Source organism: Canis lupus, chromosome 2, assembly GCF_048164855.1.
Source record: "Canis lupus baileyi chromosome 2, mCanLup2.hap1, whole genome shotgun sequence".
Lineage (NCBI taxonomy): Eukaryota > Metazoa > Chordata > Mammalia > Carnivora > Canidae > Canis > Canis lupus.
Genome location: NC_132839.1, coordinates 68,491,317 through 68,635,495, shown reverse-complemented (window position 1 = coordinate 68,635,495; position 144,179 = coordinate 68,491,317). Strand labels below are relative to the sequence as shown.

At 38.9% G+C, this 144,179-nt stretch overlaps 3 long non-coding RNA genes across 6 annotated transcripts; 1 reads left to right on the top strand and 2 right to left on the bottom strand.

Annotated features, from left to right (window-relative positions):
* Positions 1-47,529: 47,529 nt before the first annotated feature.
* Positions 47,530-74,003, bottom strand: LOC140621125 (uncharacterized). Of its 2 annotated transcripts, none has more exons than XR_012020852.1 (3): positions 73,875-74,003; positions 51,680-51,858; positions 47,530-48,702 (listed from the first exon to the last, which is right to left on the bottom strand). It is a non-coding gene; the product is annotated as an uncharacterized lncRNA (long non-coding RNA). The 2 variants fall into 2 exon arrangements; XR_012020851.1 differs by lacking the exon at positions 73,875-74,003 and adding an exon at positions 63,743-64,161.
* A 2,749-nt stretch (positions 74,004-76,752) lies between these two features.
* Positions 76,753-94,433, top strand: LOC140610435 (uncharacterized). 3 transcript variants are annotated; one of them, XR_012012091.1, is made up of 4 exons: positions 76,753-76,897; positions 78,217-78,352; positions 78,655-78,698; positions 94,029-94,433. It is a non-coding gene; the product is annotated as an uncharacterized lncRNA (long non-coding RNA). The 3 variants fall into 3 exon arrangements; XR_012012089.1 differs by lacking the exon at positions 94,029-94,433 and adding an exon at positions 79,352-79,870; XR_012012086.1 differs by lacking the exon at positions 94,029-94,433 and having other exon boundaries at positions 78,655-79,323.
* A 10,740-nt stretch (positions 94,434-105,173) lies between these two features.
* LOC140610431 (uncharacterized) lies at positions 105,174-107,841 on the bottom strand. The gene is made up of 4 exons (XR_012012085.1): positions 107,767-107,841; positions 107,279-107,410; positions 106,696-106,875; positions 105,174-105,322 (listed from the first exon to the last, which is right to left on the bottom strand). It is a non-coding gene; the product is annotated as an uncharacterized lncRNA (long non-coding RNA).
* Between the last annotated feature and the right edge of the window lie 36,338 nt (positions 107,842-144,179).

Genomic DNA, 144,179 nt, shown 5'->3' with positions numbered 1-144,179 from the left:
CGACAGCTTATTTTGTCTGCAGCTTTTCTTCTTCCACCAAGAGCTAAAATGACAGCCAGCTGCATTCATTAAAGTGTCCCTTCTCCTCGCTGACCCATAAACCCGCCATGTGGGGCAGCGTCTGTGACTCCTCATAGGGGTTGCAGGTTGTCTTCCCTGGAGCGACCTGTAGTGTGAGGCCCATTCCTGTGATCCCTTCCCCCACCCCAGCCCTTTCTTCCTCACACCTGGGAGGTGAAAAGCCAGACCTCTGTGCTGAGCTCTCAGTTTCATCACCTTTGTTTCTGTCCCAGGGTGAAAGATCAGACAGGTGATAAGAGTGAGGTCGCAGCCGGTGCTGTCAGGAAGTGGGGAATGGGGGGCCTTGGAGGGGATGTAGCTTAAGAGGATGTTTTTTGTGCTCTGCCTGCCCAAGCTAATCCTCCCAAAGCCACACCATAAACAAAATGTCCTCTTTCTTTGGAAAAAAAAATGTGCTGGACACCTGAGGGATATTTATGGCTCCACTATTCTCTTCTTTAGAGTAATCAGCCCACTCACAGGTCGGGGAGCATCTTTGTCTTCTCCCTCAAAACTCAGAGCAGATTCAGTTTTTGCCAAGGGCATCCAGGTCTTTCCCTTGGTGTGCACCATCACTATAATCACTACCATCCTGTGTGAAAAAAGTTGCACGGCAGAATATATGAAAAAGATTATTTTGTCCTCAGAATATTAGCCCTTGTAGTAATTCTTTGGGATGAGTGGTGTTTTGACTTCTGACAAACAGTTATTGGCATACCATATACCGGAAAAGCAATGCTAGGAATCAGGGTCTGAGTTGGAACCCAGGTGGGAGCACTGCTAATTCATTTAATTTAATCATGGAAGCAATATTTCTGCTGGTTATTCAAGAAGGGAAAACATTTAGTTCAACAAAACAGGTAAAAGGCATGGAGAAAGGTGTTCAGGGAAAAGGAAGATCTTGAGTGATAATATGGAAGTTCCTAGAAGACTTCCCTGTCCACCCCATCCCATCCCTCCAAAGAAGAAATATCAGAAAAGGAGAAAGTACTCAGATTTTAGACTCAGAAAGGACTGGAATCTCAACCTAATTTTACTACCAACTTGGATGAATTGCCAAACTGTTCTGGATGGATTTCTTCACTGTCCAAAGGGTATTGACACCCTCCAAACAGTGGCATCGAGAGCTATATGAGACTGTGTTTTATTTCATTTCTCACAGCAGCCCTAAAGACAAGTACAGTTATAATCATCCTTGTATTACCCCTGATATAATTAAATTTTAAAGAAGCTGAAAAATGTAGCTAGCAAGTGGTAGAATAAGATTTGGACTTTGTAAACAGATTCCAGCATTCAAATCTCTGCTGGCCCCTGTCCCTATCTCCCAGCCTCAGAAAATGAATCACACGAAGGAGATAAAAACAGAAAAGCAGCACTTGGTAATCTCCATTTATCTGGTATGTTTGGTTCTACTCCTCTTTTGCCGTATTTTGTCCCTTTCAGCCCCACTAATCCTAGCAAAACTCTTCTTAGCAGTTCTTTTTGTAAAAGGTTTTACTCTGAACTGGGATTCAGCTGATCCCTGGCAGGCTGATATCTGTTATTGATTCACTTGTCTTTCCTCCTTGAAATTGTTCTGCTTTAATAGATGGGAGTGGAGATATAGACATTTATTCAGAGTTTAGTTAAAAATCAATCTAGTCTGAATTAATTAATTAATCTAATTAGGTACCCAAACATATCTTGAGAATGAACAACATTCTAAGCATGACTCTGTAAGATAAGAAAAGTACAGTCCAATAGGGGGCATAAGGCGTATATAGGAAGACACACACAGGTGTACATGCACACGTGCGTGCTCACCTACATCCAGATGAGAGAGATCAGCCTAAAGAACAGAGAAGTGATAGAAGAGAGGCTGAGGCAGCAGGGAGGCATATGGAGAGGTTTTTACTATAAACCAGGAAAGAAGGAGTGATAGCAGTGATGATGGAGTGAGGTGGAGCAATTTGAAAAACAATGAGCAGTACATTCGTACATGGATGTCTGGGCAAAAGAAGAGTGGGAGAAGGATGATGGATGACACAAGGTTCTGCTTTAGGAAAATGGGTTGACTCACTGAGAGAAGGGCTTAGCTGAAAGCACATTTGGTGCAAAACTGAAGGAAGAAGTAATATGGACAGAAGCTGATGAGTTTTATTTTTGACATCTTGAGTGTGACACAAATCTGGGCGCACATGGCGGGCATGTCCTTCAGCAGTTAGATGCCTTACTCTGGAGATCAGATGCGAGGTTGGGCTGAAGATGGAAATATGGGACCCATCAACAAACAAAGAGAAGACTAATGGCTTCAGCCTTATGAACTCTGTTCTTTGGCACTTTCTAGGAATTAGCTGTCTCTTTGTGTGTACAGATTGGCTCCAAGGAATGGTTAATATGAGTGGTTGTCAAACAAAGTGCTTTACAAAATGAAAACACCATAGGAAAGCCAGTGGATCATCTTCTTCATGACAGGGACAGTTATATAAGCCTCTATGCCAGAGAGCCACTGCGCCAACTCTGCTTTTTTCTGCTTAAGCGTGAATCCTCTGAGACCTTTCCAAACAAGGCACATCATCCTGTTTCATATTCTACCAAAAGCTTTTAGCAAATATCAAAGAAATTGCCAAATTGAGCTGGGACAGCCTCACTGACTTTGATAGATTCTTGCTTTCTTTTCCTGCCAACTTTTCTTTTCCAAAAGCTTAGCTTTATAAAAATAGTAAATACGGAACATTAATAATAGTGATACCTAATATCTGTGCTTTTCATGTTCTAGGGTCTGTGCTAAGCACTTGACATGAATTATTGGTTTTAATCATCATAAAAAACAAATGAGTTTGAAGTATCAGCTATTAGCACCACAATGCTGTGTAACAAATCACCCCGAAACTCAGTGGTTTAAACCCACCATCATTTAGCATCTCAGGTCAATGGATTGGCTGGGTTGCATCTATTGTTCTAGACTGAGCTTTTCTGGGTGGTTCTTATTACAGCAGGTCTAGGGTCAATGGGGGTAGTTCCCACACTGGGAATGTGTATGTTCCCACACTGCAGTCCAGAACATAGGGACAGGAGGAACAGGTGACCAGGAGTACTTCTAGGCTTGGAACTGGTACCTTCTCCCTTCCACTCAAATGCCATTGGCCCAAAGCAAGTCTCATCCCCAAACTTTTGCCTGCAATGGCACAGAAGGAAAGGGGGAAAAAAAAAAAAGAGAGACCAATTGATTTATCTACCACAATCAGCTATTGTGGTATCATTCCTGTTTTAGATATAGAATTCTGCATAAGAAAATGTTAAGTTTAATGCTTCATCTTTTAAGGTCTTCATACATTTACTCATTTTTATTTCAATTAAAAACTATCCCATTCCAGGTCATATTGCCCAACCTGCTAAAACAGACATTCTCAATACAATTCCTGTCTTAAAGGATCCCACAGTGTATATTGTGGGAAGGACAGACTTGTAGACACATCACTGCAGCACAAGACAGCAGCTTCTTACAGAGGGCTCTACAGGATGCTAGGGAAGGAAAGAGTTAACTCTGCATGGAAGAGTCAAGAAAACTCTGTGGGTAGAGGAGATGATAGAAGAACTGGATCTTTGAGGAGGAGAATATATTCTTTATACAAGAAGGGAGATGAATAAATTGTAAACAGAGTTTCATAATAAGGTGTGTCTAGAAAATGAGAATACATGAATGGATAAGCAGAGAAATGACATTCTTGCTGCAATGTGGAGTTTGAATAGCAAGAAGAGATATTCAAGAAAGAGGCAGACACCTAACAAAACTATTATGAGTTTTGAACGAAGACACCAACTTTGGCACCCCCCACCCTCCCCCCACACACAGACACACATGTACATTTCTACACAGAGACATGTTTAGACACACACATTCACATGTATACACAGATATACACACACACAGGCCAACAATCACAGCACAGATATTTTTAGAAGAAGGAACTGAAAAAAAAACAACGTGGAAGCAATTTTAGCCACTTTCTCTAATTGTTCACCTGCTGGCCCTGTGGGATAGGATTTCAGCCAGGGTGTCACACATAGTGAAATTCACCCCTTGACCCTAGCCACTTCTCTCCCATTCTCAGGTGTGTTTTGGTCTCCCACAGAAAACCCCTTTACCCTCATATTTGAGTTCAGATTGACACCTTTGTCCATAACTGTGTCAAAGTGGCTGTATCATAATGTCAGGCAGACTTAAAAGGCTGAAGTGCCACTGTAAGACGCCCCTTCAGGATGCTAGTGACCAGCACTGCTACAGTTGTGGCACTGGATAGGAATGACATTAACAACACATCACTTTGCTGAATGTGTCTTATATGCCAAGTGTGGTGCTAAGCACTTTATATGCATTACCTCAAACACTTCTTACGCCTTAGAAAATAGGAAAAAATCCAAAAAACAACAAAAAATTTCAAATGTGTATTTTATTTTCAAGAAATGCCTATTGTTTCTTAAGTACCCAATTGTGTCTGATTCCACAGCTCAAAAATCTTTCATTAGACCAGACCCACTCCCAAGGACATATTGGTCTTGATCCTAGGGTTTTGGTAAGCAGGCAACAGGGTTTAATAGAAAGTGGAGGGTGGTGGAAAGCCTGACATTGAACCCCAACTCATCACATACCTCTTGAGCAACATTGGGAATCTCTCCTAACTTCTCTGAGCTTCCATTTTCTGATATCTGAATCATTAGAGAAACTCTGGAGGTAACTGTGGGGACTAAATGAAATGACATATGGAAAATGTCATCAGATTTTAGCAGTACAATTTGATTTGGGATTTGTGCACACTATGATTTACTCATGGAACTCACCCTAAAAGAACTAGGAGAGGAGGGAGAGCAGCAGGAAGGACAGAGAAGGATATGGAGCTATGCAAGAATGTGGTCCTGGTGAAATCTAGCTTCAGTCCGAACCCCAGGGGAGCTTTGGAATGTAAACTGCACCACGAAGGAAGGCTATCCTGCCTTGAGATAAGAGGATGGGGCTTTTGTACTCCTGCCCGAGCCAGTCATTACATGGTGGGCAAGAAAGTGCTTAACATCCAGATTCTTTTGGGCACGGCAACTTCCACCACTCTTGGGCAATCTCCCAGAGAATGTTGCAGGTGTGAACTATTAGCTGAAATGCCTACAGTACCTGGAGCATGAGCACACTAACCAAACTGGCTAAAGGGATTCTGAGGTACCTGGTCAGCACTAACAGCATTGGTACAGTCCACCCCTTGTATCATCCAGATTCATTTAATACTCACATTGGGTTCATTATATCATGTTGTGGTGAACTGCAGAATTTGGTTGATCACCATATATGGTGGTCTGTTACCCCACAGTGAAGCATAGAGGAGAAAGAGGGTAGAGCATAGCAGAGCAATTGATAGCATGGTTCTGAAAACCAGTGTCTCTGGTTTCAGATACTTGGCCTTGAGGTTTGATTTTCTGTCACTTGCTATGTAACCTCTGTGATCTACTTAAGCAGATTTTGTTTATCTGTGGGATGAGCACATTAATTGTAAAGAGTAGAATGGGGGGACCTCCAAATATGTATCCACCTGAAGCCTGAGAATGTGACCTTATCTGGGATAAGCATCTTTCAAATGTAGGTAAGATAAGGATCTCTGGGTGAAATCATCCCAGACTAAGGTGGTCCTAAATCCAGTGATTGAATGATAACTGTCTTTTAAGATGCAGAAAAGGAGACACAGAGACACACAGAGGGAAAGGCCATGTGAGGACAGAGACAGAGATTGGAGTACAGCCACCAGCCAAGAAATCTTTGGATTGCTGGTAAACACCAGAAGCTAGGAGACAGGCAAGGGATGGATTCCCCCTCTGAGTTTCTAAAGGAACCAGTGTTGCTGACACCTTGATTTTAGACTTCTGGCCTCCACAACTGTGCAAAAATAGATTTCTGTTGTTTTAAGTCAGCCAGTTTGTGACAATTTGTATTAGGAAAATCATACAATAGCCATGGGAGATTCTGGGCATCAAATTAGTTAACACAAGTAAAGTACATAGGACAGAGGCTGAAGCACTATAAGAACTTTTAAAGTGTTTGCTTTTATTGTAATCATTAGAATTATATAAACACAAATGCACCCAGAACCTGTTGAATATTATTTATTGCTGACTGTGTAAGTCTGTTATACAACTGGAGTGAAAGTATCAATTTCGGAGCCTACACACAATTCCAAGTAGAAGAAAGGCACACATAGATTCAGATTTTGCAAGTACACTTTCAATTTTATTAAGTCTTACAATAGAGAAGATATACTGCTTTGCTCTTAACACTTGCTCACTAAATGTGGAGCCATTCAAAAAGGATCTACATGTCCTCTGTTTCTTTAAATACAACTCCTTGAAAATAGAGGCAAGTTTCTTGAGAGTTTGAGATGTCTCTATGGATATAACCTGAACTACAGTGGGTTTAAGCATCTTGCTTTATCCTTTCTAAGAATGAAAGTCTGCATGTAGTGCATGGACAATGCCAAGAAAAAAACATGTTAATAAGCCAACATTTCCATAGTTCTATATTCTACTGTTTGCATGCTGGATTCTTCTAGAGATGAGGGGCTAAAGTTGGAAAGAATTTTGAAAAAGTTTAAGAGAAAAGAGGTTTCTCTAGGACACTGTTCCTGCTCCTTTTTATCTGCCAAAGAGCAATAGCCTTACCCTCTTTCCAAAGTGCTAGAGATTATTTAGGTAAACTCAGTTATTGGTAGTAATGAAGGTCTCAATTCAAAAGCCTCTTTTGGGTAAAGTGATTCAGAGTGAAAAGTGTTATGTTTGATTTCTTCTCACTGTAAAATCCAGATTTTGCACGGCTATAATGTTCCTTTACAGGAAGCCTGGCAGGGCCAACAGTTAAGTCTAGTGCAACCATGCCTAATGCTATATCCTGTCATTTTAATGCCCTCCTCCCATTTCTTCCTTTACCTGCCTTTCTTCCATTACATTTTGCCTTTTAAGATGAATTAAAGGATCATCCTAACTCTAGGACTTAGAGTCTCTTAATTTTGTTTTTGGGTATGGACGGAGGCACTAGATTATTTTTATTTTATTTTATTTTGTGTTTACCAAACCTGTATCAAGCGCTCCACCAGGCAGTGGGCTCCTCTGTGCTCTTTCCAGAAAATTAAAAACATAAATTAGGTATAAATGGCCAAAGCCGCAGAACAAGCAAGGCCTTCTTAGTGTCCACAGAGAGGGGTTCTATTACCACCACTTGCTTTAGAGAAGGGGGAAGTTACCTGTAATTCTTGTTCTCTTGAAGGTGTGTGTTTTATAATAGGTCCCCATTCACCACCTTGCCTTCCCTGAGGAGTTCTTAGCTGCTTGATTTTTTTGGCTGCGTAAGAACTGTCAGTGAGGGGCTAGACATTCTTATGACCCCTGGGGTAGATACATTGCAGTTCTAGCAGGAGTTTATACTCTCTTTGTGTTTCTGGATTTTAATTTTGCCTTGAGCTGCATGTTAAAAGAAGTCCTCTCTGATGAGAATAACTCTGCACCTAGGGAACAATGCTTCCTTAAAGATGTCATGTCTTTATCAATATAAATCCCTCTCTTTAAAATAATTACAGTAAGACATGTGGAGAAAATATGAACATTTTTAGGGCCCCAAGCTTCCTCAAGCTTCTTTCTATTACCTTGAACCTGAACCACGAAGACTAATATACTATATGTAAGGAAACATCTTGGTCTCTCTCCCTTCCCAGTACTAAAACCTTCTTGAGGCAGGAGTGAGTGCCAATTCATTTCAACCCCCTCAGCATCTCCTACTGATGGATAGTGGCTGCCTGTTGAGGAGCAGTGAAGGCCAGGTGCAGACTCAGCAGGAAGGAGTGTGGTGATTGATCACTGCCTCAGGGAAGGAGGAGGAAGTGGCAGTACATGTGCCATGTATTTGCCATTCTTGGTAAGGACTGTCTTATTCATCTTTGTATCTCTGTGCCTAGCATGGTGCCTGGCACAGAAGGGTGCTCCATAAATATTTGTTGTACTGAACTGAAGTTTCCACCCAAATACTTTTTTCTGAGTTAGAAAGAATAGTGGTGGTAAAGTCATCATCTGTTGGTGGGAAGTAATGGTGGTAGTAAGATGTCCCTCCAAAGGTAGAGTTTTTATGGAGCCAGTAGGTCCAAGTACCCTATAAACTGTTAAATTACTCTGTCATAGACCCAATGCCCCCTACTGTATGAGACTTTCATGACCATCGGATCTTTGCTATCACCCTGCTTACCTTTCTGAGGAACTAAATCATGGTCTCCATGTGGCTAGTAGACAGGTGGTGTCCTGCTGGGACACATCTTTCTGTACTCCAACATGGCTCTGCCTCACTACTGACAACCAGGAATGTTTTTTTAAATATAATCTATCTATCTATAATTCCCTAACTTACTATCTTACTTCTGATCATGGGATGGTCTTTGGACCCTGGCTTAAAACTAACTACAGGACCCTGGCTTAAAACTAACTAGAAGGGCACACTGTGAGCCCATTTAGCAACAGTTTGCACTGCTACACCCTACATTCTCCTACCCCCATTGCCCTTCACCATCATGCTTCCCTGACTTATTATGCCATGTATCTGAAATCCCCAGAATGGCACAGTCTCCATCACATTTGATATAGCTGTGAAGTGAATTGTTTACTTAGAGTTGAGAAGTCCTGGTTCAAGTGTCCCCTTCACCTAGTTCATTGAGAAATAACTGACACACATCACCATATACCTTTAAGGTATATAGTATGATGCTCTGGTTTACACGTATTGTGAAATGATTACTCCAATAGTTTTAGTTGATACCCATCATCTCATATTCATACGATAAAAAGAAAAGAGAAAAATCTCCTCATGTTGAAAACTCTTAAGATCTACTCTTTTAACAATTTCCCAGATACCATCCAATAGTGTTAGCTATAGTTATCGTGTTGTCCATTCCATTCCTAGTATTTATTCATCTTATACCTGGAAGTTTGTACCTTTTGACAATCTTCCTCTAACTCTTCCTCTCTATCCCTCACTGGATTAAGTCTTATGTCTTTTATTTAGTATTCTCGTGACCCAAGACAAGTTCCTGACCTGCTCTGTGGCTTTTTTTTAATTAAAAAAATAAACACAGATAACAATAGTACCCATCTCAAAAAGCTGCTGTGAGGATTAGTAATGATGCAAGAATTTTGTCTAGTATCTAATAAAAATTCAATAAATGATAACAATTATTAGTATGATCTTACCCTGAGATCTACATTGCATTAGAATTAAGGGAGTAGATGTACCCTTGTAAGGCATACAAAAGAACATAAAGACAGCAATGACCATCAAAAGACAATCTTATTCCCTAGCAGAAAGCCAGTTCTGGATTATTTACTAATAGAACAAAATAGAGTAATTAAAGGGATAGTTGGAGACTATTATACAGCCTTAATTTATATCACCCTTTCTTCTTTCCATTTCTTACTTAATCCTTACCACAATTCTGTTTCATAGCTGAGGCTTTGGAAACTGAAAGTTTGCCAATAATTAGATTAATCTGCTAGTTATAGACATTGATCCTGTTCCCAGGTCTCCCACCCAGCCCTCATTCCATCACATCATGTTGTCTCCTTACAGATGTCTGAAAGGAAGGTCTTACTCAGGACCCTTATCATGTTAGTTGGGAAAAGCCTGGGAAGACAGAGCTTGCCACTTACACTGAGGACCTTCTCTACTGTTGAACTAGATGTAACGGTGCTGAGTGTAGATTTCTTTCCACAAGCTCATCCTTTCCACACAGAATTCCTGGCCTCAGGGCCCTTCTCAGAGGGCCCTGACAATTGAGGGAGCTTGGTGTCATCACATCGTCAGGTCACAGCCAGGCTCAGAGTGTCAGCCTCTGCAAAAATATACCTGAACAAGCATCAGGGGAAGGAGAACACCTCTCTCCACCCTGGTGTGAAGTGTTTGATGGAAGAAAAATAACAAATGTGTCTGCTGTGAGGAGGCAAACTTCAGCTGTACCTGTTAGAGCAACACTGGCCTTTTTCAAAGGCACCAATAGCCCAACACTTGGGTTTTTCAGCAGCTCCTCAGAAATGTATTTGAAGAGAGATGACTTCTGAGAGTGCAGTGTCTAGAAGCAATTTGCCAGTCTTCTGATGAAGGAATATTAGTTACCAGTTCTTTTCCACAAGCTGATAACCCTGTGCTCCCTCTACGACTTTCTACACAGAGTATGATGATTGCCTTGCCTCTTGTGGTTTCAGATCAGAGATCAAAGGACAAAGATCTGTTGGTCACCATATAACAACAATTCACTCAAAGCAGCTTCAATTCATGGGGATTGGGAGGTTGTTGGAATTACTGGAACAGTAACAGCTATATCTTATGGAAAAATAAGGATGGAGAAGCTGGGCCTCATAAGCTACTGAGGGCAAGAAAGGGAATATTTTCAGGATCAATTGAGATTTGTATCTAAATTCTTCATTCTGCCACCAGATAGTTTGTTGTTGTTGTTTTAATTTTTTTCTGTTCTGTTTTTCTGCTTCTTGATCTATTCATCTCTTTTTGTATGTGGCTTAAACATAACTATGAAACAGGCACCCTAGCCTACACATCCTATCAATTAAAGATATTCCATAGAGGTTGGCTAGAGCCATTGTGGTCCATGCAACACTTATGAGTGAAATGAACTAATGAACCTAGTGTTATTTTCCTTGAAGCAGGTAATATCATGTGTAGAGAAAGGGAACCAAAGAATGTAAACACAGCTGTGGGAGTCACCCCTGTGACTGAGAGGTGGACTGTGGTCAGAGCAAGGTCCTAGGCTTGTAGACATCCCAAAGATGTTCTTGTAGAGCATGATAAAACTTCAGAACAGAAATGGGCGTCAGGAGCGTATCAGTCACCAGTAGTGTCTCAAACACAATGACCTTGAAAAGTGAATGTCTCTTTCCCACAGGGTGAGAAAAATAAGCTTGAGAAAATGAGAGGTTAACTTGCTCAACAGTACACTTCTGGAGCAAGAGTGATGAAAATCAAACCTACCTTCTTTATTTCAGAAGCCTTCACAGATAATCAGCTACCTCCCACCTTCTGATCTACAGAACTGTCCACGCATCAAGAACCCCTGCATTGCACTGCTATATAAATCTGGCATCCATGATTCTCCAGATCCTCTTTCAAGGAATGATTTGTCCCAGCTACTGAAAGGACTACCAGTAGACAGCCTGTTAGCCCCTTCAGAGATTGCTGTGGTGGCAGAGAGCTGTCTGGTCCAACATGACACCTGTCCCAGAATGGCCCACATACAATGACAGCCTGTAGCAGAAGCATAAAGACCCAACACCTGACACTCTTGCTCTGTGGCTATTTCTGCTGCAGAGCTCTCTGTGGAGTCAGGACTTCTCCCTGGGCCCCATTCTACTTTTTCCCTCTTCCTGCCCAGGTGTTGATACCAAGAGAACCTCTCTAATAAATATCCTAAGCCTTAAAAAAAATAAAAATAAAAAATAAAAAACCTGCCCTACCTAGGTGAATTCACACTGCCCAAGTTCTAGCCCTCAACTCACAGGCCTAGAATCATGACTTGCAAACACACAGAGAGTAGATCCATCTCTTTGGATAGACACACTTATGAGCTCACAGGAACTGTTGAAACATAAGATGCCTGTCTACTCATCTACAAGGAGATGACCTATCTTAATTCATATTAGAATTACCAAGTATTTTGGAGATGTATTGTCTCCTTACAAAAAGACTTACATAGAAAAATAGATTGTCAAGTATGTGGAATCAGAATATGGGTATTTCCTATATAATTCAGATATTTCAGGTTATATGGGGAGAGTACCCTGATGTCATCATCTGTATGATTACAATGGACCAGCTTCTAGGTCCTGGTAGGTTGTGGCTCAGGGCCTAGGCATTCTCTAAGCAGTGCACCTCGGCAATGCTTGCCTCTATGACTCTCTTTTTCTTTATTTTCTGCTGAGCAAATTATTTTCTGATTGGCAAATCCTTTTTATCTTTCTTCTTTCTTTCTTTCTTTCTTTCTTTCTTTCTTTCTTTCTTTCTTTCTTTCTTTCTTCTTTTTCTTTCTTTCTTTTTTTCTTTTTTTTTGTATAAGTTAACTCTAATCACTGCTTGTAACTGCCTGAGATCTAATCTACTTTTTCAAAGAAATTTTTCATATCTCTCCTCTGACTCAGTTTCTCTATCCATTTGATAGCTTAAATCTCTGAGGAAAGCCCAGTTCTTGAGGTGTGTTTCATTCTTGCCTCTTGTACCTACCACCAATGTCCAGATCTACATATTTAAAATGCAACTGAAAATTAAAGCCATTACAGAAGCTTTCCAAATGGGCAAATATTTGCCTCAATTATTCTATTTACAATTCCAAAAATATTTCTTCTGTTGAAGTCTGTGTACAAGAAGTGGTTCCAAAACCATTTTTAAGGGAGTTTTGACATCAATGAAACGTTATGCTGGCAGGGCGAGTGAAGTGCTTGATTAATAAAGAGTCTCAGTGTTTTCAAACACATATTCCAAGCAGCCTCATTTGAAGAAAACCACAAACGGAGAATGCTTTGCTGCTCACAGTCACAAGGGGGTTGTGTATTTCATTCCTGCTTACACAGTCCGCTTACTTTGGAGCTTGGGTAGGAAAGAAACATGGCCAGCAGAAATAAGGCTACATTCAGTGACCCTACCCTTCCACCATTGGCCTGATGGGAGAACTTTTTTACCCCTCTTTGCTACTGTTTTCTTAGTTTTTAACCTTTTAATACTTAATAATTCCCTAAAAGACCATCTTGAGAGAAAAGAGGGGGATACCTGAGGACTCCATTGTGCTAGCAATGGGGGATTCTGAGATTCCTAATTTCAGAATTTCCAGGCAGCACTGTTGGCATCCTATACAGAAACGTAATTGAGCATGTTCATGTTAATTACTTTGAAGTGCTTTCCTCTTTTCCAGTGCTTTCCAAAAACACAGCAATTTAAATTGGGTCATTATTTCATATGTCTAAGATTCTACTCAGCTACTTAAGGTAACCCTGGAAATGTAATCAGAAGAATTAATTAAAATGGGTTCTTTTACTTGTTAATAAAAGGGAAGAAAAGCTAATTAAAAAGTAAAAGGGTGAAGTGAAAGAATACATTGGCCATGTAATTACTAAAACAGGGATTTATATTAATAATGTAAACATCACAAAATATCATTTTTAAATCTTTATTTCAATCTATTAATATATTTTAGGTGCCAGCCATGTGTCAGGCATCTAGTTTCATTTACCAGTGCATTTCATCAAATGCTCTCAACAATCCCACAAAACACAGAATTATCCTGACAATGAGATACAGAGAAGTTAAGTGACTTATTTAAAGTCACATAGTTAATGAGAAAGCAAATGTATGGACTCAGATAAAAACCCTCTACTGATGCCCCTATAATGCACCATGTTTCCCAGGAGCAAGATATAATTTAGACATTAATAGCCCACAAATCTGGCTACTATATTTATTTTTGCCATAAATTTTAATCTACCCCTACTAAAACATTTACAAGAATAATTACTACTCTTAAACAGCAAATGTGAGTGCATATGTATGTACATTTGTATTTGACTTTTTTAAAATTTATTCTCAGCCATTAGAGGATGCTGAAATGGACAAAAAAAGGTAAAACAAATTTCATTCACTGGTTTGTTCAACTGTACAAGTCACCTACTATCTCCCAGACAACATGACGTACGGTTAAAAATCCAGAGATGGACGAGAGCCTGGTAACATTCTCACAAGCAGGAAAAACAAAGGCCATTTAGCACACTTTTTTATAATATTGCCCCAGTTCCGGACTTCATCACCTCACACTAGCTATGACAATGAAATGTCTTATATCCCTAACCTTGGTTCTCTCTCCTTCTAATGAAAGAACCATATTGTCTTCTACTTAGTGAGCTGCCTTTTTTTCCCCACATAGTGTATCACTCGCCTACTGCTAAATAACAAAATTGCAAACTTAGTGGCTTAAAACAATAGCCATTTTATTTGTTCACCACTCTGAGTGAGGAATTCAAGCAAATCTCAGCAGATAGGCTCATCTCTGCTCCACGACAGCTGGGGCTTTAGTTGGAATGAATGACTTGGAAGTGACCTGAGAAGTTAGGTCTCTCTCTTTTCAAGGCGTCACCAGGAGTAACTTGACTAGGGCTGGAAAACCCAAGGCAACTATCCTTATGTTTACCATTCTTGTGCTGGATGTTGGCAGAAATGCCTTAGTTCCTCACCTCCTGGTCTAGCTCTCTCTTGTGGCTTATCTTACCAGCAGGATATCCTGAACCACTTTTTATAGCACAGGGGTCTTCCTCTAGGCAAAACTGAAGACTGCAAGTCCTCTGAAAACCTATGCTTGGAAGACCTAGAACTTCATTACTCCCACATTACATGAAGTAGAGCAGATAACAAGGTCAGATAGACTCAAGTGGTGGGGAAATAGAGTCTACCTTTTCATGAGAGGAGGAGCATGCATATACTGGAAGAAGAGGAATTATTGGTGGCCATCTTTCTAGATAAGCCATTACACAACGTGTTTGCCTAATCAAATATCTTCAGTGGTTCTTGATTGCTTAAATAATAATACCAAACATTTTTGCCAGGGAATTCAAGAAATTCTGTGATAGTGCTTAACTAACTTCTTAGTTGTGAATTATTTATGAATTATTTTGTCCTAGTGAAACCCTCAACTAACCAGTTTCCAGAATTTCCCTGGTATTGCCTCTATTCCATCTATGTTCTTTTCCCATTTGTTTAAATATATAATTATAGGGATCCCTGGGTGGCGCAGCGGTTTGGCGCCTGCCTTTGGCCCAGGGCGCAATCCTGGAGACCTGGGATCAAATCCCACATTGGGCTCCCGGTGCATGGAGCCTGCTTCTCCCTCTGCCTCTCTTTCTCTCTCTCTCTCTCTCTCTGTGACTATCATAAATAAATAAGTTGAAAAATATATATATAGTTATACAAAAAAAGAGTTAAAATTATTTGAGGAGAAATTCTCATCTTTTTTTGGGAGGCCCACCTCCCTATTCTTTATTCTTAGAGTTAGTCCTTTTCCCATTTCAGTGTTGAATGTGGGAACCAGGCCTGGCCCAGCAGAATATATCCATCTTCTGGACACAGCATTGCTGCAAGGATGGTTCCATGACAAAGCAAAGTCAATCAAAATCTCCTTCAGAATTTTGTACAACAATCTGGAAAAGGCATAGCTACAGTCTCAGATATTACACAAAGTTCCAAGAATGCCTAGAACTTCTAGAGTTATCTTTAATACTGCATGGAGCTTGCTTGCCTGAAATGGGGGCCAACAGAATAGAAAGCAGAGACAAGCAATGAAGAGGACAGAGTTTTGTACCAGATTGTCTTAGCCCTTGGATAGCTTTAAGTCAAGTGAGCCAATCCATTTTCCTTGGCTAACTTAACAGGGTTGTTTTTGCTGTTGTTGTTGTTGTTGTTGTTATTGTTGTTGTTTTTAATCAAAAGATCCATGACTAATACATTTCTGTGTTTATCTGAGGCACAGGACACTGAAATATTCCTCTGGAAACTTCCCAGCACCCAGGATCTTGGTTCTTGATCACCTGTCATTCTACCCATCATATCTGGACACACTTCCTCTTTCTTGATTTCTGATCTCCTTGATTGAACTTAATGCAGATGTTCAACCTCCTATTTCTTGGCTTATTCTTAGTGTCTATGCTTAACTATTATTTTTATTCTATTTCCAGCTCCTAACTTAACTCAGTCACCATTCTCTACCTTCTTTTTCATCCCAGGTCTTGCAGTCTCATCCAAACACTACAGATTTCTCTCTCTCTCACACACACACACTATACATTTTCAAGCTTCTTCTTTTTCAAATATTTTATTTATTTATTTGACAGAGAAAGATAAAAGGTGAACAAGCAAGAAGAGTAACAGGCAATAAATAGGAGAAGGAGAAGTAGACTCTCTGCTGAGCAGGGAACCTGATGCAGGACTATATCCCAGGACCCTGGGATCATGACCTGAGCTGAAGGCAGACACTTAACAGATGGAGCAACCCAGGCAGCCCTCAAATTTCTTCTTAAATGTTTTCTCTATTTTATATCCAAATGACTTGATGCAAATAGTTTGGTGCATATGGATAAAATGCATGCTTTCCCTGAAAGAAATGTAAATTATCAAAGTTTACACAAGAAGATTTAGAGACTCTCAAGTGCCCAACAACCATGGAATAAGTGAAAAAAAGCATAAAACACATTACTGCCCAAAAGTCTCCAATTTCACATAATTTTATGTCGCTGCACTTTCAAGTTAAAGTCACATTTATTTATATACATCATTTAAACTTGTTCAGAGAATATAAAGAGAAACACTGCTAATTTATCAGGCTAAACCAGAAGTAATATGATATGAAATATAACAAAGTAAGCCTATAATTAAAGATGAAAAAATCAAAGTATAGATATTTCCACTTATGAATGTCATGCCAATTATTTTCTAAAACTCTAGCAGATTTAGCCCATAGTAAAAAATACTACAACATTGTCAAGTATATATTTGGCAATATTTCATGACTATTTCAGAAAACAACTTTAGTAAACTAGGAATAAAAGGATGCTTCGTTAATATAATTTACCTCAACCATAGAGGTATTTCTCCTAAAATGAGGCAAACTACTATACTACCATTATTATGTGCATTTGTTCTTAATAATCTATACAGTGAGAATTTAAGTGATTTTCACATATTCTGATTCTAGTCTAAGCTTTCTATATGACTTTTAGCTCTCAGAAGTGTACATCCTTGCTTTTCAACTAGTCAGCATTCTTCCTTGCTTCTAATAGTAATACTTCAAGCTTCCTTTAAGAAACTACCTCTTATTTATTACATGCAGTCTTGGTGGGCATATTAGTCAAGCTGTATTGCCCTCTTGGCCAAAGGCATGCAACCAATAAATCTAACTCTTCACTCCCTCTTCCCTAATTCTGTAGAATTTGGATTTTTTAAAAGATTTATTTACTTATTTGAGAGAAAGAGAGAAAAAGATGGGGAGATGGGAAGAGAGCATCTCAAGCAGACTCCTCACTGAGTGGGGAGCCCAACGAAGGGCTTAATCCCATGACCCATGAGGTCACAACCTGAGCTGAAATCACAAGTTGGTTGCTTAACCAACTGAGCCACCCAGGAGTCCCTGAAATTTGGATCTTTAATGGAATGGTCATGGGTGCTAAATGGTTCAAATTGATCCACCTTGAAGGATGTGGTCTCATTAAGCCATGCTTTTATTCCTAGAGTTTTCTCATTCCTGTCCTTTCTAAGTCCTCATTTTTAATGTGTCCTTTCAATCTGTGAGTAATCTTTAAATCCTTAAAATAAACATTTTTTAAAAATACATTTTGTTAAAGTGAGTCAGTGTATGTCTTACCACTTGCAAAGAAACTTAGCTGGTACATCTGTACTCCCAATCAACTAACCTAGAACTCTGGACTCATGCTTCTTTCCTTAACCCACATAATCAACCAGTTGTCATATCCTATAAGTTTTATTTAGTTTTGCAGTATGGTGGGTCCTCATTCCCTTGTCTCTCCTCTTCCTACTGTTGCCCTCATGTAAGTTATCATTACCTCCTGCCTGAATTATTACAATGGCTTTCTAAACTGTCTCCTTGCCAGTAGTCTTTTCCTGTCTCATCCATTCCACCAACAGTTATCAGATGTTATTGCAGTAAGAATATCTTTGATGATGTGACTCATCTTCCATTGCACATTTCAAACAGAATGAAGTCCAAAGTCCAACAGACAACCTGACAGTCCTGTATCTATACACCTAAACTTAATTCTCCTTTCTTTCCTTCCTGACACATAAGTCAAATGAAGTTACTTGTTCTTTTCAAGATGCTACATATTCCTGTCCTTCAACCTAGCTAAAGTATCTTTTTTCTTTCCCCAGATATTGCAATCCTTAAGCAGCCAAACTTACTTATATTTAGAGACCAACAATAACCACCACTTCCTTTTGAAACCTACCCATAGAAAATCCTATCTACTTCATTTTCATACCCCATCATACTCCTTCACTCTACCTACCTTGGTACTCTTAAAACGTTCTATTCCTTTTTTATTTAAATGTGAACATGTTCTACCTTTATTCTAGACATAAGCCAAGCCATGTGTCCTGTTTTTCAAGACAATTAGGGTAGGAAAAGTGAATGACTAAGCAGGAATTGAAGGCTAGAGCCAGACCAAGATGTTTCCTAAACTCAGCTCATTAAATCTAGGAAGATAGATAGGGTGTAGTCACTGAGAATATTTCTGAGAAGGCCCTGTGTGGATGAAACCTTCTTTGAGTTTCTAACTCCATCTGTGAATTGTGTGGTCACAGCCCAGTGACCAATGTGGTCAGCTGAAAGCACACCCATGGCCACACACATGTAACAGACTGCCAAGAATGAATGACAGCAGCATCGTTGCTGAAAGAAGCTAAAGTAAAAATGTTCATCATTCTTAAGTCTTATACTTCTAAGGCTTCTTTGTTTTCTTAGTGTATGACATCTCTCAAACCTCCAAAAGGCCCTACTACCAAAGCTATGGAGCATAGTAGATTGGACACAAGGAAAACTCAGACTTTAGAAGTAGACAAACTCCAGTTGCACTAGAGTCCAACTAGATATTAGTTACATGATTTACCATTCTTTGCCTCTAACCATGAAATGGCTGTAATAATACTGGCCAAAAGTGCCATTCTGAGGATCAAATAAGATCATTCACATCTGATGTCTAATATACTGCATAGCCACAGTGCTTAGCAATTTTATATATTCATGTTGATAGTTGTTATTGTATTCTTTTTTAAAAATGTGAGGTGAAAAAAATTGTATCCATTGAGGATGGGTATGGTTGTACAATAGACTGAATAATCATCCCAAAGATACCTAGAAACTTTACATGTTACCTTATATGGGAAAAGCATTGCTACAGATGTGATTGAGGGCCTTGAGATGGGGCCTTCATCTGGTTGCAATAGATTATCCTAGATTATCTGGTTGCAATCATAATGCCCTTATTATTAAACACAATAGTAAGCATCCTTATAAGAAGGATATAGAGAGATGCAACACACAGAGAAGAGGATAAAACAATGTGATTATGGAAACCAAAAACTGGAGTGAAGGAGCCACAAGCCAAGGAATGAGGGCAGCCACCAGAATATGAGAGTCATGGGACAAATTGTTCCCCTGTGTTTGTGGAAGGATGCAGCCTTCATGACACATTGGTTCTGGCTCACCAGCTGTGGATTTCAAGCTTCTGACCTCCAGAATTCTAAGGATAAATTTCTGTTATTTTAAGCCATCAATTAAATTGCTACAGTAGCCACAACAATCTAATACAGATTTTGGTGCAAAAAAAGTGTGATATTGTTACAACAAATACCCCAAAGTGTGGAATTGACTTTAGAATTGGAAAGAGGTAGAAGCTGTAAGAGGCTTGAGATGTATAACAGGAAAAAAAAAAAAAAAAAAAAAAAAAAAAAAAAAAAAACCTAGATTGCCTTAAACATACTATTGTTAGAAATATGAAAAACAAAGGCACCAATGATGAGGTCTCAGAAGACAATGAGGAATGTGTTATTGGAATTTGGATAAAAGGCATACCTTGGTATAGGGAGCAGAAAACTTCATGAAATTGTGTCCTACAGCCATGTGGGAAGTAGAACTTGTAAGCAATGAACTGAGGGACTGGGATATAGCTGAGGAGATTTCCAAGCGACACATTGAAGGCAATGGTTTTAAAAAAAAATCTTCCCATGAAATTAATTTAGGAGGAATGCATGAAAATTAGTGACCTCATCCATTATAATGACAGCAAAGTAAATTATTTTCCATCTGATGATCTCTGTTTTATCTGCAAAGTTGGGAGAAGGAAGAGAGGAAAGCATTACCTGCTAAAAGCAAGAAGGTGGGTAGCCAAGTAGAAAACTCCAGAAATGAAGTCAGGGTTTGAATTAGCTTAACTGGGGTAATGATGATGACAATGATAAAAGGACAAATAAACACTATTTGCTGGAGCTAATATTTCTCACGCATGTACAATATGCCAGACACAATATTGAGAATTTTTGGAGTTCACTATCGCGTTGAACATAAGCCCTTTATTATTTTAAATTTTTATTATTATTTTATATTATAATATATATAATACAGCATATAATATCATATATGCAGCATAATTATAATATATAGACATGTTATATTACATATGATTAATTATTATAAATATAATGTTTATTTTTTATCTTGTTACTATTTTCCAGATGAGCAAATAAGTTCAGGGAGGTTAGGTAAACTGACTAAGCACACATACCTATTAGATAGCAAACCATGGAATCAAATCACGGTCTGTCTATTCCAAAGTCTGTTGTCTTAACTATTATATTTTATTACATCACCATCTTAAAATGTTTTCTCAAAAAGCCCTCTCACTAATCTGAATAACTTTCTCTTAGTACTCCTTATCTTCTCAACTCAATATCATCCATCCATGTTCCCGTTTCTCCACAAAAAGTGTTCCTCACACTGTTATGAGATCTCTGCTGCCAACTCTACCAATCGTATCCACCCTTACATTCCTCAGCATCTGATGCCCTGCACTCCTCTTTTCCACGCACCTCCTTGGTCCATTGCCTGCAACAACAACACCTTTCTAGATCCCATTTCTTTGGTGGAGCCCAGTGTATCATTTTCACAAGCTCAGACTGAAGGCTGCCCTGAAATGAGTATTGACCAGGAAGACTACAGAGCTGGTCCTCATTCTCACTCCATCACTGAGCCTCTGAGTGGCCTTGGGCACTCTCCTCATTTCCTCTACACCTCAATTTGTTCACTTCCAAATAAGGGAGATGATCCAGAAAGTCTAAATCAGCTCCCACAGTCTATAATTTCAAGTTCATAAAAAGGACATTGAGAGGGAGAAATCTTGGCTGTCTGCCTCAGGGAAAAAATAATTAAGATATCACTTTGCAAAAGGAGTAAGTGAATTTCAACAGCATCATGCCTGTCTCTGCCTGGAGTTGGCTGCCTCTCCAGGCCTGGCCTCCCTTTTGGACACTATAAATTATCCAAGGACATAGGCTAATTGACACAGTTGAGAGGAGAGGGACACAAATAGTCCCAGACTTGGAGAGTGAGACCTCTGTGGGGAGGTTAATAGAATTGGAACAGCTCAGGCTGGAGGAACGGCCGCTGAAGGGAGCCATCATTCTGCCGACACGTTCATAAAAAGATATTGTGAGAAGGGCAGGGATCAGTCTTCGTATTAATCAACAAGGGCAGAATGAGAATTAACAAGCTGTAAGCTGCAATGAGGAATATCGAAGCTAAATATCAGGGAAAATGTTAGACCACTGGGAGCAGTTAGGCAATGGAACACACTGCTAAGAGAAGCCATGAAGTCACTCTAATTGGGGACATTCGAGACAGAGAGCAGATACACATCTGTCACAGGGGAGAGAACTCCAGAGGGAAAGTGAGGGCTAACTTTGACAGACCTCAGTGACCTCAGTGTAACCAGCCCTCAACTTCAATGTGGAGCACTATCTAGAGTCCAGGTTGAAGGCCAAGTGGGGTGACATTGGTGGTGACAGGGTGGAGATAAACATAGAGTTTGGAAGGTATGGTTGTTGAGACCACGGTTTTGAGAGTTCTCATGACCTGGGTTCAAACCCTAACCCTGCTACCTACCAACTTGCACAGTTTCCTTCTGAGATCCCTGGCTAGGAGATGCGGACCATGATGACCACCCTATAAAGGCTGCCATAAGAATGAAATAAGGCCATGTCTACAAATCATTCAGCATGGCATCTGTCATATGCAAAGTTCCAGGAAGACAATGTTTATGATGAGAGCAAGAGCTCCCTGGGGCAGGAAGTGAGGCAGAGGGAAGGTTCCAGGCCCCAAATAGCTTCAATGGTTAGTCCTGGACTTTTGAGGAGGACAGCGCTCAGTATCCAGACCTTGTGATAGACAAACACTGATTGTGTCTCCCTTGCAGGAGACAACAGTATTAAGATTTTATGGGGCCACATGTGTGAAAGACTGCTTTTCTGAACTATCCATGTGTTAGGGAGTACCAGAGGCCAGAAACTAGAAAAGGAGTTTGATAGCATCCAAACACTAGGAATTTCTGCCTGTAGCAGATGTGCTCTGTGTCTCACAACATGCCCCTTCTGCCTACTTCTGAGTTCACCCACTGTAGCGGACAGTCCCACATGAGCCCACACTCAGATTAGGATAAAGCCCTACCTCTAATGCCAGTCTTGCTACTTCCTGCCTTGGAAGATAGCCTCTCTGAAGTCAGAGAGACCTGTGCAAAAGTGTACCCCAGAAAAGCAGATTTGTTAATATCCCAGAGACAATCCTCAACCAACACAAGATAGAAACCAATGGATACATGACCCCAGTTTCCTTTCCTTCAGGCCAAAATTCTGGGACGTATTAACTCCTCAGAAGTCCCCCCAAACCCAAACTCCTCTGCCTACAGCAGAAACATCCCTCCTATCAGGTTTCATTCCTGCTCTGATTTAGTTTCCCCACGCCCTCGTTCCTGCTCCCTGGGATTACTTTCCAAATAAACTACCTGCACACAAATCCCTGGATCAAGTTCTGCTTTGCAGGGAAACAAACTAAGGTACTGTCTGAAAGAGACAAAAACTCCTAAAGTCAGAACTTAGAGGGACCTTTCAATAGAGAAGCTTTGTATATTGACTAACTGTGATGAATACTTTAGAAGCAGTATACATCCTCAGTCTTTAGTTTTGAATATATGTTGCCATCTATTTGTTGTTTAATTGTTTTCCCTTCTGATATGCCTCCATCCTCCATACAGAGGTGAAAGCAACAGTTTAAGGCTTTTGAATGCCTTCTATCCTTCTCTTCTCAGACCCTCTCATGGCTGAGATTCATTCCTGATCCTTTAATCAGTATTTTTTCTGGTTCAATCTAGTAAAGCATTTGTCTTCTGAGGTTTACAGAGCATTTTGACCTGAGAATTAATTTCCACCAAATCCCTCTTTGATTTAGTGCATATGTGTGTCTTATCTTCCTAAAGAATAGGAATGGATGGAGTTCATGGACACAGCTAGAAAAATATAGCTCTCATTTTATTGGCTAGATTTGTATGATATAGCTGCTCCTAGCTGCAAGAGAAGCAGGAAATTGAGTTTTTTCTTCTAGAGTAGAGATGAGCAAAAAAAAAAAAAAGTAAAGAATGAACACTTAGGACCTATCAAGATTTATTCAAGGAAACTGTGACCTGTTAGAGATAATTTAAAACTCCCACAAACATATAGGTGCAGAAATAATAATTGCTGTTTGTTTCATAAATTATGCTTGTACCATGGAATAATGTGGCATCTACCCTCGTGAATTTCCCTGTGTATTAGATGTGCAAGGAGCTTACAACCTGTTAGGAATTTACACAGATAAGTGCAGTGCAGTGTGGAAAGTGCAGTGAGTGTGGTGTGCATACAACATTGTGGGAGCAGGTAATTGGTGGGAGTGGGCGCCCAACCCAGATCTCTTGATGACATTCAGAGAAGTCTTCCTGGAAGAGCTATGGAGGGGCTTGCTTTGGATTATAAATGGTTTCTTTTGCTTAATGTGAAAAGGAGCCATTTGGAGTTGTAAGCAGAAGAACAAGGTAATCTGATGTATCCTTTATAAAGAGCATTCTATTAGTTATGTGGAGAGTAGAAGTAGGGAGACTGGTTGCAGGTCCCTGAAGTTGGCTGGGAGAGAGAAAGGTGGCTTGCTCTGAGGCTGGAGCTTGGGAAATGCTAAGGAGTGATCAAATTCAAATTATTTTTAGAGCTACTCTATGCCATTGAATCGAATGGAAAATAGAAGGAAAAGAAGGGGGAAAATGACACCTAATTTTTTTTTCTCAGCAGTGGTAGATAGAAACATGTAGGTTTTATTTACTATCATGGAGAAGACTGAAGGATGGATTACATGAGAAGGGAGGGTCTCTTGTATTTTTGTTAAGTTTGAACGGCCCATGAGTTAATGAAGTACAGATGCCAAGTAGACTGACTGGTATTCAGAGAAAGTCTAAAACCCATGGAGAAGCATGATCACTTCCTTTATGGGAACTTCCTTGATGCCTTCACTCCTAAATTTGATTTTTAAGTGTGCTTCTATGGGCTTCTTTAGAACCTCCAATGTACCTGTTATCCAAGTCTGCCTTGATTCTCTTCATCCACCTTTCTACCTGCCTTTAACCTTGTTGAGTTCAAATAACCTTGTTGAATTCAGTCACTACACATTTTATTTATCTTTGCATTCCTGTCACAAGATCCAGCATATGATAGGGGTGTCAAATGTATCTTTTGGTGGCAACAGTATTTTGTTTAAGAATAAGTGAGCCTAACTGTAATAGAAAAAGCATAAATGACTCTAATCATTTTCTCAGCATCTGCATTTTACAGGTACTGAATGTGACATGTAAGGGACTCTCAACCCCTCTTCTAATTTTCAATCTCTAATTCTTTTCACTAGACCATGCAGAATCAGATCCTTAATAATACAGATTGACTACATTGACTTCTTCACATGGCATCCAAAAAGAAATATCTCACTTTTTAAATGGGCTTTTCATAGAGGATAGACTCCCAATGGAATGTCCATCCCTTGTCAAAGCCTGTTGCTTACAAAGGTTAATGGGTAAGTTTTATTAATATTTGATTAAGTTGTACTATTGAAAAAAATGTGTCAGCACTGGGGGATATTACCAACAGTAGTCCATATGCACAGCATTTCCATTTCAATGATAATTTTTATTACCTTACTATTTTAAGGTAAAAGAACTAATCTCTCAGAGTGAGTCTTTGTGCACAATTTAAAAATTAAGCTGGAGTTTGGGCAACAAAATTTGATATACATTTTCCTATAACTTCTCTGGAACAGAAAATAAAAATGTCCATGTTGAAAGTATTATGAAATATGTTATTTAATTGTACAAACCTGATTCAATGTGGAGTAATACATTCAAATAACAAAGATTTTCAACACATAAATTAGATGTTTATTTTGCTTTCCTTTACTTCAATTCATATGTACTCTTAAAGATTTACTGATTATGAGTGTGTTGTGATTATGACCGCTAAATTGTTATTTGCTTGGGATTTTCAAAGTTGTAACTTTGCAGTCAACATCAATCTGTAGCCTGTTTCAGTTACACTCATTTGCAGTGATTAATTAACCTTGTGGAAAAGTTGACACTTCTCCTGGGGATCATTCTTTGTTATTTTTTACCATGCTTTTTTTTTTTTGTATTAAACTACTTATGTTTATATCTCCTGAGGCCATATAATTTAATACTTGGTGATTTCAGATAGATTTAATTGGTGGAAAACCTTACATACTATTGCTAATGTAAGAGAAAGGCTTAGGGAAAGCCAAATTGAGTTTAGAAATTATCATGCCATGGTATTTAGCAATACCTACTATAATAGTCTGCATTATTTTAGATTATTTTCCCCAAAATATAAGTGAGTTCTATGAAAAAAAAAAAAACAACAGTGATTGTGTGCCCATCACCTAGAACAATATCTGCCACATAGCTTATGCAATAAATTCTTTTTGAATGATGGCCTCATTTAGTTAAAAGTTATTTTTATGATTGGGAAGCTATTGGGATGATCTCCTGGTCTTCAAAATATCATTGGTTGATCATGTAGCGACATGGCAATAATACTCAGTTACATCTGTACAGCACTTTAAAATTAGCAATGTAATTTGTAATTCTCAAAGTGCTTTCACATTTGAGAATCACAGAAACTTCATGAAGCTAAAAGAGTATTCGTATTTTAATTGTGCAGTGGAGCAAACCAAGGCTCCAATAAAAGCAGAGTCCTGGACTCAACATAGGTCTGAATTTGAATCTATGTTCTTTCAATTGTACCACATTAAGGGCTAGAGGACATCATGACATCAGCCTCTAGAAGCCTAATTATCCAGTATGTGGGATTAATAAACCCTGTTGTGGAGTGGGGAGTGTCCACCACATGAAAGAGGTGATGCTTTAGCAGGCTGTTTTAAGAATTAACAAAACTAGGGAATGGGAACAAGGAGGAAAGGACTATAGAACTATAATTTGCACTCTTTCTACTACCATGCTCCATTCTCCAACCTGCTTGTTTCTCCTAGTAGCTTTTATCGCTCACTTGATTTTACAGTTTATACTCATGTGTCCATTGGCTACCTCCCTCAGTACAATGCAAAGAGGCAGGGACTCTGTAAGTTATACACCTCTGCCTCCTCAACACTTGGAAGAGATTCTGGCACATTCTAGGTACTTAATACATATCTGTGGGGTGAATGAACACTGAAGAAACCGTATGTACAGATATAGGGTATGTGACAGAGCAGTGGTCCTTTTGGAAAAATGCAAGCCCTTTTGTCTCTCTAATAGGTTGAACTGTATCAGATGCTGATACTTGACTGCTTTTGATAATATTGACATGAAGATTTTGTATAGTTCATCTTGATAGAACACAGAGAGAAAAATCAGGAAAAGAACACTTAAGGTTCGAAACAAAGGAAATGACCAAGTTTGGGATGGCCTTGGCATGTTAAAATGTTGGATAGTTCTTATGAAAAACTGGTCGCCATTGATGGGCTTTAAGTAGAAGATTAACATGACCAGATAGATCTCTCTGATAATCTGTAACTAGGGATTCAAAGGCAGAAAAATAGGAGTCAAGAGATAGCAAAAATGTCATTGCATCATTAGGCAAGAGACAGCAAGTGCCAAAACCCACTGGTTGGTGAGGCTCTGACTCAGCCCCACTCAGGCTCACTTTTTCCAGTCTCTCTCTCTCTCTCTCTCTCTCTGAATACCTTCTACATGACATGACCTAGCTGGTCTTCTGAGTACATAGCAGTGCTCCTTTTTGACTGTTGTCTCAAGCATGAAATGACTCAAATATATTTTGAGTGTCTACAGCTGAGACAGATGGGATTTCCTTGAAAACTTAGGGGATATGAAATGTAAGGAAACAGACAAAAGCATCAAGTGCAGCTTTCTGATCTGACTGAAGCTAGTTCACCCATCACAAGATCTCTGAGATCCCACCTCCTCACCCTTTTGAATTCTTACCCATTTGCCCACCCTTTCTCCTGATTAATCTGCTTTGTACAATTTAAGCCAATTTTTAGAGGGGAAAATGCACTATTTATAATGAGTATATATCAGGACTTCCCTGGACAATCTGGCCATAAGTCACCCTGGATACAACATAAAACTCAACATAGAGGCAGTCATTGGATTTCTCCCTGAGGGTGAGTTTTGCAACTAGCTTGTTTGGGATACTTCACCAGGATAGTGCAGTGTATAAAGTCTAAGTGTTTTTTAGTATGACTGTTATATCTTATTTAAATATTTCTGTGCTAAAATTATTAGTGCTTGTTCCTTCCAGCTTTCAGATGTCTATTTGGTGTCTTCTGAATGTTGTAAGAATCCTATGAGGATTCTGGGTTAATATGTGCATTTTATAGATAAGGAAATTGGAGTTAGGGATATTAGATCTAAAAAGCAGTGATATAAAGGAGAAGCAACACTAACCCTGGGTCACAGAATATGTTCTTTAGCACTGTCCATCAACACTGTTTACAACAGCACTACTCAAAGTGTAGGCCACCGATGCTTTCATCCAAATGCAATGAGAGTAGACTACAGAAACTTTTATAACATTCAGCAGAATTTCTTTATGTCTATCGAAGCTAATAAAAAAAATCAAGCTTGTATTTTATAAGCTTTTTGATTGTATTTTTCCTCATAATTCATGTTTATTTCATTTTACAAAAGCATCAGTCCATGGCAAATTGAAAATTTTTAAATATAAATCTTTTACTATAGCTCATTTGAGAAATACAGGGCTCAAGGAGATCAGGCAGTTACTTAAGCTCACTGGGTTTTAGCTTCCTCACTTTTAAAAACTGAAAATAATCTGTCATTCCACCTCACAGGACTGATGAAATGATAAAAAAATATATATATATAAAGTAGTAACTAACTTTTGTATAGGTCCTAAGGGTAGAGATTTTTAAAATATTCTCAGTAATAGCCCCAAGAATTGATAGGACTTCAGTTAGTGGAGGATGGAGCTTGGTGAATGATTTTAGCACCAGTTCTGTCCTACTCCACATTCCCTCTTCAAGCTAAGTGGTTTCATTTTCATCTCTTTCAAATATTAGGTTTCTGCTCTGAGATTGCTAGGAAAGGTGTCTGTTAAAAACAAAATCCCAACTCTTCTCTAGAATGTACAAAGTGCTTTTATACTCATTATCTCATTTAATTCTCACAAAACCATGTGATGTCCGGATTATTATTTCACAGATGAAAGAAAACAGGACAAGCTTACATGGCAGTCGGCATCTCAGCTGGTAACTGATGGATCCTGACACAAGCCTGGGCCTTAGGATTCCATGCCCTGGTCTCTTCCTGGCAGTCTGGCAAGTATAAAAAAGAGCCTACAGTTTCTGGAACATTTTTTCTTTCCTTCTACTTCTACATTTCCTTGCAGTCTTGGCTCACAAAAGAACTCTTAAAGAAGGAGTTCAAAGATCACCAGAAGTATATATTGTGCTCAGGAAAATCAAATTTATACTTCCTAAATAATAGAAACATCTCCCTACTGAGGGTTAACTGTGTGTGTGCATGTGTGTGTGCCTTATGGAGTGTGCATAAATTCATATATTCAAGTTTTTACCCCAAGGCCTCAGAATGAAACTATATTTAAGGAAGGTCTTTAAAGAGATAATTAAATTAAAATGAGATCATTAGAATGGGCCCTGATCCAATACGGCCAATGTCCTTATAAGAAAAGGAAATAGAGACACAGATGCAACAGAGAGAAAATGATATAAAGACACACAGAGAGAGAACACAGCTGTAAACAAGCCAAGGAAAGAGTATTGAAACAGATCCTTCCTCATGGCCCTCAGAACAAAGGAAAGATGCCAACATCTTGGACTTCTAGTCTCCAGAATTGTGAGAAAATAAATTTTTGTTATTTGGGCCACCTAGTTTGTAATACCTTATTATGGCAGGCCTATTAAAAGTACATAGTGTGGGGTGCCTGGATAGCTCAGTCAGTTAAACATCCAACTCTTGATTCTGGCTCAGGTCATGATAGGGTTGTATGATCAAACCCCAGGTTGGGCTCCACACTCAGCATGGAGTCCGCTTGAGAGTCTCTTTCTCTCCTTCTACCCCTCCCCCATTTCCTGCACACTCTCAATAGATAAATAAATAAATAAGTAAATCTTTTAAAAAAGAAAAAAGAATACAGTAAGTGTATGACATTCATAACAGCGTGTGGAATCTCTGTTACTTTTTATGTGCCAGGTAACAAAAACACATCATATTATTATCTGTCCCATAGATTCAGGAAATATTGTGTTTGCATCCCAAGACAAGTGAGTCACAGTTTTGAGCTTCTTTCCTTTTTTTTTTTTTTTTGTTTTGTTTTCTTTTAAAATTTTGCATTTTCAGAGGCATGATAAAGCCCATAACCAAGTATTTTGTTAGCAGGAACTAAAGTGTTCTTTGCAGCTAGCAACCCAAATTTCTATAGGGATCTCACTGCTACCTGTAAAGTCATTAGGAAGGCATCTATCATTCCTAGACATAATTTTTCATCTGCAAAACAGAGAATTAGGATTATCTCTAATAATCCTGTAACAATGTATTACAGTTATAAGGGCACTGAAGAAGCAGAGATGGAGGTGGAGTCAAGTTAGCAACTCAAAAAGAGGAGACGATATTGAATAATTCACCCATTCACTCAATAGATGCTTATTAAACATCTAGTAGATGCTTATCACTGTACTCATAGAAAGGGAGAAAGTAACTTGGATTTTCTTGCTTGATCAAATTCAATAAACATGTTGATGGCCTAGGTTGCAGCAGAATTGTCTGAATCCAAGTCCTGATTTTATCACTGTCTAGCTATGTGATGTCAGACAGGTCCCTTAACTCCTAGGAGATTTTATTTACTCTTTTGTAAAAATGTGGGTAATGTACTGAAATCACAATGTGGCTATGAGGACATAGTAGGATAATAAATGTAAAAATACTTGAAACACTGAAGAATCCAAACCAAAGTTGATTTTGCTTTCCTTTTAGTTCTGATATGCTAGGTCTGTGAGCACTTTGAAGGGATTAGATAGTATCTTAAAACATAATTTGAACTAACTTTTAAAGGCCTAGCAAGATTGCTTATGTAGAAAAAGCATTTCAATTATCCTGCATTTTTATTTCTTATCAAGGCATTTTAAAAGGCAAGAAGGACATCTTCTGGACATTACCATGACATGCCAGGGCAAGATGTCAGTCAGTGTGGAAACTGATCATCATCTCTAATATCCCTGCTGTTGGATGGGATGTCTTGGATATGTCAGAAGTTATTTTTGCCTCATCCAAGTTCCTAGTAACAAGCATTTCATAATTCTTAGCCAATAAAAATCCACTCTTGTTTAAAGGCCAAAGTTTAAAATCCTATTTCTTTTGATTATAACATAAACTCAAAAAACTGTACCCAAATTTTCTCTACTATATTTGGAGGTAGATGTCTTTAATTTCAAATGAGCAGATTGAAGGTACTATAGGGTCTCAATGAAATAAGATCCAAGTGGATTCTTAGTACTCACAGCCAAGCCTTTGGGGCTATCTTACAGAGTCTAAAGAGTATACCAGCAGAGATCATAGTTCTTTAGATCCCTGGAGCAGAGATGGAGGTGGAGTCAAGTTAGCAACTCAAAAAGAGGAGACAATATTGAATAATTCATCCATTCACTCAATAGATGCTTATTAAACATCTAGTAGATGCTCATCACTGTACTCATAGAAAGGGAGAAAGTAACTTGGATTTTCTTGCTTGATCAAATTCAATAAACATGTTGATGGATTAGGTTGTAATCTGCTAGGAATAAAAATAAATATACGAAAGGGTCTTCCCTTCAAGAATACATAGAGGAGACATACAAAAGTCAGTTATTATACACATAAGGGCCCAAAGCAGAATTGATGTCAAGCTGCTACTTATTAATAGGAAAGTCAGTAACTGACAAATTCACAACTATTTAAGGAGCCCTGTTGAAGGGTCCTTAGGAGCCTGTGGCTAAAGCACAAGGTTGAAGGCAGATCTCTGATCACCCAGCCCCTGGGAGATCTAAGCCTTGGGATCTTACCACCTTTGACTCACAGCAAAGAGAGAAGAATTTGTGGAAGTTCCAGAGTCCATTTCCTTGGTTTTGGAGAAGCAGAGAAAGTGAGAGAGTGAGACAGAGAGGGGCAGTGGAATTTGGGAGTATGAGAGGAATCCAAAAATTTTTTTTGCTAATTTGACCAATAAGATCAATGATTTCCCCTCCATTATCTGGAAATTAAAGGAGATCAGTGATAGGAAAATATTAAGGCTTTTCCTTCTTTTAGGTTGGAGGGAAGAAGCTAGAAACAGGGAAATGAGTTAGAAAGCTATTCTCATTGACCAGGGATACGTTCCTCCAAAGGACACTGGTGCTGTAAATGATGGAGGTATATCTGAAAGAATTTGTGTGAGAAAAAAGCATTAAACATAGAGCCTAAGAATAACAACAGCAGAGCCTTGAAAAGATGCCATATTTTTGAAGCCTATTCAGCCAAGGCAATAACTACTGATTTACTCAACACTTTAAATCACCTACTAGGTGCTTTCATTGACCTAGACTTATTGATTCATAGATATAGACATAACCTCTTAAGTTCAACTATCTTACATTTTCAGGTCAGCTATATCCATAAACACACAACTGGAATACAACATGGTTGTTGCCATAAAGGATGAACATATCAGAAACCAGGCAAATGCTGAAGGAATGCCTTGTTATGCCCCAGGACATGGAGGAAGGCTCCACAGAGACAGAACATATGAACCAAATCTTTGAAGCAGAAGCAAGGGCTCACTGAGCAAGTTGACTATATAGAAAGAGAATGTTGACTAAGTAGCCAAAGGAAAGGAAGCATGGCCAAACACACGGTATGCTGAGAACCATTTATATGTGTCTGTTGAGCTCCTGCCCTAGATAGGGATATAAGAGTTCATCACAGAGAATGTCTCTGATCTTGTGAAGACTCCACTGTGGTTATGAGAGAGGGGGAGCACAGACAATAAACAAATAAATGATAAATATATTACTAGAAACCAACACGAGTACCTAGAAAATAAAATGGGCTAATGGTATAGCCAGGAGACCTATTTTATTAGGGGAGGCGATCAAAGTAAGTGTCTTTTGGTCATGACAGTTGAACTCAAATATTAGGAGGGATTCAGCCATGTGATGAAGATCACTCCAGGAAAATGGGGTAATGAGAGCAAATGCTCAGAGACAAGAACAGACTTGGAAGATTCAAAGAATAGGTCAAATGTCTACACAGTTGGACCAAAAGAAACAGGAAATGACCAGACCATGTGAGACCTAGGAATATTTGGCATGGTAGGGATGTGGAGTGGGGAAGCTGGCAGCAAGACTAGCTCATGAAGAGCTAAAGGGGCTGAACTAGAATCAGGATTTCTAGCCACTGTGTTAGCTCAATCTTGCTGCTATGAGAAAATGTAATCAACTGGGTGGCTTGTAAGCAACAGGATTTTTTTTTTTTCCACATTTCTGGAGGTTGAGAAGTCTAAGATCAACTCGCTGACAGATTTGCTGTCTGGTGAGAGCCCACTTCCTCATAGCAGTCTTTTCTCTATGTACTCACAATGTGGAAGGGGTGAGGGAACTCTCTGTGGTCTCTCTTGCAAGGACACTAACTTTATTCATGAGGACTCCACTCTTATGACCTAATTGCTTTCCATAAGTTTAAATTGGCCCTGGTCCTAATGCCATCATATTGGGGGTTAGAATTTCAACATACGAATTTAAGGGGGATACAGCACTCAGTCCATTGTACTCATATAATTAGAAAGTAGTGAAAGGAACAAGATTGGAGGAAAGTTTTAATTTCAGTTTTGTTAGCCAGCTGAGTGGCTGAGGCGCCCTCACCCAGACACCATCCAGCCTCTGGATAGCTTAACAATGGTCTATAAAGGGATGCTCACAGCAGGCAAGACTGGGGATTAAGCATTAATAAATTGTCTCTGTGAGCCTGGAATGCAGGCCCAACAGTCATCCAGGGAGAGGCAAATTCACAAGATTGGGATTTTTTTTCTCTCTTCTTTCACAAGCCCCTTGGACACAGAATGTCCTCTGTGAACTAGCCAGGAGAAAGCAATCTGGCTTTACAGTGCATGTAATCTGGAAAGCAGGGAAAGAAACATTTAAGCTGTTATTCAAACAAGTTTCATTCCAATTACTACTTTCCTCTCTGTCAAAATCAATTATTCTCACTTTTGACATGGCCATTGCTTGCTGAGGCGATGGAGGCATCTGGTTCCATATTTTTCTCCTGATGTTTTCTTTTTTGGTTGCTTTCGGTTGTGGGTTGTTCTATAGTGTTGTTGTTGATTTTCACATTGCAGCCAGCGCCACGGAGTTGCTTTTACATGGCCATAAAATGAAATGAATGTACACAGGAAAGGGAGCCTTGCTCCAAGTCAAGTACTGGACAGCTTAGGGTAATATGCACTCAGTTTCACAAGCAGAGACCTGTTTGCTCTCATTGCTTAAAGACACAGTTACCATTTGCTTTGTGACATCCTCCACACCAGCACTGGACTCCAGCCAGATGAGGACTGACAGGCCAGCTCATTTTTGCCTTGTGACCCTGGAGAAACGCGAGTCCTGACGACTTTGATGGGCTAATTGTAGCAGCACACTGAGTTAATCACACCACAGTTGGGTGCCTGTCAGCACCTCCATGACGCTATCAGCTGAGGCTTCATGACATAGAGAAAAGGGAAGTGAACAGAGAGAGCTTAAGTATTTCCTAATATGTGGCTATTAAATTGAATTTGACCAATGTTCATGCAGTCAGGTTGGATCCCTTTTGGTTCTGTCATCTTGAGTTGCCTTGTGTTATTCTTTGCCCTGTCTTCTGAAAGTCAGGCATGAATTTCCAAATGATGGCCAGCATGCGTGTTTTCAGTTACTAAACTTTTTATTAAAATTTATTACATCAAAATTGTTTTAAAATTTATTCAGCTGCAGTTTTAAAACATCTCTTAAATCATATATTCTTTCCTGTCCATACTCTGATGGACTCAAAGAAATCCAACTTAAAACTCAGTGGGATGATGGTAAGGAAGATGTGGGAAGGTTCAGAGGTACCCATACTTTGTTTTTGTTACAGCCATATTGAATTTATTTTTGTCCTCTGCTTATTTTCTGCTCTTTATCATATTCAAGATTTTGTTCATAGTGTTTTTACAGACTTGTCTTAGTCAGTTCTACCTACTATAATAAGTTATCATAGACTGGGTAGCCTAAACAACAATTTACTTCTCACAGTTCTTGAAGCTTCTTGTATACACATGTGATACAGTGAAATTGAGGATGTCTATCCTATACCAGTCCCACCACTGTATTTTGTACACACATAACTTACTTGGTTTCACAGGTTCATAGTTGGAGAGGAATTTTACCTCAGGACTAACCCTACCTTGAGACTTGCTCGTATCTGATTTATATGATGCTTAGAATTTAGGCGAGACTTTGGACTTTAAAGTTGATGCTAGAATGAGTTAAGACTTTGGGGCTGTTGGGATAAAAGAAATGTACTTCTCCTACAAGAATGACATGAATTTTAGGGGACCACGGGCAGAATGCTGTTGACTTAATATTTGTGTCCCCTAAAAAATTCATACGTGGAAGCCCTAATGCCCAATGTGAAGGTTATTCAGAGATGGGACCTTGGGAGATGATTAGGTCATGAGGATAGAGGACTCCTAAAAGCGTTAGCTACTTCTTCAAATTTTTTCTTGGAAATTTCTTCAGTTAATTATCCAATTTTATTGGACTCAAGATCTACCTTTCATAAAATACTAGAACACAAACAATTCACTCAAGTTGTTTGCTGCTTTATGACAAGAATCTCTTTTTTGTTTCATTGTCCAGTAATATGCTCCTCGTTCCCATCCTAAGAACTCACCAGAATGGCCTTGACCATCCGAACTTCTATAAACATTTGGTTCATACTCATCCGTGCATTCTCTCAGGAGACAAAAGCTTTCTTGAAGCTATCCTTTTTCCTTGTTAAATTCCTGTAGGAATCTCTTTTCACAGTCCTTTATGACAACCTGCCTTTCTCTAGCATGCTCCACAAAACCCTTCCAGCTGCTACCTCTCAACCAGTCCCAAAGCTGTTTCCACAATTTTAGATGTTTGTTACAGCAGCACCCCATTCTCAGTACCAATTACTATCTTGGGTCATCTTGGGCTGCCATGGCAATTACTATAGATCATAGTACTGGAGACTAGAAAGTCTGAGGTCAGAGTGCCAGGAAATTCAGTGTCTGATAGCTCTCTTCCTGGTTTGCAGATAATCACCTTCTTTCTGTATCATCACATGGATGAGAGAGAGAGAGAGAGAGAGAGAGAGAGAAATCATCTCTTTTGTCTCTTCCTATAAGGCCTCCACCCTCATGACCTAATCACCTCTTAAAGGCCCACCTCCAAATACCACCACATTGGGGATTAGGGCTTGAATATATGAATTAGTCCATAGCAGAAGAATTAAGAGAAATGATTGATCTCCACAGTTTGGTTTATATTTATTATTCTCTTAAAAGGTTTCTTCCTGTACACATACTTACACATACATGTGCATATATATTAACATGTAAATATATCTATAGTTATATATTTTTCTTATATTTATTTATTTATTTATTTTTAATTTATTTTCTTACCAAATGTCATGGTTGCTAATATGTTCTATGGTAGTACTGGAAAACCTCGAGATGTATAGAAAATTATTTATCTCAGGTGAACATCAAGATTTTCCCATATTGAATAAGCCACTTTCTGTCACTCCTTATTTGTCAGATTTGCCTGCATAACAATGAGTTGACTATATTTAACACAGCCACCAGAAATATCATTGCTGTATCTCAAATTCAGTAATTTTTATTTCTTCCAGAAGAATATCTGACACAGTAACTCAAGGACGTAAAGAAGTGGAGATCTTTTCTCGTCTATTGTACACACAAAAAAATAAAGTCACATAAAGATAAAGTGGGTCAGGGTCTTCAGAGGCAAGTTATATTGACTGTCTTGTTCACCTCTCTTCCCTCCATCCAATACTGGTGTATAATAATTGCTTAATTACTAAATAATGAGTGATTAATTTGTCAATCTACTGATTAATTGTGGAAGACACATCATCCTTTACTGTCACAACTGCTTCTCTAGTTTCTGGTCTGTAAACATACAACTCTATGCTAAGTGCTTTGGTCACAAGCAAACATTGCGTGAATACCATCACTTAAAGATTTTGAAAATGTTTAAAAAGTATCATAATCATTATCATGAGAAAGATAACTTTATTTGATGTTTTAAAAATTATCATATGTCTTTGAGTTGTCTATAGGTTATGTATGAGAGGAAGGGAATGGGGCCCCATAGTGCTTTGCTATTGTGGCCTCTGAAATTCTTACTTTAGCCATCTCTCCATGTTCTTTCTTCACCAGTTCCTGCTTCCTTTGCCCTTTGAATTGGAGTGTTTGGACTCTTTGATGCCTACCAAAAGGAGTTTTCATGGCCTGGAAAATCTCTGTAAGAACCACCTCTAAGATACCCACTCAAAAACGCAGAAGCTAGTCTGGTCTCAAGTAAGAGGCAGACCTTCACCACAGAGTGTTTATTTTTCTTATAATCAATTAGTGAAGCAACACAGACATTACAGAAATGCTGAGGGCCCTCTCCCAAAGGACCAGCAAGATGAGGTTAGAGAAGCCGGGAGGATCCCCCGGTAAGTCTGGGCAAACTTAAAGACAGCCCTGGGCTTTCTCAACTCTGATTTGAAACCTCAATGGCCCACCATGAGGCCTTCCTAGTGAACTTTGTCCCATTGATGGTGGGCATTACCGGAAGAGACAACAACCGGCTTTAGTACCCTCTATGGCCTGGGAAAGATAGGTAAGTATGTGAGCTACCCAAGGTTGCAAGGACAATGAGCCCCTGCACTAGATGGTCTCAGAATAGACTCATAGAATGCAAGAGGTAAAATGGCAAATGAACCATTTCTATAATCTTTTTCAGTGGTAGTTTTTATCTACTGCTAAATGACTCCTGTGATGTGTCTTACCACTTTCTAATGTTGGAATTATTAAATCAAGTCATTTTAATTGCTAGATATGCCTACTAAAATATAACACAAGGTGACCTTGCATTATTCATTGTTTTGCTCTGTGAAGGAAAAATAAATGGGAACTTTTTCCTACTTTCTGTAAGAAGTCTTAAAATATTTGAAGATAGGAGGCTTACAACCATAATTCTTCTTTTGTCTGGGCTAAATAACTCCATTTCTCATCCTGCTCCAGCCTGGTTTCTACCCTAACTGAAATTTCTCACCATGGCTACCAGTGAACTTGCAAATAATGAATCCTATGAACAGATTTCAGTTCCTACCTTACTGCACTCCTCAGGTACATTTGACAAGCATAATTACTTCCTCCTTAGAATATTTATCTTGATACATCTTTCTCTGTTTGCCAGCCCAATGGCATGTATTATTAGTCATCCTTCTGCACTGGTTTTCTCTGCTTTAACCACCACCTAAGTGTTGACATTCCTTGGGTTCTTGTCTTTTTCTTCTTATCACTGTAGGAACCAGCCCTCAGTGAATGCATCCATACCTGTTCCTCAACTCTTATATAAATATTGATGATACCCAAATTATACTTCCTTTTTGAACATCACATAACTATATTCAGCTTCACCAAAAAAACATCCCATTGGGATCTCAAACTCAGTAAGTGCATAACTATGATAATTACATTCCTTACAAGAATGAATTCCTCCTCTTCTGTGTCCTTGCTTTCCTCCTCTAGAGCTCCCCAACTTAATAAACTGCCCTGCCATCTATATCCTCAATGACACAGTGAAAAAACCTACAAGTTATCTGTGGCGTAAATTACTTATCTGAAATTTTCCAACAAATGAGAAATCAAAGATGGAATTTAAATCAAGATTCCTGCCTTCTTGATTCAAAGTCAAATGGTTTTTCTTCATATATTTATGTTTGTATACCTATTTTGTAATGTATATTACTCAGGTAAATATATGCAAATACAACTTCTCAGACAAAATTTACTATTATATGATGAAATTAATTTCAATGACAAATACAATATATATTTCCAGGGTACCTGGGTGGCACAATTAAGTGGCTGGCACTTGATATCAGCTGAGGTCATGATCTCAGGGTCCTAAGCTTGCAATGGGCTCCACACTTGGGGGGGGGGGGGTTCTGCTTGATATTCTTTCTTTCTCTCTCCCTCCCCCCTCCCCCCACATGTGCTCTCTCTCTTTAAAATAAATAAATCTTAAAATACACACACACACACACACACACATATATATTTCCATTCCATTTCATATCATCTCCATATAAATACAGAACTTTGATACATCCTATAATTTGCTATGAAGTCTATTTCTGTCAAGGAAAGGTGAGGCAACAAGGCAAAGTTCGTAGCTGAGGCCAGGCACACTTTGCCAACAGTTAACTTCAACAAGGAGAACTTTGACACTTGTAGTAAGGGGAAACCTTTCCGTGAATTGCTGCTTTATTAAAACCTTGCCCAGCAGATGCAGTGTAAGTGGAAAGGGAATTTCTGCTGCTGTTTATAGGACTGTGGGGTCAGATGTCAACCAGGGTCTTCTCAAGCTGGACTGGAATAGCTCGTCTCTTCTATGTCAGCCTCCATGCTTTGACTGATGACAAATATTTAAGAATTAAATACTTCTATTAAGGAAGGCATGACACCTCTCATAGCCTGCACGCCTAAGGGTCACCATGGATGTGAATTTCAGTGTTTCTACACCATTTCTAAATATTTGCAGAGAACCATTTCCTGCTTCAAGAATTACAAAAGTCTAACTTGGAGATTAAACATTTTAGGGTTAGTCAATTATTTCAGAAGAGTTGTACTTTGTTGAAATCAACACTCAAATACGCTCCAGTAACATTGGAGGGTGGCAAGCTTGCCTAATCTAGTAAGATCAAAATAAAGGCTGCATGCTCCATCCTTAGAGCTCTGGGTTCAGGTCAGACAGCACAGTGGGCTGTTACATAGGAGGCCATTCTCTTGAAAGCGAGTGGTGGAAATTGGGCATGAAATCCTCTATTCAGGAGAATACAACTTGGTATTATCCTAAAATGTGCATGATTAGGTGAACACATTCAGATAGAATAACATTTCTTCCCCAACCCACCCTGTTAACCTTCATTCGCCTCTCAAATGATTTCATTATCGAGATTATAAAATTTCACTTATTTGCCTGCTCTTGCTGCCAAAAATTTGCAAACTGTTGCTGGGATCTGCTAGATATTCTGAGGATGAATTGTCTAGTGTCTCACAATATCATATATATTCACTGTGCAGAAGAAAAATAGTTGCTGCCATTTACCAAATGCCTGTCATATGATGTATTCTATATGAGGCTCTTTGTTAACCTTATCTCTTTTAATTTTTATAAGTATTTTATGAGGCAGGAATTATTTTAAACATGTGTACATTATTCCTTAATCCTAAACGAACTCAAGGCAGAAAAGATGATAGCAAACTTATTCCTTCAAAGAGTGATTTAAAACTCAGAGTACTTAGGTCACATTCTAAGGGGTATAGAGCTAAGGAGCAGCAGAATTGGGGATTATACTCCAATAGGAAGAATTGGGGATTATATTCCAGTTGCAAGGATGATGCATTGCCCACCACACCATCAACAGGCACTACAATGATGAGCAAAATGACTGGTGACCCACAGTAGGACTGAGGGTGACAGGACAGGGCAAAGCACAAGATGGGAGAAGCAGCTATTAGATGGAAAAATGCAAAACCAGGAGTGAGAAAAAACTTCTTTTAAAATATCTGTGGCATTTAGTATCTCACGATGGGAAGACGGTAGGCTTTGGGGATGGGATAGATATTTCTTTATCAGAATTCTCCCCACATTGTAGGATGGTGCCAATCCTCTCTCCAGATACTTAATGCCAGTAGCATCCCTTGTCACTGAGATAAACAAAAACACCCTCTGCATTCCAAATGCCTTTTGGGGTGGGGGTGGGGGTACTGTTCCCAGTTAAGAACCACAGCTTAGAGGAAGGGGGAACTATAATCCTATTACAGATATTATTATTCTCATTTTTCTAGAAGTGGAAACTCTAAGTTCCAGTTCATACCTTTGGAATGGAACCTATCACTGAATGGTGCTAAATGTTATTCTCTTAACCCAATAATACCACTGTCATAATTGCCTGGATATTTCTTTTCTTGCAAAAATCATAATCTGTTGGCTAAAGGGTCATTTTGTAAATACATATATGCAGATCATTTCCTAAAGCAGGACACGGTCTTCTACAATCTCCAGAGTGTTCTTCTTATGATATATACTTAAATACTCTGCTTAACTTAATTTTCTACTTACTTTATTAAAGATGAGATCCTAATAAACATAAGTCAACTCTTTTTTAAAATTCCAGTATAGTCAACATTCAGTGTAATATTAGTTTCAGGTGTGCATTTTAGTGATCCAACACTGGCATACATCACCCAGTGCTTATCACGACAAATGCATTCCTTAATCCTCATCACCTATATCACCACGCCCCACTTCCCTCTCTCTGGTAATCGTGTTTGTTCTCTATAGTTAAGAGTCTCTTTCTTGGTTTGTCTCTCTTTCTCTGTTTTCCATTCCTTTTGTTCATTTGTTTTATTTCTTAAATTCCACCTATGAATGAACTCATATGGATTTTCTTTCTTTGACTTTCACTTAGCATTATACTCTCTAGCTCCACACGTGTCATTGCAAATGGCAAGATTTCATTGTTTTTATGGCTTAATAATATTGCATGGTGTATATACACCACATCTTCTTTACCTATTCATCTGTCAATGAGCATTCGGGCTGAATCCATATTTTGCCTATTGCAAATAATGCTGCAATAAACATAGGGATCCATTTATCTCTTTGAATTACTGTTTTTGCATTTTGGGGGTAAATACCCAGTGGCAAGATTACTGGGTCATAGGGTAGTTCTATTTTTAACTTTCTAGGGAATCTCCATACTATTATCAACAGTGGCTGCACCAGAAGGCAAAACAACTTTTGATCCATTACTGCTTGGGAATATGAACAAGAAAGGTTTAATGAAATAAGTGGTAATCTGGTAATACTAATTCAATACTCAATATTAACTTAATATTTATTTAAGATTTAAAGGATGTTCATAGATAGGAAGAGACATTGTGATTGAGAACATAGTAAAGTCTGTGACATGGCAAAGCATTCATAATGTGGTTACACTTAGCTGGACCAAGAGTTCAGATTATTTCCAAGTAGGAGAGTAACTTAGAGTTTCTTCAGAACTTTTGAATAGGAGACATCTCTCTCTAACCAGTGTAGTCTCATCTTTGTCCATTCTTGTCCTTGTCCATAAGTGCCAGAAAATGACCATGTCTTACCTCCAAAACTTTCACTATAGCACATGTTTCTAATGAGCACCCCAAAAAGCATGAACTCCCAGTAAACATATCACAAAAATGCAAACTTCTCAGAATGAGCCAGGTTTCATTAAGGCAAGGAAAGGAATGCTTTTATAGCCTCTCTAGGACCTTTAGTACAAACTGCAAGCATATAATCTGCCATCCAACTTTAACTCAGTCCTTCATTAACACCCAGACCCTGATTTCCAGTCTTTTCCATGCATCCCTTCTTTAATAAAGTCCTCCTTTTTTCTCTCAACTAGCTAGCTTATATCCACCTATTACCACCACCCTGAATGTGTGTATTACCCTTCTTTGTCCCATGTTTCTTCTGAAATCGAACTTCCATGATGGATCTCTCTGACTTTCAACTGGGTACGACAATTGGGAGGGGAGATCCCAATTGCAGAAAAACAGGATAAGTGGAGAGAGTGCTGGAGCATTTATCTCCCATCCTCCTCCTCACTGCCTCCCTGACTTGCTGATGTGGTTCTGGCAGTGGTTGTATTCCTCCTAGACCACTTTCCATAAGCATTTATTCCTCTATGGTCTGGTGCTTAGTGGGCTTTTGAATACTGTTTCCTCTGTTTGGCCCTTTAGACCAAGGGGTAGTAATGACTGGCCATGATTACCAGTCACTGGGTACCTTAAATTTCCTTGCTTATTCCCTGAACCCTGCCCACATCTTGACGAATGGTTCCCTTTATTAAAGTCTCCAAAGTTGAACCATCTGAGTGGAATTCACTTCTGTTAGGACTCCAACCAATGTGTCCTCCCTCCATTGCTATCCATCATGCCCTGGAACTCCCCTCCTGTAATGAGCAAGCTCCTCTTGATCCCTGGGCCCTTCACAGAATATTCACTCTCCCATCTTGCCTAGAAATCTAGCTGGGACTCTTTCCAAGTTCACTTTCTCTATAGCTTTGCAAGTGGAAGATCTGTTATCTCATACCTTTTGTGGCTTAGGAGCAGGACTGGCTCATCATCCAGTTTTCTGGCCATTATCCATTACACACACACACCAAAAGCAAAGGAGCTCCTATAGCTTAAAACAGTCTTGCCATTCTGTTTTATTTTATTTTATTTTATTTATTGTTTTTTTAATAAATTTATTTTTTATTGGTGTTCAATTTACCAACATACAGAATAACACCCAGTGCTCATCCCGTCAAGTGCCCCCCTCAGTGCCCGTCACCCATTCACCCCCACCACCCGCCCTCCTCCCCTTCCACCACCCCTAGTTCGTTTCCCAGAGTTAGGAGTCTTTATGTTCTGTCTCCCTTTCTGATATTTCCCACACATTTCTTCTCCCTTCCCTTATATTCCCTTTCACTATTATTTATATTCCCCAAATGAATGAGAACATATACTGTTTGTCCTTCTCCGATTGACTTACTTCTCTCAGCATAATACCCTCCAGTTCCATCCATGTTGAAGCAAATGGTGGGTATTTGTCATTTCTAATGGCTGAGTAATATTCCATTGTATACATAAACCACATCTTCTTTATCCATTCATCTTTCGATGGACCCCGAGGCTCCTTCCACAGTTTGGTCATTTACAATTGCACCCAAAAGCATAAGATACCTAGGAATAAACCTCACCAAAGATGTAAAGGATCTATACCCTCAAAACTACAGAACACTTCTGAAAGAAATTGAGGAAGACACAAAGAGATGGAAAAATATTCCATGCTCATGGATTGGTAGAATTAATATTGTGAAAATGTCAATGTTACCCAGGGCAATTTACACGTTTAATGCAATCCCTATCAAAATACCATGGACTTTCTTCAGAGAGTTAGAACAAATTATTTTAAGATTTGTGTGGAATCAGAAAAGACCCCGAATAGCCAGGGGAATTTTAAAAAAGAAAACCATAGCTGGGGGCATCACAATGCCAGATTTCAGGTTGTACTACAAAGCTGTGGTCATCAAGACAGTGTGGTACTGGCACAAAAACAGACACATAGATCAATGGAACAGAATAGAGAACCTAGAAGTGGACCCTGAACTTTATGGTCAACTAATATTCGATAAAGGAGGAAAGACTATCCATTGGAAGACAGTCTCTTCAATAAATGGTGCTGGGAAAATTGGACATCCACATGCAGAAGAATGAAACTAGACCACTCTCTTTCACCATAAACAAAGATAAACTCAAAATGGATGAAAGATCTAAATGTGAGACGAGATTCCATCAAAATCCTAAAGGAGAACACTGTCATTCATTGATCTTCAAGTCACTTCTACTCATTCATTTAAGTCATTAGCTGTTAATTCATCCTTCACAGCAATATTTTTGTTTTTTAGTGACATCAGCATTTATTCACTTATTCAACAGATATTTATGGAGCAGCTATTAATAGACCATGCTGTAGTTACTAGATATACAGTGTTGAGTAAGACAGCAGTATCTCCTACTCTCACATACTAATGTGTGGGAACAAGGGAGAAAATCTATGTGAATTAATCATTTAAACCTTAGCCTAACCAGTGTCACAGATGACTATTGAATGGGGTCAATAGGAATAGGAATTATCCAAGATAGTAGCCCTGTTAGCCCTTTTTTCCTCACTTTCCTTATCTCCAAAGACTTTTCAGTCTGACTTTACCTACTCACTCCCATGTGTCACACACATTGTCACCACTAGAACCTGCATTGCCTACAAAATCTCAAATTTTTTAATTTTTTAAAGATTTTATTTATGTATTCATGAGAGGCAAAGAGAGAGAGAGAGAGAGAGGCAGAGACAGCCAGAGGGAGAAGCAGGCTCCATGCAGGGAGCCCAACGTGGGACTCAATCCCAGGTCTCCAGGATCACGCCCTGGGCCAAAGACAGCGCTAAGCCACCCAGGTTGCCCTAAAATCTCAAACTTAAATATGGAATTCTCTGATCCTCATCTTCCATTCTGGGGTCGCTTTCTCTAGTGCCCCTCCTATACGTTGTTTTGCCTCACTAGACCCTCAGTCTATTGATACTACTTTTTTCTCACTATTCCTTAGTTGTTTTTTTTTTTTTTCTATTGTTAGGACAAATGGGAGAGCTGAAGTGAGACTACATATTAATACAGAGATTCTCAAGGACACTGACTGGTCCCAGCTAACGGGGACTGATAATACAATACCTTCTCCTTGTCCACCAGACCAAGAGTGGTAGTGTTTTGTGATGTGGTTAGTCTCTGTGCAACCTCTCTTAAACTTGGCAAGTCCACAACCTACATAACCAAAGCCCCGTAATAATATTCCTCTGTTTAAATTCTTTTTTTAAGGTTTTATTTATTTATTCATGAGAGACACAGAGAGAGGAAGAGACACAGGCAGAGGGAGAAGCAAGCTCCATGCAGGGAGTTTGATGTGGGACTGGATCCTGGGACTCCAGGATCATGCTCTGGGCCAAAGGCAGGCACCAAACCGCTGAGCCACCCAGGCGCCCCTCTGTTTAAATTCTTTTTTTTTTTTAATTTTTACTTATTTATGATAGTCAGAGCGAGAGAGAGAGAGAGGCAGAGACACAGGCAAAGGGAGAAGCAGGCTCCATGCACCGGGAGCCCGACGTGGGATTCGATCCCGGATCTCCAGGATTGCGCCCTGGGCCAAAGGCAGGCGCCAAACCGCTGCACCACCCAGGGATCCCTCTGTTTAAATTCTTAAAGTTGTTTTTGTACTCTTCTTTAGACCCTGACTAAAATACAAAAGGCCAATAACATCCAACTCAATTGTATCAGGAGGAAATCAAAATTAAGACAATATATCAACCAAATTGACAATAAATAAAAAGCTTCTGCATGGCAAAGAAAACAACAAAATTGAAAGGCAACCAGTGGAATAGGAGAAATGTAAATGACATTTCTATAAAGGGTAAGTATCCAAAATATATTAAGAACTTTTAAAAGTCAACACCCAAAAAATAAATAATCCAATTAAAAAGTGGGTAGAAGACATGAATAGACATTTTTTCAAAGAAGAAACACATTAAAAGATACTCTACATCACTCATCATCAGAGAAATGTATCAAAACTGCAATGAGATATCACCTCATACCATTCACAATGGCTAAAATCAACAACACAAGAAACAACAGATGTTGATGATAATAACAAGAAAGGGAAATCCTCTTGCACTGTTGATAGGGATGCAAACTGATGCAGCTACTCTGAAAACCGGTATGAAGTTTTCTCAGAAAGTTTAAAATAGAACTACCCTAGGGATCCCTGGGTGGCGCAGCGGTTTGGCGCCTGCCTTTGGCCCAGGGAGCGATCCTGGAGACCCGGGATCGAATCCCACGTCGGGCTCCCGGTGCATGGAGCCTGCTTCTCCCTCTGCCTGTGTCTCTGCCTCTCTCTCTCTCTCTGTGACTATCATTAATAAAATTATCATTAATAAAATAAAAAAAAAAGAACTACCCTACAATCCAGCAGTTATACTACTGGATATTTACCCAAAGAATATAAAAATACTAATCCAAAGGGACACATGTACTCCAATGTTTATAGCAGCATTATCTACAGAATTATGGAAACAGCCCAAGTGTCCCTCAGCTGATGAATGGATAAAGAAGACGTGATATATATTGACAAAATGGAATATTACTTAGCCATGAAAAGAATGAAATCTTGTCATTTGCAACAACATGGATGGAGCTGAAGCGTATTATGCTAAGCAATAGAAGTCAGAGAAAAACAAATACCATATGATTTCATTTATATGTGGAATTCAAGATCCAAAACAAACAAGCAGAGAGAGAGAGACGGAGAGAAATCAAGAAAAGGACTTTTAACTATAGAGATAAACTAAGGGTTACCAGAGGGAAGGTGGGTGGGGGATGGGTGAAATAGGTGATGGGGATTAAGGAGTGCACTTGTTGTGATAAGCCCCAGGTATTGTATGGAAATGCTGAATTGCTATATTTTACACCTGAAACTAATATCACACTGTATGTTAACTAGCTAGAATTTAAATAAAAACTTTTAATAAGAGAAAAACACCTATATCTTAAAGAAAAGTAGTTGACATGGTTATAGAATTAAGAAATAAATACATTTCTACTGGGTCTGTAAATTAAAATAACAAATTGAAATCGAAAACAATTTACATTACCTTACATTAGTAGACATTTACATATATAGAATTTCTAATTCCTAATAATTAGAGAAACTCTTGCGCTTTATACTCTTATGCAAAGGCTTGCGTAGTATTAACATATTTTTTAAACGTTAGTAATAATTAGAAAGAAAGAACTCCAAATGGCCATTAACAATGGTATGGATGATAAATTTTGAAATATAAATATATACATATGATAAATCATGAAATGTATACAAAAATGGAAAAATCTACCTTAGAGAGTTTTAGTGGTGGCGGTGGCGGTTGTTGTTATTATTATTACTTGGAGAGCGCGTATGTCCATGCACATGCTCATTCATGAATAGACAGGAGGAGCAGAGGGAATGGGAGACAGAAACTTAAGCAGGCTCCAGGCTCAGCATAGAGCCTGACCCAGGGCTAGATCTCACCACCCTGAGATCATGACCTGAGCTGAAATCAAGAGTAAAAATCAAGATGCTTAACTGACTGAGCACCCAGGTGCCCCTCTATTGGTTATTATTTAACTGTTCTATGCCTCAGTATCTTCATTGGAAGAATGAAGAGCTGACACTGCTCTCCTGGGGACTTTTGTGAGGATGAAATCAAATAATTTAAGCAAAGCATTTAACAGTTTGTGGCACAAAGAAACATTCAAAAATGATATTTCCTCTTATTTTATTATCAATAAAATTAATGATATTCTCACATAAAAAGTAAGTCATAGAAAGCATAGTACAGAGATGGTTGGTTGTAGTGCAAACATGACAGAGTTTTTCTGAGATAGCTCCACTCTATGAGAAGGAACACTCATTCATGTATTCAACATCTCAGATAAGCTACCCAAAGGGCATTAATAAGACTTTTTACTGCACAATCATGACCTTTTCCAAAGAATGTCCAAAATGCAAGCAGAGTGACCAGAAGGAAATAGTCCTGTGGTCAGAAATAAAGTTTAAACAGAAATAAATTATATGACATTAATGAAGTTCCATCTCTACCTCCAAAAAGCTGGGCATTAGCTTAGTCTCACTATATCTTAATTTCCAAGTTTTATAATAACGTTAAAAGACTGGTCTCTGCAATGAAACTGCTAGAGATTTAGTCTTAAATCCACTGCTAACCAACTATATGACTTGACTCAGTAAACTCTCTAGGTGTCAGTTTTCTTATATATAAAATAAGGATAATAATACATAAATTGGTCAAGAAGATAACATGAAGTAATGTTTATAAAAGACTTCACCCAGTAGCAGGCATATTCAAAGTGCTCAATAAATGTTTTGGCTGCCATTTATCTGTCTCCATCATGGCAGCTATTTAAATCGTGGGAGTCACTTCCCATTTATCTGTATCACTCTACATCCCCTAAAATCCAATACATAGTGTATGTTCAATCGGTATTTGTTGACTTGCATTCTTGTTGATCACAGAAAACCCAATTAGGTCTTTAGCATCCATGTGAAGCTTATTTGGAAAACCCTTCAGAGTTAATTGGTGCTGTGCTCTCAGTAAAGCATGGCTTCCTTGGTAGCAAGAGGGGAAAAGTCTATATTTTAAAAGGTTTCATGGACTGCCAAGAACTGTTATAAAACAATATTTTGATGAGTTATACAGTAAATGAATCAGAAACATATGAGCTTAATTTCCCTGAAAATACATGTGGGTTTAAAAATGAAAGGAAAGGAATCTTGGCACACTTTGCTATGCCAAACCCAAAATGTTAGAAAAACATTTTAAGATGTTAGGATGCACAAATCCTAAATGCAGCTCAATTTGCTCATCCTTAAGTGGCCTGCTCCCAATGTACCTGTTGAGTCTGGTCTGCCATAGTCATAATGAGGAAAACCTAAAAAAGAAAAAAAAAAAAAAAGCACATTGGCATAAGACAGGAAACCAGGAGTTCCAAGTCTAGGCCTGGGCCTGCCACTGGCTAGCTGTGGGACTCTAGATTAATCACTTAGCCTTCCTGGACCTCAGCTCAGGAAAATAGTCCATGACTTGCAGACCTCACAGAGTTGTTAGAAGCTGTTAGAATGGCAGTTTAAAAATGTGCTAAGCCCCGAATGGTAGGGACCAGGCAAAAAAGTGAGCTGGTGTCCTCAGGGCGGGACAAGTGTCCAGATGAGTCCAGATCAACATGCCAGAATAAAACAGGCATGAACAAGATGAATACGTGACCAGCTACAGATAACTCTTCAGCAAAATTAAGCAAGCATCCATGGCAAATTATCTGAACCATTCATGTCACCAGTCTCCTCAAACCTCTTGCATCTCCTGCCTTTGCAGAGCAAAACCCCACCATCAAGGTAGCTGGAAACCTCAAATGTAAGGTCTTCGACATAAGTTGGACCCACAGCGATCTTTCTCAACTCTTCTACTTCCATTATTTCTATTCTATTTCCAGCTCTGCTCTTTTCCATTATGCTAGCCCCAGACTGATAAGTGAATTCAAACTCTCTTCTAAAACTACCATCCTCTTATTTGCAGCAAATTTGGAGTCAATAAGCATTAATGAATCAATATTATTCTCATCTCTCTATTTATTCTTGTCCATATGCACCTATATTAGATAACTATTGCAGTGTAACATATTACCCCATAACTTAGCCCCTTAAAAAGTGCATTATCCCACAGAGTTGCAGATGGTGGGAATTGAGGAGTATCATAACTAGATACTACTAGCTCAGGATCCATCACATTTTTGTACTCAAGTTGTCAACAGGGACTACAGTTGAGGGAAGACTTGGAGTGGGGGGATCTATTTACAAGTTCCCTTAGGTGGTGGTTGGCAAGTCTCAGTTTTTGTTGGCCCAGGGGCCTCTGTTTTTCATTGCACAAGCCTCTCCATAGGGTTTCTGACAGGTTCTCAGGAATGGCAGTTGGCTTTCCCCAAAACAAGTGACCAGGAGAAAAAGAATACACCTAAGACATAAGTCAATCTTTTATGAACTAATCAAGAATGTGACACACTATCAGTCTTCCCATATACTACTGGCCACACAGATCAATCCTAGTGTAATATAGACAGGGAACAACAACAAGGTGCAAATATCAAGAAGTGGCAATCACTGGGGCCACCTTGGAGGTGGCTTCCACACCACCGACACTCTCATCTGGATGTTTCCTTCAGCCGAGATCTTGGCCCATCAAGTCCCACCTCCTCTGGGCTATATTGTTCTCTGTCATTCTCCTGGTGCTCTACCTGCCCTTGAAATTATTCTCTCCCTGTTTATGGATTCCCATTTCCAGCCTTAAAATGTATTTATAAGTCAATCGGAAAAGGACATACATTATATGGTCTCACTCATTTGCAGAATATAAAAATTAGTGAAAGGGAATAAAGGGAAAAGGAGAGAAAATGAGTGAAAATATCAGTGAGGGTGACAAAACATGAGAGACTCCTAACTCTGGGAAGCAAACAAGGGGTAGTGGAAAGGGAGGTGGGTGGGAGGTTGGGGTGACTGGGTGATGGGCACTGAGGGAGGCACTTGGCGGGATGAGCACTGGGTGTTATGCTATATGTTGGCAAATTGAACCCCAATAAAAAAACTGAGCTATAAAGGTCAAAAAAAGTGTATATATACATATATATATTATACTTGTACTTGACTAGCTACAGAAAAACCCTATGGCACCTCAGGAGATTACTATACCTAAACATCCCCCCTTTTTAAAAACAGTAGAAGTTTAACTCTTTTGATAGTTTTAAGGCTTATGTCATTTGTTTAGTAGAAGAATTATGCCACTGTGTTCACAAGTGATTAAAGTAGTAAGTGAACTACACATTCCTGGGTAGGGACTAAACAAGACTGAGGTCAGCCCTATCTGAAATGGCTTGGTGCCAATGTCATCCCAAGGGCCTCCATACTGGTCAGTAGCAAACCTGTGCAAATAAATCAGTCCTTATTCAAAAAATAAGTATTAAATAAATGAAGAGAAGTCAAGTTACCTGGATACAGGGCATAGACCAAATAATGGAAACATGATGTGTCAGTTCCTCATATTTTTCATATATTCAAATCTGCAAACAGGGAACCCAAAGCTTCTGAAGAGCTAAAAAGATAACTTCCCTTGTTTCTCTCATATTCTTATTTCTTATAATTAGTATCCCATTGTCAAAGGGAATCTATGCAAACATAAAGTGCCTGATTTTCCCATTCCAATAAATAAAAAAGTACCAGTAGTTTTTCCTATTGCAGCATTCCAACCATACCTCTACTACTTTCTTCTTTAGTCAAGATGAACTAAAGAAACTATTTCAGCCTCTGGACCTAGACTACCCCCTTCCAACCCTTCTTTGTGTAGAACTACCCTGTGACCCATCAGTGTTCATATCTTCTCTACTTACTCATACCCTATTAGTTTTGTTCCCGGATTATTTACAATGATGTGTCCATGCAACACAGGATGAGTGACATGTTGGGGGAAAATATAAGCCATGGTGACTTAGCCAAATATAGACTTTGACTTTTTCACACACAAAAAAAGAAGATAGGTCTTCCATGGCCAACTGGCTAATTTAGTACCTTTCTGTGTAAGCATCATTGAGTGTAGTTTTTGTCCTCATGCTTGTGAGTGCAAAAGATTGTAACTGATTGCTTCAAGTCCAATATTGCATCAGTGTCCTAGGCAGTAACAAGAAATGCAAGGGTAAAAGGCATGTGGCATCTGTGTCTACCCTATTTAAAGAGTTCTCCTGGAATCTTCACTTAATGACCTTAGTTACATTTCATTGACGAGAACTCATTGCCATCACTACTGATTACCAATCCCAGCCACCTGTAAAGGAGTTAGGATATATATTTTTGAACAGGGAACATTACCTCTCTGAACAAAATCAGGCCTCAGTTGGTACAGATGAAAGAGAAAAATAGATATTGAGGGATTTCTCCAGTTTCCATTTCAAAGAATCCAGAGCAAGACAGGCACCATGGTGATTTCTATCGTGTCAATTTACCGAAGCAGCAACCGAGTATCCCAGAATCTCCTTTCCTGTAAGGTTCTGGGCGAAAAAGGACAATTTGAATCAGATTACAAGGTAGGAGTGACACAACAACCATACTCTTTTTATGCCTGTGTGGTCAGTACAAAACACCAGGAGCTGTCGTGATCATGCATGTTGTTGATCTGCTGGCTTGTCTTGTGACCATGAGGCAGCAGCTGGGCACACAGCTCCTCTTTCTTCATGTCCTACAGATTTTATTTGCAGCACCAAACACAGAAGGAAAGGTACACATCAATGTTTGACCTACTTACAGAATTATATTAGTTCAAGTCCTTGTGATAAAGTTCATATTTTGAATCGTTCTTAGAGGTTCTATTTCTCTTATCAAATAATGGCTGATTAAAAAAAATTCTCCATTTGGTAGATGAAGAAACTGAATTATCTGATGACTTCCCAACATTGAAGCACGTAGAAAGCATCCTACTCGTAGTAGAAAAAAATCTTCTGTTACTGATCAGCATGGTGAAGAACAAAGTGCCGTGGATACCAAAGTCAGAGAGTCATTGGTTTATGTCCCAGATATGCAACTTCCTGGAGGTTTGACCTTAGGCAATGCAACCTCTTGAAGACTTGGTTTTCTTATTTGTAAGACAAAGCTAATTGTATACCTATCTTTCAGGATTTTTGTAAGTTTTATGAATAATATACATAAAAGCCCAGCACATTATTTAATAAAAAGTAGATGTTTCTAGAAATCCTGGCTGCTAATGAACAGTTTCCATTATACCAATGGAAAATAAATAAAAATATCTTTTAAGGAGCCACACATCATAAATGCAGGAAATCAACAATGAATTGTATTAGATAATATAAACAGGAAATTTGTCTGATGATTGATCATTTAAGACAGAATTGATGCCTTCTTTCCCTCTCTCCCCCCCACCACTATCCCACTGCCATCTCAGTGTGGAGATTTAACAAATAACTTGCATCTTTTCCAGTGCCATTTAACTGCCTTAAATATAATTTAAAAAATGTTTTGATCCATTAATAAACAGACAAATATCTAGGTAGAAAAACAAACAAAGAGCATTAGTGAAAAATTGTCAGGAGAATGAATGGTAATGGCAAAGTCATATATTAAAATATATTCATTCTGGGCAGGAAATATACAAGATGAGCCTTGCAGAGTACTGGTTTGCAGAGCCCAAGTAAGGGAATGCTCGAACGAGAATAAGAAAGAGTTGCAATGATAAGGATATGTCACAGTGACACAGGAGCCACTAAAAGTGCTCCCAAAGGTCAAAGCTGGAACAATCTAAGAAATCAAACAAATAAAGTAGTAATGTACTATATCCCAAAATATTAAATAAATATCCATGAGGTCATACTGATATAAATAAATGAGTGGATGATACATAGGTAGATAGATGATAGATAGATAGATAGATAGATAGATAGATAGATAGATAGATTAGATAGATAGATAGATGATAGATAAATGTATAATAGAACAATCTCCCATGCAGAAAAATTCCAAATAATTTATGTAGTTAACTGACCTAAAGGAGGTGAAGGATAACTTTGCTCCTTGAGTGCAGGACACACAAAGTGACTTTCTTCCAATGAGTACAGTATGGAAAAGGAGAACAAAAGAGAACTTTCTAGCAGAGGAACTGACAAACAGTACTTCAGCCAAGTGATCAGGTCAACATCAGCATTTATAAGTCATTTGATAGCATATACCATAGACATAATGTAATAAAAATGGCACTTCACCTCTGTTATCTTCCACATAACTAGAAGTATAATCATGAAAGATATCTCAGGAAAACCTCAATAGAGGAATATTCTACAAATACCTGACTAGTACTCCTCAAAATCATCAAGGTCATCAAAAACTGAGAAAGTATGAGAAACTGCTGCAGCCATAGAATGTTATAGAGGCTATGTAATACAATATCGTGAATAGGATTCTGAAAAGAAAAAGAACATTAGGTCAAAACTAAGGAAATCCCAATAAAGCACTTACTTTGGTAATAATAATGTATCAATACTAGTTCATTGATTATAACAAATGTATCACACTAATGTCATATATTAATAATAGAGGTAAAGGTGTATAGGAGTTCTCTACTACCTTCACAATTTTTCTGTAAATGTAAAACTATTCTTTTGAAAAAAGTTCTAAAGAGATGCTCATTATCATTTTAAGAAATTAATAACTTTTGAAGGGTACCATTTTTTCATATGTTTTACTGGCAAAGAAATTCGGTGTCAACCAGAAAATAGATACTCAAACTCTGGAAGTATAAACTTATACAACTTTTCTAGAAAGCAATTTGTGTTATAAAACAGTTAAAAGCAGAATACACTTTGATTTAGCAATCTCATTTCTAAAGTGTATTCCTATGATGCTCACTTACTGTATAAGTGGGCAATTGTACAAGGATGCTTCTTGAAGCTAAATGCTTATCAGTATGAAACTAGTTAAGTAAATAGTGCTGCTAGTTACTAGTTAAATAAATAGTGCTTATCCAGCCACTAAAATTATGCACTTGGAAAAATTATGCTCGTATCCAAGTTTTGATTAAAATTTTGCAGTATGGCCCTACTTCTATGAGTGTAGTACAATATTACATGTGTAAATTTACACACACACACACACACACACACACACAGAGGTTAAAATATTAGCAGCAGTTAATGGAGAATGTGGTATATAGAGATATCATTTTTCTATTTTTCTGTTTCTTATTGATGTTTATAAAGTATAATAAATCTATTTTATATGGTAAAGCCATATGATATCTGTTTGTTTTTAATTTTTAGACACCTAAGGAACACCTTACCTTGGTGAATGAGTCCGTAACTATGAGCCCCCTTCTGCCCTAAGTTGATGCTCAGAAAAAGAGGTTCTCAACTCCCAGTCCCACTTTCTAAGTGAAGCTCTTTGGATCTTAACCAGCTAGGGGAGTGGAGAGGGCTGGAAATGTGAACAAAAGGAAACTGAAGTCTTCAGTGGTTCAAAAACTTGACCAAGGTCCCACTGTTAGCGAGAAGCCTCAGCAGTATGCATATACTGATCTGTTTCATTCCAGAACTAGTCTTACAACCAATTTCCAGAAATTGTTTCAATTTTGACTCTAGTATGTCTTAGCTGTGTCAATACTGAACAATTTAAGTAATTTCTCAGACCTTTTCATTTATCATCTGTAAAACTGAGGTGGCTACACCCAGTTTGCAAAGTAATGTGAGAAAAGGATAATATTGCCAAAGTAGGTACTAAATAAATATTTCTTGAATGAATAGATGAATGAATGTCAGGACAATAAATATTAGCTAAACAGAGTATAATGACCATTTTTGTCGACATACTAGTAGAATAAGAGGTTCCTAATTATAAAACATCCTCTACAGGAATTATTCATCATAAGATACAAAACTGTGTATACTTTATTCACCACTAAGTAGTTTTTATCACTTTGATCTCCTTCAGAAGTGTCCATTCTTTCTCAAATGTATACTATAAACTCTTTTAAAAGGTGTTTATTTTTAATTTGGAAAAAATACTACTTGCCAAAATAATAAATATGTTATATATACATAGGTTTTTAAAACTATTGTATTATATTATATTAAAATAATTTTATTAATTTAATAATTGGAATATAATACATTAACAATAAGGATGTTTTGACATTAAGAATCTGTCAACATGATATCTAGAAAGATATTATAGATATATAATATATATATAGCTGGAAAATTTCTATAAAATCTAGAAGATATAGAAAAATTTGGAAGTGAAGCTATAGTCCAAACATTGATGCCTCTCATCAGCTAATTGAAATTGATATATATCAAGAATTACCTCACCATCAGGGTTATGTTCCCCCATTTTTTGTCAGTATTGGTCAATTATATGATGGCAGCATAAATACACATATGAAAGTTGATCTTCATAGGTTTTTTAAAAAATATGAATGTAATTTTTCTTTGACAATTGCTTCTAAAGGTACATTTCTTAGAAAAAAATAAACTCCAGTTTGTTCTCTGTATTTAAGAGTCTGGTTTTTTTGTTTGTCTCTTTTTATTTCTACATTTCCTCATTTGTTATTTCTTAAATTCCATTATATGACATATAATATTATATAGTGCATATAATTGTATAATATTTATGCACATGTGATATTGTATAATGTACTTAATTGTATATTATGATATACACATATAAACATATAATTTATTATATGTAAATATAAATTATGTAAAGTAACATACAAAATATTGTAAAATACATAAAAATGTACAACATAATCTAAAGAAAAAATAAATGAATAAATAAAATTCACACTATAAAGTAAATGGCATCTTTAACCCCTTAAAAATAAATAAAAATAGAAAGATACTAAATAAAATAAATAAGTCCTCTTTTGAAAAAGAACACAAAGCTGAGAGACAAGAAACTGAATTAAAACTCCTTAGCATTTAAACTTGCCTAACCCAAGAATTTCCACAGGCCTGATAGGGATGAGCTCAAGCTCTGTGGTAGGAACAGTGCTGTGGGTTTATCGGCAACAACGATGGTTAAAATCCAGGACCTTTATGACCTGCTCAGTGGTGGGTTTACATTGAAACTGTTATAAATTATTACAGAGGTGAAGCCAAGCCAAACAGTCCAACATAAATATATCTGCAGACACACTGGCTACTATATATTCTAAACACTGTCAGTAAATGAATAAACAGAGGTTTCTAAATCATTTAAGAAAATATATTTATTCATAAAATCAATAGTTTTTACTTTTCAGCTTGAACCCCCATCAAAAAAAAAAAAGACCTATTATATCAAATATTTTGGAATCTGTAAATCTCACGGACTCCCAGGTGGCTCCTTTCCTGCAATAATGGCCAGAACTTCATGTGTCTCTGAGCGATGTGTGAATGTTTTTCAGTTTGTATACTTGACTAATCACTACCTGTTAAAATTGTTCCACTGCATTACACAAATTAAATATTTGATCTCCACAATTTCAGCAGACTGACTCTTCATCTGTGTAAAGGGACAAAGAAGTATAACATGACAGTCTGATTTTCCTGGGGTTTTGGGGAAAGCAGCAAGACTGCTGGCTTGCCCATGTGGGTGAATCATAGCCAACCAGAGGAGACCAAATTTTGTGGTCTGCTTTTATTTGCCTAGTCATATAACTCAGGGCTTTAAGTCTGCACATTGTTGACCAAAACATTAATTGTGGCAAAATAGTTTGTGTCTGTACCGACAGAGTAAAACCAAAGTAACCCACATGTACGACCATGAATTAGCTTAAACAAGGGGAAAAAAGCTCCAAACCTCTGAAGTTAAAGTCATTGAGAGGTCTGCTGTTTTCAACAGCTTCAACAGAAATGAGGAACTTTTGGGGGCCGGGGGGAGGGGAACAGGGTTCGGGAGCTGCCTGTGGAAGCAGTAGGGATTGGAAGTCAAAGCCTTCTGGTTAATATTTCTTTCTCTCTGTGCTCCAGTATTAATCAATGTAATTGTCTTTCTCTGTCATCTGAATTTCCTTATCTATTAAACAGAGCCAACTTGTGATAGTCTGCAGCCCACTTTTCCTAAGAGTAATTTGCTTTTCCCTTTAGTGATAAGTGGTATCTATGAAATTTTGATGTAATCAACAGAAGTTGGACACTGGGGAGAAAAGCAAAACCAAAAATGTCAAACTGGATGTCATAGGATGTGAATGGTTTCTAAGGAAACTATGAAAGGAGATCCCCTAAAACAAACACATTTGAGTTTAGGATACAGGTCTGAGGGTGAGAATGAAAATTAATGCTAATTTTTTTTTTTTGTCATTCTACCCTAAGAATGTCCACTTTGAAGCTAAGCTGGAGACAAAACATGCCCTATTCCCAATGTCTTCATTCCATACCAGGCCAGCCTCCAGACATCAATGCAGTAGTCTAAGTTCCTATGAGTGAGAGATTTTTATCTTCTCTTAAACAGCTCCAGGACCCCATAGGGTGAAACTGTTTGCCAGGGACCTGGCAACAGTAACATCTGATAGTGGAAGATTATAAGAACTCCTGACTGATGGGTGATGGGAATAAACTTCCAGATCTCTAAATGCCATCCATCATAATGGGGCGGGAGAGGCTTTATTTGTTGGTTGGTTGGTTTGTCTTTGACAGAAAGTTCTTTAACATAGGAGAACCACCTTTATAATAGCATTTACAATAGAAATTGATGTCTATCCCACCCATGTGTCTTTCAAACAAGCTTGTTACGTTTCCTAGGGCTGCCATAGCAAAGCACCACAAAGTGGGTGGTTCAAACAGCAGAATCTGTTCCATGCTTCTCTTCTAGCTTCTGGTGACAACAGGCAAGTCTTTGCATGGTAAAGCACTTCAGCCTCTGCCTCTGCTGTCACATGCTTCTCCCTGTTTGTCTCTCCCCATTTCTAATAAGGACACCACCCAATTCCCAGATGATCTCCTCTTAACTAATTACATCTGCAATAACCCTGTTTCCAAATAAGGTTACATTCTGTGGTACTAGAGGTTAGGACTTCAACATGTGCTGGGGGAAACAATTCAACTCATAACACCAATCTATTTATATATCATACTTCTTCCAGTTTATAAAAATATTTCAGCCTTAAATGCTCATAACTAGCAGTTCTCAAAGTGTGGTCCTACAATCTGTAAGACATTCTCAAGGAATCTGCAGGACCTTCTTAAGGAACCTATAAGGTGAAAACTATTTTCCTGATAATACTAACAGTTATTTCCCTTTTATACTCTTTTTTTTTTCATGACTATACAGCGGACTTTTCCAGATTCTTTACAATATGTGATGACATCATCCATCTGATGACTAATAGAATGAGTGTGTATTATCATGTTTTTCTAGAATTTTCTAATGTTATAGTTTTAGAGAATAAATGTGTACATTTTCTGAGATTAACTTAGGCTTATTCCTAGTACTTCTACTGTACTTGTAGCTTTCTTTGGAAATATCTGCTTTAATCTCTGTATTCCATTTTTATCTAAAAATCATTTGTTTGAAATTCTAAAATTTCCCTGTACCAAGGGGAAGAAGAAATAAGAAACAAAAAGAAATAAGCACACTTGTACTTATTTTTACACTTGTGTCTTAGGCTTAAAAAGGGAGAATGGAACACTTGTTCTAGCCCTACATATGTCACCTTTTACATTTGAATATGTAACAGGGGCACCTGGGTGGCTCAGGAGCATCTGGGTGGCTCAGTGGTTGAGTGCCTTCAGCTCAGGTCATGATCCCAGGGTTCTAGGATCAAGCCCAACATCCAGCTCCCTGTGGGGAGCATACTTCTCCCTCTGCCTAAATCTCTCTCTCTCTCTCTCTCATCCGGCTCCCTGTGGGGAGCCTGCTTCTCCCTCTGCCTAAATCTATCTCTCTCTCTCTCTCTCTCTCTCTCTCTCCCTCTCTCTCTCTCATGAATAAATACATAAAATATATTTTTTTAAAATAAATAAATATGCTGAACAATTTGCTGAAAAAATATGCTGAAAACTGTAATATGAGGAAATTACATGGAAAATTTTAAAAATGAGAGTGAAAAAATATTTTACTTGATCACATCTCATGCAATACAACATTCTTTAACAGTATTATGGTGCTGGGATGCCTGGGTGCCTCAGAGGTTGAGCATCTGCCTTCAGATCAGGGCACAATCCCGGGATCTGGGATAGAGTCCCACATCGGGCTCCTTGCACAGAACCTGCTTCTCCCTCTGCCTGTGTTTCTACCTCTCTCTCTCTCTCTTTCTCTGTGTGTGTCTCTCATGAATAAATAAATAAAATCTTTAAAAAATAGTGTTATGGTGCCAGTTAAATTGAGATGTTATTCTGAAATTAAACATTCAGAGTTTGAGAAAAAGAAATTGAATATTTTAAATAAAGGCATAATGAACCCTTTAAGCCAACAATTGTTTGGTACAATTTTTCAAACTTAAAAAGCCATTGAAGCATGTTGTAGGGCATGTTACATATTGCCTTGGCTAAAGAAGAGCAATCAATAGCTAAGAGCTTAATAAAACCTTGCCTAGGGATGCCTGGGTGTCTCAGTCTGTTGAGCATCCAACTCTTGGTTTCAGCTCAGGTCACAACCTCAGGGTCCTGGGGTGGAGTTCTGGGTTTGGCTCCGCACAGGCGGAATCTTCTTGTTCCTCTCCCTCTGCTTTTGCCCTTCCCCTTATTTATGCGTGTTCTCTCTCTCTCTCTCTCTCTCTCTCTCTCTCAATCTGTCTCAAATAAATAAAATCTTTTTTTAAAAACTTAAAAGTAAATAAATAATAAAAATTAAAATTAAATCTTGCCAAATTGACATTTCCCAATGTCTGCTGAATGAAGTCAGTAAAAGAAATCACAGCACTGCCAGTTTTCAATGACACAGTAACTTGTCAAATGAAAGATGTAGCTGTAAATATGAAGACCTCCACTGAAGAATTGAACTTAAGTTGTTTTTCACCATTGTAGATTTGCAGGAAATTTTTTTAAGTGAACAGGAAAAGTCAGTATTACTTAAGAACATCTTTAGTAAAGAACTATAAGTTACTAATGTTATTAAATATCACCTCTTGATGACAAGTCATGTTTTAATATTTCATGTGGTGAAATGGGATATATCTATAATAGTGCCTCTGCTTCAGAGTTAAGTCTGATGGTTATCTCCAGGACAAACACTGATGCAATCAATTGAATTAAAAGTTAACCTACTATTGGTGGGTTTGTTTTTTGGGGGTTTTGGTTTTGCTTTTGTTTTTGCTTTTTCATGAAATACCATTTTTATTTAAAAGAATGACTGACAAACTATGTTTGTTCAAACTTGATTATTAAACAAACATTTCCTTGAACACTAATGAAGTGAGACTGTCTAGTCAAGAAAAACAACATACTGCAGTTTTTGCTGCCAAGGATAAAATTCAAACTTAAAAGTGAAAATTAGGGTTTTGGAAATCTTGCATCCTTCTCTGTGAGATTGACAGTTCTCGATTCACAAACTTTTCTGTTAAGATTGGTGGTGATATTAACAAATGCAAATATCAGTATTACTTTAGATCTAGATAATTCAGTGACCTAATATTTTTTCAAATGACCATTATGCCATGTTACAAAATAGGTCAAGATGGACCAATGGATTTTAGTGTAATAGAAAACCCAGTTTATTAATATGGTTTCAGATTACACATTGCAACCAGCCTGTTAGAAACTGCTACTTAGCAGTTCTATCGCAATGTCTAGGAAGAAATCCACAATTATCTGAAAAGCTGATTACAGTGCTCTTTCTTTGCTCGTACACCTGTGTGAGACTGGATTATCTACATATATTTCAACCTAAACAATATATTATAAGAACTGAATGCAGAAGCTGATAGGAGAGGACTTGTCTTCTAGTAAACCAAACATTAGAAATGACAAATACCCACCATTTGCTTCAACGTGGATGGAACTGGAGGGTATTATGCTGAGTGAAGTAAGTCAGTCGGAGAAGGACAAACATTATATGTTCTCATTCATTTGGGGAATATAAATAATAGTGAAAGGGAATATAAGGGAAGGGAGAAGAAATGTGTGGGAAATATCAGAAAGGGAGACAGAACGTAAAGACTGCTAACTCTGGGAAACGAACTAGGGGTGGTAGAAGGGGAGGAGGGCGGGGGGTGGGAGTGAATGGGTGACGGGCACTGGGGGTTATTCTGTATGTTAGTAAATTGAACACCAATAAAAAATAAATTAAAAAAAATAAAAAAAATAAAAAGTTTTGCAAAACAATAAAACAATGACAATCTTCTCACGAGTAGATTTTGTTTCCAATATAATATTTTTGCACAAAGTATGTAGGTTAGCACTTCATAATTCATTATTACTTTTAAATGAATTAATAAGAGTGAATGGGTGACGGGCACTGGGTGTTATTCTGTATGTTAGTAAATTGAACACCAATAAAAAATAAATTAAAAAAACAAAACAAAACAAAAAACAAAACAAAATCACCATCATTAAAATAATAACAAATCTGAGTAAATGATGGTGGCATTAATGAGTCAAACAAGTTTCAATTCTTATTGATTAATTGGTGAAATGTATATCATAAGCACTGCAAATCTACCTTAAATAAATGTAAGAGTGGAGAAGGGAGCTGTGGTTTTTATAAAAAAAAAAAAAAAAACACATTTAAATAAATGTAAATAAATAATTAACATCTCTTTGGGGTTCTCAATATTGTTAATACTAAAAGAGATCCTAAGATCATAAAGTTTGAGAACTGCTGATCTAAATAATCACTGAGGGGCATCTTGGTAGCTCAGTCGATTGAGCATTGACTCTTGATTTCAAGTCAAGTCATGATCTCAGGGTCCTGAGATCCAGCTCTGCATTGGCTGTGGCTCAGTGGGGAGTCTGTTCTCTCTCTCCCTCTGCCCTTCCCCTGACTCCACCCCCCCAAATACATACATACATATATACATCTTTAAATAAATAGAAAAATTAACAATCACTGATAATCCTTCTTTACCTATCTCCTTGCTCTTTGAATCCAATTTGCTTTAATTCAGTTCTGTATTCCTTATCTCAAAATCATAACTCTAAGCCCTTGCTGGTATAACCCTGTGAGGGAGAATCACTGTCTCACTCTCCAGAACACTATATTAAAAAGAAAGGGGAGAAGAACAAAGGAAAGAGAAGAAAGAGGAAGGGGAGTAGAGGGGTATGGCTGGAGAGGTAAACATCCTGTCTCATCCTCGCTCTATAACACAATCCAGAAACTAAGGTGTTAATACCTGGGCAACAAGGAGCTTCCAGGACCCAGACCCAACACTAAAGCATCATCTGTTCTCACCTACTGATGCTGTGTTCTACTTGCTATTAAATGTTTTTAATCATTCTGACACAAAACTGCTAAAAGGATTAAGTAATACAACATATGTAGAGGGTTAGCACAGTGCCTGAAACATAATTTGCTCAGTCAGTGTTAGATGTTGTTATAATTAAAATCTCTTCACCCTACTCCTAACACTGCCTGTTCCTTGACTTGTCTCTTGAGCTACAACTATATTTTGCCCTATCTTTCCACAATAGGGCATCATCAGCCTTAAATTATTCAATAAGGATTGAAAGAATCTCCAGAATATTCCAAAACAATGTTTGCTTTGGGATGCAACCCAACACCTTTCAAAGGAGCCTGAACAAAGTGTTCAGGGCATATGCATACCTTCTAAGCATTGGCTTTAGCTGCCCTTTGACAGTTGCTAAAGGAAAAAGAGCAAACTTGCAAAAATACCCCTGAGAGACTTCTTGGTATTTGAGCCTGGCTCAAGGCAGAAAATATGAAAAGCCCTGTGTGAAAACCTGTCTCTGGTTAGAGACCTCTGGCCAGCAAAGACTGACCCCAATACTCTTCATAAAGCAAACAAGCCTCTGCAAACCTGGCCATTCACTCCCAAAGCAATTCAAATTCCAGCACTGGGAATCTAACTTATTACTAATACAATTTCCTTCATAAGGAGATGTTGGACACAGAGTATATCCCAACTAGGGCAATTCTGACCCCCAATCCTTCCTATTTTACTTAAGCTGTAGGTGTATTTACACAAAAGTCTGGGCAGCATTAAACCACAGCTAGTCAGAGAGGTCCTGGACGCATGGACTAACTCATCCTTCCCCACTTGAAAGGCATCTTTTGGCCCTGGAATTAGCCAAAGGAGTTTCCGGTTCACTGGGAATCCAGGACTCTAGCACAACATGGCTTTTGGTTTTGTTTTGTTTTGTTTTCCTTTCCCTACCTGTTCAACCAACAAGCAAGCTAAGACATTAAGTATTTTTCCATGGCTCTCCACAAATGCAAATGCTGCTTCTGCTCACATATAAATGAAGCCTTACAGTTTATAAAGTGCTCTCTTACCTGTTTCCTCATTTTATCCTCACAGAAGCCCTGAAAGTGAGGCATTGGAAGTGCCAGTCATTGTGGGGTAAAATAAAAACAACTGCATCTGGAGTCAAGACAATTGAGCGGAAAGTTCAGTGCTGTTAGTAACTGGCCATGTGATCTTATATCAGTTAAGGTTTATATGAACCTTGAGAGACCAAAAAAACACTAAAATAATAGTGGTTCAGGTCTGTTTGTCATATAACAGAATCCAGAATTTTACAGTCCAAGGCTGGTAGGGTGAAGCCTAAACTTTTATTATTCCACCATTCTTAACATGTGGCTTCCACCTCATACTTTAGGACAGCTGCTTTGACTTCATCCATCCAGCTCACAATCCAGCCATCACAAGGGAAGAGAAGATGAAGAAGAAAGGGAGCACAGGGTACATAACATCTATCTCCATGCTGCCATATCCATCTTCTACTTATCTCTCATTGGTTAGAACTTGGTCATATGACACAGGGACGGACCTACCAGCAAAGAAGACTGGGAAATGTGTCTTATTTCAGATCGTGTGGCCAACTAAAAATCTCATTGGCAAAGAATAATGAGAAAATGAATTTTGGAGGACAACCAGCAGGTTCTGCTATTACCTTAAGCAAGTTATGTGTATTCTCTGAACCTATTTCTTCATCTGAGAAACATAGAAACCCTTAATTCACAGGCTTGTCCTTAAGCAAAGCTGCAGCAGCTTCCTGGTCATGATTCACCAGCTTTGAAATAGATGATGCCAGAGTCAGAGACTTTATTCCTATGATATGTGAGCTTCCACAACACTAGTGTGGATTCAACAAGAACGTGGCAGGATAGTGGAGATCTCAGTCCAAGCACAGAGAAAGAGATATTTTTGGGTGGGATGGAGATGGAAGCAAAAGTCAGCACTAAGGAGTGCTTTGGTTGAATTTATTTAGTATGTGTCAAATTGCTTTATTCAGTCATATCTATGGTGTTTGATTTGCAAGCAACTCAAAACAAAGGTAATGTGATGAAGTGGGAAGGAGAAGAGCTTATGTGATTACTCAGAACTACAGCTTTTTAGTAGCATTGGATATATTTTATATGTGTATATTAGGTGTTTATAGGGGTATGTTTCTAGAAGAATTAATCCAGTTTTAAGGACTATGGTCAGTGTAGACAATGATAAGGGTTACATGAGAATACATGCCAAACAGTTTTGTGAACTATTTATTATCACTCGAATGTAATAAATGCTAGTAATATTATAAATAACCAATACTATCTTATCATACTTTTGTGATTTTAAGCTACCATGAATCTTCAGTGTCCAAAATGAATGGTTCTGAAAATGAGATTTAGGGCCACTATAGGCCAAGGACCAAAGAAACTTACCCTTTGGTTGAGAATACAGTTCTCAGCTACTCCCCAATCTTAACCAAGAGATAGCTTTAGAATGGAGTAGAGGAGACCTGGTTTCCTGATCCAGTTCCACTATTTACTAGTTTTGTGAGCTTTGGAGGTAATTTTGCCAAACTGAGCCTCAGCATACCCACAAAATGAAGTGATATGTGAAGCAATACGTGTTTATCCCAGAGATAAAGTTCCATATAGATCCTGTATCCACATATTAAGCAAATATTAACAGAATAATTTCTCTGTGTCACAAGCTTTGCTAGAAGCTAATCAGCTCTAATGCACTAAAGTAAAGCAGTATTAGGCTATGATTAGGAGTGTAAGTATGGGAGGCAGACTACCTAGGATTGTTCTGCTTCTTGCTGGATGCATGATTCTGGGCAAGGCACTTACCCTCTCTGTGCTGAAGTGTTCTCATCTGCAAAAGGAAGATGATAGCAATGCGTTCTTTACAGTACATGCATGCAGATGCATGTAAAGTGCTTCTAGAGTAGTTTCTTTTTTTATTTTAAAATATTTTATTTATTTATTCATGAGAGAGAGAGAGAGAGAGAGAGGCAGAGGGAGAAGCAGGCTCCATGCAGGGAGCTCGATGTGGGACTCGATCCCAGGTCTCCAGGATCACACCCTTGGCTGAAGGCGGCACTAAACCGCTGAGCCACTGGGGCTGCCCTAGAGTAGTTTCTGTATATAACAAATGTTCAATATATATTAACTAGTATTATTATTGATGTTGTTGTTGTTCTAGCAAAAGCAACTGCTTAGTCCATTCACATGTACTTCTTATCCTTGGCTTCACTATCCAGATCTTTCAATGGATGTCATTTTGGGCAACTTCTACAGGTCCAGCAATTGACAATGACTTGGAGATCCACTATCTATTTCTTACAGGCAGCCCTAGAATTGTTCCTGTTGTTATCAGAAGAAACTCATGCTTTGTCTAAGCTCACACTATTGGTAAGTAGTAGACCTGGGATCTGAATGAGGTTTTTCTAGTTCCAATGACTGTGTTTTTTCAACCTCAACCTATTTTATTTTTATTTTTCTTCTTGATATTTTCTAATTATTTGTTTATTCCACCTCTCTGATTAGAAGGAAAAGGAATTCTGCTGAGTTCACCCCTGGATGCTACCTACAGCATAAGGGCCCTGCTGTTTGGCATAACACTCAAGGCCTCCAAGGCCTGATCCTTACCTACTTCTCTAATCTCTCTTCTCATTCCCCTTCACTGCTCTGTCATTGATATACTTCCTTCCTCTTATTGAATTTTCTGCAGCTCTTTGGAGAAGGTTTCCCTCCAATAACCCATGTCTTTGATCTTGCCACATATTCTACTTTCCATGCTCCTCTTTCCTCTGCTCGTGCTATGTGATAACTCAGCCTTCTTCTTTAAAATTCACCTCATAAAAGGCACATCAGGGGTGCCTAAGTGGCTCAGTTGGTTAGGTGTCCAACTGGTGATTTTAGATCAGGTCACATAGGAGTCCGTTTGGGATTCTCTCTCTCCCTTTCCCTATGACTCTCTCTCTCTCTCTCTCTCTCTCTCTCTCTCTCTCTCTGTCTTTAAAAAAATAAATAAATAAGTTTTTAAAAAAGAAAAGGCACATCATAACTTATAGAGGGAAGGGATAGTAAGAGAAGGCTTCATTGAAATCCATTGCAACTGAATATTTATAGCATCCCTCTACTTCTGTAGAATAGGGGTAAGATATGCATTTCCTTCATTTCCTCTAAGATGTAAGCTTTCCCCTAAATTTCCAACTGAAGTCTCATTCTTTTAGACATTTATTGACCTCAGACTCTATGACAAACTCACTTAGAGAGAAGCTGACCCTCTGAAGGTGCAGTGTACACTAACCACATCCCTAAATATATGCAATTATCCCTGCTCCCCAAATGTAGCCGGGTATTTATCAAGATAATTTGCAATTTGAATCAACGCCATAGATATGACTGAATAAAGCAATTTGACACATACTAAATAAATTCAGCCAAAGACTTTCTGTGCATCCTAATTCCTAGTTTGAGCTCAGTTTTCTCCAACTGCTCTTGAAAGCATCAGTTCAGCTGCATTGCATCTCTTGGGGCTGAACTGTATACATGTGCACATAATTATTATGTTCTAGTTTATGACACATCTACTCCAAATAATCACACATGCCTGACCTCATGCCCACTCTGGGAAAATGGGACAATGGCAGTCAGTGTATTTGCATTATATGTCCTGGGAGTGAAACAGACAAGAGAAGACAATTTTGTTAATTCTCTGACAAAGACTAACTCTTCAAACTCTTGAAGAACAATAATTTTTAAAATACCACATTAGAGTAATACCTTATCAGAGCTGTACAAAGAACTTTGTGAAAAAAGGGTTTGTATTTTAGTTGTAGGAATTATCCTACCAGCTAGACATGTAAATGGGCTCTAAATAAAATACAAGCTTTGTTGGTATTGCAGAAAGAGCACAAGGATGGAGTTGGAACTCAAGACAAATTCCAGCTCTGTTACATGTCATGTAACTTTGAGCAATAACCTTAAACTCCACTAAACCTTGATTATTTCGGCTATAAAATTAAAATAGTAATAATTTCTAGTGCCTGGAAGTGCCATAATCATTAGTAGATTATCTATGCTACTACTTGTCTTGGAAACTAGAGCCTTAGGGATGAATGCAGGCATAAATATAAGGACTTCTTACAGAGAGAAGAAAGCCTGTGCTGTGACTGAAAGTCCAGCTAAAGCTGAGTAACCTCCATTCCTGAGTCTAAGTTTCTGCTCTGAAAGCTCAGCGATCTAGTCACAGCAGCCCCAGAGATGATCAGTTTTAGAGAAACCAACCAAAATGCACAGCAGATGATGAAGGTAGATCACAGAATGTTACTATAACTGGAAATCTGAATTTGAACCCTATCTTAAAACTACATTAAGAAGTTACATAGCTATTTATCCAAAAATGGAAGTAAGCCCACATCGGTAGTTATTGCAAAGCTTAACTGAATTATGAATAGGCACTAGAGAAAGCTGAGATCTCCTAAAACTAAAATAGGAAAGTGTGTGTATGTGTGTGTGCATGCGTCCTGGTAGATCTCAGAAGGAAAGAGTGGGGAATGAGGAAGAAGGATGGCAAAGAGAGAACTGACTAGAGAAATGACTTCTCAATGACTTGTTGGAAGAAAACAACTATAAGGTTTATCTTAAAGTTATTTGTGCTGATCTAATATGCTGTTATCTCAAAACTGCAGAGATTGTTTCCAGGCCTACTCTGGCCTTGTGCATATTGTATATTTTATGTTGTTATGAAAGAGAGTTTGAGTTTCCTGGATCAATGGCAGATGAAAGATAAAGGAATAGTCACAAAACCCCAATGAGCAAAGATAGCAAATTAGGGCTAAAAGTGACCCCAAGAATGTGAACATGCCTCCTCTGCCCCACCATGGAAAACTCTCAGAAATATTGGGAAGAATATTGAACTCTTCCACAATGACATGGAATGGGGGATTGCGATGATCTTACCTAGAACTTAAGGAGTAGACATACATGCCATGTTTTCAAAGAGGAAAAAGAATGAATCCGAAGAATGAGATTATATGAAATCTTTACGAGTGTCTGCTCTCTCTGCCGTTATGCTCCTTAAGAATCTGTTTTAATCAGAAGTATACTTAGAGGAGTGGAAAGTCAAAATATAAAAATGTAATGATTTTTTTTAAGTAGGTTCCACATGCAATGTGGATCCCAGCGCTGGGCTTGAACTCACAACCCTGAGATCAAGACCTGAGCTGAGGTTAAGAGTCAAACTTTCAACCAATTGAACCACCCAGGTACCCCATTAATGTAATGTCCTTAAGTAACATTCTTTTGTAAGATTCTGGATTTTCACAAAATAGGGGTGATCTCTGAAAATTAAGAATAGCCTCCCCAACTTCTATTGACCAAGATGCCCTCTCTCCCAGGCAATGTTGGGACATATTGACCATGTCTTCACCTACTTCTCTCTTGGATGTACTTTTCTGATTAACTTCAGCTGGTGTTTTTTCTCTCTCTTCTTTTCATTAATAGTATTGTCTACAACTCAACTTTATCATGTTCTTATAGCCCAAACATTGCTAGCTACCTCCAGAATGGAATAACCTCTTGAATGATTCACACTGCCATTTTAGGCTTCTTCTTTCAGGATTGGTTAATTTTCCCCCACCATGTGCTGCCTTTGCAATTTAGATTTTGGAAAGTAATCTTATTGTTTTTGTTCCCAACTCCTTAATAAATAAGGAAATGTAACCTTGTGTAAGGAAAACTAGTGTCATGAACTTAGAGCCCAGTCAATGTTCAATACATATCAATCTCCTTTTTTTCCTGTGGGGGATAGAAGACCATCACAATCTATTAATGAAAAAGCACTTCATAAGAGCTAAAAAGAGTTGTGAGTTAATGACAGAAGCTGCCGTGAAAAAATATATTGGCAAAGTCAGTTAACAACTGTAATGTCTTTCACACAGGAAACTAGTAAAGTGGATTATAACTTAGTTCCAATGGTATGGTCGAGATTGAATGAGATTATTGATTACCATTTCAATAAAACTGGGCAAAAGAGTTTTGATTCTAAATTTGTCTGGAAGTTCACACAAGTCAGTATAGACTAATAAAATTAAAAAATCGTTAAAAGTGCTCATGCCACTAATATAACATATATCTGGCAAGCTTATCTTTATATATCTGTTTTCTCTCCTAGTTTGTGAAATCCTTTAAGGTAACACCTGTGCCTAATTAATCTTCTAACCCCTAGTAATGCCTACTACACAATAGTATATAGATATTTACAGAATGTGCATTGATTCCACAACTGATCTTTCCATTTATGAAATAACCTTGTCCATGGAATAACCATATGTACTTTAATGTAATACTTTGTAAACATTCAACCCTTTTGCTGCATTTCTTTCCAAGGGCTAATATTTCTTCTCTATCAGGGTAGAGCTTTTGTAAAAGAACGAGAAAATAAGAATGGAAGATTGGGGTGAGGCAGAAGTTTTTCTTTGGGGTTTGGGTTTTTGGTTTGTTTCATTTTGGCAGGACTACTCAAAATTTTAATACTGAAATATTTGCCACTTATCAAAACAACCCCTCCAAAGATGGGATGGAAAGAACAAAATAAGCAAATATGTTTGACTGCTACAGAACTCAGAGAATCTTCACTTCTCTCATTGTGCATGCTGATGCTGCCTGAACCTCTTGGCCACTGAAGGAAAAAAAGCATATCTCCCCATGAGTCATGGACTGGCTCTAATCTGCTAACAGATGAAGGAAAATAGAAAACAAATATTGGGTTCCTGGAAGGGGATGAGTGGAAGAAAAATGAATTGAAAATGTGTTGTGTGTCTACTTTGCACCACATGTTATGGGTAGAATGATTTTCTATGGTTTGTACAGTCTCATAAGAAAGACAGAATATGGTTACCATTCTAAAGATATGGGAACTGATGCACTCACAGTTATATAGCTAGTAAGTGGCTGGGATGCTTAAGTAGGTCTTTTGGGTTCAAAGCTTCTATTTCTACTAAACCAGTATTTTCTGTGTACTTTTGAGTAAGAGAATCACTTGGAGCACTTGATATGATATATGTTTCCAGGTGTCCATCTGGACATCTTGACTTGGTAACTCTGGGATGAGGGTAAGCGAGTGAAATGTGTCAGTTACACGACCTAGCAAGCCTTGTGCCACCTGCGGCATCACAATATCTTCCCATAGACACCCAAAATATCAAAATATCCCAGAGTGTCAGAATAGCCCAAGATGGATAAGAAGCTAAAGGGCTTTAAGTATCTCCATCATCCCCCTTCCCTTCCAGTCTTTGTCTATCCATTCCATTTAATGAACAAGAAAAATATATTCATGTCATGTCACCTCAGCTTAAATCACCGCTTTCCACAGATTGATCCTGCTAAAACTATCCTATACAAAAATTTAGAAGTCCACTCTGGGAGGGCACTTAGTTTGGACAATGTCATTCTAGAAAGTCTAGGCAAAAAGGAGTAAGTCAAATGATTGTTCACGTTAATGTAGTTTAAAGGGAAATTTCTCTCTCTTTCTCATCTCTGTTTTTCTGTCTCTGCATCTGTTTCTGCATCTCTGTGTCTCTGAAACATGGATGGATCATCTGTGAATGCCTACCTCTTGCCACTAAGCTTTGAAGTATTTATAAGCTCTCATTTATTAAATGAGGTTTCTATAACCCTCTCTACAACATTATTTCAAAGGAATAAACAATTAAGCTGGTGTTTGTGAAACATTTCCTTTGAAGTGCCCCAAATGATAGAGAAAAGTTACTTGGGCTCCTGGGAGCTGTGAACAAAACCACATCATCCTACAAAAAGTGTGAAACTCATTTAAAGTTTCCCCTTTTCTTAAACTTTCATATGCACTGAGCTTTCCGATATTTAAGAAAAAGCACTTCATACTTAAATGTTAAATATCTTAACTAAATATTAAATGGATTTAATGAAAATTTAATTACTTTAATTGAATAATAAAATTATTTAATAAAAATTAATGAAATAAAGTAAACTTTAAATATTTAGATTTAAATATGGGCTTTCCATATTCAAGATACATTTCTATTTGCTTTCATTAAAAACTATATTTTCCCAGTATGAATAAAATTGAATCTTCATGCATATTATATGTAACACATTTAGATATATGTATATATTTTTATATTTGTCTTATCTAAAGGCTTTGTCATCCCCGTGCACAGATGAAGACACATGATATTTATCTGTGACTATGTATTAACACTTCAGCTTACTAGATCAGCTAACTTTCCCAAGACAGTGTGATTCAAGATGGTAATCCCTTAAATAGGAAGTGAGAAAGACAAGCCACAAGCAGTGGTATGAGTTTACCCTGATGTTGAGTGTTAAGTAAAAGATAATCTATTAGTCAGTAGGAGTAGAGGTATGCCTTGGCGTTAGTCAGACCTGCTTTCCAAGTCCTCTCTCCCTTGACCCCAGACTAAGTAGTAGTGCCTAAATTATTTTCCAGATTACATGTTGCTTCCCCATACACCATCACATTCAATCTTTGTATTAATTTTACAGAACTCACAAACCAGAAACTGCAATAAGGAGCAGCAAGATTATGACTTGCCCAGAAACATAAATAGTCTAGTCTCTCTTCACTCTTCTACAGTTCTTTCACTCCCAGCAATATCTTAGACCTTGTCATAAACATAAGACAGATTTAGTCAATCATGATGGAACTGAATTTGTTATCCCTATTTAACAAGACTGTGAGTGCAAAACTTAGAATTACAGCTCAATCTTTCCATACTTCTGAATCTGGGGTCATTAAAAACCTCATGCTGTTTGCAAAAATGCTAATGATAATTTGACTCATATTTGTGCACCTCCCCACAAACCAACTTTTAGATTATAAATATGGAACTGTGCACTGCCCAACCAAAATGTCTCCTTCTGAGTTATTGCCGGAAAATCAAGGGACTATATTTTAAGTTCCAAAGGGCTAGACTGAAGTCAATATTTGTAAATATTATCTAGTGTATTTTTTCTTCTTAGTGGTCCAATCTTAGTGGATAACAAATAATCCAAATTGGATTGGGATCTGCACTAAATAAAACCCTCCATTTACATGAAATGTGGTCTTTAGCAGAATGGTGGTGGTATAAAAAAGAGGCACAGTTCATCTCAGAAGCTTTGACTCTTTATCATCCATCAGTCAAGGTGAAAAACTCTCTAAAACTCTAATGAGATTAGATTTAACATAAACTTCCTGAGCTGAATTTCATTATTGCCAAAACAAATAGAAGGAAACTATTTAAATATTTTCCAGAATGCCAATATTGGGACCTACTCAGCTTTTGACTAACAGAATTTTCAAGAGTTTATCCTCTCTCAAAGTATCAATAGTCACTTAAGTTTTATATCTAATAAGGACATCAGGGACACCTGGGTGGCTTGTTCAGTTGGTTAAGCATCCGACTCTTGATTTTAGCTCAGGTCATGATCTGAGGGTCATGAGATTCAGCTCCAGGTTGACCTCTGTGCTCATCAGGGAGTCTGCTTAAGATTTTCCCTCTCCCTCTGCCTCCTTCCCTCTCTCAAATAATAAATACATCTTTAAAAATAATTTAAAATAATAAAAAGGACATTAAATAAGTGTAATTGCAACTTCTCCACTAATGAAAGATATCCTGTTAGAACTGAACCAAACATTGCTCCAAATGTCCAGTAATTGGTACCGTTACTTCCCAAGGAACATCATTCCACTGTTGAACATAAAATTATGTCATTGGATACAACCAAAGTGAAATGAAATAACTGTAAGCCCATACCGTAGCCCCCAGACAAGGAAACGAAATAGTGATAAATTTATTGTATTCTTACAGCCAGGCTTGATATGGTTATGATGAAAATAGTTAATAGTTGAAACATCTGCTAGAAATCTCATTCAGTTAAAAGAAAACATGCAATAAGTTCTTAACTCACTAGTGATTATTTCCATTTTCAGGATCTAGAGAAAAAGAAATACATGTGGAGATTTTTTTTGTAAGAAGTAATTACTAGTTATATGGAAATGATTTAAACTTAAAAAAAGGATTAGTACATTATATTAAATTTCACATAATTGAGAAAATCAACTTGGTACAAAATTGGACATGAAGCAACTATCAAAAGGCCAAAAATAAAAACTCGTTCAATCTCATGATATCCATTCACTTACCTATTACTTTTCCACTATTTGGCATTTATTGTGCATCTACTGTGTGCCATTCTCTGTGAGCAATAAAGGGAATAAAGATGGAAGGAGCTGGCAATCTAGAAGATAGCTGACTGAAGGAGCTGGCAATCTAGAAGACAAAACAAATAAATCCAGGATGCAGGCCTATGATCATAACTTTAAGAGAAAAAGTTGTGTTCTCCCAGGTCTCCAGGATCATGCCCTAGGCCAAAGGCAGACTCCAAACCACTGAGCCACCCAGGGATTCCCCTGAACAAGGAGCTTTTTGAGTCTCCTTATAGATGTGAGCACTTAGATCATTAGTGAGAGAGTTTGTTCCTATCCTTATCTTAAACGGTTTTAAAACACCTCTAATGACATTCTAGGAATAAGGTAGGGTGAGAAGGAGAAAAGTAAGGCAACTAACACTTTTAAGTGCCTAATAATATTAGTCATCATTACACTAGGTGTTTTATTTTTTTATTTTTTATTTTTATTTTTTTTAAATTTTTATTTATTTATGATAGTCACACAGAGAGAGAGAGAGGGGCAGAGACACAGGCAGAGGGAGAAGCAGGCTCCATGCACTGGGAGCCCGACATGGGATTGGATCCCGGGTCTCCAGGATCGCACCCTGGGCCAAAGGCAGGCGCCAAACCGCTGCGCCACCCAGGGATCCCTTATTTTTATTTTTTTAAAGATTTTATTTATTCATTCATGAAAGATACATAGAGAGAGAGGCAGAGGAAAAAGCAGGCTCTCTGCAGGGAACCCGATGTGGGACTCGATCCCGGGTCTCCAGGATCATGCCCTGAGCCAAAGGCAGGCGCTCAACCGCTGAGCCATCCAGGGGACCCTACACTAGGTGTTTTAGATTCAATATCTAACTTCACCAGAAGAAAAATAACAGGGAGCTAAGTGTTACTTTATCGATTTTTATGGCTCAGGGAATTAAAGCAGATTCTATCACATGCCTAAAATCACATTGGCTTGGGTGAGCCATGGTGAGATCAGATATAGATCAAGAGAGGGAAACTGTAAAGGGTGTTTCAGGTTTGATACCAATAGTTCCCGTCAGCATGTGATGCAGGGCCACACAGGTAAGCATTGAGGTCTGCCATGAAGAAGGTAGAACTGTGGGTGGTGCCTTTATGTACTTTCCATGAGAAAAAGTGGGCAAGGCACAGTTAGCAAACTTAGGATTGGATAGTTTGAACAACTCCAGCAGGTTCTAGGCCACGGGCTGTTCCTGGTTGTCTGGCACCTGACCCTGGGAGTTTTAGGGGAGGTATACTAGTTATCTAGATTATGAAAACCCAGAACAGAGGCAGATAGGGATTGGATTTTATCAGCTAATCAAGAAGGAGAAATAACTGGCCTATAGTGAGGGTCCCAAAACTGGGTCAAAAGAAAGATTTTTAAAAATTATTGCACTGTGTGTCATCTCAGACACCCCAGACAACTCCAACCATGACATGCATGTGGTGTTGTAATTAATTGTTGTTTATTGAGTTTATCTTTCCCACTTGATTAATCTGGCTCTGTGAGGGCAAGAACAAGCCTAGCATCCTAGATTTAGGAGATGTCTGATACATGGTTTGAATGAACGGTAATCGCATTTCAGTTGTGTTTTGAAGGATTAATAGGAGATCTCTAGGAGCAAGTTGAATTGGGTAGAAAACTTTGACAAAGGAAAGAGTAGACCAAAAGCTTCAAGATACACCAGGAAGTGTTTACTGAGAATGACAAATGGTGTTAGGTTTTTTAGGTTAACATTCAGTGAGAAATATCAATATGTAATGAGAATAGAAAAAATGACTTTAGGTCTGATTAAGAAAAGCTTTCTAGGGGCACTTGGGTGGCTCAGTCACTTAAAGCATCTGCTTTTGTCTCAGGTCATGATCCCAGGACCCTGGGATCAAGCCCCACATTGGGCTCCTTGGGAGCCTACTTCCCCCTCTCCCCCTGCCTCTCTCAAATAAATAAGTAAAATCTTTTTTTAAAAAAGAAGCTTCCTATATTAGGCTGAGAAATTGTGATTTTATTTTCTAGCAAAGGGAAATCAGCAAGCCCTAGCACTAGAAGATGACCAGATCAGCAAGTATCATGGGTAATTTCTCAGTACAGAAAAGAAATAGGAAAGATAAAATGTGTCCTACTACAATAGATGTCCAGAGTTCAACTGTTTTAAATAGAAATGCTTTTATCTCTATGGTCAGCCTCCCCATTCAGTTCACAGCAGGGTCCGTGATGAGATATAGTGTCATGTGTTGATGAACCCCAAAATGAGCTACAAAGAAATCCCTTAGCTCCTATTACCAATAGATTACATCTTGTTTTTCACCTCTTTTCCCAGTGTGGTGTGAATAGATGAAAAAGAAGCCTACGGAAGTATAGATAGTGCATATTTCCAAGTAATATGTAATGTGTAATACATAATTGCTAAAGTTATAAAAGATCTGATCTCTAGGCAAGTTATATTTATCTAATGACTGTCCAACTATCTTTAAATTACTGTTTAATAACTATCCTGCTCTCTTATTAAGGGAAAACCATACTTGGTGTGATATTGTGCTATCGTTTATTATTTTTATTCAGACACAGACATGACACCATAACATTAAGAAGTCATGTCTTTGGCCATATTCAAATAAATAAAATACACTAAAAGCCGCAATCTGTGAAAGATCGCAGAGTTTCCATGAGAACATGAAAATGTAGATGCAGACATCTGATTTGCTCAGTTTCTTCATGAACCCTTTGCAGCCTGCTCCATGTGAGACACAAAGGGCTTTTGTGACGCATATGCTGTGCATCACAAATGGAGAGCCCCAGCCAAAGAAAATATACAGTTACCAGAAGAATAAACCCAGGATGAAAAGCACAGAAGTAGCATCAATAGACGTCTACTACGCCATTGGCCCCATCTGGTTAGAATCACATCATCAAAATTAGAGCTGGAGTAGACCTTCCAGGTCATCCCCGGAACACCTTGCCAACACAACAATCATCTTTTTGAGGACCAGGTCCAGTTCAATTTCTTATGTCTCAAGAGACAAGAATTCCACAGATTCTGTGGGCAAGATATTTACCATATTTAAAGAGGCAAATATAGACATAGTAGAGATTTCAGTCAGTAACATAATTTCAGTCAGCCTTTGAAACATAGGCATTGGCTCTTTTTAAAGTAGGTATTTTCCTCCATAGAAGACAAAGAGTTTGGTGCCTGGAGAATCACAATTGGGAAAGAAAAAGGAATTGCTGTAAGCAGTCAAGGTTTTAAGGTAGCCTCAGAGCCACGTGAAGGGATCTCCTAGAATCAATCCAAAGAAATTTTGTCAATGTTCAGTCCTTTTGTCCATGATACAGAAAGGACTGGCACAGTTGTGACCAGGAACCAGCTAAGGTGATGCAAAAAGACATAATCAGAGTTATAGGTTCTGACCGTAGATAATAGAGGATACCTGGTCTTTTTTAGGAGATGGTGGGAGAAAGGAGGGTGATTGCATATTAAGAGAAATCCTATGTGAAAAGCCAAGAGGTAGAGTCAGAACATATGTCCAATTTTCAAAGATCTGAAGGTAGGATCAAAGATGTAGCCTGTGGAGTCAAGAGTTTGAAAGTAGGGAGATAAGATCTAGTACAAACAGTTTGGGATCAGAAGGAATGAGGTGGTCTCCTAAGTGATTATATTTGAGTCATTTAAAATTATTTTTAAGTAGTGAAAACCTTTGTTCAAAAGAAGTGTTATGTGGCAGCTCGATATGTGCAGCACATATACAACATAGAAACACCAGCCTTTCTCAGTGAAACATGACATGATGTCGGATAAGCAGAGAATGCTGGGGTCTTCATGCCCAAACCTACCTTTTCCAGTGGAGAACCTTGCTGTAGAACCCCTGGGATTGATTTAGAACACGAAGTTGCAACAGTAGAGTTAATAATTGTGTTGAATATTCTGTGGTGGGAAACACTAAAAAGGAGGAGGTATAACTCTTTAATAAAGAATTCTACTGGGGGATCCCTGGGTGGCTCAGTGGTTTAGTTCCTGCCTTTGGCCCAGGTCTGCTTCTCCCTCTGCCTGTGTCTCTGCCTCTCTCTCTCTCTCTCTCTCTCTCTCTCTCTGTCTCTCATGAATAAATAAAAATCTAAAAATAAATAAAAATTAAAAATAAATAAAAATAAAGAATTCTACCCATGGAGCTTAGAGCTTGTTTTATTTAAGGCAATATCCTATTACCTCACACATGCAGAGTAACATGGGCTGATTTTGTAAGGTGAAGCCACACTTTTATCACAGAGTTCAAGTCAACAGCTTAAATGTTTATGCATATTGGACTGACAGGGACCAAGTGGAAGAAAGAAAAACTTTTGGAAAAACCAAGGAAAATAAATCAATTTGTCTGTGATCTCCTTGAAGACAAGCACCACATTTTCTCTATTGTTGGGTATCCAGTACTTAGCAACATGCCTGGCATTTGGTAAGTTCTTTATAAAAGCAAAATTAAGTAATTAAATGAGACTAGGGATCTGGTAAATAATATCTATTGTTAGTTTCATCTAGGCATTTTCCAGTTGCTTAGGGCATATCTGAGTAGATAAGACTAAGCTGGTACCAAGAACTAAATCTTTTAAGAAGCAAGTGTGCTGTCTTGATACTCTCCATTAACTGTTCTGCTTATGGTATATTTGAGTAGATAAGACTGGGCTAGTACCAAAACCAAAACATTTAAGAAGCAAACGTGCTGACTTCATTTTCTACATTCACTGTTCTTCCAACTAGATGGGGATGGCAATGAAACTCTAAAGAACTCCAGTCACAAGCTGGTAGGTACCTGGGTCTGTGAATTACTGTGATGAAAGATTAATGCCAGCCAATAATAATCTCCAGTTGAGATTGCTTTATTACATATTATGCCATCTTTTTGTTACTATAGTTTAGCCTACTTTAAATCATGTAATTTGTCCACACCCATTTGGCTCAAAAGCACAATACCAGCTTTGTCAACATCTCAGGATGATAAGGGAGAACTATGTTTTAAAAAGTTTTCAGTGAAAATGGATGTGCTTTATAGTTTATAATGCTTTGATATACATTGGTTTGTATGATCCTCCCAACAACCCCATAAAATAGGCAGAGTAGATATTCTTTTCTCATCTAAGTAGTAAGAAACTCAATGATCAAGAAGATTAAACAATTTGTCTAAATATACTGAGTGCTAGGTTTAGAACTCAAGAGTAAATCCTTTTATTTCAAAGTCTTTGCTTTTCTCATTGTAAATATGCTGAATGTCTGCCTCTGTACAAAATATTTTTTTGATGGATAACTTTATGCAGAAATTCTCCCAGGGGATTAGAGATTATTTTAGGAGATTCAGCTCACTTGAATTCTAAATGTGGAATTTAAATATGGAAGGATTTATAATTCCAGAGGATTTAGCAATGAGGTTGGCTCTACCGCAGACTATTTTTCTTTGTAGATTCTCTCACTGCCTCAGATTTGGACTAACTCCCATCGAGGTTATTGACTCATTCTCCTTCCCAAAAAACAAAAGCTTCTCTGGCACATCACTGAGAACAGGTCAGCCTCACTACTTGATCATCTCTAATGATAGAGCACACATTGCTTCAAAAGCTTTCTCAACCTACTGTTAAAATGGCCAGCTTGTCCTCTTTTCCAAGAACATTTCTGGCTTCACAAGTGAAAGTCCTACATCTTGGGAACCCCTCAGTTTTGACCAAACTGGGAAGGCTAGTCACCCTATTATTGCTGAACGATGGAAATTATTAATTTCCAACTTAAATGAAATGACATGTGCCTTACTATAACTTCCAACTAGTTTCTATTATTCAACCAAAATTGGTTTCTTGGTGATATTTGATTGTCTCTGGTTTTCTACAGCTACCAAAGTCTGAGGCAAAATACTACCATAAACTATGAGATCAATAGATCATAGACCTAAACTTTTCATCTTTGGGTTAGACAGGGTCTGATGACACTAGCAACAATTCATATCCCCTAAATACATTATTTTAATAATAAAATATAAGTATATAGTGTTAGCCTTTTGAGATTGTTTTCCTGGTTTCCCCAAGTTGAGTTTTATGATAGAATTAATAACAATAAAAATAAAAGTACTATTATAATATTTAATGAGTAAAGACAATTTATTAATTAATGATAATTGATTCTTTTTTTGATAATTGATTCTTAACAGAAATTATTTTCCCACTTAATGATCTTGAGATCATTTCACCATTGAGCGTAATGTGTCTCTGAGAATTGACTTTTTTTTTTTTTAAATATGAGTGAGTGCACCACTTACTCTTTGGGAAAAAGAACAGCCTCTGTTATTGGATACTGAGGGAACACCAAAACCAGGAAATTCATGCTTTATTAGTTTTCCACAAATCAAAGCAACAAGGTTATGGTCAACATCATCCAAGGACCCCAATGGGTACTTCCAGAGAGGTGCCTTTGGGGGGCAAACGAAACTTTCTGCAGTGAAAAGCATATCCACTTCATTGCTTTCTTTCCTGCTGAAAATCAAGACTGGGTTCCTAAGAGCCCATAAGGCTCTGCACCAAGCCAGACAGGTCTCTTTCAGCTGTCTTGACTTTTTTGCTACTTATGATATCTGTCACCCGATAAAACACTTCATAAACCTAGTTCGTGACTGTATACTTTCTATACATAGCAAAATAAAAGCTAAAAATATGAATATTATCATAACTACCATGATGAATCTGAGAATTCTGAGAAGTAAATATTTCTAGAGAAGATTTAGGTTGACAATACTTTGGGAAGGTTATAATAATATAAAGTGATAAGGTTAAAATAATGTAGTCCTATAAGTAGGATAGGATTTATAAGGGCTAATTTTTTTAGTTATAGGATGATAGAATGAAATGGGACTTGGGATATCATTTAATTAAACCATACCCATTTTGCTGATGGGAAAATTGAAGTCCAGAGAGCAAGATCATCATGCTTATGGTCCATGGTGGATTCTGCAGACAACCAGTCTGACTTCCATTCTAATTCAACAAGTTCAACAGTGGTTCTCTAGGGTAGTGATGAAGCCCTTTGAGAACTGGATTAATGTTATGGAACCTGCCAAAATGCACAGTCACTCAAGATTTCTCATGTAATTTCAGGAGATTTATATACCTTATGAAGTTTGTCTTGGATCCCCTTGGATCGTGCTCTTAGGCCATGGAAGATTTTCCAAGGGAACAAATCAGAGAATTCCTGAATGGCCTGTATATTTAATGGACACTTAGAATTAAGAATTTAATTATTTGAAATTCAATACATTTTTAAGAGAAATAAATTTTTAGTCATTTTTTTACATTCAAGTTAAGGCTTTATGCAAGGTTTCTCTGAAAGAATTGTTTAGATGTTAGAATTAAAAATCAGAAATTTACCTCAAGGATTAGTAGGGCAGAACCTGGCACTGTTACTCAAATGAACACCTTAGACTATATAGATATGGTTTTTCTAAATCTGTGATTCAAGCTTTTTATAAAAATTTAGGGAAAACAACTTACACGTTTTTCCCCCAATTTTAGTATGACCTACCTCTACACTCCAACTATACTTACTCTTTGATAAATAAACAATGATAAATAACTAATACTAGCAACTAATATTTATTGTCCTCTCACTTTATACCAAGTGTATTCTAATGAGTTTATGTTATATCTTTTCATAACCATATAAGTTGGGTTCTTCATACATATTTTTAACAGTTAAAAAGAATTCCACAGAGGTTTAAATATTCTCTAACGTCACTGTTAGTGCCATGGTTCTCTTCCCAGGGCAATTACCTCCCTTTCTATTCCATTCTGTTCTCAAGCCAAGAGATAGTTGGCAATATCTGGAGGCATTTTTAATCATCATGACTAAGAAAGTGATACTCATATCTAGTAATTCAGGCTAGCAATGCCACTAAACATCCAACAATGTAGGACAACCCTCCCACACACAACAAAGAATCACTTGGCCCAAAATTTCAATGCAACTGAGGTTAGGAAACCCTAAACTGGGATACCTGGGTGGCTCAGTGGCTGAGCATCTGCCTTTGGCTCAGGTCATGATCCCAGGGTCCTGGGATCAATTTCCACATCAGGCTCTTGAAGGAGACTTGCTTCTCCCTCTGCCTGTGTCTCTACTTCTCTCTGTCTCTCATAAATAAATAAAATCTTTTTTAAAAAAGGAAACCCTAAACTATTAAATATCAAATTGAGGATTTATGCCAAAAGAATATGATTCCAGAATGAACCCTCAATATTTGCTCTCAAAATACAGTTTAGTATTGTATACTTTTTTCAAAATAATATCTTTCATTTTGAAAAATGTTGTGCTCACCTGAAAGTTTATAAGTCCCAGTAATTTTTAAGATGTAAAACTGGGGAATTCAGGGTAGACTATGACAACATCATTTGCATATGTGTACCACAGGAGTTGGTGAGAAGGATGGAACCTAAGACAATCTCAGTGGCAGGTCCACCCTAATAGGGTGTTAATACTTAAAGAATTATTTTGAAGATCACATTTGGGTCACATTTCATTGAGGGAGATGCTTTGTAGAAATTGACAGAACTAAAATTGAGGAAATCTGTGTGCTCGATATTAAAGTATTTCCCCAAGCATCTTTTGTACAGAAAGTTGGAACTGGTACAGTTCTTAAAGTTATAACTCAGGGTCTGCACCCAGAAGGATGTCATCCAGGCTGGCTGAGCTCAGGTCTTCAGCTCCAAGCTGTATCCTGAGCAGAGAGCAAACTGCTGCATCCTGTCCTCATCCAACACTCCTCTGGGAGGTACATGTCATACATGCCCTCAGAGGCCAGTGGAGAAATTATGACTTTGTGAAGCCAAAGCAGACTGTGGACAGAACACTCATTTATCTTGGTGCAAATATGCAGCCTTTGGTCCTAGGCTAATTCCTTTCGGTGCAATCAGTGATAACCTTTAATCAGAAAGGAAATCCTGAGGATCAGGATCTGCTAGCACACAGCCAGTCATGGATCCCAGACCTCACTTACCATTTGCATTAAGCCAGTAGAGCATTAGGGTATGTATGGCTCTACTGGGATATAGAAACAACTCCTTTGTGCAACATATTCAGTCTACATTAATTTCCTATGTATTTCATGAGTATTTGGTGTTAACCATACAACTTTTTCACAGTACACACACTGGTGAAACCAATAAGGGTATAAGACCATTATTATGCTCTTGGAACTTTTAGTCTAATTAGAAAAATAAAGAAAAATATTGTTAGGAATAATAAATGCACTTTCCAGACACTTAAAAAACATCACACATGAGAAGACAGTCCTTTCTCTGATTACATTATTATTAGTGTGTCAATCTGTCTGGATAGTGTGACACACCACCCCTGCCTCCAACATGTCCAATCTCTGGGAATCCCACCTCTTATTTCTTAACTTTGGCCACCATTCACACACCAAATCCTGTCCATCCAATTTTTCTTAGTATTTCTCAATCCTTCGCACTTTCCTTTCTCCATTTATACCACCCTAGTTCAAGCCTTCATCATCTCAATTTCTAATTTTGGAAGCCTGTTTTATTTATTTTAATAGGAAGATGAAATTAAATATTAAGGTGAAAAAACAAAAACAAAAGGTGGGAGCTAGCATGTAAAACAAGTACATGTAAACCTTGTGCCAGGGTCTTCATACATTACCTAATTTTTGTCCTGACAACAATCTCATGAATTCAGCTGACACATCAGAGCACTCTATAGAGAGAAGCTAAGATGATCAACAATTATTTTTAACGTTACATAGCTAATAAATGACTAAGCATATTCTTGAATATAGTATCCTTTCTACAATCAAAGATTTTAAGAATTTTCACAGTAATTACCAGTTCATCCTTTAAATGGCTAATCTGCATTCCAACTGCTTTACATAAATCTCTTTTCATCGTTTTCTTTGCCTGATGGACACAGGGATGAACTGTTCCCTGTCACTCATCTATTACACTTTTATACAGTTGAAGCTTGAGAACCTCTCCTAATTTTCTAATTAATCAATCAATCTTTCACACACTGAGTTCAGTTTCCATTGAAGCAGTAGCCACAGATTGCTTCACCATCCTTGGCACGGGGGTCAGGAGGGAGGGAAATGACAAGTTCACTGCCATTGGAGTACTTAAGTCCAATAGAAGTTTGACAGATGACAACCAGGCAAACCAGTTAAGTGCATTCTCTGAAGTCAAGTCCTGAAATAAATAGGAAGGCTGTGTGTGAAATGAGGCAATAGTCCAGCAGCCCTCTTACTCAACTGAGCAACCTCTTAGAGAAATAAACAGCATCCTTTTAACCATCCAGACAGGCTCATGGTTGAGTCGATTTATCTGTATCATCTACAAACAATATTTAACTTAATCTAAGGCAGAACAGGAGCACAAACATTGAGGTCTGGGTCTGTAATCATTCCTCCAGCACCGCAATGTTTATGGGAACATTCAAGGCCAAGAAAGAATATGTAAGTTCTCAGCAGACATTGCCCTCCTTGCTGGATGCCGATTTCTTACTTATTCATATAGCATGTGCTTCAGAAGACCTACATTATCCAACAGTCCTTTGGGACAGGGGAGAGGGGTGTGAAGTCAAGAGTTTGTGGTTCTGGGCTGAGCTGTGCTTCTCGCTAGTTATGTAATGGTTAGGAAAGTCACTTAGTTCACTCAATCTCAGTTTGGTCAAAAGTCCAAAAAGAGAGTTGGGCTAGATTTCTCTAAAGAGCTTTTCCAGCTTCACAATTCAAGAGTTTCATCTAAATGAGGATTTTTAAGAGAAAATGGGATCAATCCTTCTTATCTGGTGAGATATAGAAGTAATCTAAATAAAAAGAGGGTCTTCAGTCTCCTTCAATCTCTAAGTCTCCTGTGTGTGTGATTGCCATTGTCCATCAATGCCAGCTAGGAGTAGACTGCCGCTTTCTCTTAATCCTACATGTCTGTCATGTGCACATTCCCACTAACCGACCTGCTATAGATCTGTCTTAGGCTTAGCACACTATCATTTCCAGGTATCACACTGTGTGTCAGAGAGGGGGTATCAGGCGGCACTATGCCAAAATATAATCTATGGAGTCCACCTGTGAGATGAGAAGGGGAAATTTGGATAAAGGCCATATAAGGAAGCAACTTGAATGACTTCCTCAAATAAATTTGGGTCTTCAAGGGATGTATTTTTGTTGTTTTTACCAGGCCACCATTCATACCCCTCCCTTCAGTAAATGCAAACCAATTTCTCCTCTACTCTCAGGATATATGGTTCTGGAATAGACATGGGCCTTAACTAACCACATGGTCTATCTCCTAAATACAATAACTGCCTCAGTGATGAGTACATAACCTACCTGGGGCTGGTAAGAAGTTTATGAAGGTTGAAGAGAGAATTCTCCTCCTAAAATTACCCACAGCAAGGATGATAAGCCTTGAGCTGCCATGAACTATCACATAAAGTATGAAAAAAAAAGCCAAAATAAGGGAAAGCAGAACTCAGAGATAAAAAAATAAAAATGAGTCATGATGATACTGACAGAGGCCTTTGATTCAACCATGCCTGAAACTTCTTTTTTCATTTATGCAATCCAGTGGAGTCCCTTTTCTGTTTAAGCCAGCTGGGTTTTTACCACTTGACCAGAAGCTCCATGACTTACAATTGAATACAAGCATTGGACCTTATATTTGCATATTAAAAATTTCAATAAATGGTTTGACAGATTCAATTATCTCTAAGATCTCTTTCCAGTTCTACCACTTGGTAGTTATTGTTTTATAACAATTTATAACTAATTTATTGTTATATATATATATATATATATATAGTTTTAAAACTAATCTGTCTGAGGAAAGCAGCATAGTAGAAAGAGCAGGAACTGTGAAATCAGGTAGACCTGAATTTGAGTCCTAACTTACTCACTGTCTCATTCCAAAACCTACTTCCTTAGCCTCTACAAGCTTATATGTTTCTGTAAAATGGGGAGTAGTAGTATGTGTAATTGAAATGTTCTTCCCAGGATTAAATTAAAACACTGAGTACTGAACACATTGCCTCCCACATAATATGCCAGCAGTGGATGACAGCTGTCATTACCTTATTAGTTTGTAGAACCAGAAGCCAGATCAGGTGGTGTCCACTATGAATGCAATAATGGTACTTCCTTACAACTTCAAGGCTTAATATAGTTTACAAAATATTTTCTTACCCACCAGTTCATTCCTCCTACTCTCTAACACTCAGAAGTTGTGAAATTGGGTTTGATAACTCCAACTTTGTAGAAGAAGAAACCAAGGTCTTGCAGTCAGTAACAAGCAGAGTCAGGAACAAAGTCTCAGCATTTTGACCCCAAGCTCAGAGTTCTAATTTGTCCACTGTGCAGCCCCACAGACCTGATGCTGAAAACATGAGTTCTCTCTGAATCTCCACTGATAATTCCCTGAGTTGCCTATACTACATAGGGTAATAAAGCTAGAAAACTCATTGGAAATTCCAACCTCCATCCCTGAAAACTTCCACTAATACTATAGTTAAAAGTTTAGGATGGAAGGTAGGAAGATTAGGGTTAAAATGCACCAATTTGAGGCATTGTGGCTACAAGTATATAAAAAAAGTCCTGTTGAGCTATAGTTGTCTTACTGTAGAGGTCCTAAACTGTCTATCTCTTCTGCTTATAGAAATAATTAAATGGGCATATACTGTAAAGCAATTAGCATAATACCTATCACATGGAAACTCTGTGAATGGCATAAATTATCTAATTACTTTTTGTTACAATTATTGTTATTATTATAAACCCACAATTCTGAACTACCAATGTTTTTTTCCACTCTTTATCTCTCTATACTATACACTTTAAGAAATATATATATTGCACTCAGGCTAGAGGCTCTCTCCATTGCCTCTGTATCCCAAATCAATTCATATTTCTCAAATGTCACGTGTAATGAATAATTGCCATGTCTTAGCCTTCATTCGAAGTATTATCCTAAGGGAATAATTAATTTTCTTTGAATTCCTGGAGGGCTTCTTTCCCTTCTCACAAGGAAGAAGACTACAGAAGTTGATGAAGGTGAGGAAGGTCAAATAATACATTTCTGTTCTTTCAAGGGTTGTTTCTTTTTGCGTTTTTTTCATCTCTGTTTACCCCTTGCTTCTTTACACACCTGCTTCTTATTCAGTCAGGGATAGAGGGGCTGGGTGTGAACCCCATTAGGGAAGATTTGGGCTTTATCCTTTGCTTGTGTTCTCCACTTGTGATTTGTATTAAATTCACTTTGGGACACATGCTATAAAGTACAAGAGGCCTTTTTGATTGAACAGTGAAAGAAGCCTATTAGAAATGTGAAATCATAATTTCTGGAGGTTTGGGGACTTAAAAAAATGTGGACAGCTGTTGGCTAGAGAACTGAGAAATGTTTAAGTCAGGAAAATATCCTAGGTAATGGAGCCAGAGAGCCTAAATCAGTGGTAAATACTGCTAAGCCATCATTACACACTAAATAGTTATTAGTCATCTCTCTGTTTTTAACAGAAAGCTTAAGGGTCTGAAGTCCCAGGCTTAGACTCTATTCTCTCTAACAAATCAAAAATCCCATCCCCTCCAATAACAGAAATCAGCCAAGAGAACATTAAAGGTCAAGCTAAACCCACAAAAGCAAAGCTATGCTGATTTCAAAGACTCTGAATGGAAAAATACAATTAAAAGTCACCGGTTCATTCTGAGTAGGAGAAAAGATTGAGAGCTTGATTTAAGGTCAGGAGCCCAAGGGGCAATGGTGAAGGGAAGCAGGAACCCCAAGCCAAACCATAAGCAAAGTGGCCTGGAAACTCTCAAACTTGGCGGGAGCCTTTCCCTTTCCAGCCCCCTCTTGGGTGAGTGGGTCACAGTGTGGTTGGAACATTGAGTTGCCCCCATGGGACCTATATTGGGAACTGAATGTGAAGACCTGGCCTCCAGTGGGTAGGCCTGTGCTATGGACCTGGCTCTGTCCCAACTCCACAATGATTTTCCTGCATTACCCTACACAAGTCATTCACCCTGCCTTGCCCTAGTTTTACCTAATTACAAAATAATTTCTTCTAATGAGGCTAAGCTTACCAGTAAGCCTATATTTTGTGGTTTGAGGGATGCCAAGAAGTCACCACTGGGACTTGAGGCCCAGCTTTATAATATTCACAGCCCCCATTATACGTCTTCTCCAATGCCTGAAATACCACGATTTATAAATATACTTACTCTAAAAAAAATCTTTTGGATACCTACATATTTTTTTCATGCCAGACATTGTACTAGGCACTAGCATACAAGAGTGAATGAAACAAACATGGATCTTACACATGGTCTAGTTGGAAAAGAGAGATTGAATGAAATAGGTAAATGCACACATACATATGTGAAAATTGAGTGTCCCCTGTAAAGTTACTGAACAAATTACTCTGGAAAATACTGGAAGCCAGAATTTTAGTGAACACCATTAGTGAAGCCACTTAGAGGGTGATCTATGACTTGAGCAACAAGTGGCAAAGGCATTTCTTGGGAAAACCTCTGGAATACAGATAAATTAGATTATTGGGCTGTAGACTGAAAAAGAACTACCCCAGCCACCCCAGACCTGTGCATGTCAATGTCATAGTATATGCATATGGATACTAAGTTTGGGGGATAGTTAATTCTGCAGCATTACTGTGTCCATAGTTAGGTGAGGCAGGAACCATGAAATTCAAGGGAAAATTATGCATTCCATTTTGAAGTATCAAACTCGAAAGAGCTGTGAAATACCCAAATGGAATCCATTAGGAAAGCAGAACACACAATGCCAGAAATATGCGATAGAGTTCTCAGTTTAACTTTTTGGAGCCACCAGTCTAAAGATTATATTTAAAATCATGGTATGGGGATCCCTGGGTGGCTCAGCGGTTTCCCATCTGCCTTTGGCCCAGGGCGCGATCCTGGAGTCCCGGGATCGAGTCCCGCATCGGGCTCCCTGCATGGAGCCTGCTTCTCCCTCTGCCTGTGTCTCTGCCTCTCTCTCTCTCTCTCTCTCTCTCTCTCTCTCTCTCTCTCTCTCTATGTCTATCATAAATAAATAAAAATAAAACTTAAAAAAATAAAATAAATAAAATAAAATCATGGTATGGATGATACCATTCAGTAGAAATATAGAAAGAAAGATTTTAAAAATTGCTCATTTCCTATCCATGGAGTCCTTCAATACATAGATGTCCTAAGAAGGAAAATCCAAAAAAGACCAGAGAGGTGAAAGGAAAACAGGAGAGCATGGGAGCACAGCATCCAAGAGAGGAGGAATTTTTAGAAAGGAGACAACAGCCACCTGTGTGGAACATTAATATGAGACTCTGTCAGTTTCCTAGTGCTGCTGTAACAAATTACCACAATCTTGGTGGCTTAAAACAACACAAACTTATTATCAACAGTTTTGGGGATCAAAAATCCAAGATGGGTCTAACTAAGCTAAAGTTAGAGTGTCAGCAACAATGTGTTCCTTCTGGAGATGGCAGGGGAGAATCAGTTTCCTAGCTTTTCCCAATTGTCAGATGCTACCCATATTCCCTGTTTCCCTCTTGTACTTAGAAAAATCTTCATGATTACATTGGGCCCACCTGAATACTCCAAGAGCATTTTCCCATCTCAAACTCAATAGATCAGCAACCTTTGTTCTATCTTCTACCTTAATGTCCCCTTGACCCATGTAATATAACATACTCACAGGTGCCAGGGATTAGTAAGCACACAGCTTTGGAAGGCCATTATTCTGCAAACCACAGACACTAAATAGGATGAGCTTTGCTTTGTGAGAAAATGAACAGATGTTTCTAGAAAAGTTTAGAATTTCTGGTGTGTTTGTTAGTTTTCCAGAATTTTAAAATGATATTCTCTTATATACTGAATGGTAGAAAGACACTTGAGGAATCAGAGAAACAGATCTAACCATAAAGAAAACACCCTTCAGCTACTTAATTCAAACAACTAAGGATTTCCAACCTTGTGAAGGGAAAAAAAGAGCACAAAATGGAAAAATCAAGGTAAACAAAAAGAATGCTGGAACAGAGATAACCCATAGAATGTGAGAACAATTAAAATGACCCTAATGAGGATCCCCAGAGATAGCTGAGAAAAGGTCACGTCAATAAGCTAAGCATAAGTCAACATAAAAGGATTGATCAGGAGACAAGAAGTATTCGTAGAAATTTAAAACATGATGGCTGAATTTTGTTCTTTAAATTTAATAATATGATCTGAAAAAAAAAATCCTAGGACACAAAAGAGAAAGAAGAGAAAAACAGGATAAAAGTAAAATCTTAAAGGGTCAACCTAGAAGGATCATCCTTTTCCAGAAAGATTTCTAGAAAAAGAGAAATGAAAACATGAAGAACTTCTTTAAAAATGCTGCAAGATACAAGGGCAATGGAATATGTTATTTTGAACTCAGAATTCCATACCCTGTCATAATACTAAATGTGAGAGTAAAATAAAGGAATTTCTAGACATGAAAAGAATCCAAACATTTGTCTTCTGCAGGCTTCTGGGGGTAAAAACAAAGAAACAAACAAACCTGATTATATATTCTGACAAAGCAAAAGAATATACAAAAAAAGGAATGTCAGTAGAGGCTGGGTTCTCCATCTCTCCCTAGGCAAACAGTGGATCCATTTCCTGGCCTTCCTCTAACCAACTAGCCGTCTTACTGTTACTATCAGTGGAATATGATCAGAGGTCATGTGCACCACTTCTAGCACAAAGAAATTAGAAGCACACATGCCTTCCCCATTGCCAACCTGCCTGGCTGACTGCAGAAGAGATTGAGATCTACAAGATAGTAAGACACCTGAGGACAATGTCTCTTTTCCAGAAAGTCTGCCTGAAACAGAGCTGCATTCTCTTCCTAGTTGGATTGGGATGTGAGTGAAGAATAGATTTTAAGGCTCTGAAATCTGGAGATACTATAGCTCTAAATCAAACCTGAATAACATAAGATATAATGGGGAGAATTATGGAAAAGTGGCTATGCAGAAGGCTTAGAAAGCACTAAATCCAAATTTGAAGAGAATTCAAAGCACTTCAATAGTTTTATCTTTAAGAAACAATAGACTTTATTAAAGAATCTGATTAAAAAGCTAAGAAATGTGTAGATATGGTAAACAACGTGGATGGTTCTTCTATCAGCAAGTAAAAGAAAGCAATTAGAAACACCACGAAAAGTAAAGGATATAGGGACGCTTGGGTGGCTCAGCAGTTTAGCAACTGCCTTCAGCTTAGGGTGTGATCCCGGGGTCCCAGGATCCAGTCCCACATCGGGCTCCCTGCAGGGAGCCTGCTTCTCCCTCTGCCTGTGTCGCTGCCTCTCTCTCTGTGCCTGTCATGAATGAATAAATAAAATCTTTTTAAAAAATAAAGGATATGTAATATTTATGGTTAAAGTATAAAGTGAACTAAAATGTAGCATGATACTGAGCAATTAGAATAGAAAAAAAAAGTCTACACTGGCTTGCTGTGGGAGGGGAGATAGGCAGCAGGTCCCTAGGCAAGAATTTTCCAAACTTTATTAATCATATATCTCATCAGTGAAAAATTTTTTAAATAAAATTGAAGATAAAATAAAGAAAAAAAGAGTCTATTGAACTTAATTCTGTCAGTCCTAAATGACATAGAATTACTTTTCTTTCAGTCTGATTTCAGAACCACTTTTGCTTCTATGGTACAGTTGTCGCTGTTACATTGAGATCACCATAATACTGTTAAGGCTAATTGCTTGCTTTCAAATTTTTAGAATCAACTTTAGAAAAATAAAAAAACAAATATAATCATAAAACAAATTATAAATGTCAAAACTCTGATATTGGATAAGTAATCATACAGCTGACATCACTTGGGAGATTCGGGAGGCACAGAGGTCAAAAGTCTGCTGAGGCTCTAATTTTCTTATTATAAATGGTGGAGCACCGAGAAATCCTCTCTGGATTTGGTGGAACAAGAAACACGGTTTTAAATACAACATTTACCAAAACTGGAAGTAGTGTATGTGACCTGATGGCCTAATTTTCACTGCAAAGGGTCAACAGAAAAATATGTAAGTTGGTTAATATTACTTTAGTAACAATTAGAAGAAATAAAAACATAAATAATCCTACTATGGAGTTAGACTCTGGAAAGAGGATAGGAATGGGGAATGATGTTAATTTTTTACTTACTACTGACATTCTGCTTCTCAAAGAATGTGTGCATATGATTTTTATGGTGCCATTAACCAAGATTTTGAGGAAGCTGAACAAGTGTGTATGAGAATGATGGGAGTAGGAGTGGATGAGGATTTCAGTTGAAACTTGTTGAGTCATTTATTTTACATCTTCAGATCAAACACAAGCATTTACTCTAAACTCTCTGAGAGAGGGATTACAGAAATACACTGATCCACAATGGAGGGCTTTAGTGTACTCACTTTGAAATTCACATTTTTATTTTGGAAGGAATTTTGTGTTCAAAGTTCTTGTTTGTTCTCAAATATATCCACTTCTTTGACTTAGAGTAATCACATTTCATAAAACCACAACACCAGTAATGGTTCTATCACTCATCGTAAAAATATCATTTTAATTCATGTTTTCCAATGTCTTCTTAAGTGCTTACATTACCATTACTGCAATACTTTATAGAAAACACCAGAGTTTTTCAATTGGTACATTTCCTACAGTTCCTAAAGTCATGTATCAGGAACTTGGCTTGTCATTCAGTTAATAGGCTCCTTCCTAAGTCCCCTCCTCATGAGTTACACAGCATGAGGTAATTTGTTGGTTTTATTCAAGGAAAAATGCACAACAGAGAGGTGTACACACGTGTCCAGACCTTGGCAGAAACAGAGAGGTTAGGATGCAAGGGATGTAGCTGGTGGTGATTAAAATGCTGACAGCGCCAGCCATGGACTTGAGATGAAATTGCCTATGCAAAGAGTAAAGGGAAATGAAATGAGACATAATGGCAAAAGTCAGATGATCCTCACACACCAAGATGCAGGCTTAACAATAAAGCATGGAGTGAGCCATCCCTGGGTGGCTCAGTGGTTCAGCATCTCCTTTTGGCTCAGGGCATGATCCTAGAGTCTCGGGATCGAGTCTCCCATTAGGCTCCTTGCATGGAGCCTGCTTCTCCCTCTGCTTGTGTCTCTGCCTCTCTCTCTCTCTCTCTCTGTCTCTTATGAATAAATAAATAAAATCTTAAAAAAAATAAAGCATGGAATACCTGGGTGGCTTGAACATCGGACTCTAGGTTACTGCTCAGGTCATGATCTCAGGGTTGTGGAATCAAGCCTGGCATGGTGTTCTTTACTCATTGCCGGGGTTCAAGGGGAGATGTCTACTTGAAGATTCTCTCCCTCTGCCCCTTCCCGCCCCCCCCCCCGCCTCTGGAATAAATAAAATTTTTTAAAAAGAATAAAACACAAAGATTAAGGTGTAATTAGAAGGAATAAGATGCAAACTCACTAGACTATGAATTACTTTAAGGCAAAATTTGTCATCACAGACCTTTAATTCTGGAATCTTCCTCTCCCTGATCTATTAGAAACACTTCTCAAATAATAATTAAGTGAGAAAGCAGGGGAAGAATTCAGAATGGGTGAAGATGAAGAGAAAACTTCTGGCAGGCCCAAGAGATAATAAGTGTGCTGAACACAATTGTGGTTATAAGGTAGGACTTTGTCCCCTTAGCACCAGCAGCATAGAGCAGCTTTGATATAGTGAATGCTCAGCAGAGGTGGAAAGGATGAATAAATGAAGTACAGGCTGGGACAGACACAAGAGGGAAGGGAAAAGATGAACAAGTAAGCCTTTTCGACTGAGTGAGGGAACTAAACAGACATGTAAAGTCCGTGTTTTCCTTAGGCCCTCCATTTGAAGTCATGAATTATTAGCACGAATACATTCACTTCACCTCTTAGGTGCTAAAGCCAGTTTAAGAGTATACAGGGGAAACCTGCTTTCATTTCTCTAATTCTGTATCACGACCTATCAGTGTGGATCAAGCTGCTTTCATATCGGAAAAGCAGAAGAATATCAGTACTGTATTAACCACAAAACGACTTGGTGCTTTTTCTTTCCAGGAGAAATGGGTTCATTACTGACCACAGGTGGGGCCTGGGAAGAACCACTACTGGTCAGAATTCTCCAATCTCCATCCCATCAAGGTAAAGATACTTCTCCTGGAAGGATGGGCCATTCCTAGCCAGCTAGAAATGTGCAGTCTACATTCCCCTGTGGACTCTCATCAGTTCTCGGCGCGCATGCATACATGGATACATACATACATATTGAGAGAGAGACAGAGGAAGCTATCACTCTTACATATTCCTGACTCTTCCAAACCCCAACCACTCTGTCTTTTTCTTGGGAGGATACAAGTGACAGTATAGTAGGTTCTCAGTATTTGCAGTAGCTGTGCTCCATGAAGTCACCAAAAGGATTGAAGTTAGTGAATACTGAGCCATTGCTCCTAGAGGAAATGTAGTGTTAGGTTTTTGCAAATTTCTGGTCACAAAATTTTTATCACACAATCAATACATATCCATGTTTAGTATGTGTCTCATATCCATGTTTCGTATGTGTCTGTGATCAAAGACATCTTACTTAATATATAAGTTAACTCATTAACATTGAATTCACAGCCAACAGAACTATCACTCATGTCTGCGCAAAGCCAATCTAACACATGCATTTTCTCTGTAAGCCACATCACAATCTCCTTGCACTTGGGGACACAAGACAACACTTCAGGACTAAGACTGGGGGGGGGGGTCATTAAACCTTTGAAAAAGCACAAGAATGTGAAAAACATGGCACTAAGTAGATACAGAAAGAGATGCTCATTTACAGTAAAAGAGCCAGAATAGGAAGGCAGAGGATCACCTTGCTTCACCTCAGAGCAAAATGTGTGTGGCAAGTCACCACACATGTCCAAAATGACCATGAAAGCACCATGAATGTGGATTTGGGTGCTACAATAAATTTTAGCAGTAGGTCAATTTGCAAATACAGAATTCATAACTAATGAAGATCAATCGTAATTAAAAAAAAAAAAAGGCTACCGTCTATTGCTCAGGCACTGCATGCCAGGCACTATTCTGTACTCTAGGTATTTACCCCAGTCAATCCTCACAAGAACTCCCTGAGGTGGGTACAGTTCCTATCTTCAAATCACAGATAAGGAAACTATAGACGGAGCATCTCAAACACCCAGCTGCCTGGGAGAGGAGCCAGCATTCAGTTCACAGCCACGCGCCTCAGCACCTGCACTCAGAGCTACAGTCCCGGATGCAGGGCACGTGCACAGGACTCCTTCGCAGGCTGGCCCACCCAGTAGTGAGCTTTCCTAAGGAAAAAAAAAAAAGATATTTCTGGACTTAAATTAATTTGAACACCCCCTGAAGGGACAGAATGAGGCTAGAATCAGTTTTTGTTTTAAATGGCACTTGTTTCCTTCTTCTTGCCAAATACAGACAACTGTATTTGTGCAAGGCACTGGCATGGGGTGGGGGAGGGGGCGGTGTCTAGGCATGTGAGAAACCAGCAGCTGCAAAGGTGATGAAAGATGCTGATGCTGAGACCCCCCGGACCTCCGTATGCCCCACTAAAGAGATGCAATTCAAGTTGAATTCAGTATATTTACTCATCCCACATCCCTGAGCACATGGAGATGTCCACACCAGAGTGGTCCTGTGAGTCCAGGGAGGGGGAGCACCTACTGACTACCTCTGTGTCACCATGATGGAAGGAGTGGCATAGAGCTTCATGGAAGGGTATGACTCCCCCTCCCCATGCTGCCCATGCCCTCACTACCATATTCCATTTGCCCAATTTCCTTCCTCATGCCCATCCCCACTGCAACGCTGAACACTGAACAGATATGAATATCCTATTCCTAAGAGAGAAACCAAATGTTCTGGGCAATCATGACAGGATGGTAAGGAACAAACATTTGACCAAAGGAGAGGCTGACCTTGTATTTGTGAATGTGCAATGGTTATGATGGGATTTTGCATGTAATCCTCACAACATCCTTGCAGAAAAGGCATTACTTTCTCAATTCTGCAGACTAAGATGCCAAGTCTTGGAAAGGGTTCGTGATTTGCCTCCAACCATCTGGCTGATAAGTAACAGAGGTAGAACTGAAATCACTTTTTCAGTCTCTTGGTCCAGGGTTCTTCTTGTTGCATCAGAGCACCCAGGGCAGGTAGCACGGCACAGGCAAAGGCGTGCATATTCCATGCGCTGCCACCACAAACAACTGCTGGCTGTTCTTCATTTGTTCCCTTGGCAGATATTTATGAGCCTGCAATACACCCTAGAAATACTAGAGCAGTGGACAAAACAGACACAGTTTCTGGTGCCATAGAGAGATGCACTGAGCTAGCCATTCAAGGTGAGACAAGACAGGCCTGGAGATTAAGCAGGTGTTAAAAGAGCAGGTAACAGAAGTTCCCATCATGCCAGGGAATCCAGGGAATGCTGGCTGAAGAATGACATTGTGGCTGATATCTAAAAGCGGTGGCAAGAAACAGCTGCTAGGCAGAGGTACAGATACAAAAGGCCAAAGGCAGGAAAGACTTTGGAAAATCTGAGAAGCTGGGAGTCCAGAGAGGAAAAAGAAGCATAAAGAAGAGGGGGCAAAAGACATGCATTGAGACTGGGACAACAGAGCCAGATGTTGTAGAACCCCCTACCTCAAGGACCCAAAGACCTCAATACTGTGGGCTCGCCAGTGGGCCTCTCGGCTGTCAGGGGTCCCTGGCTGGGGGAGGAAGTCAAGCCCATTAAGCTCTTTAATCTCTCCCCCCTAGGTCATTTCCTCCAGCTACGAATGAATCATACAGTTTCCTTCTCCCCGTCCACATGGCCTGGGTACCGAGGCTTGGAACAGGGGTCTGTTTTCCAGGTGCAGTCTCACCAGTGCCATATAAAGGGGGATTATTCCCCTTCCTGCAGCTTGACTCCTCACACAGGCCGGCCCCAGCAGGGTTGGCTTTCCTCACGGCCAGATCACATTACGAGCTAATATCTAATTTGTAAGTTCTCTATCAAACCTCAGTTTCACGGCATCGTGGCTTCCAAGTGAACATTCACTTCTTCCTCTTTCAAAATTAGCTGAGTGCCCTACAATGGGAGAAGGAGAATGGAATGTACAAACGGTCAAATAACACAGACAGACCTCTAATTGCTATCTGACCACAAGGATGTAACTTCATCCCTTAGTTAACAATCTGTAAAATGGGGTCTTAATTCTTTCACCCATTACAGTGCTGCATACAATCCAAAATCAAGTGGAAAGTTTAATAGGCTGGAATTTTCTTTCTAATACCAGCTTTTCTACCAACAATCTCTCTTGTTTTCAGCTTTCCCATCTGTAACATAAACAGTTGGAAGTAAATAGGCTCTAAGATCCCCCTTTAAATAAAGCAGTCTTTGCTAGACTGTGTTATTAGTGGCTAAAAGATTATTCTGAGAGTTTTTAAATCCTAAGAATTAATATTGCTAGGGTTATATTGCTGTATTTTTTAAGCATCGAATTACTAGGATGTTTTGGAGAAAGGGGAAGAGGATAAGTAAGGATAAACAATCTTTTAGCAGAGTAGTATAATGATCCCAGTTCTCCCCACTCGCAAATCGGTACCATGGAATGACGTTGTACATCCCACTATGGTGTTATCTGGGCCTTTTATTGGAACAATGAGATATTGGTGAATATGATATAAGCAGTCTCAAAAAACTTATGTACTATTAGGGTTGCTTCTCTTGTCTTCTGCTACAACCATGCAAAAAGACATGCCTAGGCTAGACCCTGGCCCCAAGAGAGGATGAGGCACATGTGAAGAAGAGTCAATATACAGACATGCAAGCAAGCCCAGCAAAACTGTAGACTCATGAATGAGCCCAGAAAAACCCTGCCAAGCCCTTCCTAGATGATCTGATCCCTGTTGATAAACTAGAAATAAATATTTGTTGTCATATACCACTGAGTTTTGGGGAAATTTGTTACATAGCATTATTTTAGCAGATGATATAAATCTGAATCTAAGTACTTTGTAATTTCTTTAATTTACAGAAAAAGTAATCTCTAACTCATCTGTCTCAATTACTCTGTCTTCCATTTTCCTCCTGTCTCTCATGAAGGCATGTCCCTGCTCGGAGCCAATATTAACCCTACTATCTCTACTCCAATTCCCTCTCTCCAATCTCCTTCCTAACACCACTTTATCCATCCTTTCATGTCTCAGAATATTTCATGTACTTCGACATCTCTAAGGATGACTTTTCTCAGAGAGGTGAATATAAGAGAAGACGTTGTCTGGAAGCAATTGGTTGCAACAATCCATTTTGTTTGGGGGATTTAGGAGAAAAGTGTCCATCCTCTGATGATCCTCTGAGGACAAAAAAGATAAGCATTCTAGAACTAATCTTGACAAGCTCTACTGGTCTAAGGCTTATACCCTGGGAAGTGGCTCAGTAGGAAGACTTCAAATAAACAGCTGCATCTAGGGCTGGGGTTGAGGAGGAGAGGGTTGGGGGAGGGTGGCCAATGTGGAAGCTCTCTAGTGAGGCTTAGCATGGAGGGAGGAACAGAAGTCCCCTCTTAGAAATCATCTCAGCCTGTGTAAGGATATGTCCTCACTCATCAGCCTAAGCTGTTACAGAAGACAAAAGCCTTGAGTAGGCAGTGAATTGGTCCAGAGATGTGAACCTCCTGAACTTGCAATTATCTCCCAGAGATTCAACTCAGTGGAAGGGAGTTATCTATTTTCAATAAGTACTATTGACTCTTACTCCAAAACAATATAAACGATGAAACTAAATGTATCTTTTTATATTTTTGCTGTTGAGATTTATTTTTCAGAAATGTTAAGTATGCTTGTAGAATCTTCTTCAAATGACTTTCAACTTGGGATTCTCTTAGGGCCTGGAACTAGAGACCAAACCTTTAGTATACTGCTTTTATTCTTCCCTTCATATAGGAAACCCTATGTCAAAGAAATTGGAAATAAAAGTAAGAGTTTATAAGAGAGATCTAAATATCTTATGGGAGGTGATAAGCACATAAACAATAGGTGATATTTATGCCTGTAAGTAATTGCATATGATTTAAAACAGCAAACATTCAGTAAATGTGCATTAAAAGGTACATGCATTGCCATAATATTATCTCTAGAATTCTAGTGTTGATAGATTATAAACTCCATCAGACAAGACGCCTTCACTTTTATTTATAACTGTATACCCAGAGGGGTGTCTGGGTAATTTAGTTGAATGTCTGACTCTTGATTTTGGCTCAGGTCATAATCTCAGGGTCATGAGATAGAGCTCTGCTACAGGCTCTGTGCTTAGCAGGGAATCTGCTTAAGATGCTCTCTCTCCTTCTCCCTCTGTCCCTTCAGCCTCGATGCAAGCTCTTTCTCTCTCTCACTTTCTCTCTATCTCAAATAAATAAACCTTTAAAAAATAACTATATACTCAGTACCTCTAGTATAAGCTCAGATATTTGTGGAATAGATGGATAGATGGAAGATGAACTGATGAAATATATATACATATATATGTTAAAAATAAGTTGGTATTATATTATATATGTTGAATATCCACTGTGCCAGGTATGCTTTCAAGCTGAGGGGATACAAAAAAAAAAAAAAGACCAAATAGAACAAAATGGTTTTTTTGAAGATCTTCAGTTATTTGGTTCTGATCATAATTCACAATTCAATAATCAGGCTGCTCTAATTTATGATGGAATATAACATATATATTTAGACCAAATGTGCTTTCGCCTAGAACAAAAACACCTCATTATGTCACCTTGACAAAGCCATTTTTTAAAAGATTTTATTTATTTATTCATGAGAGACTCAGAGAGAGAGGCAGAGACATAGACAGAGGGAGAAGCAGGGTCCTCACAGGGAGCCTGATGTGGGACTCGATCCCCAGACCCAGGATCACGCCCTGAGCCAGAGGCAGATACTCAACCACTGAGCTACCCAGACATCCCAACCACGCCATTTTTGATAGAATATTCTTCATTTATCTATCACTGAACTTACAACCTATGTCTTTAAATGACTATAGCTCCCCTTCAAATAGCACATCTTTGAGGATAAGAAAAATATTCTATTCTCACTTGGTGGCATGTTACAGGTAATTAATAAATATATGTAGTCATAGAATAACCAACTGGATCTGTGTATGTATTTCCCAAATTTAAATTTTTATGAGAACAAGTCTTCTCTTTATTTTTTTTAATTTTTTTAAAAGATTTTATTTATTTTTTCATGAGAGAGAGAGGCAGAGACACAGGCAGAGGGAGAAGCAGCCTCCACACAGGGAGCCCGATGTGGGACTCGATCGCGGGACTCCAGGACCATGCCTTAGGCTGAAGGCAGGCGCTGAACCGCTGAGCCATCCAGGGATCCCTCAAGTCTTTTCTTTAAATCTTCATCCATAAAATACAGAAATGAGTGAAAATGAACAAAAGGTTCATGATCACATGCCTATTAGATAATTCTTTCAAAAGTCTACACATCACCTTATTTTTCATAGCTATGTTCTGGGAAAGGATGCCATGAGGTATAAATATGAAGAGACCAGAATAGCCAGGTCAAAGAAGAGGGGATGGGGAGGATGTCCTCCAGGAAAGATGTCTCTTTCCCACCCCAGTGTGAAGTAACTGTGCATAAAAAATAAAGATTTGGGGAGATGGGAAATAAAATATTAACTTTATTCCTAGTAAGAAAGACTAGGTCTAGGAGAAATTGGAGTTCCTTACAAGAAACCTCAGAATTACACAGCCATCTATAGCTCACCACAAGCTGTGCTTGGTCACCGCATGGGAGGCAAATCTCCACAAGAACTGCCCTGCTTAGAGCAGAGAGAGCAAGGTCTCTCTGTGGGAATCTGGTTCCCAAGAGCGAAGGGGGAGAGAATGGAACCAGGCTATGTGTGTCCAGTTCTCCTTCATAACTCAATAATCAGAAAAGCCCTCAAGAGCCACCGAGTGAGGCAATATGGGAGGCCAGAAGTGTTACTCTCATGGACACTCTCCGTACAGAAGAACATACACAAAGTGGTGAAGCATCCCTGCTAATCAAATCTTAGTCCTCAGAGGAGAAAGGAATGGGCAGAGCTCCAGATCAAGCAGCCAGAGGGTCACTTCTGAAACAGGGTGAACTGGAGAAATAGGGTCAATGGGCAATCCAAGATCAAAACTATCAATGACTTGGTTGACAAGAAGGCTCAAAACAAGCCTGGAATGTCGAGATCTCCCAGATAATTTCTGCTGCTCCAGGCACCTTCTACACCGCCCCCCACCACTTCCCCTGAACCATGACATCGTATATTCCCTCCCTTCTCTTACGTCACAGCACTCCAAACTAAATCATTTTCCCTGTTCTTTCATAATCAATTTCATATCCCTGCATAGGATAGACATACCTCTTGGTTTTAAATGTTAGAATTTCCTTCCTTGTTTTTTTGGATATGCATGTGTTAAGTGCAGGTCTCAGTTTTCAAGAACCTCTTTAATTAATGCTTAATTTACTGTGTGGCAGACAGTGAAGAAAGGAGCATATATCTTCTTGTAAAGTCAAATGCTGCCAAGGGCAAATGAAAGAAAAAAAGATATTAGGCACTTCCAAAGCCCCTACTCTGAAAGTCACAGCAGGTTGACATTGATTAAAATACCACACATTGTAAAATGTGTGAAAGAAGGTGAACCGGGGCCAGTAAAAATATTTTGTTCCCTCAGGTGAGTAAAATCTTGTATTACATGATTTTCATGTATTTTGGACCTAGTTGGAGGTTATCCTAATTTGAACAAGGCATCATCTTTCCACCTTGCAACTGGCACTCAATTGTATAGCTCATGTCAGAACCACCAGGAATGGTATATCTAGAATATGGATGGTCTTTTCTTAACTATAGCACTGGGCTCTCCAAGGTCATGTGTTTCAGGAAATCATGTGCTTAAATTGCTTTGTTCTGTACTAGGGAAAGGAAAAAACATTTGTTAAGTATTTAGAAGATACATATCTATATATCTCCTATTGGTTCCATTTCTCTGAAGAGCCCTCATGAATACAACAATCAAACAAAACCTAGGAGTACTTACTGCTTAGAGTGAAAACACCGGCTTTCTTTATCTTTTTTCTTCACATCTTTATTGAGATATTACTCACTGCTATAAAACTCACTCTTTCAGAGCAAGCACACCAGTGATTTTAGTATATGCAGTCATCACCATGGTCTAAGTGTAGGACATTTTCATCCGCCTACAAAGAAACTTCGCACCCCATAGCCATTACTTGCCACCTCCCACTCCATACCGCTAGCCTTTGGAAACCACTAAAGTGCTTTTGTGCCTCCATAGATTTGCGTATTCTGAAGCACACAAGTGTGTTTTCGTGGGATTGGCTTCCTTCACTAAGTGCAATATTTTCAAGATTCACCCATGTTTTACACTTTATCTGTACTTTGTTCCTTCTGATTGCTGAATAATATCTCATTATATGTAGATAACATATTTTGTTCCTCCACTTATCAGTTGATGTACACTTAGGTTGTTTCCACATTTTGATTAAAGATTTAATTTATTCATGAGAGACACACACAGAGAGAGAGAGAGGCACAGACACAGGCAGAGAGAGAAGCAGGCTCCATTCCATGCAGGGAGCCTGACATGGGACTAGATCCGGGGTCTCCAGGACCACACCCTGGGCCAAAGGCGGTGCTAAACCACTGAGCCACCCGGGCTGCTCCACATTTTGATTATTTTGAATAATGTTGTTATCAGTATATGTATGCAATTTTTTGTGTAGACATGTATTTTCATTTCTTTTCCCCATGTGCCTAGGAGTGGGATTGGTGTCTAATTCTCTTTTATCTCTGAGCAAAAGAAGTAATCCTTATGGGGGGTTGGGAAGAAAAGTGGAAAACTCCTACAGTTAGCACCAAAACCACTGATGGTGCCATATCAGAGTATACATGAGCTTCCTTTTGCTGCTATAATAAATTACCACAAATTTAGGAGTTTAAAACAACATAATTTCTTTTTTTTTATTTTACTGAAATCCAAAATGTGTCAACTGCACTGAACTACTTCTGGAGACTCCACAAAATAAGTTCCCTTGCTTTTCCCAGTTTATTGAGGCAACTTGCTTTCTTTGGCTCGTGGCCCCTTCCTTCATGTTCAAAGCTAACAGCGCAGCATCTTCAAATCTCTCTCATACTCCCTCTCTGTCTCCTTCTCTCTGCAGAAGACTCTCATAAATTGTGAGGTTTTTAAATACCAGATATTTTGAGGGTAGCATGTCCAGTACATTGATATAATAAACTTGAACTACTCAAGCATAGAAATTAGAATTAATTTGGGTTTTTAAAAAATGAGACAAATACATTTTCTATTTTCATTTAGACAAATAAGAATCTTAGTGCTACAGAAGTACTTAATCAAAAGGGTTATATAAATAGGTCCTTGGATTAGACCTCTAGGGATCAAACCCTAGCTCTCCCATTTACTAGCTAAGTGGCTTTGGCAAGTTATTTAAACGTTCTGTTCCTTAGTTTCCTCATATATTCAATGGAGGATATAAGAATGTTATTTCACAGAGTTGCTTTAAGGCTTAACTAAGATAATAATACATGCAAAATGCTTAGAATTGGCCTGAAATATAGTAAATGTTAATATATGCTTATGACTGTAAAATTACTTAAAACATTTCTAAAGAGAATCAGTTGGGGTAAAACCATATGAAGCAATGAAAATATGTTTCTTAAGGAGAGATAAGTGATTTACCAGGAAAATCTCCAGCTTTGTTTCTTTATAGGAAACTATTTTCCAGGTTACCAGTTTCTAAGACTGAGTCAAGTTGGCTGTCCTGGTGCTGAAATATTTTGATATTACTAGAAATCCTAAGCCTTATAACAGAAAATGAGGTAGGGGTCTTTATCTAATGTCCCAACGTGGCTTTACTTTACCCCAAGGCACAATGGTCATAATTACCATATGGTGGTTAACATTTCTGAGGACCTACTGTGTGCCAGGAACTGTTCTTGGCATTTAATAGGTATTAACTCATTTATTCCTCACTCCAGTCCCATAAGGTAGATCATAATCTCCACTTTATAGAAGTGAAAACTGAGGCCCAGAGAATCTAAGCATCTTGTTCAATGTTAGACCAGCTGGTAAGAAGCAAAGGATGGTAAGCTTGATCTCTTATTCTTAGGGGTGTAGATCTTCCCACAAGGGAGACGGTGAACATGGTGGGTGGGAGCCATCTCTGGAGCCAGCCTGCCTGGGTTCAAAGTCTGGCTTTGTGATGTATAGAAGCTGGGTAACCTCAGGCAAATCGCCTAACCTCTCTGTGGCTCATCTGTAAATAGTGGTGGACATAACATCTACTTCATGAGGTAGGTAGTAAATAACATTTACAACATTGCCTCACCCACAGCAAATGCTCAATAAGTGCTTCCAAATCAGAATTGCTTTCTTTTGTAATAGATTCTGCCTTTTAAATATCTTCAAATGTTAAAGAAAATCAGTTCTAGTGTGTACACTCAATCACATTCCCTGATATTTGCTTATACAATCATGTTTAGTCTTCAACAGTCTTTCTGTGAATTTTCTTACTCATCTACTTGTTCATTCTTATTTCTTCAACAAAATGTTTTGGGCTTCCTGCATGAGCTAAATCCTGTGTCATAGATTCTCACCCCCAATCCTTATAAACCGCCCCCCCATGCAAATGATAGATTTGCTTCCATTTTTTAATGGGAAAATGGAGACTCGGAGATGCTAGGTGACAGTCCCAGCTAGGAAACAGAGACTCTCTCACCCATCTTGCTGATACTCACACTCTGTGGGGTCATGGGATGAACACACTGAGCAGCCACAATTGACCATGAGGTCTGCTTTGGCTGGTTGCCAATTGTTGACCATCAGTGGTGTATTTGATCTGAGATTCTCCATCCAAAACAGAAACCATAGTACCTACTTTCCAGGGTTGTTGTGCAAGTAGCTCAATTTGTTAGTACACATACATGAAATCAGGCGTCCCATTAATGGTTACTCTTTGTTATATCCATTTATTAATTTCTTTGTTAAATTTAGCCTGCTCTTTCTAATGAACCACTAATGTGATTTTTATATAGAATGCATTCAGGGCAAACTTTTCATCTAAGTTTTTTTTTATTTTATTTTAATATAAATGATGAAAAGGTAGCCTGGAACATTTTACACATCTGTTACAAAACCCCTGGGAGTTGACTTGAATCCAAAGCAGGTGGCTGGGCAGGACATATTGGTCTGTATGTAGAGCTGGACGTCCCTCAAAAGCCCACGAACCAAGGAAAAAGTCCAAGAGAACTGTGAGAAAACAGTAATTAATAACTACAAACGTAGCTTCTAGTCCTCATGATAAAGTTCCTGTGCAAAGCCATAAAGAGATCAATTCCACATTTCAAACTCTTGCCCTAACTCCAAAGCATCATTAACCAACAAGAATGAAGCTCTATTAGCACAGAGTACCAGCCAGGAGTCAAATGTACTAGGCATTTCATATGCATTATCTTGTTTTTTTTTATCCACAAAACAACTGTTACGGGTTGAATTATCTACCCCCCTCCAATTCATATGTTGAAGCCCTAACCCTCAGGACCTCAGAATGTGATTTCATTTGGGTATAAGGTCCTTGTAGATATAATTAGTTAAGATGAGGTCATTTAGGTGGGCCCCAATCCAATATGACTTATGTCCTTTTAAAAAGAGGAAATTTGGAAGAAAAAAAAAAAAAGAGGAAATTTGGACACAGACACACACACACATAGGGAGAACATCATGTGAACATGGAGGGAGAGATTGGGGTGATGCTTCTACAAGCCAAGGGATACCAAAGATTGCCAGCAAACCCTCAGAAGCTAGAAGAGAGGCAGGGAGCAGATTTTTCCTCACAGCTGTCAGAAGAAAGCAACCCAGCCAACACCTTGATCTTAGACTTCAAGCTTCCAGAATCATGAGACAATAAATTTCTGTTGTCTAACCCATCCAGCTTTTGGTGCTTTATTATGGCAGCTGCAGGAAACTAACACAGCAACCCTCAGAGAGACGTATTGTTGGTCTCACTTTTTGGAAACTTACATTTAGAAAGTTTGGTGTCTTGCCCAAAGAACCACTGTTGGTAGTTGGGTAAAGTTGGTGGGACAGCCTTATTCTGAAGGCCCTATGCTGGGCTATGTGGGTTCCATCATCCACCTTCTTTCTAATCTTTATGTTAAAAAAAAAAAAAAAAAAAGATGTCCCTTGCTCTGTTTGCATTGGGTGACTAAACTCTCTCAGAAACCAAGTATGTTTGGGGGGAATCCCTGGGTGGCTCAGCAGTTTAGTGCCTGCCCTTGGCCCAGGGTGTGATCCTGGAGTCCCAGGATCGAGTCCTGCATCAGGCATCCTGCATGCAGCCTGCCTGCTTCTCTCTCTGCTGGTGTTTCTGCCTCTCTCTGTATATGTCTCTCATGAATAAATAAATAAATAAATAATCTTTAAAAAAAAAGAAACCAAATATGTTTAATAAAATAACTCATTTATACCCATAAGAACTACTGACCTATCCCATTGAGAAACATCACAATCCTAAAGAATAATGGCAGACATTTCAACAGTACTTTGTACACTTAGTGGTGTTGGCTTAGGTTTTCATAGGAATCCTCATGAGCAAATGTCACCATCTCAAAGGGGGAACATACACAAAAACACTGTGGGATTTGCCAAAGTGAAGCAATGAACATGTGCCCAAACCAGCACTGGAGCCAGTTCCTGGTCCATCATGTTGTTTTGACGCCACAAACACAAGCTTAACCTGCTTCTGCATCTGATATATCTGCTTCTTAGCTCCAGTCAGGCAAAGTACTAGGCAGGCAGGGTACCTATTAGAAAAAAAAGCACCACCTTTGAAATGGAGCACATGTGAGTTCAATTAACAGTTACCTTAAACAAGACCCTCCATTTCTTCAATTGTGAAATAGACTATTGTGAGGATGAATGCAATCAACTATAAAAAGTATCCCACAGAGAATCCTGCTAAATAAGTTTTTTACACTATCCAAAGAATACCCTGGCTTACCCCCAGCTTCCCCATTGAGTCAGGATGCTGTCTTGAGTTTTTGTCTTTTGCTGAGGTGTTAAATCACATACATAGACATTGTGGTGTTGCATGGATGAAATAACATTTTCTAGATTTTCATTTCCATGCAAATGCAAGGAATTACTTATAAAGAATCTGAAAAGATACTAAAAATACCCAGAACATAGAAGATATTAAATACTTACTTGTTTAATTAATAAAAACTACTACACCCACTTCACCCCCAAGATTCAGAAGAACCTGCTGTGATGAACATAAGATAAATTTCACCGAGACAGTATGTTTAGAGGTGAGAAAAGGAAGAGAGCTCATTTACCCTGGAAAATTAGAAAACATAAGCACCAGTTTGATTAATAAGAACATCTCATATGTTAGTTTAAATTATAACTAAAACCCAAAGTTTCATTTAAAAACAAAAAGAACTCTGCAATTTCTTCTTAGTTAACTGTGAATTTAATTTTAGATCTACTCATCCCTCTAATTCAATGCTACTACAAGTAAAACTTCTTTTAAACCATGTCCCTATGCAAATATTTTTTTAGAAACACATCTATAGATTTGTCTTGGAGGAATTCTAACAAATGTCTTGAAATCCTCATCTAATCTGGGTTTGATATTTGATAACAGGAGATGCTAAGAAGACCTATCTCATAGTTTTCTGTTGGAGACCAACCTCAAATGATCACTGAGTGTTCAAAGTCAATACCTATTAATGCTTGTACATATGGTATTAATTCCACATTAATTCTGTCAAAAGTGATATCATAGTTAGAAGTTCCAAATGATGACATCACTAAAACAACTTGGTTTTCATGAGCGTGGGACCAGTCAGTGCCAAAATCCAGTTCAATGTATTCATCCGTCCATTCTGACAAGTTCAGTTTAATTAGTTCATGGCCTCATAACGAACAAGAGACTGGCTTTCTGTCCAATTGCCAAAGCCATTTCTATTCTCTTCAACTTAAGTGCCAAATGCTTACACTGCTTTGCCCAATTTATACCTTTGCCTATAATTACTGGTCCCCAAGGTGTGATTGTCCTTTTTCATAAGAGTTTGTGCAGCTGCCAACATGAAGTTGTAAATAAATTGTAATACCGTTGCTATGAGGTGTAAAAATCCCACAGCTCATATCCAGAGCCTTGTATAATAAACTCGAGTAAACATTCCATTTCCTGCAAATGATTGTGGTCTGTGACTAGATTTAGAAAACAGGGCAGTAAGTCATCTTTCTTTAATGAGTCGTTGAAAACAAAGTCGTATCCCATGAAACCAAAACCTGTCCTTGACAAAAACAAATAGCTTATTTGTAAAAGACCCTCCAAAGGGGGATAGCTTTTTCTGTAGCTCGTGATCGGAGTTCTATTTTTTGCACTTAGAAGTGCTTAGACAATAGCAACCCTGCTCTCCCAACAGCACCCACTGCCAATGAAGTTCAAGGCATTGGTTTTCTAACAAGACAGACAATATGCTAAGGGACAAGAGGAGAGAATCAGACTGAGAAAGACCCAGCTTGATGGCTCACTCTTCCACTTGCCAGCTGTGCAACCTTGGTCATTTAAAACCTCCATACCTCAGTTTCCTTAGCTATAACTGGGGAGAATGACGTCCACTCAACAGGGTTGGTATGATCATGCAATGAGATAATTAAAAGCAGAGCACCCAGCCACAGTCCTGCCCAACAACAGGTGACACAGAAATGTTAATTTCTTCCTTCTTTTTCTTTGTAATAGACATAAAACTCGCATCTCTGGATTTCCACCAGATTAATCTTAGGCTTTGTGTGGAAGGGGCTACAACTAAGGAACAAACCATATTTTTTAGCACTGCCATTCTTAACAAGTGATAAAGATTTCTTCTAACATTGCATCATCTGTGAAATGTGCAAGACTGCCAAAGTGATGCCCTATAAACTATATCTAAAATTTATTATGACTACTGGAATGTTTCTCATTTTATTTTTCGTATTGAAAGGTTCGCTGATGATCTTTCTTGTTTACTTACAATAGAATTTAAGAAACATAGACATTATTTTTTTAATTTTATTTATTTATTTATTTATTTATTTATTTATTTATTTGAGAGAGAGAGAGAACAGGAGTAGGGGGTGTGGAGAGGGAGGAGCAAACTCCCCTCTGAGCAGAGAGCCTAACATGGGGCTCTAATCCAGGACCCCGAGATCACGACCTGAGCTAAAGGCAGATGCTTAACTGACTGAGCCATCCAGGCACCCCAAGAAACTTAGACACTTCAAATCAGAATTGTATCCTATAGAACTAAAAAAAAAAAAAAAAAAATGGAGTCAGCGTTAACGTGAAACAAAGTTTACATTTGAATCAATTAAGTCAAAAGTAATCACTAATGAAGGTCACTGTGTGCCCAAGAGCCCAGTTCTTTCAGTGGAAAATTAAATTAATCAAGATTAATAATTCATTCTTATACATGGCAAAGACCATTAATGCTGCCAAATGTACATGGTTTCTCCTAACATGTATATTTCTCAACCTCTCTTGTAGTTAGTTTGTGTTAATTTGACTAGTTCTGGTCAATAGACCAGAATGGAAAGTAATGTGTATTATTATCAATTAAAGAACTTGAGAGTCTGTGTATCTCCTCCACATCTCTCTCCAGCTTCAAAGACCCTGGAAGACATGTACCGGGTGACATAGTATAAGATGAAGTAGAATCTGATCATAGAATTTTGTACCAATGAAAGGTTAAACATTATAATATTAAGTATGAAGGGGTTGTTTACTACAGTCTTTTGGATTATCTGTGCCCTTCTATTAGGTCAGAGTTCACCTTGCTTTGTGTTCTAGGAAAAATATCCAAGGTTTCCTAGCTTTTACCAGATGCTGGGTATAATTTGGTTCACATTCACAGTCTTCCTTAAAAATTAAAAAATAAAAACACCTCCCCATGAAGTTGTGCTTTGGCTTCCAAGGAATGCTTCCTATTTTCAGTTACCATGCGAAATTCACCAGACAAGCATTATTTTGCTGCCTTCTGACTGCAGGTTCTAGAGCACAGTTGCCTTGTTTTGCAATGTCTGAGTTTTAGCTGCAGAAGGGTAAAATGTTCCTTTAGCTTCCTCCTCATAACTCCCACATCCTTAGGACTCAGATATGGCCATGGACAAGCTAATGAGCAGGACTTCAATAGACACTGACTGTCAGGATTGGGTCCCCAAGCCAAAATTTTCCTCGAGAAGAACATTTCTTCTTCTCCTAGAAGACACAGGGATCCCTCATTGCTAGCCCACTTCGTTCACTAGCTCTTCTCTATGATTTTGGTTTCTAGGAATGCTCAAAATATGGAGTCAAACCTGGCCGCCATGTATACTTAGTTTGCATTTCTCAGTTTCAGGAGAATGTGAGAGCCTTGTAGCCAGAGTTACTCACTTCTCTCTTCTTATCTTTCATACTAGATTACTCTATTGATTTTGACTCAAGTGCACTGAATTGGCAAACTAAGGTAACATTTCAAAAATAAATTGTCAATAGTCCTATTATAAAAAGTCATTCTATGACTGTAATTATAATATATCAGAAGAGAAACAGACCTTAAATCATGTTTTTAAGCCTCTCCTTTTATAGACAGGAAAACAAATCCCAAAATGGTAAGTGACTTATTCAAGATCGCCCAGCTACTCAAACAAATTAATGCTTTATTTGTTGGAATTGTCCAAGGATATTGGTTTCTGGCTAGAAAGCCAGTGTCTGATCCAAACTCTGGTACTTACTGGTTGCTAGAGATTGTTCTAAAGAAGTCACACAGCCTTTCTCCTCTTCAGCTTCTTACTCTGCAAAATGGAAATAGATACCAACCTTCTGACCATCTATGCAGCTCAAATAATAAAACACAGGTACAAAATGTCTTGTTAACTATCCTTGACCAGAATGAGCTTCTTGAGAATAGAGCACATGTCATCCTTGATTGCCACTCTGACACATAGCTCAGGGCCTGACACAGAAACAGTGTTCAGTGAAAGCTGAAGCCAATGACCAGGTTAATCAATTAGTTAATAAAAACTCATGTTGTGAAAGGAGAAAGTAGAATTATCCTCAAATAAAATGAGACTGTAGAGAAATACGATTAAGACCATTGCTCTGGAGCCTGGCTGTGTGGATTAAAATCCACCACTTACTAACTGCACCACCCTCAGGTAAATCACTTAACCTCTCTGCTTCAACTTCTCATCTGTGAAAGGAAAATACTGGTACTCATCACATGGAGTTAAGGTGAGACTCAATGATCTAAAGCCTCAAATGATATAAGACTACAAATAAGTATTTTTGTTATAAGTGTCATGGCTATTCCCTGTCCTGGAATGTATTCTAATCTAGCTTCCCCTTTGTTTTCAATCCAATTTTGGCAATCTGCCATTATTATGGCTTTCCATATGCTTTATCTTATTCTGAATTATTAAAAGAAAATGAAGATCACAGACATCTTTGTATAAACTTCTGCATGCTCATTATAACAAAAGGCACACAGACAGCCAAGGAAAATACATGAAGATGACATCATGTGGCATCACAGCAGCACTCTGATGGTGTGGAAAAGTGCCACTTTGAAAAAGGATGCCAGAGTATTAGGCACACCACAAATGAATTTTTTTTTCACAAATGAAATTTTTGAAGCTCACCCAGGAATGATACAATTTAACCTGTACTTTTCTCTTCATCTCCCCCTGCTCCTTTAGGAATGCCATTGTCCATGGAACCTGTCCCAAAAGCTGGTAATACTATGATTTTGTTGGCAACAAACGACTGCGTGTTTACAACCAAAGCTACATGGTGACTTAAGAGGTTCACCCTCTCTGCCTACTCTCACCTTGCACGCCCGGCACCCACCTCTTCATCCATCTAACTTAGATTGTACATTTAAAAGCTCAACAGAAGTGTCCTCATTGCTTCAAAAAATTCTCTACTCACTCTTCCTCCACTTGCATAACTATCAAATCCAGAAAGGAAGGACCCAAGTCTGATGTAAATTTGTACTGACAGTAACACAGCACAGTGTTCTTGTGAAGTACACAGAAATGTCTTTTTGAACAAATTGTAAATTCATGACAAAGGAATTTTGGTTAACCATGATAGGTTATTTTAACAGGAAGAAGTCGCAAATTAACAAGGCAGGAAACAACAAATGTTGGAGAGGATGCGGAGAAAAGGGAACCCTCTTACACTGTTGGTGGGAATGTGAACTGGTGCAGCCACTCTGGAAAACTGTGTGGAGGTTCCTCAAACAGTTAAAAATAGACCTGCCCTACGACCCAGCAATTGCACTGTTGGGGATTTACCCCAAAGATACAAATGCAATGAAACGCCGGGACACCTGCACCCCGATGTTTCTAGCAGCAATGGCCACGATAGCCAAACTGTGGAAGGAGCCTCGGTGTCCAACAAAAGATGAATGGATAAAGAAGATGTGGTTTATGTATACAATGGAATATTACTCAGCTATTAGAAATGACAAATACCCACCATTTGCTTCAACGTGGATGGAACTGGAGGGTATTATGCTGAGTGAAGTAAGCCAGTCGGAGAAGGACAAACATTATATGTTCTCATTCATTTGGGGAATATAAATAATAGTGAAAGGGAATATAAGGGAAGGGAGAAGAAATGTGTGGGAAATATCAGAAAGGGAGACAGAACGTAAAGACTGCTAACTCTGGGAAACGAACTAGGGGTGGTAGAAGGGGAGGAGGGCGGGGGGTGGGAGTGAATGGGTGACGGGCACTGGGGGTTATTCTGTATGTTAGTAAATTGAACACCAATAAAAAATAAATTAAAAAAAAACAGGAAGAAGTCTGAAATCTCTTTTAAGAAAAATTTACAAAGTAAAAGTTTGAAATTAAAAAAAAAATACATCTTGATTCTTTCTCTGATCATTGGGAAAAGATGGATATTATTTAGCGTTATTGATCCAGCCTGTGGAACATTGGTATTCTGTGAAAATATTAAGACCAATTGAATTAAACTATCCCAAACCACATAGAGCACATAAAAAGGTAAAGTGTGGTCAACTTAACAAAAGCTGACAAATGTTTTATTACCACAGCTCAACTCAATCAAATGCCCACCCATACTAAGGCACAGAGGTGAGAAAAGTAAACCACCCTGCCCCAGGGCCTCCTATGCTTCCATGTCTATAAATCTACTCTTTCTACCCATCACAAAAGCCTTGCATCTTAGACATTCTCATTCTTATTTTAGAAATTAAAAAAAATAACATAAGTGTTAAATAAACTACCCAGGGCGCACAAATCTAGTGAGTGCAGGAGCTAAAATTTGAACTCATAGGCATTTAACACAGAGCCCATGTTCTTTCTCCCCCATCCCGTTTCAATACATTGGAGAGTAGGAATTAACCCAAGGGCACCTGGGTAGCTCTGTTGGTTAATCAGTTAAGTGTCTGACTCTTAATTTAGGCTCAGGTTATGATCTCAGGGTCATGGGATGGAGCCCCACATGAGCTTCATGCTTAGCAGGGAATCTGCTTGAGATTCTCTCTCTCTCTCTACCCACCCCCACCTGTATTCTCCCTCTCTCTCTCTTTCTCTCTTTCTCTCTCTCAAATAAATAAATAAATCTTTAAAAGAAAAAAGAAATTAACCCAGAATTTGAAATGATTAACTACTTGCACAACACCCATACTGATTATGAGTTGAATATTGAGCAAAAAAATTTTTAGTATAATAGAATTTTAAAACTATGACATACAGAAGATATTAAGAAGCACATTATACAGATGTAAAACTAAAGTCTAGGAGGGTTAAGGATCTCATTCAAAGTCATATTACCTTCAACTTTTTTTAAGATTTTATTTATTCATTAGAGACACACACACACACACAGAGAGAGAGAGAGAGAGAGAGAGAGAGAGAGAGAGGCAGAGGGAGAAGCAGGCTCCATGCAGGGAGCCCAACATGGGACTCAATCCCGGGTCTCCAGGATCACCCTTCACCCTGTGCTGAAGACGACACTAAACCACTAAGCCACCGGGGCTGCCCCTAGCTTCAACTTTTTATACATGCTTTTATTAAGCCATTCATTCAATAACTAACTCAATTTTTGAAATTATTTTTCTAGTCGCTAGAAACATAGGGATAAATACAAAATGATCCCAGATTTCAGGAATTTTGCAGTCTGTTAAAGTTAACAGACACACAAACACATAATGCTTATAGCATGCAATATAATATAATATACTATTCATAGCAGTGTCCCTTTGTGTATCTCCCTAGGCTGCTTTTCTTGCCCTTGAGTCCTCTATTATTCCACATCCCAGAGCTCCTGGAAAAATCCAAAATACTACAAAATATAGATCAACCACAAGTTTATTTTCATTCATCTAATCTACCTGGTACAATTAGAGTAGAATTTTAGATGTTACCTGTTCTTCTTTCTCTCCTCTTGGTGATTACTCCTTCCAGAAGCCTATCACTCTCATAAAAGCTACCAGATAGTCCATGACCCTATCTAAACCTACTTCCAATTATTTTGACCAAGCTGGGCACCTGTAAGAGAACTTACCTGGGACTTTTGGTCTTGGAACCAGGAACAGCAAGATTAGTCTCTCTGTAGGGCAAAGCATGTACGATATAAATATCAGGGACCATCAGTACCATGTGACCCACTTTTGGAAGAGAGTTAATATACATCTAGAGTCCCTTATATCTGGCTACCTAAGTGCCATCATCTCTTAGCTACCTCAAAGCTACTGCAACTCAGACTATCTAAAGCCAGATTCATAGTCTTTTCCCTAAACCTGGTCATTTGCCATTGTTCTCTATTGCAATAAAAAAATACTCTAACCCAATAAGATATGTAAGCCAGGAAATTAGGATTTATCTTGGCCTATCCTCCATCATCCCTCATACCCCACCATTTCTTGCCCTTATTATAATCACAACTAAATAGTTCTGATTTCTGTTCACATTTCTCCATATATATCACCCTTAAGCACAAATTACAAAGTTTGTAACTGATCTACCATCATTCACTCTTGCTGTCTTAGATTCATTATTCAGCAAGCGGTCCACATTAACTATTCCAATCTTGGCTAAAATCCTCCAACTTTTTTCATGTAATTCTTTAAAGAAAACAAAAGTCCTACAGGACTCTGGGCTCCATCTCACATCACCCTCTTCTCCATGCTCAAGAGCACCTGTCTTCATCACAAGATCTCTGCAGATGATCTACTTCCCAACTCAACCATCTCTCCCCCAGGGGAAATACAGCTTACCTCCACGACCAGGCTAAACTGCTCATCATCACTTTTTAGCATTTTAAATATTTCAGACAACAAAAGCAACCTGAATTCTGCTTAGAGAGCATATCGTAGTTGCAGTGCTCCATTTACTTATGTGACTGCCTAAATAAGGTTAATCTCCTCCATCAAACTCCATGAGGTAAGGACCAGGTAGGTAGAGACCAGGTTTGCTTTCTCTCTCCATTGTGTCCCTGGGACCTATCACAGTACCCATACAATAAGTCTGAAATAATACATGATGATCCTTAATTTATTCTGTATAATTTGTTCTAATGGCAATAGGAAATTATAGATATTTTTAAAATTTGAAAATGAAAGTGAAATATCTTCAAACAAGGAAGAGAAATCTCTACTCTGCTTTTAGAAATCTATGCAAGTTCTCCTTCCCCCAGATAGTTGCTCCATGCCAATTCCCGCCTTGCTAAAACACAGGTAATTCTACTGAGCACCAACATCAGGGAATTTCTTACAGAAACCATCTTTACTTCTCTCAATTCTACTCAACTCAACACCCACTTGGGGAGTGCCTAGCACTCTAGGTGAGGAGGACTCAGGATCTGAGCCTTGGCTTCAGTTATCAATATGCTCATAAACACTAGCTATCTAGGTGACCACTCCCCTGGGTCTCTCTCTGGGACACCTGCTCCCATTTCAGCTCTGGCTCAGTAATAAAAGCTGTAATAAAAGGTGCTGCTGACACATATGCCTCAGTGGGAACTTAGCTCATACTAGAAGAGTTTTTGTAAAGCAATAACAAAAACAAGCTTCTTCATCTGGGCAACTTCTCCACATTTTCCTTTAAAAATATTAAGCATTCTTTTAATCACAGATGAGCTATGTGCTGAATCCAAAGAACCATCACTGAGATTCATAGAGAAAATAAATGGTCAAAATGACTCCTTACAACAACCTTGTTTGTCAAGGACCAAAATGTTTACCTTTATTACCAATTTTAAGTGTCTATGTCTCAACCCTCATGCAACTGATTGATAGCCATCATTAAGTACATCTTCATTGGATGAATATATGAATGAATGAATGAATGAATGAATGAATGAATGAATGCCTTGTCATACCCTTAAGAGGTACATGGTTTAAGTGCCATTGCAGGAGTACCTCCTGATTCCCAAAATCTCTCTGTGAACCCTTTGTTGCTATCAAATGAACATACCTGGAAAGGAGTAACTTGGGATGGTTTTAAGAGTAAAGATCCTGTTCCCAAACTTGTGGCTAATTTTATGGCTCAGAAGTTTTCATTAGATCCATTAATAACCTCTGTTTTACCTTTTGAAAAAAAGAAATGAAGGATTTGCCCTGCCTCACCTTGGAAGGAACTTCCATACCATCCTGATATTGTGAGACCATACAAATGCCTTCATTTGTAGCAGCCTCCTGGCTTCTCCATCATCGGGGGCATCAGCCAAACAAAAACATTAATTCTGTTCTTCACAAATGCTACCAATAAATTACATATTGGTAATTGGCCTTACAAAAAGGACAGAAGATCATATAGATTTTATTAGCAAGCAGTGCCACATCTCCCAAAGGAAATGCAATAGGAAGAATGGGGGAAATTTGGCCCACAGAGTGCTTGGTGTGGTGGGAAAAGCAGTGGACTCAGAGTCAAAACAATTTCAATTTAGTCCTGGCTTTGTTGCTAATGTGGTGTGTGGGACCTTAGGAGAGCAATCAACATCTCCATGCCTCAAGTTCCTCTTCTCTAAATAGGCATTAGATCTCTAAAACCCTTACCAACTCATGACTTTCAAAACTTTTTGATATTGGCTGCATTCTGGTTATTTCATCATTAATATATCACATTTCCCAACCCAGTAACCAAGTAGAAATGTATGCATAACTTATAAATTTCTGATTCTTCAAAAGATTATTCTAAACGATTTTTAAAATAGTCTTATGATACCACAAGATATTTTGCAGCAAAAAAAAAAAGTCAAGATCCTGTCTTGGGTGGAAAATATTCATAACTAAGAGACTTTCACCCAATATTGAAAATGAAAGTAGCTGGGGTAAAATGTGCCAGGGACTCGGGCACTTCCCCGGAGCTTCCCTTCAATGTCATAGGGAAGTTGGCTGGTAAAACTTGGCAAAGATCCCTGTTGATACTCCCAAGAATAATAAGTGCCTCTACCTGATAGTAGTGAATAGTGTCTTCCAGTTGGCTGCAAGCATTTCCTTTTCTAAATAGGTCAAAACCTAATATGATACAGTTTGTAGATTTTGGGGGCAATTCTTGGAGTCTAAGAGAATGTTGCCTTGGATAGTTGAAATGCTCTACAGTGAAAGGATCCAGGCTCCTTTCCACTAGGAAAGGGCACACCTAGTGCTATTTTGAATGGCCTTGTTTTTTAGGAAATGGTCCTGTCATTCAGGTTGAAGGATTCAATTGCGTGACTAATTATGTTTTCCTTTGCAAACTATTTCACCATCCATTATGCAAAAGCCTTAATGAGCTATTTCTAGAGAGGGCATACTACATACAGTCTTCTCTATGAAAATATTCAGAGAATAAATTTAGAGCAAAAACACCAGCTCCAATGCCATCTTCTCCAGTGGCCCTTCTCATTGGTAGAATTAATCCCTCTTTTCAAAAGTTCTATCAGAAGTCATTGATTATTCTGCTATTTATACATTTAGGTAAAAAAATTTAGGAAAAAAAATAGTTGAGGGGAGACCACAATTCAGTTGGATGTGGCATGACATCTTTATTATTTATATTAGAAGAAAATACTAATGTTGGGGCCCCTGGGTGACTGAGTTAACTGAGCATCCAACTTTTGATTTTGGCTCTGAGTCCTGAGATCGAGCCCTGTGTGGGGGGGTCCACAGTCAGCAGGGAGTCTGCTGGAAATTCTCTCTCTCTCTCCCTCTGCCACAGACCCTCTCCACCATTCGCACTCTCTCTCTCTCACTCTCTCTCTCTCTCCCTCAAATAAATAAATAAATCTTTATAAAAAATAAAAGGAAAGGAAAATACAAATGTTATCCCACCACAGACAAAATAAAACAGGACTATTGATTCACAATTTGTAAGCCTGACTTCAGGAACTACTGATGGTTATATTCCATAACGTTTTTCTACTCTAGACTATGGAGTGCTATACTGGCATCTTTATATGATATGAAGAAATTACAAAGGGGGCAGAGTTGTGTCCTCTTCTATCTTCACCTCTATTCTACCCTCCAGTAGTCTTGGATCATATTTTTATTCTTTCTGTAACAGTTTTATTAAGGTATATTTTATATATCATAAAATACACCCCTTGATATGTATAATTCAATGATTTTTAGTTAATTTGCCAAGTGGTGCCGTCATCACCATAAACTGGTTTTAGAACATGTCATCCCTCCAGTACGATCCCGTCTGCCCATTTATGGTAATCCTCATTCTTACCCCTAGCCCCAGGCAACCACTAATCTACTTTATGTCTCTATAAATTTTCCTTTCTAGACACCTCATATAAATGGAATTATATAGCATGTGGTCTCTTGTGTCTGGCTTCTTCCACTTAGCGTCATGTTTTTGAAGTTCATCCATAATGTAGCATGCATCAGTAGTTTTTCCTTCTGATTCCACCATGTGGATAGACCCCATTTTGTCTACCCATTCCCCCGTTGAGGGACATTAAGTCGCTTCTACTTTGGGAGCTATCATAAATAAAGTCCCTGTGGACATTGATTTGTACACAAATCAATGTGTCGACAGTTCTTTTGGGTAAATATCTATAAGTGATTTTTTAACGTTTTTATTCAATTCTTGCACTCATTTTAATTTCTTGGCTATATATCTATATAAGTAAGCCTTGCCATCTGGAAGGACATTGAATGAGTGAAGTTTACTCTGCTGCAGGGAAAACAAGACATGCACATGGAGAGTAAAAAGTGACGTCCTAGAGAGGTAGATTTTAGAGGAGGGAGAGATTCAGTAGAAAAACAGAAAGACTTGCTGGATGAAAATTGCCCTTGTGCAGAAAATACATGGGATGTCAATGGCTGGACATTTCCAGTGCAGACCACTGTCTTCTAAATCCCCAGGATGGCATTTATGTACACAAGGTGTGAGGAACAATAGTCATACTGATTTCAGAGTCAGGATATATGGCCTCTAGGCCTGACTCAATCTCTGAGTGTGTGTCTAAATTCTCTGGTTTTCATAGTTTTCTCATTTGAAATAAAAATCATCCCTTTCCTCTTGAACCCTTGCTCTGCTTGCCTCTGACTTGCACAGGATTGGAGAAAGAACTGCTTAAGGTATCAGACATAAGGTGTTTTTTCAAAAAACTGTAAGTTTTCTTCCATATCTATGTGCAATCTTTTATGGAAATGGATAGATATGAGAAATATCTTACAGGAAGAAGTCCTCCAAACATAAGCTGATACTGGTGAGCTCAGCTATATTTTAGAACAGCTGAGAGGGTCCTACCTGACTTTGAACTCCCTGACCTATCTGGTACCAGCCTGCCTTTTCAGGCATGTGACCCTAGCCATGCTAGCCTTTCTGCTTCTTTAATATATCAAGATCCATATCCTGTGAAAGCCTTTGAATTTAATATTCCCTCTGCTAAGAATGATCTTCTCCATATAATCCAAATAGTTGGAATCTTTTTTTTTTTTTTTTAATTATTTACTTGTGAAGCCATCCTCTGATGGAGACCTTCAGTGACTACTCTGGACAACAGTGGCACCAATATAATATATATGGTGGACCTGAATGGTAGTAGGTACTCAATACATAGCAGCTAGAATTAACCATTGCTATTAACTAACACTAGTAGTTTGCGAGGGCCACCCTAATAAAGTATGACAGAAATTTATCTCACAGTTCTGGAGGCTAGAAGTCTAAAATCAACGTGTCAGCAAGGCTAGTCTCCTCCAAGGGCTGCGAGGTAAGGACCTGTGGCAGATGTTTATCCTTTGTCTGTAGATATCCATCTTTCCCCTGTGTCTCTTTAAATCATTTTTCCTCTATGTGTAGCTCTGTGTCCAAACAGCCCCATGCTCCAAGGACACTAGTCACGTTAGATTATGGCCCTTCACCCTAGTGACCTCATTTTAACCTGATTACCTGTGTGACAATACTATCTCCAAAAAAGTGTACCTGTGAAGTCCTAGGCATTATCTTTTATCATATGAATTTGGGGGAGACGCAATTCAACTCATAATACATACCATTATTCAAATTGCTATCAAAAAGAGGTTGTTCCAAAAGGTGAATATTGTTGGAAGAGCACCAATGGAGATTATAGTTTACAACTCTTAGCAAAAAGCAGACGATTGCTTTGGAGGTCTTGCCCATTGGAGACACATTAGCTCATATACATTTGACTGACCAAGACTGCTCTTCAGTGAGGCACGTAACCATCTCATAAAGCAGACATTCTCCCAGTCAGGAGACCAGCCAACCAAACCGAGCACTCTATAAAGAGTTCTGACGCACCTGAGCCACTCTCTCAAGCACCGTGGAAATACAAGAACATATTGAAGTCTGTGAACATGGATTATTTACACACTAAACTAATCAAAAGGATAGAGGCAAAGGCAATGCAGTTCACTTAAAAAAAAGTCAAACCTAAAATGTTTTCCCATGTTATACTTACTCAGCATGCTCTAGTCTATCTATGCTTTCCTAATTGAAGGTGGTTGTCCATATATAAACATCTTAGGTCTGCTACACTATCTAAAATAATCTTTTTTTATTTCTGACCAGTGGAGAAGATGTAATTAAAAGAAGGAAATGAGATTTAATTTTTGATAAACAACAAAGCTTCTGAAGTTTAAATGATTACTTGCTCGTAGTGAGGTAAAATAAGTGTGATTGTGTAATATTTGACATATCCTGAAAGAATTTGCATTTTAATGCTACATCTTGTGATAAAGGTGAGATGAGGGCTCTCTTAAAGTGGAAGGAACTGATAGGGAGATTAAAAGGCTTGGTCACGGTCCAGAGAGCACTTGAGGCAGCGACACGTGGGCTGAATTGGGGGCTCCAGATCCTGACTCCTAGCCTGGCACCTTTCTTACATTCTGTGGCCTCAGGAAGCTATGAGGGAAATGTGGAGGAAGGGGCTAGAGCACTTTGTTTCAACATCAGTCTTTTCTGCCTCAAATATTTATGGGTAAAGTTTCCTCAGGTCATCCAATGGGTGAGGTGGATAAACATCAACTCGTGTTCAAGAATACAGGACTACTACTCTAGGACCCAGACATTAAATTTGATATCCCTTGAAACTTCCTAAGTTCACTACATTTTTTAAGGGTGCGTGTGTGTGTGTGTGTGTGTGTGTGTGTGTGTGTGCGCACGCACGCTTATGCTTTAAATATCAATCAAGTACCAGAAAAAAATGATCATGGTTAAAGCAGGTCAGGGAGAAGCCAAGGACAAGAAGAAGGTAATGAACTCAGTGAAGACGGTAGTTACCAACATCTTAGGTAAAAGTGCTAATCTAGGTTTTAAAGTTGGACCTCTTTGGCCCAAGAAGATAGGGAACATGTGAAAAATCCATATGGAAAATGTAGAGACATTTTGCAGAGAATTAGGATCTGGGCTCAAGAGATGAAAATTTCTTCAGAGGCTCTTGCCAATGCACCTCATAGACTAGGACACATGGAAACAGACCAAAGCAACCTGTCAAGCTGCCTCTGCCAGGGAACACATTTTTTTAAAAATATATGTTCGTCATTTATCTTGGTAATTACAATCCAAGACTGTAGTGCATTTGAATGCTAGAAACTTGAAACACTATAGAGGAATAGAGAATATGTTTCTCTTTTTTTTAAGCTATAGAACTCAGGAGCTGAGCATCCTAATGTCCAACTTACTATGACATCAAAGCAGTTCAGTATGAGAAATGTAGAACCCATTCCCAACTTGTTTGAGGCTAAAGCCAAGGTGCTACAGCATGCCCTCAGCTTATTTCTTTTCTTCTTGGGCTACAATTTTCTAGAATATGTGTCACATCAGAGCTGCATAGCATCCATATTTGCAGCAGGAAAAAGAACCTATTCCAAATCATCAAATCCTAACATATGATCAGGGAAGTCAATTTGTTTTTCTGAATCTGTGTCCCTGATTAAGCAATGTAGTAAAAAATCACAATCCCTAGAGTACAAGTTGTTAGGTTTAATAGAGGTAAGATACTTTGAGTGATAACTTCAAATGGAAGAAGACACTGATGTTCTGTGGTGCTGAACATTAGCATGGACCTCAAATCCTCACAACTGACAGAAGCTATGCCAGGCCTGCCCCAGCTCAGGAAGGACTCTGTGATGACCGTCAGCGTGGGCCCTCGGGCCATTATTCACCAAAGGCTCTTTTTCTCTCTGCTTTGGAAACCAGGCCCTATGGTCTCTGGATGTGAGGTTCATTCAGACTTCCTTATTTCAGCTGGACTCTCAACAAATATATACAGAGTCCCAGTTTGTACCTGAAATTTGGCTAAATATTGATCAAGACAGTCTTAAAATATCAATGATCTATCCTGATACAAGGGAGTCTATGACTGTGATCAGACCAATTTTTAGAAGGTCTGCAATAATGAAGAAGTCATTATGAAAGCCTGCCAGGTGTCAAGTGATGCTCTTGGGGCTGTGCATATGAAAGGGTTCTTCAAAGAACCATCCCTGTGATCTATTTAGACCACACACATTCTGCTAAAAGTAAACAAATACTCAAAACCATAAGGTAAAATCCACAGGAAAGGTGGGTGTGAGGTGTTAGGAAAGAGAAAATAGTTAACGCTATTTTCCATCTCTATGTGAGTAAGGAATAAATTTAAAACATACAGAAAGGGCTTCCCTTGAGGTAAGCACTTTGTTTGCATAGGTCAGCTGGGACTATGACATTATCACTCCCACTGACAATAACTCCTGTTCACCCCTCAAGAATCAGCTAAGGTGTAATGACATCCACAACGCCCACCCCCCAACCATCCAGGTAGGTCATGCCTCCTTCCTCACTCCCATAACACCCCACGTCTGCTACATCCCAGAACTTAACCTACTTTGTTGAAATCACCACTGTTGAGCTGGGCTAGCCCTGTGTGAGCCCCTAGAGAGTGGAGACTGCATGTCATTCATCCTTACACCCCAAGACTCAGGTGCAGGGTTCACTACAAAGTAGTTGTTTCATTATTGAGTTAAGTGACCCTGCCTAAACATCTGTTCAGAAAAAATATTTAGATGAAATGGTAATGAATAAAATTAGATTCTACAGAGAAACCTGCAGTGATCCCCGAAACACTGGGACTATGCAATGCACCTTGGTTCCAGAAGATCACAGAATGCCATGGCTGTGGCTGGATGTTCTCAGCAGGCACTTCCTCCCCAGTGCTCCACTGCAGGTCTATCCAAAGAAATACTATTAACGATAGGGGGTGGTTTCTTTGTTCAAATTAATTGAGAAAATACTACATTTAAGCCATTTTGTTTTGATTTGATTTGTCTTTATCATGGAATTTCTCAGCCCGAGGGCCTGCAGAGTGCAGGAATTCCCAGCCATTTGGCCCAGATGCCATTTTGTTGGGAAAATAGTCCTTAAGGACATGTGTTCTCCTACAGGACCACACACCTCTGCAGATGGGCAAGTCAGCAAAGCAAAGGCTCCACCAAGCACAGAGTACAGAGAAAGAAGGTCCAAGAAGGAACCAGGGCCATGAGCCAATGCCCCCATGAGGCACAAGGAGTCAAGAATCATTAATAGTGATACAAGTAACACCACCTGGAGGAAGGAAAGCTTGGTTATTCATGGAAGAGAAACATAAAGAGATATTGTTGGAGGAATGAAAACGGTAAAGGAGCTAATATTTATTGGCAGCTCTTTGACTATAAGCAACAGAAGTCAATTATTCATAGTGTAAGAAAAAAAATTACTGGAAATACAGTAGGTAGAAGAACTACAGGAAAACTAGATTTCACAAAGAGCAGGGCCCAAGGTGGTTTCTGGAGATCCAGGCAGGGAGTCCTGATGGCTTAACAACACCATTGTCAACAGGAAGAGCTCCAAGAGTTTCTATCTTGGTGTCTCTCCCCTTAAGACTCAACTCCCCAAAAAAATAAAATAAATAAAAAAATAAAAAGACTCAACTCCCAGGGTGAGAAGCTCTGATTGGTCTCACTTTGGTCACATGGCTGGCTACCTCTTGCCCAGGAGAGGCAGGTCACCTTGACCTGATGGTCTCTTCACAGAGATGTCCAAAGTACAATTGCAGTGCTAATCCCGGAAGGGGGAATGGATGTCGGGCGGCAGTAACAACAGCTAACTGTTACATTCCTTCCCCTCTCGGCTCCCATATGAAGTACTAGGACTCCCATTTGATAGAAAGAAAGATTGAGGCTCTCAAATTAAAGAAACCAGCCCAAGAAATTTGAATAGAAAATTTGCCTGTGTTTAACGCCCAAGGGCATTGCGATTCGACCTCTCCCCATCCCACTCAACCCCACCCCACGCAAAATCTAAGCTCTTTCCACTGCAAGCAAATTGAGCTGGGCCTTGAAAGGTGCATGGGACTCCAAATGGCAGAGACATGAAAGAGAGGAAAGTGGGATATGACCACGCCACTTACTACAGTGTGCATTTGATATTTGCAGCAATCCCTTCCACGAGAGAAGCCAGCATCTTTTGTAAATGCTATAGTAAGAAAAAAAGCATGTTCAGGGTTTCCTCGGAGACTCACAAACATTCTACTAAAGGGAAAGTGATCCAAGGCAACATTTGTTTAAATTAAAAATAACAATAAAAAGAAAAACTTGACATCTATTCCTGGCCAAAAGGTTGAGCATTAAATAACATTTAAATTTGGCTTTGATAAAAAATGTATGTTGTTTTGGATAGCTATATTTAAGCAATTTTTGCAAGCCTCAGAGGGAACTAAAAATGCCTTAATTGCTTCCTCATTTTTACATGCTCCATTATATGAACGTCAGCAGCATCTGTCACCAAATTACCAGTATTACAAAAACATTGTATATTTTATACATGGAAGAACCCCAAATACCTGAAAATACCTCCAAGTGTTTGAGGAGTCAGTTGAGTATTTTTAAAAATGTATTTAATTTCTAGTAGTGCCTGGGTGTCTGGGACACACCCTAAGACCTTGGGTCTTTTCATTCACAATAAAAAGTTTTCCATTGAAATTCTCCCTGGTAGACTCACTCGCGAGGAGAGTCACCGCGCATCTTCTCAAAAGCTAATATAATTTCCTTGATGTTTTAAAATATGAAGCCTTACATCAGGTATGTAAAAGACAAAGTGTGTGGTGAATGGAAATTAACATTTCAGGAAGACCTACCATGAGTCAGCAAGTCCTAGCCCCTTCTGGTCTCAAATCTCAGTGATCCAAGCACCAGCGCTCACTGAGCAGTGATATTACCTGTCTCCTCCAGGAACATCGCCCTTTAGGGGTGAGGGAGCTGGAGCTGAGAAGCAATTTGCTTCAAGCCACATCAAAAATCTGTGATGGAATGAGATTTCCATCCCAACAAAGTGTAAAACTAAAGCTCTTGTCTTTTTAAAAGAGAAGGTGCATTTTTATAAGAGCCGAAGGCCCTGGGTTTCTATCCCTTCTCCCTCCAAATAATCTACAAGATGAAAAAACAACAAAGCAGAACAAAACCAAAAACCACCAGCAATCAATGTGTTGATTCTTGATTTGACTTCCAGGTTTGCCTCAGTGGCTCAGTGGCCACCATAATCTGTCAGCAGCATGGGTGATTCATCATTTTAATCCACATCTGGCACAGGATTGCTGCCCTGCCACTACCTCCTTGGCATGTGGCAATATTGGATCTCTGAGAATTTATTCCTAGTTCTTCCCTACCTATTAACCCCAACTGACCACTCAGTTTTGCTAATCCCACCTCTCAGACTGCCCTGCAAGCCCTGTCTGGCTAACCCCCGTCCCCAGCACAGTCATGCTCCAGAGTGGTGATGCGCTGCACCTCATGGCCCTCGCCCTCCTGCCTCTCCCACTAGGCTCTGAGCACTGCTAGGGTACAGGCCACTTCTCACTTGTCTGCTAGGGTACAGGCCACTTCTCACTTGTCTCTGGGTGCCCCACCCCTGGCAAAGGGCCTGACATGGTCCACGGGCTCAGTAAATGCTGGCTAAGTAAAAGAATCAATACAGGAACAGACACATCACACATAATAATGTGTAGACCCTCCGAAAATAATAACAGAGCAACAAACAGAATATTATTGACTCTGGCCTCCAAAAGTCCTTTTTACTTGTATGCTTTTTCTGTTTCTGGCTGTTCTCTTTGCTCCAATCAGACACATTCATTTATTTCCCTGGAGTTCACCTTCCGTTGCTTCCCTAATATTTTGGCTCTTTCATTGTACCTAGAGTACATCCAAACTGTAACTGGACGTGTATCATACGCATGTGCCCTCACAGCCTGGCCACAGCTTTCCTACATAATTCTACCCAATGAACCCTAAACACAAGGCAAAATATAATTACTATTGTTTCTCCTAGGATACTTTTTGTTTTCTTTGTGCGGTCGGTGCCTATTGGATTCTCACAGACTGGATCATAAACACCTCCGCTAGGAAAACTTTTCTGACCTGCCCCCATCACGGGTTTCTTCTGTTAAGCCACTTACTGAAGATGGTGTGTCCGCGTGGGTCCAGTCAGAGGAGAGCAAGCCATGCCAGAGAGTACAGTGTGGTAATTTAATATAAGGAACCAGTGACAACAGCTTTGGAAGGCCAAAGAGGGCAAACAGGAGACCATGAGGCCATCCAGAGGTCAGCAAAGACAAGAAGCCACTTTCCTTCTCAGGGCCAGAAAGTCAAATGGAGGAGGTCAGGTGACCAGAGCCCAGAATCTACACCCACTCTGAAGCGGAGCACTGCCTGAGGGAGTTGGAACACCAGGGCAGCATGACTACTGCCAGAGAGGTTTCTTGAAGCCGAGAGGAAGGCAGAAAGACTGGCCTTCGTGCTCGCCCAGCTGTCCGATCTCCTGGAAGGGCCTCCGTCAGACAGTTGACCAGAGCTGGTCTATGCACTTCGCAGAGGTCACTCCCCGTGATGCAAAGCAGATTAGGGGAAGGGTGTGGAATGTCTGAAAACAAACAAGCAGAAAATAGTACACATGATACATTGGCATCTTTTTACTTACTTATCCACGTGGAAGATGAGACTCCTTCAAGCAGAGACCACATCATCCACACGTATGCATCCACGACACCCATGATGATGTCTTCACAAGGATCTTTGTGAATCAGTTAAAAAAAGAGGAGGAGGAAGAGGAGGGATGTCGTTAGGGATGAATAAATGGGATAATATTTTCAGATAACACAAAAAAAAATCTTTCGGTCTGTGGGTGGAATTGCCATCTGCTCCCATTATAAAGCCTTAGAACTCCTCCGCTGGCTTGCCGAGTGTTTTCTCTCGCCTCCCATTCACTAGTTACTGTTCTAAACCCCTCTCTCCCTTTTTTTTCTTTTTTTTATTATTCCTTCCAGGCAAGCAAAACATTTTGCTTTGCATTTATTTCAGGCATTGCATTTATTTCAAACACTTTATATATATTTTTGTTTGATTACAGGATATTCATTTTAATTACTTTGTATTACTTTGTTACTTATGTAACGGAAATCCTGAATAAAGCAGCTCAAACCGCTTAGGGGATCCCGTGGAAGGATGTTAGGTACCTGATGGGATTCTGGAACTGAGTTCTTGCAACAGGAGGTGAGCCGTGTTGAGGCCGGCTCTGTGCAGAGGGCTCCAGAGTGTTCTCGCTTCACTGCCTAACCTTCCTGTGCATCTGTAACACGGGCTGGTGGGATGCACAGGGAGTTGCCCCCTTTCCTGCTCTCACTTCTGGGCACCCAGAAAGATACTCATCTCAGGTTTGATTCTAAAATTCCTGGAGGAGGGGATCCCTGGGTGGCTCAGTGGTTTAGCGCCACCTTCAGCCCAGGGTGTGACCCTGGAGTCCCGAGATCGAGTCCCACGTCAGGTTCCCTGCATGGAGCCTGCTTCTCCCTTTGCCTGTGTCTCTGCCTCTCTCTCTCTCTCTCTCTCTCTCTCATAAATAAATGAGAAATAAAATCTTTAAAAATAAATAAATAAAATTCCTGGAGGAGCCCACTGAGTGGCTCAGAGTGGTCAGACACTCATCCTTGAAACAATTGATAGCTGTGTGGCATGAACCTGGTGCCTCTCATAGACACTATGTGTAGGGATTGTGGGAGGGGGACAGTACCCAGCAGGGAGTCCAGGGCACCTGTTTTGACAAGTTCCCACTCTGAGCCTAAGTCAGGGACTCCAAAGCATTATAAGTTCTGAGCACAAGCAGTCCCAAAAGATGTAAGGGGCCTGCAGGCTGCAGCCTTTTAGAGGGCCAACCTTCTCATTAGCATATTAAAGACTTTGAGAAGGCCTGCAGATTAACCCAGCATATGCCATGTCTATGTGAGCACAGGTTACCTTCTCAAAATATTAATTAACGTCTCCCCCGAATACTTGAGAACTGTTGTGTTAAACCAGGTTGGTTCTAGTAGTGGTCGTTCATGGCTCAGGGCCCAATTTCTTCTCATAGACTCCTTAAAATGAATAAGGACAGTCTTAGGGTCTCTTCCCTGCCTTTAAGGTTTATATGTGTTTTTAAATAACTGATGTCCTCTTGATTTAATCAGGACATTGATCTGTAACTGGGTTTAAGCCCCACAGCAGTGGGGACCTGACCCATTCACCAGCACTCTCAACGTGGTCACTCACATACCCTGAGCCAGTTGTTCACCTCTAGGAGGAGGTCAGAACACATATATCAGAAAATAGAAACTCAGTAAGATCATAAATGCAAAACATCTAGAAGAGAAGTTGGCAAGCAGGAAGCCTTCAAGAAATGGGAGTTTCTTTTCTTTCATTGTCCTGACATCTGGGGAAGGGTGAGTTGCCAGAGGAAGAGCCAATAACATTCTCTCTCGCTCTGCCTTTCTCTCTTCCACTCTCTCCCCCTCCATATACACCATATGTATACATCCTTTAGAACTTCGTTTCACTAAATTCAAAATCAGCATCTGCATCCTTTTCCTCTCCTCTTTCTTCCTCCCACCCCTTCTCCTACTTTACTCTTTCCTCTTGCTGGCTTTCTCCCTCCAAATAGCCTCCTTTTAGACTGCCAAATGTCTATGCCCTGAGGAAGAATGTCAGTTCATAGGAGTTGGTCTTCGAGGACACTCAGCAGAAGCTGTGACAGGGAATTCAGTGACTTGAGCATGGACGAGAGTAGACAGGACTTATTGTATATTCCAGAGACTTCTGGAATGAGTCTGTAAATGTGAAAGTACCAGAAAGACGGATCTCTGGATTCCTATGTTTTCATATTCAGCATCATTCAGATGCTCAGGAAATGCCTGATCTCTACCACACATCTCCAGGATCAGTCACTACCAAATTTTCAGACTTTCTCCATGTAATATTGGCCTTCTTTCTTCCCTCTTCTTTCTCCTCAATCTGCTTGTTCTGCTTTCTTTCCTGTCCCACCCCCTCATTTTTTAAATTCACCTCTGAAATGTTAGCTTATTGCATCCTAGCTCGTCCTGCCAAGAAGTGTTTCAGAAGATACTTCTAGACTCGTTACTAAAGCCCCTGTTTCTCTCGTGTTCCTTGTTTTTATCATATGCAAATTAGTTTTTTAAAAATCTATGAAGGGCCCTACTTGGTGCAGGGCAGCATGATTCATGCTTTGGGGTGATTTTTCTCTTAGTCCCTCAGGGTATTTCTAAATTAACTTAATATCACAGAAATAAATGTGAAAAAAAATTTCTGCTGCTTTAGTACTTGTGACTGTAGTAAAAGAGACATTACAGGAAGACAGTCCCACAGAAAACTGTTTCTTCCTGCAGAGAATTAACAAATGTGGGTCTTGGTTTCTAAAACCACCTGTAAACATCATTTCTATTTCCTACTTTTAAGCCATTTCAAAACCACAAGCATTTCAGCCATACTCTATGCCTCAAGCATTTCTGAGGATCCCACATTATATTGGAGACACTGTTAGGCTCTTAAGGAACAAAATGAGTAGAACATAACAGAGTATGATAAATGTCCCAAGAGGGCTGGACCCTGAGCTCCCCAAGACTAAGAGACTAATCCTGCTTCCTCAGATGTCCATATTTGTCTATTGGGAGTATTTTCAGGAGTCTACCCTGGGGAAAAGGGGCTGAAGCTATTCAGGGCAGGGAAAGAGTAGGAGGGGCTCTGGCTGACAAACACTCACTTCCCCAGGTGGACTTTATTGTCCTGTCGGTCCTGGTGGGTGGACACACACATCTCTATCCCCGTGGATGCTGGGTTTGGCTGTGTCATTTGCAGGCTGACTTGAGACATGCCCTGGGTATGTAAAAGATTCCAAATCCACTGCATGCTTTTCTGCAGGCTCTAGTGGACTCATTTCTCTCTGCCATGAAAACACAGGTCCCTAGTAAGAGCTGCTCCTTCATCCTGGTTCCTGGATGGCAGCCGACCTGCAGTGGCCAACATGTAAGAAAGAAATGTGTGCTGTTACAGCCTTTGAGATTTGTAGGGGGTGGGGGGAGGGCCGTTGTTAATGCAGCAAAACCTGAATATTACAAATCTTCCTTTCTTTACTGTTTTGTAGAAAAATATTCTGTAGTTCTAAAACTTCTATGCAGAGTTCTGCATTAAGCTTGATACTAAGAGCTATCATTTCTGTAATTTTTTTTGATTTATGGTTAAGGCAATGCCTCTGTATCAATGGATTTGATTTTTCTGGTTCCTATAAGAGAAGTTGCCCAATGATTTTTCCTAGAAGAGGCCTGCTCTTTCTCTCATCTGTTCAATGACAGTTACGTAATTTTTTTAAGTGTCTGATGCACAACTGAAAGAGTAAGCAGAGGCAGCAGAGCTTGGGGGACACACTCTGGAAAAGAACTGAGTTCTGAGTCTGGTCAGTTCAGACACATTTTAAAAATAAGGCCCATTCCTGCTCGGATCGATGTCTCCTTGTTAGACACAAAAGGGTTGCATGGTACATCTCCAAGTCCTTTCTTCTAACAAAATTTTTTACTTTATTTTTTAAATTATTTTAGTTCACCTAAATCTATAAAAGCAGCCAGGACCCTAAGATCCAGAGGATTCTTTTATATATGGTTTATCATAGCTCTCTAGGCCTGGACTAGTTCTTGCTGAATGAATGAATGCATGAGTGAATGAATGAATGAAGTACATGCATGAAACATATATTGAACATTACACGGTGCACTCACTGTGGTAACCACTAAGATCCCAAAGATGAGAAAGATACAGTCTTTCTCAGAGAAAGAAGGCAGAGATAAACCCCAAGCTGACTTCCATGACATACAGTGAATAATGACAGACACAAGGCGACACGAAAGCCCACACAATAACCATCACACTCAGCCTAGTGTCAGACAAGGCTTTTCACTTCTCAAAAGGCTTGCCCTCCATCGGGAGTAGTTTCAGAGTCACATTTGAGAAGTAGCTATTTAGGGATTACAAAATATCAGTCAGGTGAGATGTGTCCCCTTAAGCACCATATAAAAATGGTTCAAGAAACTTAAGAGGGGCATGAGGATAATAAAACCTACGCTTCCAGAAATTGGAAATAATGAAGAAAACAGAACTTTTCAAACTGCTCTGGAGACATCCTGAGAGATAGAAATTTAAGACAAGAATAAGTTTTGGGGCTTTTTTTTTGTTTGTTTTTTGTTTTTTTTTTTTTTATATGTGGGTGTGATCATTATGTACTAAGTAAGGAATCAATAATACTCTATTTATAAACAATGCACGTAGTCCTTCTCAGGAGGGCTACGGTTGGGTCTCATTCCAGTTAAGAAATTCAGAATAAGACATGGAATTCCTCCTAGCCCGTGGTTTCAAGCACCATTATTTGACCATTTCTGTATTTAGAACTCATTCAAACTTATATAGCATATTACATTTAATTAATTGAGTGTTTATGCGCTAAAGCATTACTTGCTTGCGACTATAGTGGAATTCCCAGGGTTTATGACGGGAACACTTTAGAACAGCAGCCTGTGTTTCCCCCAATTTGTATAGCTTCATTCATTATAATTTTTCCTGATGTTTTGCCTACCATATTATTAACTTCCCCAAAGCAATGAAATACCAGCTTGTCTTCTCACGGCAGAGAAATGAGAGGAATAATTATGAACGTGGAAATCCCAGTGAAAACATGGTTCTATTGAAAGAGGCTAGCGGTCCAAGAAGGAGCTCCCTGGATTTATGGAGACCATTAAAAAAAAAAAAAAAAAGCAAACACACAGCAAAACAGATGCATTTTGTCATCCAGCATCTTGGACACCCAACATTCAGGGAAAAGAAATCTTTTATGTATATATATATATATATGTATATATATATACATATATATACTTATTTATATATTTATATGTATTTATATTTACATACTTATATTCATATATATTTATTTATATTTATATATATCTTACACTGAACAATTTCTATTTTACTCTAAGTTATAAAATCTGAATAAATCATCAAAGTTTCAAGGGCGTGCCATGCATAAATATTTAATCACTGCAAAGTGTTCTTCTCAAAATGTAAGAGTTTGTAAGCACAGTGTTTGATTTGTAACCGATTCCAGGGGCAACGCCGAGATGCGTTCTTCCCAGCTCCTGGCTACTGAAGACTTTCCAATAATGGGGTGAAGACAGTGTAAGGCAGGCCCCAGGGCCTGTCAGTGCAGAGATGCGAGGCCGTCTGGGGAATCAATCCCAGCCAGGACTGGGGGTCAGCGGTTATTTTACAAAGAGCAGGGGCTGACAGGACCACCACAGTCTTGTGTGTTTATTGTTCAACCAGGTGTTTGGGGGCCATCCAGGCCCAACTAGGATCATGTGAAGAAGCCACTGACGGGAGGTGTGGGGAGGGGAAGAGGACAGTGAGGACCCGGGGCAGGGGGGAAGCAGAGTGATGACTGGCTGGGAGGCAGCCTTCCCTCCTGTTCGGGAAGCTGTTTGTATTATGACATCCTGCGAGCTCCATTGTTATTTCTCACAACATCATAGTCTACTTCAGCACTCGGACCATCCCGGTGGCCTCTCATAAAAGGTAAAAAAGAAACCCTTGATTTACATTCTTGTTTCAGAAATGCTCCCTGCCTTCCTACTTGGTGCCGCCCTGTTTTCCTGATATTTCACTTTGGATTACATGACACTCCAATCGATCACTAGTGCCAAATGTGTATTCAGTAAGAGGAAGTTTCATTTGGAAAATGATTCCCAATCTTAATTCTTCCTTCCAAAATCTGTGCCTCAGAGCTGCTCCACAATTTGAAGTATTTTCTATCTGTGTAAATGTGGGAAAAAGAAGGAAATTTCCAAAGTAAAGGTAACTAGCCCAGGGTAGGTCATTCCAGTGATGATGTTGGGATAACGGTATTCTTTTTAAAAATACAACTTTATTGAGAATGTAGCATTCAACCATCAAAACTTTGTAAATCTCAAAGCAAGATTTCGGGGCTTCAGGAGGCTCTGATTTTCAGTGGTTTCTCTTTCAACCCCTACCTTTTACAATAATTTTCATTACAGATTTCATTTTCATTGTAATCCCCCAAGTTCATTATCAAAACTAACAATCCAGGGATCCCTGGGTGGTGCAGCGGTTTGGCGCCTGCCTTTGGCCCAGGGCGTGATCCTGGAGACCTGGGATCGAATCCCACGTCGGGCTCCCGGTGCATGGAGCCTGCTTCTCCCTCTGCCTGTGTCTCTGCCTCTCTCTCTCTCTCTCTCTCTCTCTCTCTCTCTGTGACTATCATAAATAAATAAAAATTAAAAAAAAAAAAACTAACAATCCAGAGGGGGCAGAGAACAGAGCAGTAGCCGACCTCATTAAAACACCGAGACAGGCGATCCCAAGGAAGAGTGGCAATATTCATTAAGAAATAAAGAACCCACTTTCATTCTAAACTTCATTCTCTGATTTTGAGAAGCCACACACAGCGTAGCCCACTTTGCAGCATTCCTCGAAAGAACTTACGATTTTGTAAATTTAATGTTGAGTAATCAACTTCGGGTATTTAAGTGCAAAAGCATAACGATATGATAAACACTGTATCTTAAAGCATGAAATAGGCTTTGTTCAGTCAAGTCTTATTGTAATATGAGATTAAGAATTTGAATTGTGATAACTCACCTGGCAATTTTTATGCAAGAATCACACATCGCAGTGATATGTTGGAGATGACTTGACTTCATGTCTCTGTTTCTGAGAAAGCAAGGATCTAGTGAGTGCCCTAACGTTCAGAACATCAACAAAGTATCGTTGTGTAGGCACCTACAGAATGGTCCCCAGTGATATCTGCCTCCTAGTAAGAATGCAGGCTCTTGGGCTCTCCTTTGTGTGTACACTGCTGCTACTGACTTGCTTGCTTCTATCTGTGTGCAGAAAAAGATGTTATGTTCTAGATTAGAACACACAAAAAAAAGAACCTGTGACTTCTGTCTTGCTCCCCTCTCTTGTTACTTCACTCTCTCTCTGTCTCTCTCCCCTTCCTTTCTTTCTCTGCCGAGAGCCCGGACTCTGGGGAGTGTAAGCTACTCTGTTGTGAGTAGCCCTAAAGATACAGCCATGTGACAAGAGACTGATGTCCATGGCCAGCAGCTACAGACACCACAAACAGGCACGTGAGCGAGCTTGGGAACAGATCCTCTGACATCCTACCAGTCAAGCCTTGAGAGGACAGCAGCCCCAGCCAATCTCTTGGCTGATGCCTGTGAGAAAACACCAAGCCAGAGAATCTACCTAAGCTTCACTCAGAGTCACTCATCCACAAAAATCATGAAATAATAAAAGTTCTTTTAAGCTACAGAATTTGGGGATAACTGGTTATGCAACAACATGTAATAACACAATAATCCTCTTCTCAACTTTCAGGTAGTTCTCCATAAGTCATTGATGATGTGTACCCTAAAACTCTAGCTGTTAAAATAAGAGCACTGATAAAGAACAATTGACAACCCCAAGCCACAAATCACCTTACCATGACTCATTGGCAGGATCCTCTCCTAAGTTATATGAAATCAATAAACTTCCATATTCTTCATGTATCTCTTATCCTCTAACTCTAACATATTTTCATAAAATTGGCTTGCTTATTATGTTTATTCTTTATTTTCTTTCTGTCCTTTTAGAATATAAGCTGCACCAGGGCAAGGATTTCATCTTCTCCCCCACCTCCATTTATACATCCCAAAGACTAAAACCAGCGCTAGACTTACAGGAATTACCCAAATAAATGTCTCATGAATAAATGAACTTGACATGACTCAATATCAAAATCAGTTTTCAGCCACAAGCCACAAACCATGCTGTTCCCCAGTTGCACCTTCCACTTTCCTAAACCCACTGTTTTCCCGAGGCTATTCATTCCACCTAGAATGCCTTGTGTCTTAGGTTGCATTCCCCAGAAACACACTGTGAGACAAGAATTTGTGTGGAAGTAATTTATTAAGGAAGTGCGCCCAAGAGAAACCAGTAAGAGTGGGGGAAGCATGACGGTGAAGGAGAAGAAGCCAGACAAGGGTGTGATTTCAGGCAGACTCCCAGAGAGGGCAACTTCCACGTAATCCCACTGGGGAGTTCTCAAGTGTAAATTATGCCTCCAAGTTTGTCCCAACCCCAGGCAAGAGAGTTGAGCTTGCACACTCCCATGCTAATTAGTCCTCAACGAAGGGCTGCCCCAGGGATGTAAACTCCCAGGTACTTCCAGCTGTCTGCAAGTGTGGGGAGAGCCAAGGGCAGCCCTCCAAAGAAGAGACACAGGTGCAGGCTTTGGAGGCAAACAAGCACGGAAGCTGAGACAGAAGAGCAAAGAGCCAGAAAGGGATTCCAAGAAGATCTAGGTGGAGTCCCAACAGTGCCTGCTACCCCAGCTTATTTTATTGAAATCTTACCCATCCTTCAAATAATTCTCCCTGTACCTTAGCACTATGCTACAACCATACCCACTCTCTCATTCTTTTGTCATTAACTTTCCCTCTTCTTGATCACAAAACCCATAAAAACAGAGATTGTATGGTATATGTGTCTGTGCCTCCCGCACCCCGCACTGTGTTGTAAAGAACTGCAATGCCACTGAGTAGCTCTAGACTGTAGGTTCCATGGCAGTGAGGATCAGGGGTTTCCATCAGTAGGTATCCAGCACTCTCACAGTGCCTGCATACAGCAGGCATTGAGACAGTATTTGTAGAACAAGTGTGAGACATGTGTTATAGTCTACAGAGTGCTCTCCTGTCTGTTAATCCATGTATCCCACACAGAATACACAGAGGTACACAGAATAATGACGATTACCCCATTTTCCAGAAAGAAAGACTGTGATAAAGATTTCCACATGCCTTATTGACTAAATAGGCACTGAGTAATGCTGCAGAACTAAATCGGATTTCAAGTCCAATTTGCTTTCCCCTAAATTGATTGATTGATTAAATGGAGAAGTAATCAAAAACTATTTCATCTTATTTAAGTGAATCACAGAAAATAAAATGGAATGAAATGTTTAATGGAATTAGCCTGAGATCATTTAAATGAAACTGAATTTTATGGTGTATTTTACTCCTTGACTTGCTGTATTTTGGCTAATATTGAGACATAAGCAGAAGAGGGGAGGAAGGTCATGGACGGGTGTGGTGACTATAAATTTCTGGCTGTAATTCATTCATAATTCTATAAACAGGTCAGAGCTCCAGACCTGCGTGGTAACTTGTCTAAAAGCATGGTAGTCTGCTGTTTCCTGGGCAGACAGTGTTCTGTTTGCCCAAACTCTTCACTCAACTCCTAGTAGCCTCAACAAATGGGCCACTTTCCTCACTGCTCCATCCTTAGATGTCATGGAGGCAAGCTCTCGAACAGCATAGTTAATGCTGAGCTGGCAAGGACGGATCTAGCAATTCTGATGCACAGTTGCTGTCTGTGCCTTTCAAACGCCCCTTTCCCAAGACACACCCAACAGGGACCTACTGCAAACACTGGTGACTCTCTGCCTTAGTGCCTGGCCCAAGCATGACAGACAGGAAGAGAAAGCGCCCATGGCCCCCAGGGAAGTGGCTGTCAACCAGTGACACCTAGAGCAAGTGACAACATCCCTAAGTTTATTGTCATTCTGATGGGTCACTTTGACATAAATTGGCCATTTCCTCTGAGAATCCTACCCCCAAAGCCTGGAGCACAGCTGCCCATAGCAGTTGCCTATTTAATAACTTACCCTCTCTTGGTTTCCTTGTCTTCCCTGAGCCTGCCACACTCCCACTCCAATGCTCCCCAGAATCATCTCCAAAATAAACTGCTTTTACTCAAATCCTTATCTCTGGGGCTACTTCTAGGAGAATCCAACCCTGGGTTCTGTTGCTTCATTCAGGGGTATTCATTCTTTTAAAGTAGATAGCTGGACTGACAGACCAAAGGGATGAACCAGTAATGAGGAATTTTAATAAACAGGATAGTCATGTGTGAGAATAAGTCTCAACAAAGAACCATCCTAGCATCATCTCTGGGGTGGCCACATCATCTGTCTACACAACAGGCAGGCTGGCATAGTAGACAAAGCCGTGCACTGGATATTGGAAATGTGGATTCTAATGTCACTGCCACTGGCTCACTCCTCATCCTTGTCATTCTCTCTGATCTCTGATCTTCAGATTTTCTCTTCTGGAAATTTACAGGATTGGATTATTTGATCCTAGGGCCCTTTTGGGCTCCTAATCCCCATGAATCCATGGAAGAGGATGAAGTGCATGGCACCTCTTTAAAGGTATGTTCCACCAGTAATTAATAAACAAGCAAACTTTTCACACAGCTCCGGCTGTAAGAGGGACTGTTTAATTAGGCACACGAGACGTTCCAATCTGTCTAGACAGGCTTCTCTTTTTCCCCTGAACGCCGTCAGCCATGCTTGCTCTGACACTGTGACAAGGTGTCCTTTGGCTACAGACCACAATTTTGTTGGGTGATAATTCTAATGCCATAGAGTCAGCTGTGGAACTTTCTTTAGTTTTAATGCTGTTTGTATTTCCAAGTGGAACTGACTGGAGAGTTACCCAAGAAATAGCCAAGAGAGGCAACTCCTCCATCAGGAGTCACCAAAAAGTCGCTTCTGGTAGAGCCCCAATTCCTGTCTGTCTATCATTGTTAGTGGGCTTTTTAGTGATTGACCCCTCTCCTCATCCCTGCCCTTGAGGAATAAAATGTCCAAACATTGAAAGGAAATTCTCAAGTAATTCATTGACCCTCCCCCACTCTAAGACTCAAGTCTTAGAGCAGAAATTCCTTGACATCCAGATTCCTAAACACGCAGACTTGAGTCTTGTGACAACTCTGGCAAACAGACTATAAAATCCTTGATCTTCCAAGGACTAAGACCTTAACATTTGTGTGGATAATATTGACAGAGCTCATCTGGTGTGAGGATTGGAGAAGAAAAAAATGCATGAAATCCCTGTCAGCAGTGAAAGAAAACTTTCAAAGTGCAGGGTAGTTGATTAGACAAACACAGCTTACTCACTAGACGTAATCAAAAACATTGAATCTTGGTCTCCTATGGTCTTGTTCAAATTTATTCAGAGGAGGAAGATGAAAATGGTCAGGAACCATAATTTTTCATTTAGTTCCTGTAGTTCTACAACTATATTAAGTCACAAAACACAATCTCAATTCAGTTACTGGAAGTGTCTGCCCAAAGTACCAGTCACATTTCGATCTTCATTCAAGGCTTGACTCCTCTCATCCCACTGTCACCTAAGGCTAGGTGGACAGCTGTCCTTACAGAAGGCTGTGCTTGGCTTCTGTCCTCTTTCTCTTCCATTTCCTCCCCCACTCACTAGCTGCTGCTCCACACCTCATAAAAGTCAAAGAGGATGGGCTGCCAAGGAGAAGAGGAGGAGAAAGGGCAGTTTCTGCTGGACTGAATGGCTTCATGTTCTCTGGACCTGGCAATTGGACAGCAGTAGCTCTTTCCTCGTAGATGCTTTGAAAGTTGTTTGCAAGCTTCTCTGCTGGTCCCTCCAACTACAACTCTTCTGACACGGGCAATGCCTTGCCTTTACCTGGCGGCTTCCCCCATCCGAGATTCCTCAAAGATGAGATCCACATCCATTGTGCCATGTAATTCAAAAGCATTCCCAGGAAATCCATTTGGGCAGGCTCCAGGTTGCCTCTGTCATTCTCTGGTGCATGAAACATGCTCTTGTATTTTTTCCTCCTCTGGTTACTTGCCAGGCACCTTAGTCTACTCTCTTTTGCCTGTCACAGATTGCTATAGCTTTTCTGAGGTGATTGTCTGGGTCCTTGGGGTCCACCAACTGCAGAGAACGTAACTTAAGCTTGGTGAGCACTCCCATTGGAACAAGCTCTCCAAGCAGGAGAAAGACATAGCGCCCTCAACCCTTCACTTGTGACTGGGAAGAAATTGGAAGTGACAATTAAGAGAAACCCTTTACAAAGAAATACCCCTACCACCATTCTTTCTCTACATTTTCTCAAACATTTTATATTCTCAAAGCAGATGACAGACTACAAGAATCATGGAATTGGATCCTGATCATCCCCTTGGAAGATTCCCCCAGGGTGGTCTACCTCACATTATCTGAAATCTACCATATCGATTACATATTTGCACCTAAATCAGAATTTGGGTCATAAAATTCTACTTCCAAATAATACCGTGATAGATTATTCTCACTAATTGCTTTAAAGAGTAGGTAAGATTTTTTAGAATGTGCCTACAACGTGGAAGGCACTTAACAAATATCTATGAAGGGAATTTATTAATAAAGCATTTTGCACCTATGGACTTGTTTAAGAAACAATTTGGGTTCTCTTGTTTACAGCTACTTTCCATATTCTTGGAACAGAGCTTATTACTTGAATACAAAGTACATATTTCTTAAATGAATTAATGAAGTATTTTAGAAATCCTGCAGAACACATACAGCATTCACTCTTGAATTTGACAAGCATTTGTTGAACACTTGCTGAGTATCTAGTGGCAGTAAGCACTTCCTTTTGGTGTTCCCATAATAATGCCTAGTCCTACCCTCTCAAGTTGTTTATTAAACTGTATTGCAATAGCAGTTTTTCTTGTCTGCACTCCCACTTGAAAAGAATGGATATCATTTTCTTCTCCAAGTCCCTAGCTTAGTCAAGAGCAGGAGGAAGGAACACAGAATCAATTGAATCAATGCATGTTTCCTGTGTCAGACAATGTTGAAAGAGGGAAGACGGGAACATAAGTTATGATTTATCATATAGTTATCCACATATAGGTGTAATCTGGCATACAAAAAAATTAAACCAGATAATCATGACAGAGAAATTGTTATAGGACTACCTTCTGATCCTAAACTTTGGAAACAGTATGAAACACATGAAATAATTCAGACATTGGACAACAGGCAGTGGAGTGCTGTGCTACCCGAGATGGATGAGGGATGCTTAAGGAGTAGCCCATGTTTGCACAGCTTCCTTTTTGGAAGAATTTTCTGGCCTGCAACACAGGAGGTGAAGCCCAAGCAGAGCATGGTCTTGCTGAGCTGAGCAGGCAGAGATGGAAAGGACAAATAAGGTCATTGGAATCCAGGACACACAATGCCAACAAGGAGGACACTGTGTCGGGAAGGAGATCTAGAAATATTCTAAGGGGTCTCCTGGAGTCTGGGGCCAATTAGTAAGTTGCATATATATATCATTGGCAATTTTGTGCGGTTTGGCATATTAGTTTCCTAGAGCTGCTGTCACAAAGTACCATGGACTGCATGTCTTAGACAACAGAAATCTGTCTCATATTAGGGAGGCTGTGAGGCCAAGATCAAGGTGTATACAGGGTTGGTTTCTTCCAAGGGAGACAGAAGGAAGGCATCTGCACCCTGGCTTCTGGTTATTACTGGCAATCTTTGTCTTGGAAATATTATCACCCTAATTTCTGCCCTCATAGTCACTTGTCATTATCCCTGTGTGCATGTCTGTGTCCAAATTTCCCCTGTTTACAAGGACACTAGTGATGTTGGATTGAGATTCCACCCTACTCCAGGATGATCTCATCTTAATTTAGCTAATTATATCTGCAATGATCCTGCTTCCAAATACGGTCACATTATGTGGTACTGCAGGTTAACAGTTCAACATTGGAATGGGGCAAGAGCAGGGGTGGAGGACAGGTGGGAAATGACACATTTCAACCCATAACACCTGGCAAAAACTATGACCAGGGTTTTATGAGCAGAACAGATTTCAGGGACAGGAAGGACTGAGAAATGTTAGAGCTTCAGCCAGACTGAGCGAAGAGAACTTGCTAAAACCAGTCAGGACTTCCGTTGCAATACTGGAAAGGCCATGCATTAGGATGGGGCATTCCCCTAACACGAAAGTATCGAGTCCCCTCACTCACTCTAATAAAGTTCTAAAAAGTCCTCAAAAAAGTTCAGACAGATCCACAAATACATTAACTGGCTATCAGACCAAAAATCAGCAATACACAGGAACACAAAATCCAGGTGTTCAACTCTGTAGAATCCACAATCTCCAGTATAGAGTAAAATGGACAAATGGAAATATACTTCACAAAAGGATTCTTATGTAAAGGACATGCTCTTAATTAATTCATAGTAGACAAAAAAATCATAGATTAAATTTTAAAATAACAGTAATCATGTGACTGGACTAATAACACCAATCAATGGCAGAAATTATAAGATTGAATTAAAAATAGAAAGTCAGATGCAATAATACACTGTATGTTTTTTGATGTACTTTACATTGAAAAACAAGATACCTTGAAGATAAAGAATGGAAAAACAAATATGATACCTAAACACTAATCATAAGAAAGTTGAGTGTCTATATTAATATCGGACAAAATACAATTTAAGACAAGGAATATAAGAAATAAAGAGAGACATTTTTAAATGATAGCACAGTCAATTCATCAAGAAGAAATAGTAATAAATATAATAGAAATAGCACTAAATATATATTTATCAAATGAAAAGGCCTTACAATACATGAAGAAAAAAATGAAAGAACTAAAAGAACAAATAGATAGACATAAAATAACAGTAGAAGAGCTCAACACTACTGTATCATGTGTTTGGTGCCAGAAACAGATAAAAATTTAGGAATTATCTAGAAAATCTGAACAGCACTATCAACTAAGTTGCCCTTATGCTTATTTACAGAACACTACAAACATCGGCTCCAAAATAAACATTTTTTCACTTCTCAACGGAATATTGACCAAGAGAGAACACTTACTAGACCATAAAAACCTTCAATAAATTTGGAAGAAATTAAATAATACAGAGTATTTTTCTAAATATAACAGAAATAAAATAGAAATCAATACTAAAAAGATATCTGGAAAATCTTCAAGTACTTGAAAATTACACAACACACTGCAAATCAAGTGAGGTCAAGGAAGAATCAGCTAGAAAATTTAGAAAATATTTTCAATGGAATGATAATTAAGACACATCTAAACATGCATTGGAGGACAACTAAAGCACTGCTTAGAGAAAATCTTATAGCTCTATCTATTATATTAGAAAAAAAATAAATGCTTAATGTCAAGGATCTAAGCTTCCATCACAGAAGCCAGGAAAAGAAGAGGGAGTTAAGCCTAAAGTAAGTAGAAGAAAAAAATAATGTAAAGTAATACAAATCAATAAAATAAAAAATAAACAAGTATAAAGGAAATCAATAAAATTAAATGTTGGTTCTTTGAAAACTTCAAGAATATTGATGTCTCTACCTAGACTAAATAAAAAGAGAGAGAGAAAAAAACACAAATTATTAATATCAGGAATGAAAGAGGGAATATTACCATAGATTTTATAGACCCAAGAAGAAATAAAAAATCTGAGTATTCTTATATTTGTTAATAAAATCAAAATAGTATTTAAAAAAGCATACCATGAAGAGGTACTTGGGTGACTTAATCAGTTGAGCGTAAGATTCTTGATTTGGCTTAGGTCATGATCTCAGAGTTATGAGATCAAGCCCTTCAGCGCTCAGCACAGAGTCTGGTTGTCCCTCTCCCTCTGCTCCTCCCCCTGTTCACATGTTCTGTCTCTGTCTCTGTCTCTCCCCCCCCAATAAATAAAATAATTTCTAAAAATAAACTTAAAAATAAAATAAAAAGCACAAAGAAAGCTCTGAGCTAAATGGAGAAGCTAGCACTAGTGAATTCTGTCAAAGAGATAGAGCCAAATGGAGACACTAGATTATATTAAATTAGTAAAAACTCACAGTCTTGCACACTTATTTTATAAGCACAGCATAACCATGATCAGAAATCATTAAAAACATTAAAAGAGAACTGATGATCAGCCTTACACATGAATATAATAGAAAAAATATTTTTTTAAATATTAGTCATTCAAATACTGCAGTATATTAAAAAAGGCAATGCATCATGATTCAGAGAGATTCATCTGAGAAATGCAAAGTTGACTTAACATCTATAAATCAAACAATATAAAACTTTTCCCCTAAGGATAGAAACAAGCAAGTTGCATACTCCTACTTTTTCAGTCAACTAAGGTTTAACAAAATACACAATGTAATTCAATGTAAGAAAGTTTTTCAATTAATTGTACCAAATAACTAGATATGGGGGGGAGGAGGTGTAAACTCTTGCTTCACAGCACATACACACACAAAAAAACTCAAAATGGATTATAGACCTAAAGTAAAATGCAAACTGTGATGTATTAAAGGTCATCTACGTGGCTTCGATGTAGATAAAGATTTTCAGAACTGTG